The sequence below is a fragment of the Schistocerca nitens genome, chromosome 4 (genome assembly GCF_023898315.1).
Source record: "Schistocerca nitens isolate TAMUIC-IGC-003100 chromosome 4, iqSchNite1.1, whole genome shotgun sequence".
Classification (NCBI taxonomy): domain Eukaryota; kingdom Metazoa; phylum Arthropoda; class Insecta; order Orthoptera; family Acrididae; genus Schistocerca; species Schistocerca nitens.
The window spans coordinates 779595414-779739592 of NC_064617.1; the positions used below are offsets into that span (position 1 = coordinate 779595414).

The 144179-nt window shown below is 40.1% G+C and overlaps 2 protein-coding genes across 3 annotated transcripts; one reads left to right on the forward strand and one right to left on the reverse strand.

The window, feature by feature from the left end:
* Positions 1–4288: 4288 nt before the first annotated feature.
* LOC126253149 (uncharacterized) lies at positions 4289–53347 on the reverse strand. 2 transcript variants are annotated; one of them, XM_049954294.1, is made up of 3 exons: positions 53232–53347; positions 20550–20702; positions 4289–4412 (listed from the first exon to the last, which is right to left on the reverse strand). In XM_049954294.1, exons 1-3 carry the CDS (start codon positions 53260–53262, stop codon positions 4366–4368), a joined length of 231 nt encoding a protein of 76 aa, XP_049810251.1. In that variant the 5' UTR covers positions 53263–53347; the 3' UTR covers positions 4289–4365. The 2 variants fall into 2 exon arrangements, with proteins under 2 accessions (XP_049810251.1, XP_049810250.1); XM_049954293.1 differs by lacking the exon at positions 53232–53347 and adding an exon at positions 52439–52508.
* A 173-nt stretch (positions 53348–53520) lies between these two features.
* Positions 53521–114781, forward strand: LOC126253150 (MAPK regulated corepressor interacting protein 2-like). The gene is made up of 6 exons (XM_049954295.1): positions 53521–53787; positions 68566–68736; positions 71746–71858; positions 71941–72003; positions 72083–72136; positions 113066–114781. The coding sequence occupies exons 1-6, from the start codon at positions 53783–53785 to the stop codon at positions 113143–113145; spliced, it is 486 nt and encodes a 161-aa protein (XP_049810252.1). The 5' UTR covers positions 53521–53782; the 3' UTR covers positions 113146–114781.
* Positions 114782–144179: the final 29398 nt, after the last annotated feature.

A 144179-nucleotide genomic window follows, 5' to 3' on the forward strand; every position in this document is an offset into this window, starting at 1 on the left:
ACTGTGAGGGACAGGAAAAACCCACCGTGGTTCAACAACAAAGTTAGGAAGCTACTGCGAAAGCAAAGAGAGCTTCAATCCAAGTTTAAACGCAGCCAAAACCTCTCAGATAAACAGAACCTAAATGATGTCAAAGTTAGCGTAAGGAGGGCTATGCGTGAAGTGTTCAGTGAATTCGAAAGTAAAATTCTATGTACCGACTTAACAGAAAATCCTAGGAAGTTCTGGTCTTACGTTAAATCAGTAAGTGGCTCGAAACAGCATATCCAGACACTCCGGGATGATGATGGCATTGAAACAGAGGATGACACGCGTAAAGCTGAAATACTAAACACCTTTTTCCAAAGCTGTTTCACAGAGGAAGACCGCACTGCAGTTCCTTCTCTAAATACTCGCACAAACGAAAAAATGGCTGACATCGAAATAAGTGTCCAAGGAATAGAAAAGCAACTGGAATCACTCAACAGAGGAAAGTCCACTGGACCTGACGGGGTACCAATTCGTTTCTACACAGAGTACGCAAAAGAACTTGGCCCCCTTCTGACAGCCGTGTACCGCAAGTCTCTAGAGGAACGGAAGGTTCCAAATGATTGGAAAAGAGCACAGGTAGTCCCAGTCTTCAAGAAGGGTCGTCGAGCAGATGTGCAACACTATAGACCTCTATCTCTGACGTCGATCTGTTGTAGAATTTTAGAACATGTTTTTTGCTCAAGTATCATGTCGTTTTTGGAAACCCAGAATCTACTATGTAGGAATCAACATGGATTCCGGAAACAGCGATCGTGAGAGACCCAACTCGCGTTATTTGTTCATGAGACCCAGAAAATATTAGATACAGGCTCCCAGGTAGATGCTATTTTCCTTGACTTCCGGAAGGCGTTCGATACAGTTCCGCACTGTCGCCTGATAAACAAAGTAAGAGCCTACGGAATATCAGACCAGCTGTGTGGCTGGATTGAAGAGTTTTTAGGAAACAGAACACAGCATGTTGTTCTCAATGGAGAGACGTCTACAGACGTTAAAGTAACCTCTGGCGTGCCACAGGGGAGTGTTATGGGACCATTGCTTTTCACAATATATATAAATGACCTAGTAGATAGTGTCGGAAGTTCCATGAGGCATTTCGCGGATGATGCTGTAGTATACAGAGAATTTGCAGCATTAGAAAATTGTAGCGAAATGCAGGAAGATATGCAGTGGATAGGCACTTGGTGCAGGGAGTGGCAAGTGACCCTTAACATAGACAAATGTAATGTATTGCGAATACATAGAAAGAAGGATCCTTTATTGTATGATTATATGATAGCGGAACAAACACTGGTAGCAGTTACTTCTGTAAAATATCTGGGAGTATGCGTGCGGAACGATTTGAAGTGGAATGATCATATAAAATTAATTGTTGGTAAGGCGGGTACCAGGTTGAGATTCATTGGGAGAGTCCTTAGAAATTGTAGTCCATCAACAAAGGAGGTGGCTTACAAAACACTCGTTCAACCTATACTTGAGTATTGCTCAACAGTGTGGGATCCGTACCAGATCGGGTTGACGGAGGAGATAGAGAAGATCCAAAGAAGAGCGGCGCGTTTTGTCACAGGGTTATTTGGAAACTGTGATAGCGTTACGGAGATGTTTAGCAAACTCAAGTGGCAGACTCTGCAAGAGAGGCACTCTGCATCGCGGTGTAGCTTGCTCGCCAGGTTTCGAGAGGGTGCGTTTCTGGATGAGGTATCGAATATATTGCTTCCCCCTACTTATACCTCCCGAGGAGATCACGAATGTAAAATTAGAGAGATTTGAGCGTGCACGGAGGCTTTCAGACAGTCGTTCTTCCAACCATACGCGACTGGAACAGAAAAGGGAGGTAATGACGGTGGCACGTAAAGTGCCCTCCGCCACACACCGTTGGGTGGCTTGCGGAGTATAAATGCCGATGACACTGTAATTCTGTCAGAGACAGCAAAGGACTTGGAAGAGCAGTTGAATGGAATGCATAGTGTCTTGAAAGGAGGATATAAGATGAACATGAACATCAACAAAAGCAAAACGAGGATAATGGAATGTAGTCGAATTAAGTCGGGTGATGCTGAGGGAATTAGATTAGGAAATGAGACACTTACTAGTAAAGGAGTTTTGCTACTTGGGGAGCAAAATAACTGATGATGGTTGAAGTAGAGAGGATATAAAATGTAGACCGGCAACGGCATGGAAAGCGTTTCTAAAGAAGAGAAATTTGTTAACATCGAGTATAGATTTTAGTGTCAGGAAGTAATTTCTGAAAGTATTTGTATGGAGTGTAGCCATGTATGGAAGTGAAACATGGACGATAAATAGTTTGGACAAGATAAGAATAAGAATAGAAGCTTTCGAGATGTGGTGCTACAGAAGAATGCTGAAGATTAGATGGGTAGATCACATAACTAATGAGGAGGTATTGAATAGTTTTGGGGAGAAGAGGAGTTTGTGGGACAACTTGACTAGAAGAAGGGATCGGTTGGTAGGACATGTTCTGAGGCATCAAGGGATCACCAATTTAGTATTGGAGGGCAGCGTGGAAGGTAAAAATTGTAGAGGGAGACCAAGAGATGAATACACTAAGCAGATTCAGAGGGATGTAGGTTGCAGTAGGTACTGGGAGATGACGAAGCTTGCGCAGGATATAGAAGCATGGAGAGCTGCATCAAACCACAGTCTCAGGACTGAAGTCCACAACAACAACAACAACAGTGAATTTTAAGTTGCTCAGATTATATGCAACTGCACGTCAAACTCAGTTCATGTTTCATATATACTAAAATGAAACAGTATATTGTGTACTTGATTTCTAACTTGTAGATTTAACTCTTACAAAGACCAGAAATATATCTCAAACAACAATTTAGCACACCTATAATCTGGTAGATTTGTAGTAGTTCTGAAGTGTAATTTATGTGAACGATATGCTTGCAACCCAATGGTCCCAAACCCTCTATGCCTTTATGAAGTTACACAGCTTTGTGTGCAAGTCACTTTTGCTTTACAGTTACAAATTAAAAAACCATTCTTCAAGAGACCTACTGTACAGCTCCCTTTCCTTCTGTTGAAAACATTCCACGACACAAATTTTGACATTGAAATAATGGCAACATCAGTTAAAACAAATCTTCACAGTCTTCATGCTAAACAGACAAGTTTAAAGATTTCAAAGACAATCTTACCATCAAATAACATACAGCAATATCCAACCAAATCTAACTGCTTCACAGAAGAAAATTTTCAACTGTAAGGGGTCCGTAGGCCCTTACTATAACTTTGCACTAGACACAGGTCGATAGGGTGAACAATCGATTGCGACGTTTTGCGAGAGCAAGTGTCGAGATGCGCCAGAGTGGTTGGCGGGAATGGTGTGTGTGTGGAGGCCATTATTGGAATACAGGTTTTTAAACCGAGAAAGGTGTCACCATCGCCTTGGTTAGACCTCCAAATAATAAATAAATACCTGGAAAGTGATGAAGTATCTTTATAAAAGTGATCAGTGACGTTACTAGTGCCGATATTTAGTTTCGCGTCTACCGCGCTGGCCTAACCTTGGATTGCAGTGTTGGATGCAGTGATGGATTACCGTGTGACGATAATGGCAAATGAAGAAAGCCTGTGCTGAGATTAGCCGTAATTATATATGACGAAGGCAGTGGCTGTCTCCTTTTTGTGTTTTGAGAAAAATGTAAGTTCGTAATTAGTAAAACTGTGTTGGTGTTCCTTATTACCATACATTCAGTATTATAGTACTGAACAGGACGAACTGGAAAGTAACAACTTCCGTAGCAGCCAATTCCGATTACCAGCCCCATTAGGTTCACGGACATGTTAATAATAAATATTGGGCTGCTATTCGATCAGATCAGGTCGGGATAAAAACGGAGATGTTACAAACTCAAATGCTGGAATGGAAAATTGTTTCTTTCCTTTGCTGTTACTTCGTGTGATAGAATTTTAAATAGTAAAATATGTGTGGAATGCTATAATTTTTAACTTAAATTTTTAATGGTAGGTAAATTCCAGAACTACATCTATTTTTTTTACATGCTTTTATTAGCAGTGGAATAATATTTTCTTCAATAAACAACATTTGTGGGGAAGTCTCCAATAAACTGCTACAAAACTGTAGCCTAAATATTACTATTTACAGAAAAGGTTGTTGCTTTTTGTGCTATAACAGTGTTAATGTCATTACAGTTATCTGTTGTTAAATATTATTTGGAGCTAAGTTGTTCCACAGAGAGGAAATCATTTACAAAAGAAACACATTGAGTAACAAAAAATTTGTATATCCGATTTAATCATTAGAAACTTTATCTACACTGAATCTGAAGTGCCTCAGTATATGAACTAGTCCTTCCGGATTCTGGCTGCTCTTGGGTCATCAGATCTGTATACTGAAAAAGTAGAAAGTGAATGTCAGACTTCAAACTCTAAAATATATTTCCACAAATTTACTACCATAGACAATTCTTACAAATAGCTATGTCATGAGCACACACCACAGCCAAAATATTACAACAGTCACATGAAGGTCCAGAATCAAACAATGCTTGAATTTTGAAGCTATTAGCTATTTGAATAGATACTAAATAGCCATGTGGACGAAGCAAATTGAGGCAACCATTAGTAATTTTAAAGATACAGCCTTCTTGTACATTGTAGTATGGTGTGAAGACAGAGCAGAAATAGATTGCTTCCCCAATGAGATTATTATGTATTACTATCTCAAATGCCAAATCTGTAGTTGTCAGAACATAGCAACCATGTATGTAGTGCATTAGATCTGCAATAAAAAACTAATTTACACTGAAAAATCAATAATGGTAAACAACACATGAACGAACTATTTCCTTACCAGTGGTGTGGAAAAGACTGAGAACTTTTTGAAAATCTAACTTAAGATATAACTTAATACACACTTTTTCTTTCTTGTCTAGAAACAAATAACATGGCTACTTTTTTAATATAAAAACAAACTTCATTACTAACCCTCATACAGACATTCAAAATTAAATGCAATACTACATCTTAACATTTCCTTTAGTATTTTCTGACGACGTTACAGAGCTCAGAAGTCAGGGAATTTCAACAATTTATGTTTGCCTTAATACAGAGTTCCGCGGCATAAACAGGGCAGGAAAGCAGTTTTCTGCAGATGCTAACACAAAGATAAAAAATGTTAATTTTTTCTCTGACTAAAATAAATACAATTGGTTTCTGCTACCTCAGCAACAATAAATGTTCCTTGAAGCACCAACAGGTTAATTATATTATTAAATGACATCGGACACTGCTAAAATTTCAGAAGTTCTGCTACTCAGTAACAGTAACAGTTTCTACAAACAATAACACAGTTAAATAGATTTTCAAACTACAAGGATACTAAGTTGGCTGCTCCATGTCTAAAATTTTTGTAGTGAATAGATTTGGTGGTTCTAAAAGACATTATAATAACTGCCAAGCCAGCCAGATCTCTTCACTGCACACACAAGATTTTCTAGCCATAACTTTCTTTACATGTATCCAGAAATCACACTAGAATTTTTAAAATTTTTCTTATTGCAGAAGCATCTTTGTGGGCAAGCACTTTGTACTGCAAAATAAGGATTTTTTCCTTCTTTTTCTATCCACATCACTTCTCCAATAGCTTTTCATCTTCTTAATCAGGAAGACTGCATGGTTTTACCAATTGCAAAATTATCTGTCCCACTTATAATTCAGTAAACACTTTACTAGCAACTGAGTCACTAGTTGGACTGCTGCTTCATTTCCTGAGTGAAGTTCATAACCTTACCCACAGTAAAAATGCAGCACATGAAATAATATGGAATCTTTCTACAAACATCCAAACACTGATGAGAAATTAACTGTATAAATGACATGCTCTGTATTTTTTTATGTTTTCATATATGGGTGTAGTTCTTCAAAAGGATCAACTTTAAGGGAGTAAGAGCTATCTTTGAACTCTGCTACCTATCTTTAACTGTTTGAAATGGAGGAAGAGACTTGTTCAGCTTTGGACAAATTTTTATTGGTGATAAATCATTCAAAACAAAGAATTTTATCATAGGTAGACTACCAATTTGTTTGTCTGAATGAAATAACGCAACATTACTTAAAAAACCCACACAAACAAAACTAATCAGCAGATTAGACTGATAATTTATGTTACTGAACAACTTTTTATTGCTGCCAATGCAATTTTTGTGACTTGGCATAAACTCTTCATCTTGTTCCTGTGATTAATGGAACTGAAGATTGCCAATGTATTCTGCCCCTTTTCATAGATTTCTCTGTGACAAGTATGAAACTCAGATGTGGAGTGATCAGTCTCTGTAGGTATGAAACTCAGTACCTTTGTCTGTTGTGAGAAAGTGCTCAACCAGTCGGCAGAACACTTGCCTGCAAAAGGCAAAGGTCCTGAGTTTGAATCTTGGTTTGGCACACAGATTCAATCTGACAGTAAGTTTTGCATGAACACACACTCCGTAGCAGAGTGGAAACTTCATCATAGGCACTATAGGTATGTTACAAAGTCCAGAAATAATGTGATAAAGGCTTTTGCCAATAAGGAAAGACAACCACACCAGAAGATTTAAGGGCATTACACGAATTATGTAATACAATGTACTTCACTAAAAATTTTAAATAGAACATGGTTGTACATACAAAGTTAGTGATAAGAGTGGAACATTGATTTTAAGCTCTTTGATTTTATACTTCTCATGATACTACACGATAAACTCATAGCCCCTGTGAAAAACCCATAAGAACAATGCTAAAAGTTCCCCGATTTTACATTTCTTTCTAGTAAGGCTTGCCTCAATTCTACATTCTTACTCAGTGCTTCACTTGACTTTGTACCATTTGACGTGAGTAAAAAACTTATGAGAGTAGGTGGAGTTAAGAGGATGTTTTAGACTGTTGTGGAGAGGGGAGATGTGAAAGAGGAAATACTGACATAATCCACAATCGGCACTGCCAACACAACTTGCAACGTTTAGCTACACCGTGCAATTTTGATACAACTACTGCTAGGTTGCGGCAGCAATGGAAAAATGTGATAGTTGACGTGAAGTGTTCTGGACCAAGTCAATATGTGATGAAGGGGCCAAGCAGTCACCTTTTCTTGTGCCACTTAAATTAAGTCTTGTGTTTTTGTATGTATATCTGATATACTGTATTCAGCGAGAATATCCATCAACCTTTTCAACTGAAATACTGAGTCTTGAAGAATATGCTTGGTCAGAATCAAGGCAATGTCTGCCATTTCTGGGTAGTGAGCTCTTATTGCCAGGCAACTTCTTACGTCACCCAACAGCCAGCCCAGCTACCACACCAAATAACACATGTAAAATGAGCTATAACACATGAAAATGAGATCACCACTTAGTTTAGCTCACTATGTACTAAGTTTACAGACCTTAGCCTACACAACATTAGAAATTACTTAAGTACAGGATTATAAAGTATAAACAGCCACAGAAGCTATAAATCAAAGTCAGTGCGAGAATCTCATTCTTCTCCTCCCAGGTAGAAATTTTACTAACACTCGAAGTCAAATGACACAACCAAATCACAAATCGATAAAAAAATAATTCAGAGGCTTCCTTTACCAGGCTACAGATTAGCTAGCTGTTTCTCAAGAAGTTCCTTGCGGGGTGGGGGAGTGGCTCTGCACGTAGAAAACAGTATTCCATTTGAGTCAATAGACATATCACAACACTGCTCTGAACAGATATTTGAAAGTTGTGCAGCGTTAGTTGAATTTAGTGATAATAAACTTCTAATTGTTGTTGTTTATAGGTCCCCTAACTCCGACTTCAGAGCATTTTTGCTCAAGCTAGAGAGGGTTCTTGATTCACTTTGTAGGAAGTACCAGAAAGTAGTTATATGTGTTGACTTCAATATTAATTTTGTATATGATTGTGCAAGAAAAAGGATGTTGGTAGATCTCCTAAATTCACGTGACCCGATGCAAACTGTGTTTTTTCAAACTAGGGTGCAGGTGAACAGTAGCACAGTCATAGACAATATTTTTATTCATTCTTCATTACTAGATGGGCATTCTGTAAGTGAAAGCGTGAATGGCCTTTCAGACCATGATGCACAAATTTTAACACTAAAAGGCTTTTGTACTCAAACAAAAGTCATATTTAATTATAAACTATGTAGGAAAGTTAATCCAACAGCAATAGAGAGTTTTTTAAAACTTGTTAAGAAACAAGAGTGGCAGGATGTTTATAGTGCTGATTATATAGATGATAAATACAATGCTTTCCGTAACACATTTCTCATGCTCTTTGAGAGTTGCTTTCCATTAGAACATTCTAAATGGCGTACTAGCAGTAATGGACAGCCCGGGTGGCTGACTAGTAAGATAAGGATATCATGTAGAACAAAGCGGGAATTATATCAAAATGTTAGAAGTAGTCACAATCAAGCTACAGTAGCCCATTACAAACAAAATTGTAAGGTGCTTACAAATTTTATTAGGAAGGCAAAGAGTATGTGGTATGCAAACAGAATAGCTAATTCACAGGATAAAATTAAAATCATATGGTCAGTTGTGAAGGAAGTGTCTGGTCAGTAGCACAAGGTCGATGATAAGTCAGTTTGTAGTAAAAATATTTCTGTTACTGATAAATTAGATATATGTACAGTATTTAACAATCATTTTCTGAACATTGCTGGTGAATTAAATAAAAATTTAGTTTCTAAAGGAAATCATAACTTTCTTGGCAAATGCCTTTCCGAGATTGACGTCTGAAATACTCCTCTGTGATACAGACAAGAGGGAGATTGAGTCAATAATTAAATCACTGAAGACTAAGGACTCTCATGGTTATGATGGAGTGTCTAGCAGAATATTAAAGTACTGTGCTGCACATGTTAGCCCTGTATTTAGCCATATTTGTAATTTTTCCTTTAGGAATGGCCAATTCCCTGAGTGATTAAAGTACTCAGTAGTAAAGCTGCTTTATAAAAAGGGAGAAAGGGACAATGTAGATAATTTTAGATCTATTTCTATGCCATCAGTGTTTTCAAAAGTTATTGAAAAGGCTGTGTATGTAAGGATAATTGATCATTTTATATATATTCTCTTTTCTCTGTGAGGTACAGGATGGGCTAAGCAAAAAGTTTCGAACACTTGGCATATTTTTTATTTGTGTTGATCACAAAATATTGCTCCAGAAGTTGGACCATTATGGAATATGGGGAGTAGCTCACAATTGGTTCACCTCTTGCTTTAGCAACAGGCAGCAAAAGGTCATTATTCACAATGTTGATAACGGCTGTGACGTGGGATCTGAGTGGGGTACTGTCAAGTGGGGGGTATCCCAGGGATTAGTGTTGGGGCCACTCCTGTTCCTTATTTATATAAATGATATGCCCTCTATTATTAAGGTTAACTCTAAAATATTTGTTTTCTGATGATACTAGCTTGGCAGTAAAGGATGTTGTGTGCAACATTGACTCAGTTTCAAATAGTGCAGCATATGATCTCAGTTCATGGCTTTAACTAACATTAAATCACAGTAAGACTCAGTTTTTACAGTTTATAACACACAATTCAACAAAACCTGACGTTTTAATTTCACAGAACGGGCATATGATTAGTGAAACTGAACAGTTCAAATTTCTAGGTGTTCAGATAAATAGTAAGCTGTCGTGGAAAGCCCACATTCAGTATCTTGTTCAAAGATTTAATACAGCCAGTTTAACTATTCGAACGGTTTCAAAAGTGAGTGATACTTCGACACAAAAATTAGTCTACTTTGCTTATTTTCATTCACTTATGTCGTATGGTATTATATTTTGGGGTAACTCTTCCCATTCTAAAACTTTTTGGCTCAGAAACGGGTGGTTTGGGCAATAAGTGGTGTTAGTTCACGTACCTCTTGTCGACCTCTGTTCACGAGTCTGGGTATTTTGACATTGGCCTCTCAATATGTATATTCCTTGTTGTCGTTTCTTGTTACCAATATTAGTTTATTCCCAGAATAAGCAGCTTTCACTCGGTTAATACGTGGCAGAAATCAAACCTGTATTTGGATCGGACTTCCTTAACTCTTGTGCAAAAAGGTGTGCAGTATACCGCTGCATCCATTTTCAATAAGCTGCCACTCGAATTCAAAAATCTTAGCAGTAATCCACGCACTTTCAAATCAAAGCTGAAGAGTTTCCTCATGGGTCACTCCTATTCTGTCGAGGAGTTCCTTGGAAAATTAAGCTGATTCTTATTCTATTGCTGATAGCGTTTACTTAAACTTTTGGACTTTTTTCAGGTTCATGAACATTTATTTTTATCTGTTATTACTTTTATGTTGTAAATTCATGTACTGACATGTTTCATGACCTTGGAGATTTGCTCCTCAATTTGGTCCTACGGAACTTGAAGCGTAAACAAATAAATAAAAAAGAAATTTCAGAATTTTATGTCATACAACAGACTTGTTAGAAAACAGTGGGTTTTGCCACTATTAATACTGTTGGGTATGTAACTGGAAAGACTATCACTTCTGCTAATGATGAACGAGGTTATTGAGCCATTTCCAAATACACTACTGCCACAAATTATGGCTCAGAAATGAAATCTGTGGCAATTTGTAGAAGTGTTGCACTTCTGTCATGTTTTGAAAGATTCTCTTCAGTCATTGTTGGTCCTGTTCTTGCAGAATCCTTTTCAGACCACAGTGATGATGGAGATTTGATGTTTTACCAGGTGCCTGATATTCATGGTACACTTGTGAAATGGTCATAGGGGAAAATCCCCATTTCATTGCTACCTCAGAGATGCTGTGTCCCTTTGCTTGTGTGCTGACTATAACACCAAGTTCAAACACACTTAAATTTTGATAATCTGCCATTGTAGCAGCAGTCACTGATCTGACAACTGCACCAGGTACCTGTTGGCTTTGCTGACCACAGTGCCATATTCTGCCTGTTTACATATCTCTGTATTTGAACACGCATGCCTATACCAGTTTCTTTGGCGCTTCAAAGTACATGCCAATTGCATGTGTTTTTGCTCATATTTTGGGGGTTTTAACATTTTCCTCGATTCTGCATTTTCCTCAATTTTGCGTTTTTTAAGTCTGAAGCACATGAAAACATACAATAAGGGTTTCACTGCAGCTGTATTGAATAAGTTGTATCATTGAAATCATTATTTCATCTACATCTACATGATTACTCTGCAATTCACATTTAAGTGCTGGCAGAGGGTTCATCGAACCACAATCCTACTATCTCCCTACCATTCCACTCCCTAACAGCGCACGGGAAAAACGAACACCTAAACCTTTCTGTTCGAGCTCTGATTTCTCTTATTTTATTTTGATGATCATTCCTACCTATGTAGGTTGGGCTCAACAAATTATTTTAGCATTTGGAAGAGAAAGTCGGTGACTGAAATTTCGTAAATAGATCTCGCCGTGACGAAAAACGTCTTTGCTTTAATGACTTCCATCCCAAATCGCATATCATATCTGCCACACTCTCTCCCCTATTACGTGATAATACAAAACGAGCTGCCCTTTTTTGCACCCTTTCGATGTCCTCCGTCAATCCCACCTGGTAAGGATCCCACACCGCGCAGCAATATTCTAACAGAGGACGAACGAGTGTAGTGTAAGCTGCCTCTTTAGTGGACTTGTTGCATCTTCTAAGTGTCCTGCCAATGAAATGCAACCTTTGGCTTGCCTTCCCCACAATATTATCTATGTGGTCTTTCCAACTGAAGTTGTTCGTAATTTTAACACCCAGGTACTTAGTTGAATTGACAGCCTTGAGAATTGTACTATTTATTGAGTAATCGAATTCCAACTGATTTCTTTTGGAACTCATGTGGATCACCTCACACTTTTCGTCATTTAGCGTCAACTGCCACCTGCCACACCATACAGCAATCTTTTCTAAATCGCTTTGCAACTGATACTGGTCTTCGGATGACCTTACCAGACGGTAAATTACAGCATCATCTGCGAACAACCTAAGAGAACTGCTCAGATTGTCACCCAGGTCATTTATATAGATCAGGAACAGCAGAGGTCCCAGGACGCTTCCCTGGGGAACACCTGATATCACTTCAGTTTTACTCGATGATTTGTCGTCTATTACTACGAACTGCAACCTTCCTGACAGGAAATCACGAATCCAGTCACACAACTGAGACAATACCCCATAGCTTGATTAGAAGTCGCTTGTGAGGAACGGTGTCAAAAGCTTTCCGGAAATCTAGAAATACGGAATCAACTTGAGATCCCCTGTTGATAGCGGCCATTACTTCGTGCGAATAAAGAGCTAGCTGCGTTGCACAAGAACGATGCTTTCTGAAACCATGCTGATTACGTATCAATAGATCGTTCCCTTCGAAGTGATTCATAATGTTTGAATACAGTATATGCTCCAAAACCCTACTGCAAACCGATGTCAATGATATAGGTCTGTAGTTCGATGGGTTACTCCTACTACCCTTTTTAAACACTGGTGCGACCTGTGCAATTTTCCAATCTGTAGGTACAGATCTATCGGTGAGCGAGCGGTTGTATATGATAGCTAAGTAGGGAGCTATTGTATCAGCGTAATCTGAAAGGAACCTAATCGGTATACAATCTGGACCTGAAGACTTGCCCGTATCAAGCGATTTGAGTTGCTTCGCAACCCCTAAGGTATCTACTTCTAAGAAACTCATGCTAGCAGCTCTTCGTGTTTCAAATTCTGGAATATTCCATTCATCTTCACTGGTGAAGGAATTTCGGAAAACTGCGTTCCATAACTCCGCTTTAGCGGCACAGTCGTCGGTAACGGTACCATCGGCACTGCACAGCGAAGGTATTGACTGCGTCTTGGCGCTTGTGTACTTTACATAAGACCAGAATTTCTTCAGATTTTCTACCAAATTTCGAGACAATGTTTTGTTGTGGAACCTATTAAAGGCATCTCGCATTGAAGTCCGTGCCAAATTTTGTGCGTCTGTAAATTTTAGCCAATCTTCAGGATTTCGCGTTCTTCTGAACTTCGCGTGCTTTTTCCGTTGCCTCTGCAACAGCGTTCGGACCTGTTTTGTGTACCATTGGGGATCAGTTCCATCTCTTACCAATTTATGAGATATGAATCTCTCAATTGCTGTTGCTACTATATCTTTGAATTTGAGCCACATCTCATCTACATTTGCATAGTCAGTTCGGACTACTTTATGTGTAGTTGATTAAATGAACAACAATTAATGGAATTGTAGGCAATCAACTGATCATAATATCATGTTAAAATAACTAAATGTGATTTATCACAAAATATATCAAAATATACATATATTTCCACATTGTGATAACTACTTCTAGCACTAGGTGTAACCAATGACATTTCTCTTTACTCACTAGAATCTGGTTGTAGTTTATCACCTTTCTTTATCCTTCACTTCTTTTCTTAGTTTATTCTTTACCTAGTTTTTCATGAACTACCATTTATAACTTCTCAGACTTCCAAATCAATATCTACTGCAGATTTCACTCTCAATTTCACTATTGTACTGGGTGCCAGTGTTCTTGCCTATAGACTCTAGCGAACTGATAGGCTGAAAAGTGACGAAGTCATTCCATCTTTTTATATTCCTTACATTTCATGTGACTCCTCTGATCTTATTGCCATCTTCATATAATTAGGCTCCCCCCCCCCCCCCCCACTGCCAGTCATAATTAAAATTGCTATGTCTTCTCTTGCCTTAGTTTATACAAAACTAATTTTCTACTTGAGGCTTGTGCTAGTCAATGAATGCAATAAAAGTTCATATTTAAAGATGCAACAGTTGGGTTGAAGAATATTGTAGACTGAGGTAGTTATCAGATTTTAAAGAGATCTCACATGGTTAATAAAAAAACCTCCTCCCATACAGGGTACTTTTTATCCTGGTTCTTCGTAATTAGTTTGGCCTGCAATCCATATGTAGCATTTTAGTATTTAGTATGCGTACTGCGCAACTTATTCTGAACTATGTACATCTTACAAGACCCATTCAATAATCTGCTAAGCAGATTCCCTCTCTAGTTGACTTCCTTCAATTCAATGAATAGCTGAAATTGAGACCTCAGTATTTTACGTGTTATTTACCAGCTCCGCATCTTGCCATCAAGTCTTCGAATGAAGCCCTGGTGTAATGACAGAATTCACAACATTCAGTGATTTAAGGCTGTGTATCACATTTTTGTTCATTTGGAGAGGTGCATATGGGGCCTGAAGATGGCATAATGAAATGCTGTAACTGGTAGCCTTCAAAATAAAGTAAAATAACATCTTAAGTTACATGGCTGTTGGTGAATTTTATTGACACTGACTATTACTTAACCAGTCGATGCCCCCTGTCCATAATGGACTACCAGAGATCAAATTTATTTTGTTTCTGATTTGAATGTCTGGCACTATTGTGTCAAAGGTTTCTAGCTTCAAAATGGTTTCTGTGGGAGTCTCAATGAGTTATATCTCTTCAAAGCTTGCTCTGTATTGGTGAACATCTTCACGTGTTTGTTGATCTTACCAGCTGGAATTTTCTATCCCACTCACTGATGTTAAAAAAACAACCACAGCAGTTGCTACAAACATGAAATTGAGCCATAGTATCACAATTTGTTTGCACACATGCCGGAGGAAAATGTTTAATGCACTAATTAAACTATAGGTGGTCCTACAACTGAATGTCTAAGTAAATTCAAAGACTAAGAAGACAGTGGTCTTTGGTTTTATAATAGCTTCTCCTTTACATGATTGAGGAGCAAATATACATGCTATTCAAAGGCATCTAAACTGTTCTGGCATAGCCCCTAGCGCCAGAATGAAGGAGGAGGAATGCGGGACCACAGAAGGTGGTGAGGCGACGTCAGCCAATAGCTCACTGACAAGGACTGCGCCACAATAGGAGCGACCTCTGCAAGAAGTGAATATAAGCACTGCTCCTGCCAGCCTCAGCTGGACATTAGTGGACAGGATTCGCAGACTATTACCACGGCCTAGCAGAGAGTGCTACCATATCAGATTGTAGTGATCCATCTCCATTGCTTGTTAGATTTATGTTGCATGTCGCCCATCACTTGCGACACCTTTGTACATTTAAGTTAAATATTGTTAATCTGCTATATAGAAATAAAACTACTAATGTTATTTGCTTGAGTTGTTGTATAACATTCTGAGTACTCGGCGTCCCTTAGGCGCCCTATATGAGATGAGTGGACAGGACGCAACATAAACAATGTTGTTTAATGGTTTGAATGTTGCCTAATGTTTAATGTCTATTCCAAGAAAGAATCATCTTAAGCACACGCCTTCAAGCTGTATATCTCACTACACAAATACTCTACTCCCAACCATTATGCCAAGTTTTCTACTTGCTAAACATGTAAATGAAGTAGTCAAGTCAATAAAAAGATGCAGTTCACTTGAAACTGCTGAAGTGAGATAAAAGCATCATTTATGACTGAATAGTTGCTGTATTCCGGCATTATGTGAGCTAGAAGCCTCCAGACATTGAATAACTAACTGCATATTTTGTGCTGTGTCCATTGTTTACTGTGTTCGTAGCCAAGACGCTTCTTACAGTTTGTTCGATTGTGCAGCCTCATGGCTGCCTCCCAGAACCCAACAGATACTAATTCCTTCTGATGGCCTTCCCCTAATACTCCACGATATATCCCTCACCAGAGTTTTCGTTATCTCTAGTTTCTACAATATGGGCAGGAAATCCCAGAGGGTGCTTAGATAAAGTAAAGTATTACACATTCTCTGGCAGACTTTTAGACATCCGTGTCGTACGCCTTTATAATGAGAGGAGTCACTGCCAAAAGATTTGACACGCATGGCTGACACTAGGTAGTGATGAATGAGAGACCAAATGGCTTTTCTCTGTTTTGGGGATTACAATGTTATTTTATAAATTTTATTGTCATCTCAGAATAACGACACTTTTTCCTCGTGTGATTTGAAATTCATGCAATTTTGGTGTGTCTTTAGGTTTATAATGTGATTAATGGAGTTGAATAACATTTACAATCAACATAAGCAACATGGTGCACAACATCCAAAGTTTGTTGAGGCTGTTCATAGATGGTACACTTTTGTGTGGATACAAAATTGTAGTAAATGTGGAACATCTGCAGATGGTCAACTCTGACACACAAATTGGCATTTTACCTCAATGTAAACAGATGTGCATAAATATGGGAAAAGACCAAGAAGGTAATTGTTTTGTTACATTATCAGTGAATAGTCAATGCAAGCACACACAGAAATTAAATATCTTAAAAGTACAGATATGGAGCTATTAAGCATAGAACAATCACATAAAACTGATTATAGGAAAGGCTGTTGCAAGATAAGATTCATTGAAAGAATCATCAGATAATACAGTCCACCTAAGAAGCAGCTAACTTACGAAACTTGTTCAACTGATGTATCAGTATTATTCCACAGTCTGTGATCCTTACTAGGTAGGATTGACACAGGAAATAGAGAAGAGCAGTATGTTTTGTCATGGGCCTATTTGGGAAGTGAGAAGGTGCAACTCATCCAATTTCAGTGGCCAGTGCTACAAGAGAGGCATTACACACCTAATCTACATCAACATACATACTCTGCAAGTCATTGTACAATTCTTGACCGACTGCACCCTAAACAACTTCTAGACACTTCCTTTCCACGACTGTCCCATACACAAAATTATGTTGGTGGCAGCAGAATTTCAAATGTGGGTTCTCTAAACTTTCTAAGTAGTGTTACTCAAAAAGAAAGCCGCCTTCCCTCCAGAGATTCCCATGTGTGTTCCCAAGACATCTCTGTAATACTTGCAGGTTGTTCCAACCTATAGGTAATAAATCTAGCAGCCTACCTCTGAATTGCTTCGATGTCTTCCTTTAATCTGACCTGGTGCAGACCCCAAACACTCTAGCAGTTCTCAAGACTAGGTCACACTAAATTCCTATATGTGGTCTCCATTACAGATGAACCACACTTTCCCAAAATTCTCCAAATAAACTGAAGTTTACCATTTGCCTTCCTTACCACAACTGGCACATGCTTGTTCCATTTATCATTTTGGAATGTTATGTTCAGATATTCAAATGATATAGGTGAGCCAAGCAGGACATTACTAATGCTGTATCAGAACAAAGGATTTAATCACCTTGTTTACTCCTACAGACACTAACTGCTGCTCACCCTGTCTGCAAGATCCTTTACGTGCATAGAAAACAGCAGCAACCCTATTAAACATCCCTTTCCTCTGATGAACACTTGCTGTTGAGGACAACATACAGGGTTCTACCTCCAAGCCACTCATACATCTGGGACTCTATTCTATATGCTTGCACCTTAATTAACAGTCTGCAGTGTGGTACCATGTCAAAGGCTCTCCAGAAATCTATAAATAAGGAATCTGCCTGTTGCCCTTCATCCATAGTTCACAAAGTACCATGGGAGGAAAGGGCAAGTTGAGTTTTGCACGAGTGGTGCTTTCTAAAAGCACACTGGTTCAAGGACATAAGTTTTACAATCTCAAGGAAATTTATGATATTCAAACTCAGAATGTGTTCAAGAACTCTGCTTCACAATAAATGAGAGATTCATGATAAATGCAAACTAAGTAAGGAGCCAATGGTATAGAACACACTCTGCAAAACTGAAAAGAGATTCCATCTGGATCTGGCAACTTACTTGTTTCTAACTCTTTTAGTTGTTTCTCTACACCAGGAGTGTTTGTTACTGTGTCACACATACGGGATTCACTGTGACGGTGAAATGATGGTATGTTTGTACAATTCTACTGTGTGAACGATTTCTTAAACACAAAATTTAAAACTTCGGCTTTAATTTTGCTATCTTCCACTACCACACCTGACTGGTTGAGTGATTTTAAGGAAGGCTTAGAGCTGCTTAGTGATTTTATACAGGACCAGAATTTTCTCAGGTTCTTGGCCAGATCTTTTACTAGGGCATGACAGTGGTGGCAGTTGTACACTTCACACACAGATTTTTTTCTACTAATCTTTGCCCGTCTTCATATGTGTTTTCTCTTTTGAACTGAGAATGCAACTGTTTTTGCTTCCTTGGCATTTTCCAAATGTTACTGTTGAACCATGGTGGGTCTTTACTATCCTTATTTCACTGACTAGGCACATACTTCTCCACAGCATCATTTACAATCTGTTCAAACTTTTGTCTGTAATTGCTGTGGGTCCATCATATTGGAACTAAACGCTGTCAATTCCCTGTCTAAGTGAAATGCTAGCAACTACTTATCTGCTGTTATAGCCCCATCTCTATACTGATGTTGATAAGGTGTTTGTAGCTACATAGTCTGAAACATTTTCAAAGCAAGCGGACTGCCAAACTAGCTGCTCAAGAAAGTTTTTAGAAAACTGTGTTCAAAAGTACTTTGTGTGTCTGCACCTCCTGCCATAAGTCTGATGGTTTGCTGTTAAAATTTTGAGAATTTGTGTTTCGACAAGGATCAACTAACGTACTTCTTCCCACCCACATACATCTCTCAAAAATATCATGAAGGTGAAATTAGACAGGCCTCAAATTAAAGTTTACCACCGATCATCCTTATTGTGCACTATTTCACGTTTGTAGCATAGAACTGCGGAAGGAACAGTGGTACTTTAAATACTGAGCTCGTTTCACGAGACATGAGCATGAGAAAATGAAGTAGGCCAGGCATCATGCCCATGGTGTTGTTACAGACAAAGCAGAAGATAACAGACTGGGGATGGTAGGAGAAGAATCGGCCCTGTTCTTTTCAGGGGAACCATTCTAGCATTTGCCTCGTGACATTTAGTGAAACTACAGAAAACCAAAATCTGGATGACTAGATCTATGTGACTATTTCCATCTGGCAGATTAGGGGCCAGATAAGGTTCAAATGGCTCTGAGCACTATGCGACTTAACTTCTGAGGTCATCAGTCGCCTGGAACTTAGAACTAATTAAACCTAACTAACCTAAGGACATCACACACATCCATGCCCGAGGCAGGATTCTAACCTGCGACCGTAGCGGTCGCCCGGTTCCAGACTGTAGGCCAGATAAGGCAGTATGATTCTTGTGTAACAGCAACAGACATATTTTTTCTGGTTAATCGTATCAGAATCTTTGTAATATATGTACATCACTTGAGAGGCATTAAAACTTAAAATTAATTATATTATGATACACAAACTGTATAGGGTGCATTCACACAGCTGGAAGTCAGCATCTTCAGTTACAATAGATTTCATTGGATGGGTTGATTGTAGCACTTTACAGCTTGTGTCAGTTGATATGCATCTTACAATGGTTTCCTTACTGTCATGATGTTACCAGGCAACATACTTTCAGTGTTGGCTTGTACTAAACGGTTTTCTTGACCTGTTCTGCTTTCCAAAAGAAGGAGAATTTATCATGTTATAAAATTATGAAAAGGATAGATTGCTAATCATCATAGTGTTGAGATGCTGAGCTTCAGACAGGCACAACAAAAAGACAGCTAAACAAGTAAGCTTTCGGCCAAAAGGCCTTCTTTTGAAGAAGACATGAAAACAAACAAACAAACACACACACACACACACACACACACACACACACACACACACACACAGAAATGCAACTCGCACCCACATGCTCACTGTCTCTGGCTGCGAGGTCAGCCTGGCTCAACATCTCCCCTACCCAATGAGTCTATCCTTTTCATATTACTGTCACTGTTCCTTCTTGGATTTTCCATTGTTTGATTTTATCATATTAGAAAGTGAGGTAGATTTCTGCCTTGAAGTAAGATTCAAAATGGAGATTAGCGTCTACTGAAACCATGGTGGGTTGCTCAAGCTTAGGTTGCCAACTACTGCAGTATGTGTGCTGGTTAATCATTGCAGTGTGTTATGTTGAATTTGGCAGTTTAATTGTGTTTCCTTAACTACTACTTACACTTTAAGCATTAGTCTCTGTCAGGAAACTTGGCACTGGTCAGGGGCTGCCTCTGATAAGCAGTCATTGACTAGCAAAAAAAAATCATGCTGTTCAGACTGCTGATGTTGGTCATCACACAACTTACAAACACATACTAAATGGAAATTTCAGCAATAATATAATGAAGTGCACTGGTTACAGCAATGCCCTCTCATTTTAATAAATTCAAGATGTAGGAGAACATGAAAGCAAATTTTAATCTTTGACAGTCAAAGAGTTTTCCTCCTGTAACTGCAGTCATAATGAAGAGAATAAGGGGTGTGTGATGGATCAACATACAGCATAACTCCCATATATAGCATTGCGAATGACAGTATTTGGACTTTAGAACTTGTTCGTAGATTTTTACTGTTCATCCTTTTTCCTTAGCATAGAAAGGAGTCACTTTATTCCAGAAGCCCAAAATTCTCTTTCTGCTTGACTCTGCATTACTTTTACATGTCACTTTTAGTAATTACAGATGGGTTACCAAACAACATAACTTAATTTGGTGTTCACTAATTAAAATATTTATTACTAAATAAAAGCAGCTTTTGTTACCTGTGTATAACTCCTTGTACCTACGATTGTTGCCATCATGAGAATAGTAATTGTATAATCCAACACCTGCTAATCCAAATCCAATCAATGCCATAAACGAAGATCCTATTACTTCTGGTATCTCATTCCATCCCCTCTTAAACAATGCGACCACTGAAAAGAAAGGCTGTTGTGAGTAAAAATTCTCATACTGAGTTATCCATATAGTTTCATTGCACATTTTGAGTTCCAGGTGACAATTTAACCTGTCTACCTACATGGGAAATGGCCAACAAAATGAAACAACTGAAATGTTTCAACACACAATCAGGAGCTGGGGAAAAAAAAAAGAAAAAACACCATGCAGTATGGATTAGTTAATTTTCTGAACTGGGGCTTCCTTTGTCGGGCAAAATAGAATGAACCAAGATGAAGAGTTAATTAAAAAGGTAACTCAGGACTCTGTCAACCATCAAGGAATGGGAGCGTGCAAGAGGAGAAATGAACATTTGGTTCTGAAAATCAGTGATTTGGAGAAACATTGTGCCTATCACTGGTAAGAAATTAGCACTTTTATTTCTTTTCTGCAAACATTCAACTTAACTCCAGAACATATACTCAATGATCCGTTGGAATGTGATTTGCTGGAAGCTTACTTGAAAAATATAATTCTTTTGGTTCATAATGACCTGTAGAGGGTTCTCTCTGAGAATGTTACACATTACCACTGGCGTATCTTTTCTTTTAAGCAAAATGCGGCTACTTATGTAAGTATTTACAATATCTGCTGGTTAACAAATGATGGTGGTCCACACAGATGAAAGCATGATGCAGATTGCAGTGTTGCTGGTCCAAGCAACCGATGTGAAATGCGCATGGAGGGGCTCTGCAATTGGAGAAAGCACGTATCCTGCAAATAATGTGTCTTGCTTGCTTATGTAAAATATTTTTGCTTATTTGCTAAAGATTCAGTAAGTAACACCCTACAATCACGTTTGATGTTCACACTGGCTATGTTGTCTCAGCAAAGTGCTCTGAACACTTCACAACAATCACTGACTGTTTGAGAGTGTGTGATGTCAGGTGCACAGCACAAGCATAAACTTAACTGTTGTCATCTATGCCTCCAACTATGTACAACAATCACCAAACTTCCATGTTGCTTAATTTTGTTCATTCCTACCAAACACTTAACATGTTCATTCTTCTTTGAAACAAAATTTTCAATGCTTATGCAATCAACGGTGTTAACAGTACAGGATGGTGGGCTGCTAGATGTAGTATCAGGAGAGCTTTGTTGAGGTTGGGGTGAACTTTGATCTCATCCAATTTTTACATTGATCTTATTTCATTTTAACTCTTTTCTCCTTACTTGTTTAATCTTTTATGAATATTTATGATTTTATGTGTTTTATTTTCAAACCATCTCCATATGCCATTACCATTGTCAAACCCCACCTTGCATACCTACTACAGCTACCACAACCTTCCAAACGGTACACAGCCAAGTGCCTAAACACATCCACCACCACAGTTTTGAACCTGTCCTCCAAAAGCCCAGTACTGCAGAATTATCAGTCCTTTCCAAAGGCCTCACCTTTTGTCCACTCCCAAAATTCTATCATGCTGGGCCTATTAAAGACCTCTCAGTCTCTACATTGGTATCATTTTTTTGTTATCAACCCTAAAAATGAGACTCAACCCAAAACCAACACTGAACCCTACCTCCCTCAATTTACTCCTCCATCTAACCATTGTCCCCCCCCCCCCCCCACACACACACACAACCATTCTCTCCTAATCATCCCCTGACGACTTTCCAGAATTTCCTAACCTAAAAAATTGCTACAATTTCATCGTCAAATCCCTCAACATGTAAACTACCCTCATGTTCACACAAAGAACCACAATCCACAACCTAATAGTGATCCCAGCCTCATAATCTCATCTATTAACAAAGTTGCCAGGAATAACCTGGCTGAGAGCCCCTCTGCCAGCAATCGGATACATCCACCAATAAGTCCTGCCACCATGAGCCATGACAGAAGTTCAGGAGATTTCAATTCCCTCCTCTCAAATCTGTAGCTCCATCCCAGGGCTGCTCCCATGAGTATCTCCCTGTCTATAGACTGCCATCTTCTACATGTTTCCTAAAATACATAAACACAAGCACCTAGAATGAACTGTGGCTGGATACTGTGCTCCCAGAGAGAGCATCTCTGCCCTTGTTGAATCAGACCTCCAACCTACTGCCCGTTTTCTACCTACCTACATAAAAGACACTAATCATTTGCTCTACCGACACTCCACAGTCCTTTTACCACCCAGCATCCTGCTCATCACTGTCAATGCTACCTCCCTCTACAACATCCTCAATGTCCAAAACCTGCTGCCATTGAAAATTACCTTGCCCAATGCCAGACTGTCTCTAAACCTCCTTCCTGGTCATTATCATGACCAGTAATACCCTTATCCAAAATTACTTCTCCTTTGAAGGGGCGTCACCTATTAACAAATCTGCAGTATTGCCATGACATCATCATATGCTAACCTATTGATGGGCCATCCAGAGAAATACTTCCCAGCCGCTCATAATTGCAAGCCTCTGACTTGGTTCAGATGCACTGATGAAGTCTTCATGATCTGGTCCAAGAGTGAGGACACCCTATATATAGATTCCTACCATCACGATCTGGACCAAGAGTGAGAATGTCCTGTTCAGGTGGTGGTGGCGGTTGTTGGGATGTGTAAGGGGGACTAAACAGCGAAGGTCATCAGTCCCCCATTCCAAAAACAAGCGAGACAAAGTCGCAGAGCAGATAAAACCCCAAGGGGGAAGGAGACTGCCCCCCCCCCCAGGTGCTAAAGAACACAAATTAGGCAACGAACACTACAGAAAAGAAGAGTACGGACGAACACCAGACAGAAAGAAATAGAAGAGAAGAAGATGGCCGGAGACTGGTTGACTGACCACGACAACAAAAAAGGGAAAGAGTCAACCATCTCACGGCACACCAGAACAGCAACAGGCACAAGGACAAAAGACACAGAAAGGGAAAGGTGCAGGACCTCCCTAAATCGAACCATAAAACGGACTACCACGGATAAAATTTAAAACGTTATCAGCCATGGAGGCATCGTCAGATAAAACCAAAGCCAAAGTGCCCGGGAGATTAAAAGATTGCCGGAGTGTGCGCAGTCGAGGACACTCCAGCAAAATGTGGCCGACCGTCAGCCGGGACCCACACTGACACAGGGGGGGATCCTCCTGACGCAAGAGATGGCCGTGCGTCAGGTACGTATGGCCGATGCGCAGCCGACACAGGACCACCGAGTCCCTGCGAGAAGCCCGCAGGGAGGAACGCCACACGGCGGTCGTCTCCTTGACAGCCCGCAGTTTATTCGGGGCTGTCATGCCACGCCACTCAGCAGCCCACATCCCAATCAGCTTACGGCGCAACACCATCTGCTGGTCGCGAGCCGTAAGGCCGACCTCCAAAGCCGGGGCGCCGATCGCCCCTTTAGCCAGCCTGTCGACACGTTCGTTCCCCGGGATGCCAACATGACCGGGCGTCCAAACCAAGACCACCGAACGACCAGAACGGGCAATGGCGGAAACAGACTCCTGTATGGAGGACACCAGAGGAGAGGAGGGATAGCAGCGGTCGATGGCCTGAAGGCTGCTCAGGGAGTCACTGCAGATGACGATGGACCCACCTGAGCAGAAACGCACATGCTCAAGAGCGCGCATGATTGCCACCAGCTCTGCAGTAAAAATACTGCAGCCAGCCGGCAAGGAGCGTTGCTCAACATGGGCAGCGTGAGCAAAAGCGTAGGCAGTGCGACCATCAACCAGGGAACCATCCGTGTAGACAGGCTCACAGCCCGGAAATGATTCGAGGAGCGCAAGAAAACGGCGACGGAGGACCACAGGCGGAACCGAGTCCTTAGGTCCCTGTGCCAAATCCAGACGGACGGACGGCCGGGACAAACACCAGGGAGGCGTAGGTGTACGGACCCGGAAGGGAGGCAGAAGAGGGAATGACCCCAGGTCTGACAGCAGGGACTGGACACTGACAGCTATGGAAAGCCCAGACCTAGGTCGCCGTTCGGGCAGATGGAGGACCATAGCAGGGAAAAGCAGGCGACGATTGGGATGATCTGGCGAGCAATGAACGTGGACAGCATAGTCGACGAGCAGACGATGGCGGCGAATCCGCAGCGGGGGAACCCCGGCCTCCACCAGTAGACTATCCACGGGGCTGGTGCGAAAAGCGCCAGTGGCAAGCCTAACCCCACAGTGGTGTACGGGGTCTAACAACTTCAACACTGAGGGGGACGCAGACCCATAGGCCAGGCTCCCATAATCAAGCCGGGACTGCACAAGGGCTCTGTACAACTGCAGCAGCGTGCAGCGATCTGCACCCCAAGACGTGTGGCTAAGGCAGCGGAGGGCGTTGAGGTGCCGCCAGCATTTTTGCTTCAGCTGAGTAATATGAGGAACCCATGTGAGCCGGGCATCAAACACGAGTCCCAAGAAGCGGCAAGTGTCCACCACCTCAAGCAGGTGGCCGTCGAGGTAAAGTTCAGGATGAGGGTGGACCGTCCGACGCCTGCAGAAGTGCATAACTCGAGTCTTGGCTGCAGAGAACTGAAAACCGTGAGTCAGAGCCCACGATGCTGCCTTGCGAATGGCGACTTGCAGCCGGCGTTCGGCGACTCCCGTAGTCGTGGAGCTAAATGAGATGCAGAAGTCGTCGGCATACAAAGAAGGAGACACCGACGACCCCACTGCTGCAGCCAGACCATTAATAGCCACCAGAAATAAGGAGACGCTCAACACTGAGCCCTGCGGGACCCCATTTTCCTGTATATAAGAGGAACTAGAGGTGGCACCGACTTTCACCCGGAAAGAGCGGCGCAATAAAAAGCTTTGAAGAAAAGCCGGGAGCTGACCACGAAGACCCCACTCATGCAACGTGGCGAGGATGTGATGCCTCCATGTGGTGTCATACGCTTTCCGCAGATCGAAAAAGACAGCAACGAGATGCTGACGTCGGGCAAAGGCCATACGGACAGCTGATTCCAGCCGCACCAAATTGTCCACTGCAGACCGGCCCCGACGGAAGCCACCCTGGGATGGAGTGAGGAGACCGCGCGACTCAAGGACCCAACACAAACGCCGCCCCACCATACGTTCGAGCAATTTGCACAAAACGTTGGTGAGGGTAATGGGACGATAGCTGTCCACCGCCAGTGGGTCCGCACCGGGCTTCAAGATGGGGACAATAACACCCTCTCGCCATTGCGACGGGAACACACCTTCGCTCCAAATGCGATTAAATATCGCGAGAATGTGTCTCTGGCAGTCCCTGGAGAGATGCTTCAGCATCTGCGCGTGGATGCAGTCTGGGCCTGGTGCTGTATCAGGGCAATCGGCGAGAGCAGCGAGGAATTCCCTCTCGCTGAAAGGGGCATTGTATGTTTCAGAACGACGCGTGTGAAATGAGAGCGGCGTCCGCTCGGCTCGCTCCTTTAGAGAGCGAAAGGCGGGGGGATAAGATGCAGTCGCAGAGCTCTGAGCAAAGTGCGCGGCAAGCCGTTCAGCAATGGCGGCAGCGTCCGTGCATACAGCGCCGTCCAAGGAGATCCCAGGGACACCGAAAGTGGTCTGGTGTCCATAAATCCGCCGTATCCGGGACCACACCAGCGAGGGGGAGACACGGGAGCCCAACGATGAGACATACTGCTCCCAGCACTCCTGCTTACGCCGTGTAATCAGACGTCGGGCGAAGGCACGTAGCCTCTTAAAGGCGATGAGGGTCTCGAGAGACGGGTGCCGCCTATGACGCTGGAGGGCCCGCCTACGGTCGCGAATAGCCTCAGCAATCTCCGGCGACCACCAGGGTACAGCCTTCCTCCGAGGGAGTCCAGAAGAGCGGGGGATGGCAGCCTCGGCTGCCGAAATGATGGACGTGGTGAAGACACGGACCACCTCGTCAATGTCACCCTGCGGGGGACACTCAACGGTTGCCGCGGAAGTAAAACGCGGCCAGTCAGCTCTGTGGAGGGCCCAGCGTGGCAGACGCCCAGAAGAATGACACTGGGGCAGTGACAAATAGATGGGAAAATGGTCACTGCCACACAGGTCAGGATGCACCCTCCAGTGGAGGGATGGGACAAGTCCGGGGGTGCAAAGAGAGAGATCGATGGCGGAGAACGAGCCATGGGCCACACTGAAATGTGTGGGAGCACCGGTGTTCAAGAGGCTAAGGTCGAGCTGAGCCAATAAATGCTCCACGGCACGACCGCGGCCATCGGAGACAGTCCCACCCCATAGAGGGTTGTGGGCATTGAAATCGCCCAACAACATGAAAGGTGGCGGCAGTTGGGTTATCAGAGCAGCCAGGACATGCTGCGAGACAGCACCATCCGGTGGAAGGTAGATACTGCAGACGGTAATAGCCTGTGGCGTCCACACCCGTACAGCGACAGCCTCTAAAGGTGTTTGGAGAGGGACAGACTCGCTGTGCAGAGTGTGAGCGACATATATGCAGACGCCACCAGACACCCTTTCATAAGTTGCCCGGTTCTTAAAATAACCCCGATAGCCACGGAGGGCGGGGGTTCGCATTGCTGGAAACCAAGTTTCCTGCAGAGCAATGCAAAGGAAAGGATGAAGGCTGATAAGCTGGCGGAGCTCAGCTAGATGGTGGAAGAAACCGCTGCAGTTCCACTGGAGGATGGTATTAGCCATGGAGGGGAAAGGCGTGAAGGGACTGGGGAGGCAGATTACGCCTCCGAGGCCCCTGCTGCTACCGAGTCACCACTTGGAGAACAGCCAGCCAGTGCGTCCGAGGGACTGGCGAGATCCATGTCCTCAGCGGACGCCAGAATCTCCACCTCATCCTCAGACGCAGAGCTTGTAGGAAGCGGTGGAATGGGTGCCACCGCAATATCGGTAGCCTTGGGGAGTTTCTTCTTCTTCTGCTTTTCGCGCTGCGCCTTTGGTGGTTCAGGCTGGGAGGGCGTCACTGGGTCAGTCTCAGGGACAGACGACGACCGTGTGTCCCGATGACCAGGGACCGGCGGTTGTTTGAGCCACTTGCGGCTGTCGGCTTTGGAACCGTTCGGAACGTGTGAAGGGAGGTCCCCAAGGGACCCCTTCCGTACGAGAGTAGCCGAAGAAGTCTTACGCTTCTCCGGCTGGGAAGGGGGAACTGATGTCCCCGATGGTTGGGGGGGTGTTGCTCCTGAAGTAGATGGAGCAGGAGCAACAGTGGGTTTAGTGCCCCCCACCATCAAGGGGGCAGGTGTGGGACTTCGACTCTGAGAGCTGCCGGGAGCGGAGGGAATTGTAGAAGGAGTGACAGTTGCGGCATAAGAAGTTGTCATGCGCACCGGATGAAGCCGATCATATTTCCGCTTCGCCTCAGTGTACGTCAGGCGGTCGAGAGTCTTTATTTCCATGATCTTCCGCTCCTTCTGCAGAATCGGACAGTCTGGCGAGCAAGGCGGATGGTGCGCACCGCAGTTCACACAGATCGGAGGCGGCGCACAGGGATGATCAGGATGGGAAGGTCGACCGCAATCGCGACAGACGAGGTCGGACGCACAGCGTGAAGACATGTGGCCGAACTTCCAACACTTGAAGCACCGCATCGGGGGAGGGATATACGGCTTGACATCACAACGGTACACCATCACCTTGACCTTCTCAGGTAACGTGTCACCCTCGAAGGCCAAGATGAAGGCACCGGTGGCAACTTGACGATCCCTCGGACCCCGGTGGACGCGCCGGACGAAATGGACACCTCGGCGCTCCAAGTTGGCGCGCAGCTCGTCGTCGGACTGTAAAAGGAGATCCCTGTGAAAGATAATGCCCTGGACCATGTTCAGACTCTTATGGGGCGTGATAGTGACAGAGACATCCCCCAGCTTAGTACAAGCGAGCAAGGCCCGCGACTGGGCGGAGGATGCCGTTTTGATCAACACCGATCCGGACCGCATCTTGGACAAGCCCTCCACCTCCCCAAACTTGTCCTCTAAATGCTCCACAAAGAACTGAGGCTTCACGGACATAAAAGATTCCCCGTCACCTCTGGTACAGACGAGATACCGGGGCGAGTATCTTTCGCTCTCATGCATAGCCCTTCGTTCCTCCCATGGTGTGGCCAGGGAGGGGAACGATTTGGGGTCATACACATTAGCCTTGAATTGAGCTTTGGAACGCTTAGAGACTGCTGACGGCTGGCCGCCAGCGAGAGATGATGTACCACGCTTCATTGCGGGTCATCCGCCCTGATGCCACCTACTCCGACCAAGGGCCCTCCCCACGGGCGCCACCCAGCCACAGCAAAGGCCACCTGGCAGGATGGCCATTGCCGGGAGTCCCGATGCCCCAGGGCGATGGGCATCTACTCCTTGGCATACGTGGGGAGTTAACGGCGCAGGCATCAGTAGAGCGATCCCTGTGTTGTCAGGGGGCTACAACCAAGAGGGTACATGGCGGCCCCACCACAACGGGCTGGCTACCGTGCTGGATCTTAGGTGCAAAACTGTCCAAGGTCGTCGTCGCAGTTAAAAGAAACACTGCGCAGTGCAGCGTGGTAATCGCCCAAGAGATCGAAAACGAGCGGGACACCATTGCAACGACGAGAAAGCCGGCTAAAGGTCTAATTGCACGACGGATACAGTGCACCATGTAAGGCGCCCTTCCCCAATTGGCTCGCTCTTCGGAATAATTTAGAAACATGGAGGTCAAACCCGAGAGGGGACCATCACATAAGGCCGAAACATTTGAGACTCCTTTTAGTCGCCTCTTACGACAGGCAGGAATACCGCGGGCCTATTCTTACCCCCGAACCCGCAGGGGGATGTCCTGTTCACATTCCTCCAGAATCTAAACACAACCTTCATTTACTTCACCTGGTTTTCCTCAGCCCAGCAAGCCGAATTCCTTGGTATCAACTGCCACTTCACAAAAGGCCCCATCACAGTACCTCCATCCACAGCAAACCCACCAACCACCAACAATACTCTTATTTTGACAGCTGCCACTTGTTCCACACCAAGAAGCCACTTCTAAACAGTCAAGTCATCCACGACTGTCACATCTGCAGTGACGAGCAATCTGTCTCCACAAATACACTGAGTAATTTGCTGACGATTTCTCAAGCAAATTATCCACCACATTTTGTTCAGAAACAGGTCCCCCACACCTTCTCTCTCCTGTCTACATCTTCATAGATACTCAGCAAACCACTGTACGGTGCATGGCGGAGGGTACCCTGCACCACTACTCCTCATTTCATTTCCTATTCCACTTGCAAATAGTGAGAGGCAAAAATGACTGTCTGTATGCCTCCGTATGAGCCTTTATTTCTGTATGTTACGTTCACGGCCCTGATGTGCAATGTATGTTGGCAGCAATAGAATTGTTCAGTCAGTCAGCTACAAATGTAAATTCTCTAAACTTTCTCAATAGTGTTTCTCGAAAAGAACATTGCTTTCTCTCCAGGGATTCACATTTGAGTTCCCTAAGCTTCTCTGTAACACTTATGCATTGTTCATACCTACTGGTAGCAAATCTAGCAGCCCACCTCTGAAATGCTCCAATGTCTTCCTTCACTCCGACTTTGTATGGAACAGTATTCAAGAATAGGCCGCACCAGCGGTTTCCCTTATAGGTGAACTATTCTTTCCTAAAAGTCTCCCAATAAACCAAAGTCAACCATTCACCTTCCTTACCACAGTTCTCACATGCTCATTCCACCTCTTACCGCTTTAATATGTTATGCCCAGATATTTAAAAGACTTGACTATGTCAAGCAGGACACTGGTAATACTGTATCCGAATATTACAGGTTTTATCTTCCTATGCATCCATATTAACTTACATTTTTCCAGATTTAGATCTAGCTGCCATTCATCAAAACAACTGGAAATTTTGTGAAAGTCGTCTTATCTTCCTCCAGTCACTCAACTTCCGACACCTTACTGTACATCACAGCATCATCAGCCAACAAATGCAGACTGCTGCCCATCCTGTCAGCCAAATCATTTACGTATATAGAGAACAGCAGCAGTCCTATCACTTCCCTGGGGCACTCCTGATGACACTCTTGTATCTGATGAACACTCGCCATCGAGGACAACATACTAGTTTCTATTACTGAGGAAATTTTTTTGCCACTCGCATATCTGCGAGCTTATTTCATATGCTTGTACCTTCAGTAACAGCCTGCAATGGCTACCACCCATCACGTAGCTACTGAGTTGCCACAAAGGAACACCTGCACTAGGACTGGAAGAACTGAATCATATTCTCTACCAAATCACTTCCTCTTGTCATCTCCTGGAATGATAAAAATCTTCCCCCATCCCTCGTTGTTGTTGTGGTCTTCAGTCCTGTGACTGCTTTGATGCAGCTCTCCATGCTACCCTATCCTGGGCAAGCTTCTTCATCTCACTGTACTTACTGCAACCTACTTCCTTCTGAATGTGCTTAGTGTATTCATTTCTTGGTCTCCCTCTACAATATTTACTCTCCATGCTGCCCTCCATAAATTAGTGATCCCTTGATGCCTCAGAACATGTCCTACCAACCAGTCCCTTCAACTTGTCAAGTTGTGCCACAAATTCCTCTTCTCCCCAATTCTATTCAATAACTCCTCATTAGTTATGTGATCTACCCATCTAATCTTCAGCATTCTTCTGTAGCACCACATTTCGAAAGCATCTATTCTCTTCTTGTCCAAACTATTTATCGTCCATGTTTCACTTCCATACATAGCTACACTCCATACGAATACTTTCAGAAACGACTTCCTGACACTTAAATCGATACTCGATGTTAACAAATTTCTCTTCTTCAGAAACGCTTTCCTTGCCATTGCCAGTCTACGTTTTATATCTTCTCTAATTCGACCATCATCAGTTATTTTGCTCCCCAAGTAGCGAAACTCCTTTACTACTTTAAGTGTCTCATTTCCTAATCTAATTCCCTCAGCATCACCCGACTTAATTCGGCTACATTCCATTATCCTCGTTTTGCTTTTGTTAATGTTCATCTTATATTCTCCTTTCAAGACACTGTCCATTCCAATCAACTGCTCTTCCAAGTCCTTTGTTGTCTCTGACAGAATTACAATGTCATCGGCGAACCTCAAAGTTTTTACTTCTTCTCCATGGACTTTAATACCCACTCCGAATTTTTCTTTTGTTTCCTTTACTGATTGCTCAATATATAGATTGAATAACATCGGGGAGAGGCTACAACCCTGTCTCACTCCCTTCCCAACCACTGCTTCCCTTTCATGCCCTCGACTCTTATAACTGCTATCTGGTTTCTGTACAAATTGTAAATAGCCTTTCGCTCCCTGAATTTTACCCCTGCCACCTTCAGAATATGAAAGAGAGTATTCCAGTCAACATTATCAAAAGCTTTCTCAAAGTCTACAAATGCTAGAAACATAGGTTTGCCTTTCCTTAATCTTTCTTCTAAGATAAGTCGTAAGGTCAGTATTGCCTCAAGTGTTCCAATATTTCTACGGAATCCAAACTGATCTTCCCCGAGGTCGTCTTCTACTAGTTTTTCCATTCGTCTGTAAAGAATTCGCATTAGTATTTTGCAGCTGTGACTTATTAAACTGATAGTTTGGTAATTTTCACATCTGTCAACACCTGCTTTCTTTGGGATTGGAATTATTATATTCTTCTTGAAGTCTGAGGGTATTTCGCCTGTCTCATACATCTTGCTCACCAGATGGTAGAGTTTTGTCAAGACTGGGTCTCCCAAGGCCATCAGTAGTTCCAATGGAATGTTGTCTACTCCCGGGGCCTTGTTTCGACTCAGGTCTTTCAGTACTCTGTCAAACTCTTTACGCAGTATCGTATCTCCCATTTCATCTTCATCTACATCCTCTTCCATTTCCATAATATTGTTTTCAAGTACATTGCCCTTGTATAGACCCTCTATATACTCCTTCGACCTTTCTGCTTTCCCTTCTTTGCTTAGAACTGGGTTTCCATCAGAGCTCTTGCTATTTATACAAGTGGTTCTCTTTTCTCCAAAGGTCTCTTTAATTTTCCTGTAGGCAGTATCTGTCTTATCCCTAGTGAAATAAGCCTCTACATCCTTACATTTGTCCTCTAGCCATCCCTGCCTAGCCATTTTGCACTTCCTGTCGATCTCATTTTTGAGATGTTTGTATTCATTTTTGCCTGCTTCATTTACTGCATTTTTATATTTTCTCCTTTCATCAATTAAATTCAATATTTCTTCTGTTACCCAAGGATTTCTACTAGCCCTTGGCTTTTTACCTATTTTATCCTCTGCTGCCTTCACTACTTCATCCCTCAGAGCTACCCATTCTTCTTCTACTGTGTTTCTTTCCCCCATTCCTGTAAATTGTTCCCTTATGCTCTCCCTGAAACTCTGTACAACCTCTGGTTTACTCAGTTTATCCAGGTCCCATCTCCTTAAATTCCCACTTTTTTGCAGTTTCTTCAATTTTAATCTACAGGTCATAACCAATAGATTGTGGTCATAGTCCACATCTGCCCCTGGAAATGTCTTACAATTTAAAACCTGGTTCCTAAATCTCTGTCTTACCATTATATAATCTACCTGATACCTTTTAGTAGCTCCAGGGTTCTTCCAGGTATACAACCTTCTTTCATGATTCTTGAACCAAGTGTTAGCTATGATTAAGTTATGCTCTGTGCAAAATTCTACCAGACGGCTTCCTCTTTCATTTCTTAGCCCCAATCCATATTCACCTACTATGTTTCCTTCTCTCCCTTTTCCTACTGACGAATTCCAGTCACCCATGACTATTAAATTTTCGTCTCCCTTCACTACCTGAATAATTTCTTTTATCTCGTCATACATTTCATCTATTTCTTCATCATCTGCAGAGCTAGTTGGCATATAAACTTTTACTACTGTAGTAGGCATGGGCTTCATGTCTATCTTGGCCACAATAATGCATTCACTATGCTGTTTGTAGTAGCTTACCCGCACTCCTATTTTTTTATTCATTATTAAACCTACTCCTGCATTGCCCCTATTTGATTTTGTATTTATAACCCTGTATTCACCTGACCAAAAGTCTTGTTCCTCCTGCCACCGAACTTCACTAATTCCCACTATATCTAACTTTAACCTATCCATTTCCCTTTTTAAATTTTCTAACCTACCTGCCCGATTAAGGGATCTGACATTCCACACTCCGATCCGCAGAACGCCAGTTTTCTTTCTCCTGATAACGACGTCCTTCTGAGTAGTCCCTGCCTGGAGATCCGAATGGGGGACTATTTTACCTCTGGAATATTTTACCCAAGAGGACGCCATCATCATTTCACCATACAGTAAAGCTGCATGTCCTCGGGAAAAATTACGGCTGTAGTTTCCCCTTGCTTTCAGCCGTTCGCAGTACCAGCACAGCAAGGCCATTTTGGTTAGTGTTACAAGGCCAGATCAGTCAATCATCCAGACTGTTGCCCCTGCAAGTACTGAAAAGGCTGCTGCCCCTCTTCAGGAACCACACGTTTGTCTGGCCTCTCAATAGATATCCCTCCGTTGTGGTTGTACCTATGGTACGGCCATCTGTATCGCTGAGGCACGCAAGCCTCCCCACCAACGGCTACGTCCATGGTTCATGGGGGAAGCCCCATCCCTCACACACTGTTAATCTACTGCCCATCCAACCTACACAATATTCTTGTCCATCCTTAATGTCCCATACATCCTCCCTATACCACCTACTCCAGCCCTGTTATGGGCATTTCCGTCCTTCTCAGAGGCAATGGTACCTGCAGAAACAGCCACATAATATAGCAACTAGATGCAATCACTTTACAGCATTCTACACAGACAAGATGACTACCGAGCATCTGTCGGCATGGAAGGCCACTACCGAACTGTGGTAAAGAGACAGCTAGACCAACACAGTTGCTGAGCATGCTACACAACTCTGTGTGTTTGACTTCAATGGCTGTTCACAGCCCTTGCCACTTGGGCCCTTCCCATGTAATGAACCTGCTCAACACACCTCTTTTACATGCACTATCGAAGTAACTGATACACTGTAGTTTAAATCATGAATATTTAAATTCAGTATTATAATTGTATTTAATGATTTCCATTATTGTGCAAAAATTTAAAATTGATAGAAAAATGCTTTTATTTATGAAAAATTAACTGACTATATCTCTTTGGATAAGAAACATCAATTATATCCACTTTACATACATCTTTGTATTTGTCAGCACGTAGTTAGATTTTGTCTCTCATGCAGCTATGGAATAACACGTAATACTGTATCTGCCTGTCATGGTTGCTCTACGGAGCTAGAACATTTAGTCTGTAAACTGAGATGTAAAACTACGGTGTGTGTTACCTTGTGTTAAAACTAATTTAACATTCATTAAACAGCTGATGAGAAGCAAATAATCTGCATCGTCATATTATATTTTAACATACATATTTCTACGAAAGAACACAACTATATGTTGCAGGAAGGAGAATCTACCATCTAGATAAACAGCCAAACAACAATTTAAACATCAACTAGCACAAAGTTACATAGAAAGAATATACTTTGAGTCTTCTACATGCACTTACTCACACCAATATGTATTTATAATGCAAACGCATGCAATCAGTAGTTTACCAAGTTTGCTGATTTCCTTAATACTACAATTATTGGATTATTGTGGTATACGGACAGTTTAGAATTTGGGGTGTCTACACCAGGGATAGATATATACATAGATGTGTACTGAAATAATATGTATGGTGCAGAAAATCAAGGCAAATAGAAACACTATTAACTGAAGTAAAGACTAAGTTCTTTTTCCAAAGGATGATAACGCTGAACAACACATTTGAAGTTTAAGTGTGTAAACTGCACGATTTTGAGTTAGTTACGTTTATTTCAGTATAAAATGACACAAAATCATCATCTTCATAAACATTCAGCTCTAGTTTTTTTAAAAAGTGATCTACATTTTTGTATAAATAACTCACTAACTAAATATGCATTCATGTTCCAAGAAGCAGCATAACAAATTTTAAGTGAATAATAACTTGAGTTATGTTATGTGTTGTGCATTGGTAAATTTCAGTGCCATTCTGAAAGTACAAAAGTAAAATATTAAGAAGAAAATGAAGATAATATTACATGAATGAATATACGAGGGCGGTTCAGAAAGTAACCTCCGATTGGTCACAGTGCGGGTTGTGGGGGGAGTAGCGACGCCATCTGTGCGTTCACACACTCAACAGGTCAGTCGGCATCAAGCCGTGGTCGAGTGAACGTCGTACCTGCGCTAGTTTAGTTTTTGTGGCAGTTTGAAATGTGTGCTGCAATAGAAAACCCCGCCAAATGTGAAGTGCGTGCTGTCATAAGGTTTTTTACAGCCAAAGGATATTCTGCAGCAGCTATTCATCATGAGCTTTGTACCGTGTACGGACCAAGAGTTATGAGTGAAGGAGTTGTCCGTGAATGGGTACGTTTATTTAAAAGTGGACGACAAAACGTTCATGATGAAGAGAGGAGTGGTAGACCATCATTGGTGACTGACGAACTCGTTCAGACAGTTGATGCAAAAGTTCGTGAAAATCGACGTTTCTCAATGTCGGAGTTGTCTACTGGTTTTCCACAGATTTCTAAGACTCTCTTGTACGAGATAGTGACAGCAAGATTGGGTTACCGTAAGTTCTGTGCACGATGGGTGCCCAAAATTCTTACCGACCACCACAAAACTCAAAGAATGGCCTCTGCATTAGACTTTCTGTCACGTTATGAGGACGAAGGAGAACCATTGTTAAACAGAATCGTGACCGGTGACGAAACCTGGATTAAGTACGTGAACCCTGAGACAAAAGAACAATCAAAGATGTGGGCACATTCAAATTCGCCTACCAAACCAAGAAAAGCCTCGCAAGATTTTTCTGCCAGAAAACTGATGGCAACGGTGTTTTGGGATGCCAAAGGGGTGTTGTTGGTTGAATTCATGGAACGTGGTACGACCATTAATCAAGACGTGTACTGTGAAACAATAAAAAAGTTACGACGGGCTATATAGAACAAACGCCGTGGTATGCTGACTTCCGGTATCGTTTTTTTGCACGATAACGCCCGTCCTCACTCTGCTCGCAGAACAACGGCCCTTCTTGAGTCCTTCAAGTGGGACGTTATCAACCATCCACCTTACAGCCCAGACCTGGCGCCAAGTGATTATCACCTCTTCATGCATTTGAAGAAATGGCTCAGGTCACAGCGGTTTGATGACGATGAAGAGCTCAAAGATGCGGTCACAGGCTGGCTCCAGGCACAAGCGGGTGATTTTTATGCAGAAGGAATTTCAAAGCTTGTGAAGAGATACGATAAGTGCCTCAATCGCTATGGAGACTATGTAGAAAAATAGTGCAAAGATGTAGTTGTAAGATGTATATATTAAAATATTTTTATTTAACTTGGTGTATTTTTTTAAATCAACCGGAGGTTACTTTCTGAACGGCCCTCGTACTTTGTAAGTCTACTTTGTACCAGAACTATGTAAAGTACAATAGAAAATACATAAATTAACTGGTCACAAATGTATATAAAGGGTTACAAATGTTCAATGTCCATGTGAACAGTATACACAATTACATAGGCCTATTTTGTTCAGAGATAAACTCAGAAGATGACTGTTTTTGCTTGGCTTGACGTTTATACACATATTTGGGAACATCCCTATGACAGTCCAGCAGTAATCTGCTAAAATAGTAGGGCTCCACTTTCCAGCATACCTCTTCTCAAATAAGGGAAATATCTTGATGAAATCACTCCCTATGTTCATCACTTACTGCACCACAATCTTTGAAGAAGAAGTCAAGATCACCATGTAAGAAATGCATATTCAATGACATGTTGCAACCAAGTTTTTCATAAGATGACAACATGTTATCTACAAGCTCCTTCTAATTTATTGCTCATTTGTTCCCTAAGAACTCTAAACAGACTGTCTTAAACCATTCCCATGCATGCTTCTCATCACCTTGTATTGATTCCATCAAAAGTATGGTTTCCAAAAAGCACTCTAATCTGTGGGCCTACGAAGATGCCCTCCTTTACTTTGGCATCACTTAAATAAGGGAATTTTTGCCTCAAGTACTTAAACGCGTCACCATCTTGGTTCATTCCCTTAACAAAGCTTTTCATGAGACCCAACTTGATGTGAAAGGGTGGGAGCAGACTCTTTAGCGTCTACTACAGGTTCATTCTTAATGTTCTTTATACCTGGTTGAAGAGATTTTCTGGTGTTTACTGTAATGACACTTACAAGCTCGGCTTTCCCATTCAGAGACAGCAGCAATATTTAGTATACCCTAACTGCATACCTAATAGCAGTGCAAGTAACGACTGTAAGCTTTTTTAATCAATGGAGTTATTTACTGTTTTTGTGACACAAATGTCACTTCTCCAGACACACATAGCAAAATGAGTCAGCACTGTTAACACAAACTCATGACATTTTTGTTCACTTCAATAGCAGTCAACTTGAACAATTGGTATTTAATCTGAAAACAAATGTGCAAAAATTATTACATGCATTAATAAAGTCACTGAAGTTGAAGAGGAGAGAGACAAAAAGATCACTAAAATTGGCATCAAAATGTTTATGGCTCTGAGCACTATGGGACTTAACATCTATGGTCATCAGTCCCCTAGAACTTAGAACTACTTAAACCTAACTAACCTAAGGACATCACACAACACCCAGCCATCACGAGGCAGAGAAAATCCCTGACCCCGCCGGGAATCGAACCCGGGAACCCGGGCGTGGGAAGCGAGAACGCTACCGCACGACCACGAGATGCGGGCTCAAAATGTTTATATCCAAAATATTGCACACAAGTAAGACCAGGGGCAATAATATAATCCATTGTTACTAGTTATTAGGACTTTGACAAAGCATTATAATATTTGATTTTAAACTTAACACAAAAATCTGTATATAATTATGTCACTGTAATAAAACAGTGTAAAATGAAAACTAGAGCTAATTTTGAATTGTATTTATGATATTCGCGATCAGCACATTAGAACTGATACGAATTGGCCATTTTCATTCGATTTACAGTGTAATTATGACAGACAATAAAGGAAGTGATCTAACCAACAACAGCAGCTGAAGTTAAGTGGTGATGTGAGTGTGATTAAAGCCATCAAAAATGACTAAGGAACACAGATTCAGAATTAAAAATATTTATACTAATGGTGGATCAAAGAGATAACTAATACTCAAAACCAATAGTTTACATTTGGAACAATCAATTAAGGTTAAAATTGAAGATTTAAGGTTAAAATTGAAGATTTGGAACAATTGATTAAGGTCAAAAGTGAAGAAAATTTAGAAGCTGTAACACATCTTGACACAAAAGTTTCACATGTGAATCAATTCACGAAAAGCAGAACACAATAATACTACAGAAATAATGGAAATATTTGGAACAGATGACAAAATTAACAACGAGAGTGTGCACATTGAAAAATAACGATGTAACTTGATCACAACCTGATTTAGTGGGTTAAGTAAAATGCACTAATGACGAAATGAAACGAGTGCCAACATTAAAGATGAAACTCTCACTGAACTTTACAATGGTGCAGTTTCAAACTTAGCTGCTAAAGATTATTTGGACTCTATCATTTGCAAACAACCTGTGTGAACAGAAGTGTCTGAAATATCCAAAAATTTATCTTTTTCCAAAAAGCTATCAAAATTTTGCAACTGCCTGCAGCTTAATTGGTGCACAATTTATCAAACTGAGTTTTGTCGTCAGTTTGCAAACAGTAGTCCAAAAATTGGTGGTAGTCATGCAGACAATGTAATAGTCACAAAAGCCAGCCCTGATTTATAACTCCAACTCGCAAATTTCATTGTCCAATTAAATATTATGCAGTAATAATTCTGAGCAACATTGTAGCATAGCTAATGATGTAACTAATTTACATGAATGCTTGACTGATTCTGACAAAAATGATCATAAATTTGAACAAAATTGTAATGGGAAAAGAATAACTGCAATAGTTAAATTGTAATGGGAAAAGAATAACTGCAATAGTTGATAGTAAACCTGTACCAATATATACTCAAAGTTAAGTGGCGTCTGTGTAAGAACAAATATAAAGAGGTTACTAGTAGTGCAAAAAATTAGAGTACTACAGTTTGTGTTAATTAAAAAGCCCAAGAAGCCCTCTGATAGTCCTACTTCAAAGAAGAAACATCGAAGTAAATATATAAAAAAATTAAAAACACAATAATAATAATAAAATTTGTCTATCACGGATAATGCAAAAGACTTTACTTATGTTTTTGGTTATGAACATTTTCTTGTCATGTCACGCTATATTTTATGAATGAACTAATGGTTCAAAAGAACATTTAATACTGAAACCTATATGATGGTAGGATTGGTATTTTATGGTGATTATCTGATGCTTTTGCCCTTGTTATGCTTATTGTTTATGAGTTGAACTATGTTGTAGGACAATTAATACTACAAAATGAGTTAGTTATATGTTTTATTGATAATTTTGCACAATACAGCGTAATGAAGTGGAATGACCCATTTTACATTCACATCGCAAATTAATTTGTACATATGGTTACATCCTGAAAATTTCTAGACTTTTTTTTCCAAAAAGAAAGAGTATACAGATGTTAAGGGTTAATTTAGTTTGTTTTCAAATTTCACTTTGCTGTCTCTCACATTTTATATCACTAGGTAAGTTATCGAATGTTTTTGTTGCAGCATTGTGCATTCCTTTTTGTGCTGAAGACAACCTTAATCTGGAGTAATGAATCATTTTTTGTTCTGGAAACATACCATGATTTTTATTATTTGTATGAAGCAATTAGTCACATTGTGCTCTGTCTTTTTATTCAGTTTGTATTGTAGAAAGCTTTGAAGGACAAATGTCTGCCATTACTTAAAAGCAGTACTGTGCTGATCATACACTAGAATATGCTATTTACTGTTTTGATGGGAAATATTAGAATTTTCCATTAGATGTTCTCTAAACTGTCATGTTTTGTGTGAAAGAAAAATACCGATAGACGAAATCCAGGCTTATTTGGAACATTATTACAGTATCTATATTGAAAATATTTTTGGAAAGTAATACCATTTAATGTCAGTTCAGTTTCTTTGCTTTTTGATTTCACAGAGATGTTTTCATACTTTTGGATACATTTGGGATTGTTGTAACACATTTAGGTAAAGTTTTATTCTGCAAGCATCAGACATTGTATTTATTCTCTTACTATTTGCCATCAATGCTTGAACAGAATGGTTATGAAAAAGTAAATCAACAAAGATTATGTAACATTAAGTACGTGGTATGTTAACCTGAGGTCACATTAAGTAACTTTTTATCCCATGCCAGTCATGTTTTTGAGGAGAAAGTTGTTTTGAGAGAAAGGACTGTTTTTCAGACTGCATAGATACAACGTGATAAATGTAATAAGATGGAAGTCAGGAAAGCTATGAACAGGTACCAAATTATTATATTTTGAATAATACATTAGCTATGGTCAGAATATTTTTATTTTGTATTATGGAGGAGACTATTGTTGTAAGATATTTTAAGAAATTTAATGATTATGCTGAAGTATAGTTAATGTAATGGAAGTGATAAGGAATGTATGACGTGGGAAGATGAAATTAAAGTTAAGCCCTGTATTCTGATTAATAGTGTAGTACTGTCAGTTGTAAAAATTAAGTATGCCTCTGCACCAGGGAATAACCTGAAGGTTTAGAATGTACTTACTGTGCATCTGATAACTAAGAGAAAAACACTAATGACATTAAATGATAAAAGTACGTGATCGGATCACTTTCAAATCTCCCAATTCACAGTACGACTACAGCAGAGACCATGAGCTCTAACCTGTGTGCTGCAGGAGCTTATGGCATGGGCAATGTTTCCAGTACTTGTGCTAGGGTTTTCATCTATGTGACGAAGCATGTCCCGTTCAGAGACAAGAATGCAGCATGTCAGTGGAGCATCACAGCCAGCTTTACTAGTTTTGAATGTATCAATTTCTCATAACTGTTGTTGTAGTCTGATGGAGATGTCATGTGATCTGGAATTAAATTTTCACTCTGCAGTAGAGTGTGTACTGATATGGAACTTCCTGATAGATTAAAATTGTGCTCAGTTGGTAGTGCACTTGCCTGCGAAAGGCAGGGTCCCAAGTTAGAGTCTCATTCCAATACACAGTTTTAATCTGCAAGGATGATGTTATATGCACAACGGAGACTGATGATGGTGCCCTCTTCTCAGCTTATGTGTGTACTGTGGAGTGACAGCATTTTCAGACTCATTTTATATCCAAACGGTATATTTCTGGACATTGATTCTCTATCAAAACTTCATCTACTAAGTCCCCTCTAAAACCCCTAGAAGCCTGGACTAGGAATTCAAAATTACTCTATATATGTAATTACTACTACTATTTTCATTATTTTGTTTGCCATATGTTATCTTTGCATTATGGTACAAATAATTCCTCCAGAGGAATGTACACTTATTTGCATATTATGAGCTTAGCACACATAGGGCCTCCAGTTGTTGCAGCACTGTTTTCTCATCTCTTCCTGGGCTACATCTTCCTTCTCTCGCTCTTAAATCTATCAATACACACATAGATACAAACGTACTTAAATACTTGTTCCATGCGTCATGGATATGACATTTCGTAATAAAGTGGAACACACCACTTTAACATAAGTTTCCTTTACAGAAAATATTTTTTTTTCCCTCCAGTTACCACTTCGTATCTAAAAATTATGTTATCTCTAGTTACACTATCTCTCTTCCATTTGAATGAACAATGATTTTGATACACTTATCTACAGTTTTTGTCTAGCAAAGTATTTTATTATCAGTAATTCAAGTATGTTTGCAACATGTTGCATATTGCTTCAATGTTCATTACACTTTTTGACAAATTTTTCAGTGATAAGGTTTCTTATGCTTTATTTGGGAAATAACCACAATCATTAATTCTGCCAATCTGTTTTGTGATTCAATATTTGTGGGTGGTTGTCATTGGATGCGACTCAGCTGAGTTCTTGAGCCCTCCACTTTCGTATTCTTACCCTACTGCCTTATCACTGTTGCTATCTTTTCTTTCTTCTTGCACTGATGAATGATAATTTCAGCCAAACTTCTGTCTTTCTTTCCATTCACATATTTTGAGGGATCATATTTTCCTTGTTGCACTGTCTAAACTATACGTATCTCCCGTTTCCTTTGCCAGTGGGTGTTATGTTTCTTCTATAAACAATCCATTGAAAAGTTATGTGATTACTTAGAGATAGTCGATATTTTCTTTGAAAGTAAAACTATATTATACGAGTGATGTCAAATGCACCATTTAACAAAACACAATAGCTAAATATATTTTATCCTATTTTGTTAAACATATCTAGATAATTAAACTTATGTGTGATAACACTGGAAATATTTTACAGCAATTTAAAGAGATAGGTCAGACTTTGTACACTGTCATTCACTGAGTAACTGCATTATGATTGAAGACCCATAATCTTATAATGAAGTAAAGCTTTTCGATGAAATTTCATGTATGAAAACAATTCTGAAATTATTGTCCTAATGACATCATGTAATAAATGCTATGTAAGCAAAGAAACTGATTTCCAGAATACAAAAGTGAGAAGAACCTTGATAGAAACAGTAACATTTTCTGAAAGAATAGTTGGAGCCTGAGTATACTGAAACTGACTGTAGTTTAACTACGAATACAGAGTGTACAGAATTATCTATTATATGAAGTTGATGGTTTCAAGAAAATGTTGATATGATACATATCAAAGTAATCTTTGTGAGATGTTGAAGAGATGTTCCTAATAATGTTGAAGAAATGTTGATGAAAAGATTGAAGTCAGGGTTAGATAACTTTATTCTGTATTATGGTGTAACGTCCAACTGTGACAAGAAGCGTGAATGTGATGTATATAAAGAAAGCTCCATGTGTCTTTATTGTGGTTCTGATTTTTAAAGACAAACATGAAATAGTATTAAATAATTACTATTATAAAAAGGGAAGCTTTGGACAGTAGAAATGATGGAAATAACAGAAGTATTGGATATGAAGGAATATTTGTAGTAGGAGAATGTTTCTGACCATTTAATAACATCAAAAGGGGGGAGGAGGGGGATAGGGGGAGATGGGGGATAGGGGGAGATGTGGAGATGGGGGGAAGGGGGAGATGGGGGGAAGGGGGAGATGGGGGGAAGGGGGAGATGGGGGGAAGGGGAAAACAATTTATTATGTAATTCAGAAGGACAAGAGGCAAAGGAGTGGAGGTGACTTCAATTCGTCACTAACACGTCCGAGAGGCAGCTGTGGAAAAAGAGGAGATCAATGCCATCGCAAAGTAGGCAAATTTGTCAATATAGAGGTCATCCTTAATAAACATACTCATTACAATTGTGGATCTTTGCAGCTCAGTAGACTAAAGAGCTTAGCCTATATCTGGGATATATGTTCCCTGGGTTGAGGCGAAGCATTCCCAGCTTTCCTTCTTACAGTATTTAGTTAGAGTTAGTTACTTTCATGTTCCATGAATCATTTTGCACAATAAATCGTCATGACATGGAACAAGTCTTTTACACTCATATTGCAAATTAATTTGTACATCTATTTGTACTTTAAACATCACCATATTATTTTTCCCCCGAAATGAAAACAAGATATACAGATTGAGTTAGCAGTTCCTACCCACCACTTTGTACACATTACAAACATAGGAATTCTTCTACAGAATAGGAGTAGTTGTCAATTTATTTTCAAATTTTACCTTGCTGTCTGTTAGACATTTTATATCACTGGTAAGTGGTCAAAATTTTTTGTTGCAGCATTGTGTGTCCCCTTTCTGTGCTAAAGACAACCTCAATGTTGAGTAATGAATAGCTAGTTTTAGCACAAGGTCACTTAAAAGTAATAAGGTTGGTCTGTAAAGGATGTCGCTTAAATGTTACGAAGCTCCTTGGTGATCCTGAACAACTATTGCAATGTCTCTGGCTCACCATGCACTGGCTGGCAATGGACAGGACCTGTAGCACGAGGAACATCAGTTCCAGTAGCATCAGTAATGCGTTTGGCAAGTCTAGCACAGCCTTATTGATGAGATCTGAGAAAGTGGGGAAAAGGTATCCGGAGAGGCACACAACTGCCAGCTGACAATTTGAACTCAGTGTGGTAGTTGGTCTATCTCATGGTGGAAGGCAGCAGCAGGATTACTAGAAAGTGGTCAAAGTCATGAGATCCCCAAGTAGTGACCAATTTAGCGACATCACGAGATTGGGGGAAGATCATAGAGTGTGAATGTGTGTGTTTTCTCTGTCTTCTTTAACCACTTTGTCCAATAGCTAAAACCTAACCGTCTACTATTAATGTGCCTGTCTGCTGTTCAGTGCCTCCTGTAAGCGGGGAGTAGCAATCTATCTTAATATTATTGTTATTTCATCACGGATTTTCCATTTTTTGCAAACAAATATGTAAGAAATGTGTATTTTTCAAAGAAAAAAATTTGAAAATAATATTTTTGGGAAGATTAAAGTAATCTCGCAGTCGTGTTCTCTTGCAAATCAAATAAAAGCACAATTATGTAGCTCCAATCATTTTGCAGTTGCACTTAAATCTATTTTTTTTAAATTGGACAATTTCATACACTTAGAGAGAGAAAAAAACTGGAATGGTCAAAAGCTGTTAGTATTTGCAGTATTTATAACTGTGAACATCATATATTTAAAAAATCATAAATCTTGGAATCAAAGTCTAAAAATAAACCAAAATTGGTTAGTTGAATATGGACTAAACACTTGGAAAAAAGCAACAAGGGGTTTTGACTGAACAGACTCGCTGTTGGCATATGGCCCCAATGTCTATTGAAGAAATGGAGTTCCTCTACTGTATAACTGAAAGCTATTAAATCAATGAACACATCACAATGCAAAAGACATTTGAACAGCATCACTGGAATGCTGAGTGATGAAATCTAATGTTTCTGGACTGTACTGACATTTGTTCCTTAGAGATGGCTACTTAAATGTTAGATGCTATTGTGGTGATTAATCTCACAGCATGAATTATTGAGTGGTACACTGGACAAATACCAAATCTGATGTTTGGTACACTAGTGGTTACAACACACATTATGGACTTTTTTATAGTGAAGATAATACGAACAATAACACCTACATCAGGGAAACTTTAGAGCCACAGATAGAGCTTTTCTTTCTGACAACTGCCAATGACACATTTCAACAACATACTGCTTGGCTTAAAGTGATGAATTCCTCATGCTTTTGCTGTCTGCAAATTTACCTGTCATGCCACCTGTCAGACATGATTGAATTGGTTTGTATTCAGTTCTGTTTCAGTCCTCCAGAAACCAAAGTTGATGCTCTTTGGACATGCACGTAGACAATATAATGCTCTTTGCTACCATACCAGGATATTAGAGGTTCTGATTGCAGCACACTGGGGCTTCACATGATGCAGATTTTTAAGTGAGAGATCATACACAATTCTCTAACCCTAATCATTAGTGGACTGTCATATACAAAGCCATTGGTATTATGTTTATTTCAATCATATTTACTTTTCTTGTCCCTGGAATACTGAGAAACGTTGTCGTATGTCACTGAGTGGGCTGAAAACTTCACCTGAGGCACATGTCCATGCTGGACTTTCATAGCTCAGTATTCCATTAGGCCAATAATAATAATAATAATAATAATAATAATAATAATAATAATAATCCCCGTGGAGGCCCGGGAAAAGAATAGGCCTCCGGTATGTTCTGCCAGTCGTAAAAGGCGACGAAAAGAACAAACCACTAATAGGGCTAACCCCCCTTTTAGTGTGATTAGTTGGTTCAGGACAGAACTAAAGAAGCCTCGGACAAGCGCCGTCATGGTCGGGGACGACGCTTGAACCCTATGCCCGCCCACAATTGTAACGACACTGCTAGCCAACTGGAAAATGATTTAAATCCAAATAGAGGTGTTTTGCAGGATATGCTTCCTGCAACCACCCTAGAAGGAAAACAAAGACAGAGGATGAGATGGTCAGATGAAGTTAATCGACACCTCATGTTCTGTTATTACCAAGCAACAAACCTAGGAACCAACACAACTGGATACAGATCACAAGTATACACAACATTTATTACCAGATACCCAGAATTAAAATTTTTAACAGAACAACGACTAGCTGATCAGATCCGTGTAATAATCAAAAATAACAGGATACCCCAGTCAGAATTAGAAAACATCAAACAAGAAGTACAACAAATACTGGAACAAAATAATGTGCAATCAGAAGAAGAAGAAAATACAGTAATGGACTCAAACATCCCAGAGCAAACAAACAAAGAACAACACGCACCAATTAAACAATCAGAGGAAAACGAAATCTTAAGACAGCCACCAGAACAAGCACAAATAGAACACGAAGTGACACACACGTTAGATATAGAAGAAAAATTTCAGCTGACATATATAGAATACAAAGACACAAATACAGACATAAGACCATTCTTGCATAGACCACCAAATAACCCACAAGTCGAAACAACAATAAAAACTATCAACACAATCATACACAACAAAATAAATGAAAACACAACTATGGAAGAGTTACAACTACTGGTTTATATAGGAGCACTCACTACACTAAATATACACACTAGGCAAAGATCAGAACCAACCAACACACAGAAGAAACCCACAAAACCAGCATGGCAACACAGGCTACAGATCAGAATAGAAAAACTGAGAAAAGACATCGGACAGCTAACACAATTTATAAGAAATGAAATCTCGGAAAAAAAACGAAAAAGGTTAGGTAAAATCTCACAACAAGAAGCGACAGAGCAATTAGACGAAAAGAAGCAGAAATTACAAGCATTAGCCAAACGACTCAGAAGATACAAAAAAAGTGAAAATAGAAGGAAACAAAACCAAACATTCAACACAAACCAAAAGAAATTTTACCAGACAATAGATAACACACACATTAAAATAAACAATCCACCAAACATAACAGACATGGAACACTTCTGGAGCAACATATGGTCAAACCCGGTACAACATAACAGGCATGCACGGTGGATACAAACAGAAACAGACACATACAAGATGATACCACAAATGCCTGAAGTGATAATTTTGCAACATGAAGTCACCCAAGCAATTAATTCTACTCACAATTGGAAAGCCCCTGGAAATGATAAAATAGCAAATTTCTGGTTAAAGAAGTTCACCTCAACACATTCACATCTAACTAAATTATTTAACAGTTACATTGCAGACCCATACACATTCCCTGATACACTTACACATGGAATAACTTATCTGAAACCTAAAGATCAAGCAGACACGGCAAACCCAGCTAAATATCGCCCCATAACATGCCTACCAACAATATACAAAATATTAACTTCAATCATTAAACAGAAATTAATGACACATACAACACAGAACAAAATTATAAATGAAGAACAAAAAGGCTGTTGCAAAGGAGCACGAGGATGTAAAGAGCAACTGATAATAGATGCAGAGGTGACATATCAAGCTAAAACTAAACAAAGGTCGCTACACTACGCATACATTGATTACCAAAAAGCTTTTGATAGTGTACCCCACTCATGGTTACTACAGATATTGGAAATATACAAAATAGATCCTAAATTGATACAGTTCCTAAACATAGTAATGAAAAATTGGAAAACCACACTTAATATCCAAACAAATTCAAATAATATCACATCACAGCCAATACAGATTAAGCGTGGAATATACCAAGGAGACTCATTAAGTCCTTTCTGGTTCTGCCTTGCTCTGAACCCACTATCCAACATGCTAAATAATACAAATTATGGATACAATATTACTGGAACATACCCACACAAAATCACACATTTGCTATACATGGATGATCTAAAACTACTGGCAGCAACAAATCAACAACTCAACCAATTACTAAAGATAACAGAAGTATTCAGCAATGATATAAGTATGGCTTTTGGAACAGACAAATGTAAGAAAAATAGCATAGTCAAGGGAAAACACACTAAACAAGAAGATTACATATTGGATAACCACAGCGACTGCATAGAAGCGATGGAAAAAACGGATGCCTATAAATATCTAGGATACAGACAAAAAATAGGAATAGATAATACAAATATTAAAGAAGAACTAAAAGAAAAATATAGACAAAGACTAACAAAAATACTGAAAACAGAATTGACAGCAAGAAACAAGACAAAAGCTATAAATACATATGCCATACCAATATTGACCTACTCATTTGGAGTAGTGAAATGGAGTAACACAGACCTAGAAGCACTCAATACACTTACACGATCACAATGCCACAAATATAGAATACATCACATACATTCAGCAATAGAAAGATTCACATTAAGCAGAAAGGAAGGAGGAAGGGGATTTATCGATATAAAAAACCTACATTATGGACAGGTAGACAATTTAAGAAAATTCTTTATAGAACGAACAGAAACTAGCAAAATACACAAAGCAATCACTCATATAAATACATCGGCTACACCACTACAATTTCATAACCACCTCTACAACCCTTTAGATCACATAACATCAACAGAAACGAAGAAAGTAAATTGGAAAAAGAAAACACTTCATGGCAAGCACCCGTATCATCTAACACAGCCACACATCGATCAAGACGCATCCAACACATGGCTAAGAAAAGGAAATATATACAGTGAGACAGAAGGATTCATGATTGCAATACAGGATCAAACAATAAACACCAGGTATTACAGCAAGCATATTATTAAAGATCCCAATACCACAACAGATAAATGCAGACTTTGTAAACAACAAATAGAAACAGTAGATCACATCACAAGCGGATGTACAATACTAGCAAATACAGAATACCCCAGAAGACATGACAATGTCGCAAAAATAATACATCAACAGCTTGCCTTACAACATAAACTTTTAAAACAACAAGTTCCTACATACAAGTATGCACCACAAAATGTACTGGAGAATGATGAATACAAATTATACTGGAACAGAACCATTATAACAGATAAAACAACGCCACATAACAAACCTGACATCATACTCACCAATAAAAAGAAGAAATTAACACAACTAATCGAAATATCCATACCCAATACAACAAATATACAAAAGAAAACAGGAGAAAAAATTGAAAAATACATCCAACTGGCTGAGGAAGTCAAAGACATGTGGCATCAGGATAAAGTTGACATCATACCAATTATACTATCAACTACAGGAGTCATACCACACAATATCCACCAGTACATCAGTGCAATACAGCTACATCCAAACATATATATACAACTACAGAAATCCGTAATTATTGATACATGTTCAATTACCCGAAAGTTCCTAAATGCAATATAACACATACCGTACAGTTAATAGGAAGTGACGCTTGATCAAGGTCCGCGTCACTTTCCATTCTCAACCAGACTTAACGTCTGAGAAAGTAAAGAAATAATAATAATAATAAAGGGAGACATGTTATGCCATGCTATGACCTTGTGTCATTCACATAGAAGTACAATTGAACAAAAACACATGTTTCTGCTTAGGAATATCTTGACTGGCACTATTTCAAAGAATACTAGGCCTAACAAAACAGTGCAAGTAAGCAAAAAGAAATATTTCAATATAGTTCTGATATTTATGAAATAAGAAAGCTTATCAAAACAATCAGTCTCAATAAGATTGTAAAAATGAGATACAACAGCACTAAAGAAACTTTTACTGTTTGTAATAAAAATGCAAGGAGATGAGAACAAATGTGGTTCAATCATGAGTGAAGTGCGTCCAGTGGAAAAAAATAGTGAATTCATTTGTTTATACACTGTCTACAAATACTTTCATAACATATCTGAATACAACTTGAGTGTGTGGGACGCACATGAGATTTGACTGAGAGGAGAGGTGCAAGCAATACAAGAAGGGTGACAGTGACATACGTTCAACTTGAGAGCATCACAAAAATGTTGACTATCCTGTAAACTCTGCATGGAAATCCAAGTGTGGTGGACTGCATACAAATGCTAGTAAAATATAGCAATCAGACAAAATTTCTCACCAATGCTTGGGCATAGTGTTAGCAATAAACAAGTACAAAATAAGCAATTTACGAGAAATGCGTAGTCTGACGGAATCTACATCAAAGTTTATGGTTAAAGAAATGTAAGTTACCAGAAGTGCTGCTGCTATTTTTTTTTAATTATTTATTTGATTGAGCATGGAACTATTTGATATTATCACGATTCAATAAACCTATTACTGTTCTCTATACACTGAGCGAAGATTGAGACACAAACAAAAGCGATTTTTTTTTCCAGAAAAAATTTCACTGGAGGATGCAGACTGCAGCAGGTGGATGGATACATCTGGTTACCCACAACAATACACCAAAAGTGACTTGTGGATTACTGGTATAAGAAGTCTGAAATTACTCCACTGTAACAGTATAACGAAAAGGAAAGTTGCTACTCACCAAATGGCAGAGATGCTAAGTCACAGATCGACAAAACAAAGAGACTGTCACAAATAAGCTTTTGGCCAGTATGGCCTTCCTCAAAAAAAGGTCACACACTCTCTCTCTCTCTCTAATGCAACCCTCACACAGACCCTTCTTTTACGTGGAGGAAGTGCTCTACCAACTGAGTTATCCATGCACAACTCTAGACTCGCATTCACAGCTACCTCTTCTCTGATGGAGGTTGATAGTCATGCTTGGATGGCTCAGTCAGTAGAGCACTTGCCCACAAGAGGCAAAGGTCCTGGGTTCGTGTCCTGGTCTGGCACACGGTTGTACTGGAAAGAGGGTTTGGAGGGGGGGGGGGGGGCAGGGGAGGGAGGAGGACACCCAGTGGAAGTAAGTTCTTAAGTAAAAAGAGCAGAAAAATTCTGTTCAACAATGATATGCTTTTATTCAATAATTGGAAGTACATAGGATGCACCTAGGGAAGACACAAACTGTTTGAATGGAGCATTATGGCCAGAGAATAGAGGACCAAGAGGCTGCAGGAAAATATGTAGGCTCTACTGGTAGTTTGGGATCCTGTTGCAGAGAGATCGAGCTTGCCTGGGCCCAGTACTCTGCTACCATCTACCAAGGCATCATGTGATCTTCCTTCCACACTTCAACTGGTCGAGGGATGTGAGAGAACATTTTCGAGGCGTCTGTCACAAGTCCTCCACTATTAGAACTTTGCCAGATCAGCAATATGGGCCTGTACTGAGCAACAAGCTGTGGGAACCTCTCTACCCGACAACTCATTATCAGAATGAAGGAAAATCCTTTCAGTCCAAAATTTTTGCTATAACTATCCCCAAATACCTTCAGATGGTCACCTGCATTCAGCTCTAATCATCCAGGAAGATCCAATCATATACACTCCACTGCAGAATAAATATTTATTCTAGAAGTCAAAAGTTCCTCGATTCCAAATGCAGGAAGCAAATTATGACTTTTGCACATAAACAGATACAACCTTCAATATTGCATGGTTTTCTCTAACCAGTTGTTTCACAATTAACTATCTCTCTCCCCATGCGGTCTTTCCCACAGAAACAGATGAGAAAAATTTAAATTTACTGCCATAAGGGTAATCCTGTTTTTAAATAACTATCAGAGTTGAGAAAAATCTGGATTTTTTTTAAAAATCCCAACTAGTGGGTAAACTTGGTTTTGTGAGTTTTTTCATATTGAGAATTTAATACTCGAGTTTATATTACTATGATTAATTTATTCAAAACACTAACCCATTCCTCGAATATCTGCGGGCCTCTTTTCTTGTCCTGCCAGCACTGCATTCATTCAGTGAATCTTCACCTTTGGATTTGTTTAGTCAACATGAAGAAATAATTTAAGAGAGAAAAGAGCCCAAGAATTTAATGAAGATCTATACATTTCTGTATGCTTCAGAAGAGTAGGAAATTGTACTTAACGTTCAATGCAACAACATCAATTTTAAGTTTTTCTCTGGAAGTGCAAATAGTATTTAGTCGTGTTTCTGAGTGCAAGGGACGTTAGAACCCAGTAATAATGATGTAAATTTTTGAGACAGTAAATGGTTGCCTTCAACATATATGATGGCTCTATTATCTCCATAGTTAAATATTATAGTGTTTCATGTTTTTAATATTCATTAAAAAAACAATGTTTTTTGGGTTGGGGTAAATTATATCAACGCTGACAACTCAGTGCTAATTAACGTTGTTAGTCTCTATATTAACCGCAACTAAACCCGGGAGTCGGCAGCTGGCACGCAAAGAAGGTGGGGGTAACAGTAGATGTGAGTTTTCGAGTTACAACAGCAATTGTACGTATTCTTCATGTAATTTTGACACCTCATTTCCCAAAAGCCTGCTACAAATCAACAAACAGCGCATTTTTGTTGCTGATAACAAGGTATTACGCAGTTGCACGAGACAAAATTAGTAGAAGGGCTCTAACAATATTTCGCACTTGTTAACACTGACTTCTTCAATACCATTAAATATGGAATAATTTTTAAAAATGCAAACTTCACGAAACATATGATGGTGTTTATACCTCCCCTACTACTCTGCACCGCTGCAGCCATCCTCAAACTCAATTCTTCACCCCCGCAACCGGTCACTTTGGCTACAGAAAAAGATGTTAGGTTTATTGCGAATAACCAAGGATAACTTAAGGTAGCATCAGAGATAAATATTTTATAATGCGAATGCACTCATTATTTATCGCTGTTGCACAAACACTAAAAAACTTGTATGCTTATTTTCGATTTATTAAGATGTAATTTATTACTTGAAATTCAATTTCCCCAACAAGAACATTTGAAGAGTAAAATATGTTTCTTCCCGCCCTCTTGGCAGCGTGTGAATAGTAGTGACTGAGTCAGAGCGGGAGTGACAGAGGAAGGATGAAGGAGTGGGAGGGGTAGATGTTCATGTCAAACTAGCTTCGTAAATATAAACAAAGCCTCGCAATTCAAGAAAGTGCCATTGTTTTGTGCCTAAAGGAAACAGAGGAAGCGTGGTGATTTGTTGCTCTGCGACGTGATTTCTACCAAAGCGTCCAGACACAGATGGATAAAAAATAATTCGTTATCCTTTTCAGACATGAGGTAAATCTGTCTTCAGCCCTTCATTTCTTTCTTTTTTTCTATATACCTACTGAAATATTAGGATCGAGTGTGATGTTTTGAGTGAATTTTAATTTTAATGTAACACGTTCTTCGAAGAAGGAGATAGTTACATCGAATTAGGTCACTGCATTTAAGTGTTCTAGTTTTTTATTTCCATACCGTTGAAAGAAAGCGAAATACACGAGGTGCCACGGTCGCCTTAAATTCTGAACTTTGTTTCAAAATGTAAATAAATGGATGTCCTAGTCCACATGCAATCTCAAACAGGGATTTAGTTCCATGTGATATAGATGTATTTGTCAAATGATCTGATGGGGGACATTTTACTTTTACATTGCTGTGTGACTAAGCAGTAATATACTGCCACATTTTGATGTTACCCTAATTTAATTTCAAAATATCATACTAGTGCCCTTCTTCATTGCCACGAGATTTTAAGGTATTCTTATAAATGCTGGGATTACATAAAAAACCAGTTCTTGCTAAGTATCTCCAAATAAGGGTGATCTAGAAATTGCAGTAATTATTGTCTTTTGATGTTCAAGGAGTCGAAGAGTTCGTTTCACTGTGCTGTGAAATTAACTATCTACTTTTTGCTCACTTACCACAGAACTATACAACTTAAAAATTTCATATTTATAAAATGATAACCAACAAATTCTTTCATCTGTGTGGTAGTACCTAGTTTACTTACATATTTATTCTTTTTTCATAATGCAGCCTATTGACTGTAACAGATTTTATGCACTCATCAGAGTAACATAATTGTTGTGCATTACAAATATGTCAGAGTTGTAGAGTGCAGAAGGTTATTAGGTATTTTATGACATTAATGGATCAATATAGTTAAAGCAATGGTGTACACAGTAAAAATAGCAAGTCTTGTAAAAACTCCATGAAGTATTATTTTAGAGTGTATTAGTAAAATAGTAAATGGAGCACATTAAATAATAGGCCTAATCTAAGTAATGTTTGGTTTTGTTAAGCAATATGTTCATGTGTTGCATCTTGGCTCCCTCCCCAATCCTCACTTCCACCCCAGTTGTTGTTAACAAAGATGGAGATTACTGTTCTTGAGGAGTGCAGAATGTTGTTCAGAAACATATCGGAAATTTTTATTCATTTGTTATTCATCGTCAAGCATTAAAAATGCAATCAATTTTCTATTTTGTGGAGTACACATAAGTGGTGTAAAAGATATTTTAGTTCATTTTGGTTATCAATAAACAAAATTGTCCATTATAAAGTACATGATATATTAAACATATTCATGTATATAATCAAGTGAAACTAGCCTATATTAGTATTTAAGGTCATCTTTAGAGCACATTTTAAACTCCCCTATCGTGTAAATGCTTTTGTGCAAGCCATTTCTGTGAGGTATTTTTAACAAACTCAGTGACACAAAGTGTGCCTGTACTGGCAACATGTTCAATAGTTGCAACCCCATTATGTGTAACTATCTCAAATTTTCTATAGTCAAGCGACTGTGACATCAATCTGCTGTTTTAGACATGTGTTAAGTTGATGGGCAGATGGTCGCAGCTTGTGACTGTGTTTGTTCTCTCTTGTTTGTATTAGACAATTTGTATAAAGAGAGACATAACTGTTGACACTTTCAGTTTTCTTAAATACAGTGTACAAGGCTCATTGTTCCTGACTCTGTGGATGCATATAATTGCCTTCTGTTGCCAGATGAGAACTTTTTTCACTCCAGTGGTATTCCCATATAACAAAATGGCACATGTCAAGTGGATGTGGAAAATGGTGTAGTATGCATTGAGCAATAGCTTATCACTAACATCAGACTTTATTTTACCTAATGAACATGTAACACATGCTAACTTAGTACAGGTATAATCGGTATGACTCTTCCATGTTAACTTTGAGTCAAGATGGATCCCAAGAAGTTTAGTTGAAGTACAGTCATTGCCATTATCTTTAATACATAAGCTGAAGCGAACACTTTTCATGATTAATAGGCATTTCATTGATTTGGAACCACTTACTGGCTGCTCCAAGATGATCCGTACTTTCCTGCTTTAGTGCTCCTAAGTCTTTCCCCCAGCTGTAACAGAAGTGGTATTATCAGCATAGAGTGTAGATTTACACAGCACAGTGGTGGGGAAATCATTTATATGTATTATCAAGAGTAAAGGTCCAGATGCAGAACCCTGTGTGTGTGATATCCAAGACATTTGATGACATATTATTGAACTTTACAATTCGTTTTCTATCACTCAGGTAGTATCTGATCAACATAGCTGTAAACCTCTAAAACTGTAGCAGTAGTGTTTTCTAGCAGAATTCTATGGATAACACTGTTATAAAAAGGAAAGTTGCCACTCACCATATAATGGAGATGCTGAGTAGCAGATAGGCGCAATGAAAATACTGTCACAATATAAGCTTTCGGCCAACAATAAAAATAGACAAAAACACACACACACACACACACACACACACACACACACACACACACACACACAACTGCAGCCTCTGGCAACTGAAGCCACACTGCGAGCAACAGCAGCAGTGCATGATGGGAGTCGCAACTGGGTGGAGGTAAGGAGGAGGCTGGGGCGGGGAGGAGGAGGGATAACAGGTAGGGGTGGGCGAAGTGCTGCTGGGGAGTAAGCAAATACAAGATGGAGAGAGGGTAGGGTAGTTTGGTGCAGTCGGGAGGTGAGACGGTGGGCAGGGGCGAGGTGGGGGGGGGGGAGTGGAGAAGGAGAGAAGTAAAACGACTGGGTGCATTGGTGGAATGAGGGCTGTTTAGTCCTGGAATGGGAACAGGGAAAGGGTAGAATGGACGAGAAAATGACTAACGGAGGTTGAGGCCAGGACAGTTACAGGAACGTAGGATATATTGCAGGGAGCGTTCCCACATGTGCAGTTCAGAAAAGCTGGTGTTGGTGGGAAGGATCCATGTGGCACAAGCTGTGAAGCAGTCATTGAAATGGAGGATGTCGTGTTGGGCAGTGTGCTCACCTACAGGGTGGTCCTCTTGTTTTGATTTGTCTCAGAATTAGCAGTTATGTTATCAGGGCCTGTAGATTGTCTTTTTGCGATATCCTTAATAGAGCACAGATCATGTGACTGTAGTATATTGAGCAGACTAACAAGGAGGGACCATGATGTTAGGGTCATGGATTTACTTCAAACCTTGTTCACCTATAGTAGGCCATTAAAACAATGTAATGTGCAAGTAGTAAGGTGCACTACTCTGGCAATTCCAAGAAAATTGGAAGAGAAGTTTTATGCATTCATCATGTGGTTTATGTATCTGTACATAGGTGCTGGACATTGGAGTTCATGGTGGTCAGCTGGTTAGTGTTCGAGCGTCCTAAGATGAAAGTATTCGAGGCGATGGTTCAAATCCTGTTCAAACCTTCATTTTTGTAGCATGAGTGTAAATTTTGTGGTATTCAAAAAAAATTGCCCCTACACTATTCATTCATGCTACATGAGCAACAACATCTGATCACTATGAGCCTCTGTGTTTGCAGCTCAAAGCGTCTAGGTGCAAAGTAGTTCTGGATACCTTATCAGATTGCATTTGTAAGGGATTTTGCAAATCACGACAGGCTTACATGCTCAGGAAAACTCTTTGTATTTCTTCATTTACTTGTCAATAGTTATAAATATCTTAGTTCTAATAATTAAACTTAATTAGAAATAGTAAATAGTCAAATAACATGAACTTCACTGAAACTTCTTGCAAATACACATGGTTTTCTGTAATCATATTACCTCTCAAATCTCATATAAATTAAATAATATGACCAGTGACAGAAAAAAAAATGGATTAAAAGTTAAGGTTGAGCAGGAGTCGAATTGTACCTCATATACGTTTGCCTTATAAAGCTCAAAAGCCAAGCACTTGAACACCATGAACTCCAATGTCCGGTCACCTACGCACAGATGCATTCATTTCATAATAGATACCTAAAACTTCTCTTGTGATTTTCTTGGAACTGCCAGAGTAGTGCACCTTACTACTTGCAGATTATGTTGTTTTAATGGCCTACCAAAGATGTACAAAGTTTGAAGTAAATCCGTGATCCCAAAATCATGGCCTTCCCTTGTAAGTTGTTTAGGAGGGTCTCCTTCGCTGTACAGAAATATGTACTGAATGTCATCAAAAATTGAAATTTCTCAAAGTGTGCAATCGGTTTCTTTAAGGCCTGTGCAAATTCTTAAATATCACTATCTGGTGTGCAGTATACTGGCACAAGTACAAGTTTAACATGGGCAGTAACATTGCTGCCGTCTCCAGTGCATTACCTATACAGTAATTGTTGACATTAAAGGGCACTGTAATGAATGTCTATCCCACTACTAACATATATTGAGCATCCCCACCCCTCCCTCCTGCTCCCATAGTTTTGTGTTCATCTACAATATTCCAGTACTAAGTGATGGTCGACAGAAGCGTCGAATCCCACGCGTCGGCTTTGACCCGTGACGTAAGGGTGTTGTCGTGTGTAACGTCATGACGACGCGGAGTTTGGGTTGTGAGTGTGGCGTGTTTGTAGATGTCATCGTGTTGTGGTTTGTTGTGCTCTCTGGTGGTATGTTCAGGGTTTTCGTTTGTGTGGTGTAAAGGGCTCAGTTTGCTTTTGCTCATTATCCAGAATTGTTCGAGTGTCGGCTGTGTTTGTAGTTGAATTTGTTTCAGTGAGTTAACGATTTTGTGTGAAGGTTAATTTAGTGTTGTTCGCTGTACATCGTGTGGTAATTTTAGTAAAATTAATTGGTTGTTGTTTTTGTTCAGGAATGGATATGACGGATAAAATTAACAGTGCGCAGGTCAAGGGAAGTGTTCGTTCCCAATGTGTGGCTGTGTATGTTGATATTGGTATCAGATGTTTTTGAGCTCTATAGGCCAAGGGAAATGTTTGATCCTAATTTATGGGATCGGGAGCTGCTGCTGAGCTATATAGATCAAGGGAAGTGTCCGATTCCAGATGATATTGTGTTTAGTGGTATTTGGGGAGTTTTGTGATGTCGGTTTTTTTCGTGTCATTTTGTGTGGTTTTGTATGGGGGTGGGTGTCTAAATTTGATTATATTTAGTTTGCCCCCACCCAAAAACACCCCATTTCCCACGCTTGTCCCGTTAGTGTCATTAGGCTTTTTCTGGAAAGTGTGTGTGTTTGTTTTTCGATGTATTTTCGTCCTCATAATGTGTACGTACCGACTTTATATGCGCGATATTGGAATCGTGGTTTATGGTCGTGTCCGCCATATTTGTGACGTCATGGGTCAAAGCAGACGGGCGGGATCGGACGTTTCCGTATTTCCCTAAGTGAAAATCTGGCAGTACTTAACAAGTGTTCATTAATAAATAAAGTAATATGCTTGCTCATCCCTAACAGAACACTGACATCATCAGTTTTATTTTAAAGACCTGATGTTTGTCATTGTAAATAATAAGTTGTCATCACAAAGTGGTAGGTCTGAATTTGTGCACAGTAGCACACCTATTTGGTCACTTTGCTAGTAGTCTTCTGTCACCTGCAGATTGTGTTTTTACATGTATGGCTAGTTTCTTGATCATGTTGGATCCAGATGGTGATGACAAAGTGATTTCCATGGTGCCAGCCATAAAAACCATTGCTCCTCTCTGGAACTTATCTTTTTTTAGAAGACACATGTACAGCAGCTTGTTTCCCTTCACACATGCACTGGGTGCTTGTTCTTTTTAATTTTACAGTTTGATGGTTTTCACACACTGACTGAGCACTTGCTTTTAGTGCCTTTACAGCTTGGCTGTTTTTACTCACTTACTGGGTACATACTTTTAACAGATGAACATGGGCTGGAGATGCCAACTTACAATTTATATGTGCAGGGTTGTTTTTGATGTCTTTCTATTTTGCTGTGGTAAAGTTATCATCTGAACAGCATGCCCCAAAACTGTTTTCATCATTTGTTTGCAATTTACTGGGGAGACAGCTGTCTTTAACCGTACACGCCTTGTCATTTGCACCTTGCAGAAGTAGCAATACTTCTATATGTTTTCTGTTTTCCTCTTATGTTAAGGTGCATCCGATCTTTTGTGTAGTCTTATCTTTGTAAATGGTGGTTCATGTTGCTTACAGTGATATTAGCACATGCATGGACTAGATCGATTATGATATAATTAAGCCTAAATATCATGTAGTTTGTTCCTGACTTGTCATGTCTGTAAGGTATTGTACACTGTAACACTCCTATGACTCATTCTTGAAATTAATCCCTGTACACTCATTTTGAAATATGTTTTGTTTCTGTTATGTCATTGAAACTTGCAATAACTACCATTAAGTCATTCAAAGTGAAGTCCCTGGAGAGTTCAATTATTTCCCTGATAAAATTCTCAAACCATACAATTGGTTTAACTACTGCTGATGTGCTGTAGTTATTAGATGTAGCTTTTAAGAATGATGCACTTCCATGCTCATGACTGTCAGATAATAACATATTGCATACAAAACTGGGGTGCTCTTCCAATGTCAGAGAGCCTTGGCATTACTGATGATCTAAAAAAAGGGAAAATGGGCTGAAGGTGTGAATTGAAGTTTGTATTAGGGAGGGCATTAAACAAGTGTAGTCCGTAGAGCTACGGTAGCCACAGTGCTGCATTGGTGTTGTGGTTAGCACATCTTCCTAGTAAGCAGGAGACCCAGGTTCAAGTCCCAGCTGTGACACAAATTATAATCCCCTGCTTCTGCTTCTATTCTTATCGAAGATAAAGTTAAAGAATTGTACGTTTCCAGGAAAATGTAATTTGATCAGATCAATTTCACTAACCATTTTTGTGCAGTTGAAGATTTTTCCAGTCTTTTCTCCTGTGTGTGTGTGTGTGTGTGTGAGAGAGAGAGAGAGACAGCAGTATTATTGTTTGACAGAATATTGGCATTAACAATTGCTGGTTTCAAATTGTACCCAGTAGGTCTGCTGGTTATTCCACTTTGTTTTAAATTGGAATGAAGACGATGTGTGTCACATATTGAAGGTTCACTTATTCCCAAGAACACATCATATTCATGTTTCAGAAGTTAAATCTCACCTAGTAATGTCGAGATAACTTCATATTTATTGTTACATGTTTGGCCTACTACTCGTTTACATTTTCGACAAAGTCAGATTATTTGCAAGCATTTGTATAACAATGATAAACAGCCCTACATTTAATGTACAAAACAGCTATAATAACAAGTTTTTGCAGTACTGAGTTCCACATATTCCATCATGAAATGAAGTCAACACTGACACATAGCTTCATTAACATATTTCACTGCGTTTGTACTCCTTTTTTCTGCTACATTAGTGATATAAGTGTTGTGACTCGCCGATCTTTCAAAGTGCCGCCGCGCAGTTACTCGTGTCCTCTACATGCGGTGCTGTCTGCCAGCCATGCAGCAGCAGCGCCACCTAAGCGGCCAGCCAGCCAGCCAGCGGCCGCTAGACTCCGACTCAGTTATGATTTGACTGTTAAAGTGTACACACGTCTTACTCTGTTTACTTGATCTGTGACTTTCATGTATTGTGTCTTCCTTGAAATATATTTGTTCAGCTTGAAGTTATAACAATTGGCGACGAGGTAGCGATTTTTCTTTTCCATCGCTGACCCACATGTTTCCATGGCTACTTTAGAACAACTACTGCAATGTCTCATTGAACAGCAAATGCTTCTCACAAATGCAATTCGTGATTTCGTTGAGGTGTCAAATGCAGGGCGTCTCTCGTCGTTGTCTCTACCTCCTTTTCCTGTATGACGAGACAGCGGAAGACTGGTCTGATTACGAAAAACATCTTTGACAGCACTTCTTGGTATTTCATGTCGCGGACGAACAAACATGTAAGTCTTTGTTTCTTTCATGGATTTCACCTCAAATGTATCAGTTGTTGTCGCAATTGTCTCCTTTGAAAGATCCTGCGTCTTTGTCCTTTGCTGAATTGTGCTCACTTCTGTCCGTCTGTTTTCAAAAGCAAACGCCTGTGGTAGCCTCTTGTGTTGCCTTTTATCGTTGTCAAAAACAACCGAATCAATCCTATCGCGGTTGGGCTGCTGAACTTCACAGCCTCAGTAGAAAGGGTCAATTTGTTACTGAAGTTCACAAAGAATCCTACGCTGATTCCATGGTACGGGATGCTATTATCTGATCGGCGCCCGACAAAGAAGTTAGGCAACATGCCCTTCAGTTGGCAAATCCAACTCTAGATGTAGTCCTATCCATCGCTCAGTGTTTTGAAATTTCTCGCACCGCTGGAGCGCAAATAGAGGCATGGGGCGACGTCGGGGAAATACAACCTCTGTGCGATGTTGACGAAGCATGTGGCGTGTCCCTGCTGGCCGACGTGGCTGCAGTACGCTCCCAAGTGCAGCCTCAGCCTAACCGTAAACAAACCTCTAAGAAACTGCAGCAAAACCCACGGCAACTTCCTTCATGTCCACAGTGTTTTACGAAACATTCACGAGAAGATTGTCCACAACGTTGGGCCATGTGTCACAAATGCAAAAAAAAGGGTCATGTGTCATCTGTTTGCAAATCCGACCGCTTACATGATGTTCATGAACATGACGCTGATTCTGATTCTGTGTTGTCTGTCAATTGTACTTTTTTCCTTTCAGGGAAGTTATTTCTCACTGTCCAAATACTTTGTCGAGATGTTCGCATGCAGGTGGATACTGGTTCTGCTGCTGCTATCATCAATTCTCAGACGTATCTTCAGTTGGGTTCTCCAATCCTGTCACCTGTCGCTAGACAATTACGGACTTACAATAAACAGAAGATTTCTCTCTTGGGACAATTTGATGCTGAGGTATCTTACAAATCTGTCGTTCGCCTCGACCTGAAGAATTGTTCACTAACTTGCTGCAGGCAAGTATTTTTCTAAACTTGACCTGTCAGAAGCTTATCATCAACTTCCTCTCAACGCTGCTTCCCGGCAGTTTCTGGTCCTTAACATGCCTTTCGGTCTCTATCAGTACCAACGATTGCCATTCAGGGTTGCCAGCGCCCCTGCTCTCTTTCAGCGCTTCTTGGAACAATTATTGCTCACTGTCCCTGGGTGTATAAATTACCAGGACGACGTTGTTGTCACTGGCTCCACCACTGACGAACATCTTCAAAATCTCCGCACACTTTTTCATGTCTTACAGACTGCCGGTCTTAAGTGTAATCTTCAGAAATCAAAATTTTTTCAGGCATCTATCACGTACTTGGGGTTTCAACTCTCTCGGGATGGTATTTGTCCGCTTCAGCAAACTGTCGCTGCGATCGATGCCCTTCCTCACCCTACATCTGTTAAGGAACTGCAGGCCTTCTTGGGGAAAATAGCATACTATCACAAGTTTTTACCATTTGCTGCTTCGGTGGCTCAGCCGTTGCATCGCCTGTTGCATAAAAACGTGCCTTTTCACTGGTCCGCGTCATGCGATGCGGCTTTCCAGAAATTGAAGACTATGCTGAAACAGGCCCCATGCCTGGCTACTTATTGACCTGGCCAACATCTTGTTCTTGCCATGGACGCCTCAATACGGGGTCAGTGCAGTCCTTGCGCACCGTTTTTCTGATGGTTCTGAACAACCCATTGCTTATGCCTCCAAAACGCTCACGGATGCCCAACAGAAGTATTCTCAGATTGAAAAAGAAGCTTTGGCCATTATTTATGCTCTTCATAAGTTTGGTGTTTTCTCTATGGATCCAAATTTCATCTTGTTACGGATCACAAACCACTTGTTTCCTTGTTTCATCCATCAACATCACTTCCTGACAAGGCTGCACATCACCTCCAGCATTGGGCTCTTTACTTGTCTCGTTTCAATTATGAGATTCATTTCCGGCCGACGGCTCAACATGCGAATGCTGATGCACTGTCTCGCCTTCCCATGGGTCCTGATCTGGCATTCGATAGGGACGAACGTTTGTGTTTCCACCTGGATGTTGCCGAGCAGCGGGTTGTGGACGGGTTTCCCATCACCGGGGACCGGCTGGTGGCTTCTATGGGTTCTGACCCTACCCTCTCCCGGGTTTTACACTGTATTCAGAATGGTTGGCCAGATTGTCCGTCCACTAAGACTTCTGATCCGTTGCGGAACTACTACGCTTTGCGTTACCGCCTCACGGCTAGGGATGGTGTTATCCTCGTTTCCACCGAAAATGCTTCGCCGCATGTTGTGGTACCTGCATCTTTGCGTGCTTCGGTCTTGCCCTTCCTTCACCAAGGGCACTGGGATGTCTCTTGCACAAAATCTCTGGCGCGCCATCATGTGTACTGGCCCGGCATTGACTCTGAAATCGCACACATGGTCGCTGCCTGCGGCCCTTGCACGTCACAGGCTGTCGCCCTGAAGTCATCTTTGTCACTGAGGCCTTCGCCTGAGAAGCCCTGGGAGCGTATTCATGCTGACTTCGCAGGAGCTATTTTAGGTACTTATTGGCTTCTCGTTATTGACGCCTGCTCATAACTTTCCTTTCATTGTCTGTTGCACGTCGCCTATTACCGTGGCAACCACCAATGCTCTAGCTCGCATTTTCTCTTTGGAAGGCCTTCCCTCTACTCTTGTTACTGATAATGGTTCGCAATTTGCCTCTTCCGATTTTGTGGATTTTTGTGCCCGTCACGGTGTCATGCATGTCACAGCCCCTCCGTTCCATCCACAGTCAAACGGTGAGGCTGAACGACTGTTCCGCACATTTCAGGCTCAGATGAGGAAACTCCTGTCTTCTTCTCCTGCTCATGATGCGCTTCTCCAATTTCTGGCTTCTTACCGTTTCACCCTCATGGGTGACCGCAGCCCGGCTGAGGTCTTACATGGCCGACAGCCCCGCACGCTACTTCATCTTCTGCGGCCTTCCACCTCACGTCCGCGGGTGCCTTCGCCGACGACCTTGTATGGGTACGGGGATATGGCAGGTGACCAAAATGGAGTCCTGGCCGCATCTTACGACACCATGGCCAATGCCTGTATGAAATCCAAACGGACACGGGTGTTGCAATGCGTCATTCGGACCAGCTTCGGCCTCGTGTGCCGGCAACGCCTGTTCCGGATGCCGCTACACCACCTTCGGCTCTACCTGACGCTCGGGATACTGGAATCTCTCATTACTCACAACGCAGTCCTCTCACCATCATATCAGTGCCAGCACAAGAACTGACGCCACCAGGAGACGTGCCCATGCAGGAACCAGATGACCATCATCTGTCGGAGCAACTCTACTCGCCTCCTTCTCCTAAGGACGTGGACACATCGCCCATCTCTCCTGTTATAACAACCGGACTTGGTGCAACAGGCCGATTGGTGCATGGGGCCCCGAAGTCTCCTATCATCTCGACCCGTTATTATCGGGGACACTTCTGTCCGTACGGGAAGCCTCCTCCTCGAGACTTTATGGCCAGTCAAACAACAACTATGGACGTTAGCAATCTACAGGCCACCTCCATCAAGACCTGTGCAAAAACTTCAAAGGGGGGAAAGTGTTGTGACTCGCCGATCTTTCAAAGTGCCGCCGCGCAGTTACGCGCGTCCTCTACATGCGGCGCTGTCTGCCAGCCATGCAGCAGCAGCGCCACCTAAGCGGGCAGCCAGCCAGCGGCCGCTAGACTCGGACTCAGTTATGATTTGACTGTTAAAGTGTACACACGTCTTATTCTGTTTACTTGATCTGTGACTTTCATGTATTGCATCTTCCTTGAAATATATTTGTTCAACTTGAAGTTATAACAATAAGACACAGTTCACTTGTTGTTGCAACAAACGGTGGGTGTTCTTATTTAATGCCAGACAGGTTTAAACATTTGTTGACTGTTAAAGTTGGCCACACTACAAATTAATGAACAGTAATTATTGTTGCTTTGGTTGAATTTGACCTATCCCCGGTTAAAAAACATACTCTATTGTTTTGAGCACTGTAGGCAGAAGTGGAAAGGCATCATCATTGGTATCAGATAATTTATTGAAGTTATATCATTCTTTGTGTGCCATTCTTTACAAGAGGTGTAATATCCTGTAACTGTTATGATAAGGACATCAAATCCAAAGTGTGTAATATCCTGTAACTGTTATGATAAGGACATCAAATCCAAAGTATTACTCATCAGTAAAAATAACTGAATAAATCACTGTGCAAAACCCAACTTGCGCTCTTCTCAGATGACATCCTCAGAGCCACCAGTCCAAGAAATCAGTGCTTATTAATGAAAGAACAACCATAAATATCAAAATTTTTGACTGGATGGAGGAATTAAATGTAGAGAAAACTACTCATATTATCTTCGATGGAGACTTATTGACAGCTGTAGAAAAACACCATAGAAATACATTGGGATCCTTGCTGTTCATACAAGGTGGCAATTATTGAACCATACGAAATAAAATCATCATAACTTCTGAACAGTTTGAGTTAGGACGTTCAAACTGTATGGTTGGCCGCGGGGTGTGATAGGAATTATTATGCGTGTGTGCACGCATCTTGTTGTTGTCAACCATTTGCATCTGAAAGGTCACGGTACAGCGTGCCTGAGTGTACAGTGCTTATGAAGGCCTACTATGTGAGCCATAACAGCCCAACTGTGGCTCAAAGGAAGTTTGCATCTGAGTTCAAGCTGAAGACAACTGGTCCAAGTGTGCTAACAATCAAGAATTTGATTTGAAAGTTTGAGAGAACGGATAGTGTTGACGATGACAGTGATGGCAATGTTGATTGTCCAAAAAGGATGAAAACACTTGAAAACATCGAAGACAAGTTAGGTTTCAAACCAGCCTCAGGAAATCAATCAGACAAGCTGCACAGCAGGTGGAAATCAACCAGGAGTCCCTGTTGTTGAAGACCTGCATCTGTTCCCATACAAAATTCAAACCCATCAGCCATTAAGCCCCAGGGCAATGGAACAGTGGTTATGGGGCCGTGGGACAGTGGTTATGTTTCGCCAACACTGTTGTCCACTGAATTGACCATGACTTTGATGTGAATATGATTTTTTGGTTTAGTGACGAAGCCCTCTTTCATTTGGACGGATTCATAAATAAGCAAAATTGGTGCATTTGGTGGACTGAGAATCCACATTTTGCTATTGAAATCTTCACCCTCAATGAGTGACTGTGTGCTGTGCAGTGTCCAGTCATGGAATAATCAGTGTGACATTCCTTGATGGCATGGTGACTATCAAATGGTACATGAAGGTTTTGGAAGATGATTTCATCCCCATTATCCAAAGTGACTGATTTTGACAAGATGTGGTTCATGCAAGATGGAGCTCGACCCCATTGAAGTGGGAGAATGTTTGATTTCCTGGAGGAGCACTTTGTGGACTGCATTCTGGCTCTGGGGCACCCAGAGGCCACTCGTGTGGCCCTTGATTGGCTCCCATATTCTCCAGATCTGAACACATGCAACTACTTTTTGGAGGGCTGTACAGCAATAACCTTAAAATCATTGCAGGATACACCAGGATATTTACTCTGCCATGCTCATCATAGTTGTTTTCAGAGTATAGATGTAGCTACATAAGACTGGTATAGGTAACTCCTCTTTATCCACATATGCATCGTGAGATCTTTGTGCCACCGCAAGTGAACTGTGTTCCTTTTGTAGTGAAAGTCATGCCTCTGTACACTTTTCTCTAAACACATGATGTGCTCATTGTAAAAGAAGAATTAAGAGGGTAGTATGAAGTAAGTGACTAATGATTTTAATCACTGTTTTAATCAGTGTTAGTGATCTGGGGAGCAGATTTCAAGTAATTTCTGGTGCATATATGAGGTATAAGTCAGCAAAGAAGAAAACATTGATAAGATGTTGGAGATTACAGTGCATGGGGAGGAAAACGATTCTTAGGAGAGTTACCATAGGATGAACTGACCAATTAAAAATTTATACAGATACGTCATTTCAAATTTTAATAATCAAAGGAAATTAAATTTTCACATTTCAGTGAAGTACAATGACAGCCCAGTAGAAGAGTTTTGGTCCGTGATTTTGAACTTGATCCTTATGATGGATATATCCTTACGATGGATATTGTCAAACTGTGACAGCACCACATAACTACCAAAAACTGTTACTGAATTTGATGATTGATCTGCTTTAAATTGGATGTTTCCATAAGCTATCTTAAGGAACCTGTGGGTATTAAGAGTTGTGACAAATGTGTATGTTGTATGTTTGATTTTGGTGCACATGCAGCTATTTAATCAGAAATAATTGAAAAAATAATTGAAGAGGTGGTATGTCAATGCAATATAAGTTACGAAGAGATGAATACATTTGGAAGGGCCAGTACCCTCAGAAGATTTACCAGGAATTCAGTTTGATTTGACTGAATCATGTTACTAACTAAACCAAATTTCCCTCTTAAAAATGACAGGGACGTGACAATTCTTTTTCCCCAAACTATGCATTTCATTTATAATAAGGAATAGTGAAAAAAATATTGGTGAAACTATTGTGCTCTAGAAAAGATGGACCTGACAATATTTTAAACAAGTGTCACTGATTTGAGAGTGAAATCTTGTAATTGTGTGATGTTGAGGAATACACACAAATTTTACATATTTACTTCAGCTAAGAAAAATATCTCTCCCTCCACACACACACACACACACACACACACACACACACACACACACACACACACACACACACACACTCCCCCCTCTCCCTCCTCCCCCCCCCTCTCTCTCTCTCTTTCTCTCTCTCTCTCTCTCTCTCTCACTCACTTTAAATGAAACATTGTGAGCTAAATTAAAGTTAAATCCCTCCAGTGTGCTGAACAAGAAACTTGAGAAGGATGTGATGGAAGAAAGCAGTGTAGATGTTGGAGTATTGAAACGGAAAGACAAGTTGGATGTTTTAGTTCTTAGCACAGGACATCTTGCTAGAAAGACAACCTATACAAAGAAGAAGAGAAACCAAAGAACCCTTGTTAACTTCAAGTAAGTCACATCAAACTAAAAGATGCATTGTTCACACCCAGTTCACTGGTTAATACGAGTGTACATAAAGTCTGGGAACACTTCCAATTATTTATTGTACAAGAACCAAACATTGTACAGATATCATACATAAGTCATTTTGAAGAGATACCCTGAAAGGGTTTATCTATTTATTTATTTATTTATTTATTTAATTTTTTTTTTCATGTGTACCGCCACAGTGTAATTTGGTAATTTGTCAATAGTCAGGACTAGTCGAAACATGGTGAGTTCATGTGCGGAGCGAGCTTTCTATGTGTTGGAGTTCGGCAAAAACAAGTGTGCTACAGCTGTTCAATGGATGTTTAGAACCAAGTACGGTAAGAAGCTACCAACAAGGAAGGCCATTTACCATTGGCACAACAAATTCATTATTGAAGGGTTGCTTGTGCCTGGCAAAGAGAAGCGGACGTCCCAGTGTGAGGGAAGTGAATGTGGAGCGCTCAGGAGAAACATTTATAAGCAGTGCAAAGGAATCGGTGCAACGTGCATCCTGTGAACTCGGAATGGCTTCCATGACAGTGTGGAAAGTCCTGCAACAGAATCTTTCTATGAAACCATTCAAATTGGAGCTAGTGCAGAAGCTCAATGATGACAACAAAGACAGGCATTTTGAGTTTTGTTCGCAGTTGCAACAATTGAATGAGGATGGGGATGGCATTGTTGATCACTTAATTTTTAGCAACAAAGCCACTTTTCACACTAATGGTAACGTGAACAGACATAATTGTCGAATGTGAGGTACAAAGCATCCACACGAATGCATTGATCTTGAGTGTGATCCCGAAAGGTAAATATTTTTTGTGCCTTGTCATGTCGAAAACTGTACGGGCCATTCTTCTTCGTCGAGAGCACAGTCACTGGATATCCCTACTTGGACATGTTGCAGCAATGGCTGATGCCTCAAATGCAATTGGACTCTCCATTCATCTTTCAGCAGAATTGGGCTCCACCCCATTTACATCGTGAAGTTCATGGGTACCTGAACACAGAGCTGCCTCATCGATGGTGCTACAGAAGGGGACAGCTATTTCATGAAATGGCATCCCCCATCATCAGATCTCACTCTGTGTGACTTTTTTCTGTGGGGACACATTAAAGATCTGGTGTATGTACCACCTCTACCACACAATGTAGCAGAGATTAGGGAGAGAATACGGGAAGCGACTGCCACAGTTGACAAAGCCATGCAAAGCTTTCAGAGTTTCTCTTCAAAATGCTATATGTTTGACATCTGTACAATGTTTAGTTCTTGTGCAATAAATAATTGAAAGTGTTCCTGGACTTTATGTACACCCTGTACAATGCTAGTAATCAAATAACCACTAAAGCCAAATGTTTAAATTTGTATGACCGAGTATAGATGGAATTCCTGAAAGTATCACATTCAGCATCTGGTACAGAAGCTTAATGTTGATGTTTTCACTAAAGGAATAATCTCCACTTTCACAGAAATGTAAAAGCTTGTTTATATTATTTACTTTCACTCTATTATACCCAAATGGTTCTTGGTGTCAGTTTGTGAAGTTCATGCAAATTGATTTTGAAGTGCCTCGAAATGCTAACTCAGCCATTCCTGTACACATATACCCATTAGGTATTTATGGTTAATTATATGAATTCATTAAGGAGGGACTGCAATACTCACTCTGTACACACTCAGCAGGGAACTATTATCGACAGCACTACTTCAACAACTGAACGGGAATGTGTACACTCTCCTGCAGGTTTAATTTTCAGTAGACTTCTAGCAGAACTGAAAAATCTGAATTCTAAACCTCATATTTTCAAAATTGAATGAAAATGTTTTATGACTCAGTCTTTCCATTGTGTACTGGAGTTCTCGAAGTATTTTAGAGCCATTTACTGTAATGTGCTATTTATTTGTATTCACTGTTGTCAAACTCTGTTTTTTATGACTGGTGTCAGTTTTGCAAATGAAACAGCTGAACAGTAATTTAAACTAAGTGATTTTGGTAACATTTTATTGAACTGAACAGACTCATATTTTATAACAAGGTGATAGGAGGTAAACAAATCTCAAAAATATTTCACTGAATTGAAAGGAATAATGTTTTACCACAAGTTGTTGGAAAGTAAATAAATTTCAAAAATATTACAAAACAAACAAAAGAAAAAAAGGCACATAGGAAAGATACACAATCAGTTTTGCCATTCTCAGTGCCTTTTATGATGATTTGTGTTTTCAAGGAAGAACTGTTTTTAATCATGTTTTGAATAAAATCGTTATCTTACATATTGGTTTGCCGTATAGTATGAGAAGATAGTCACATGTTCTTCTCCTAGCATTCTTAGATCATTATAGTACAGGAAATGAAAATGAATCGTAAAGCCATGTGGTCACTGTAGCTAGTGTCGTGATAGCTGATTTATAATTTTGAGAGTCTTTTAACATCATTTGTAACCTTGAGTACCTCATGTTGTCTGGTTTTAGGCCTATAGTTATTATAGATATGCATAGTTGTTCTAGACAATTTACATCTCAACGCTCTGCATTTCTCTGACCAAACTTATTTTTGTAATGTGTGAGTCATTAGTGGGATATAGGATAACTTTTTGTGCCTCAGTGTGTCAGGATTGGTAGACTTTTTATGAACATTAGAATCTTCTTCTTCCTGAAACTTTTCTGGTTATGCAGGTCATGCAGAATATGAGAATAGGTAAAGTAAATGTGTATTAATATGATTAAGTAAAATCCTAATGAAATACAAACAGTGGTATGAGAAAACAGAAGTAGTTACCTTATTGAAGAAATGAAGTATACATACTGTTTAATCCAAAGTCAAATGCTGCTTCTGAGCTTTTTGAGCTTATGAAATTGCCTCTTTCAGTAGACACAGATTATAGTGTGTGAGATCTCCCCCACCCTCACTGACTCACATTTATTTATTGTTCTTTGCTGTAATGGTTTCCGTACATAGTATTAAGTAATATAAAACTGCTTTTCAGTTTACCAAGACCTCAGATGCAGTCACTGAATGGGAAGAGACCAAATAGTCAGCGAATGCAGCCAGATATAACTACTCCACAACACGATGATTTAATTAAATACATATGTGACTGTAAGTCTGTTTATGATTCAGTATTACTTATAGTTTATTGTACATCATGTCAGTTTCACCCAATTTTACATTTCTGTTGTAGCGTGGAACAAAGTCACAAGAGAACTAGAAAACTTTAGTCAAAATGGATCTGAAAATGGGAAAGGTAACTGAATTCTGAATTGGTGTTTACATAACTGTGTGTGAGCTACTTTTCTTACAGCTTTTGATGTTTTATGTTTTAGGAGGTCCTTGTGTTCTTTATTATGCAGAACAAGATACAAATCCTCAGTTGAAAGGTATGATAAATGTAGCTAATAAATCAAAAGGAAAACTAAAGCTTTGAAGAAAGCTGTTACGTATCTTCTGTTATAGATTAATTTTTTATAAACATACACTGAAGAACCAAAGAAACTGGTACACCCTGAGCATACAGAAGTTCCGTAAAATGATGTGGCATGGACTCACCTAATGTGTGAAGTAGTGCTGGAGGGAATTGACACAATGAATCCTGCAGGGCTGTCCATAAACCTGTAAGAGTATGAGGGGGGGTGGAGATTTCTTCTGAACAGCATGTTGCAAAGCATCGCAGATATGCTCAATAATGTTCATGTCTGGGAAGTTTGGTGGCCAAAGGAAGTGTTTAAACTCAGTAGAATGTTCCTGGAGTCACTCTGTAGCAATTCGGGACATGTGGGGTTTTGCAGTGTCTTGCTGGAATTGCCCAAGTCTATCGGAATGCACAATGGACATGAATGGATACTTATGTACTTGTCACCTGTCAGTTGTATCTAGACATATCAGGGTCACATATCACTTCAACTGCACCCCCCCCCCCCCACACACACACATACACCTTTACACAGCCTCCATAAGCTTGAAAAGTGCCCTGCTGATATGCAGGGTTCGTGGATTCATGAGGTTATCTCCATACTAGTACTTGTCTGTCTGTTCGATACAATTTGAAATGAGACTCGTCCGACCATGTAACATGTTTCCAGTCCTCAGCAGTCCAATGTCGGTGTTGGCGGGCCCAGGTGAGGCATAAAGCTTTGTGTTGTGCAATCATCAAGGGTACACAAGTGGACCTTTGGCTACGAAAGCACGTATTGGTGATGTTTCATTGAATGGTTCATATGCTGACACTTGTTGATGGCCCAACATCGAAATCTGCAGCAATTTGCGGAAGGGTTGCAGTTGTGTCACACTGAAAGATTCTCTTCAGTCATCATTAGTCCCGTTCTTGCAGGATATATTTTTGACCACATCAATGTCAGAAATTTGATATTTTAGCAGATTCCTGATTTTCACAGTACATTTGTGAAATGGTCATACGAGAAAATCCCCACTTCATCGCTACCTTGGAGATGCTGTGTCCCATAGCTCGTGCGCAAACTATAACACCATGTTCAAACTCGCTTAAATCTTGATAACCTGCCATTGTAGAAGCAGCAGCCAATCTAACAACTGCACCAGACACTTGTCTTATGTAGGTGTTGCCAACTGCAGCGCTGTATTCTGTCTGTTTACATATCTCTGTATTTGAATATGCATGCGTATACCAGTTTCTTTGGTGCTTCATTGCGTATTGTTAGCAGATACCTCTCCCCAGTACACTAGTTTTTGTCACACAACTTTACAATGCTCACTCCTACTTTGATGGTGCCAAGAGGAATTTTGTCCTTGAATCTAGATAATTAGATGACTTTCATGGGTGTCTAATGACGTATGTTCATAATTTTCTTTGGATTTGGTAAGGGTTCCTTTTTTGTGTGTTGCAATCCAGTAAATTTTGGGAATGCTATTGTGCAGTTCCCATCCTTTCTACAGTTGTTGTTGTGGTCTTTAGGACTGAGACTGGTTTGATGCAGCTCTCCATGCTACTCTATCCTGTGCAAGCTTCTTCATCTCCCAGTACTTACTGCAACCTACATCCTTCTGAATCTGCTTAGTGTATCCATCTCTTGGTCTCCCTCTATGATTTTTACCCTCCACGCTGTCCTCCAATACTAAATTGGTGATCCCTTGATGCCTCAGAACATGTCCTACCAACCAGTCCCTTCTTCTTGTCAAGTTGTGCCACAAACTCCTCTTCCCCCCCCCCCCCCCCCAACCCAGTTCTGTTGAATACCTCCTTATTAGTTATGTGATCTACCCATCTAATCTTCAGCGTTCTTCTGTAGCACCACATTTCGAAAGCTTCTATTCTTATTCTTATCTTGTTCAAACTATTTATCGTCCATGTTTCACTTCCATACATGGCTACACTCCATACAAATACTTTCAGAAATGACTTCCTGACACTAAAATCTATACTCGATGTTAACAAATTTCTCTTCTTTGGAAACGCTTTCCATGCTGTTGCCGGTCTACATTTTATATCCTCTCTACTTCGACCATCATCAGTTATTTTGCTCCCCAAATAGCAAAAGTCCGTTACTACTTTAAGTCTCTCATTTCCTAATCTAATTCCCTCAGCATCACCCGACTTAATTCAACTACATTCCATTATCCTCTTTTTGCTTTTGTTGATGTTCATCTTATATCCTCCTTTCAAGACACTGTCCATTCCATTCAACTGCTCTTCCAAGTCCTTTGCTGTCTCTGACAGAATTACAATGTCATCGGCGAACCTCAAAGTTTTTATTTCTTCTCCATGGATTTTAATACCTACTCTGAATTTTTCTTTTGTTTCCTTTACTGCTTGCTCAATATACAGATTGAATAACATCGGGGAGATGCTACAACCCTGTCTCACTCCCTTCCCAACCACTGCTTCCCTTTCATGTCCCTCGACTCTTCTAACTGCCATCTGGTTTCTATACATATTGTAAATAGCCTTTCGCTCCCCAAGGTCGGCTTCTACAAGTTTTTCCATTCGTCTGTAAAGAATTCGCATTAGTATTTTGCAGCTGTGACTTATTAAACTGATAGTTTGGTAATTTTCACATCTGTCAACACCTGCTTTCTTTGGGATTGGAATTATTATATTCTTCTTGAAGTGCCTGTCTCATACATCTTGCTCACCAGATGGTGGAGTTTTGTCAGGACTGGCTTTTCCAAGGCCGTCAGTAGTTCTAATGGAATGTTGTCCACTCTCGGGGCCTTGTTTCAACTCAGGTCTTTCAGTGCTCTGTCAAACTCTTCACACAGTATTGTATCTCTCATTTTATCTTCATATACATCCCCTTCCATTTCCATAATATTGTTCTCAAGTACATCGCCCTTGTATAGACCCTCTATATACTCCTTTCACCTTTCACCTTTCTGCTTTCCCTTCTTTGCTTAGAACTGGGTTTCCATCTGAGCTCTTGAAATTCATACAAGTGGTTCTCTTTTTTCCAAAGGTCTCTTTAATTTTCCTGTAGGCAGTATCTATCTCACCCCTAGTGAGATAAGCCTCTACAGCCTTACATTTGTCCTCTAGCCATCCCTGCTTAGCCATTTTGCACTTTCTGTCGATCTCATTATTGAGACATTGGTATTCCTTTTTGCCGGCTTCATTTACTGCATTTTTATATTTTCTCCTTTCATCAATTAAAATCAGTATTTCTTCTGCTACCCAAGGATTTCTGCTAGCCCTCATCTTTTTACATACTTGATCCTCTGCTGCCTTCACTACTTCATCCCTCAAAGCTACCCATTCTTCTTCTGCTGTATTTCTTTCCCCCATTTGTGACAATTGTTCCCTTATGCTCTTCCTGAAACTCTGTACAACCTCTGGTTTACTCAGTTTATCCAGGTCCCATCTCCTTAAATTCCCACTTTTTTGCAGTTTCTTCAGTTTTAATCTACATTTCATAACCAATAGATTGTGGTCAGAGTCCACATCTGCCCCTGGAAATGTCTTACAATATAAAACCTGGTTCCTAAATCTCTGTCTTATTATATAATCTGTCTGAAACCTTCTAGTATCTCCAGGCTTCTTCCATGTATACAGCCTTCTTTTATGATTCTTGAACCAAGTGTTAGCTATGATTAAGTTGTGCTCTGTGCAAAATTCTGCCAGACGCCTTCCTCTTTCATCTCTTACCCCCAATCCATATTCACCTTCTATGTTTCCTTCTCTCCCTTTTCCTACTCTCGAATTCCAGTCACCCATGACTATTAAATTTTCGTCTCCCTTCACTACCTGAATAATTTCTTTTATCTCAACATTTCCCCCCCATGAACCATGGACCTTGCCGTTGGTGGGGAGGCTTGCGTGCCTCAGCGGTACAGATAGCCGTACCGTAGGTACAACCACAACGGAGGGGTATCTGTTGAGAGGCCAGACAAACGTGTGGTTCCTGAAGAGGGGCAGCAGCCTTTTCAGTAGTTGCAAGGGCAACAGTCTGGATGATTGACTGATCTGGCCTTGTAACAATAACCAAAACGGCCTTGCTGTGCTGGTACTGCGAACAGCTGAAAGCAAGGGGAAACTACGGCCGTAATTTTTCCCGAGGAAATGCAGCTTTACTGTATGATTAAATGATGATGGCGTCCTCTTGGGTAAAATATTCCGGAGGTAAAATAGTCCCCCATTCGGATCTCCGGGCGGGGACTACTCAAGAGGATATGTCGTTATCAGGAGAAAGAAAACTGGCATTCTACGGATCGGAGCGTGGAATGTCAGGTCCCTTAATCGGGCAGGTAGGTTAGAAAATTTGGAAATGGATAGGTTACAGTTAGATATAGTGGGAATTAGTGAAGTTCGGTGGCAGGAGGAACAAGACTTCTGGTCAGGTGACTACAGGGTTATAAACACAAAGTCAAATAGGGGTAATGCAGGAGTAGGTTTAATAATGAATAGGAAAATAGGAATGCGGGTAAGCTACTACAAACGGCATAGTGAACGCATTATTGTGGCCAAGATAGAAACGAAGCCCACAGCTACTACAGTAGTACAAGTTTATATGCCAACTAGCTCTGCAGATGATGAAGAAATTGAAGAAATGTATGATGAAATAAAAGAAATTATTCAGATAGTGAAGGGAGACGAAAATTTAATAGTCATGGGTGACTGGAATTAGAGTGTAGGAAAAGGGAGAGAAGGAAACGTAGTAGGTGAATATGGATTGGGGCTAAGAAATGAAAGAGGAAGTCGCCTGGTAGAATTTTGCACAGAGCACAACTTAATCATAGCTAACACTTGGTTTAAGAATCATGATAGAAGGTTGTATACCTGGAAGAACCCTGGAGATACTAAAAGGTATCAGATAGATTATATAATGGTAAGACAGAGATTTAGGAACCAGGTTTTAAATTGTAAGACATTTCCAGGGGCAGATGTGGACTCTGACCACAATCTATTGGTTATGACCTGTAGATTAAAATTGAAGAAACTGCAAAAAAGTGGGAATTTAAGGAGATGGGACCTGGATAAACTGAGTAAACCAGAGGTTGTACAGAGTTTCAGGGAGAGCATAAGGGAACAATTGACAGGAATGGGGGAAAGAAATACAGTAGAAGAAGAATGGGTAGCTTTGAGGGATGAAGTAGTGAAGGCAGCAGAGGATCAAGTAGGTAAAAAGACGAGGGCTAGTAGAAATCCTTGGGTAACAGAAGAAATATTGAATTTAATGCAGCTTAATGCAGCTTTACTGTATGATTAAATGATGATGGCGTCCTCTTGGGTAAAATATTCCGGAGGTAAAATAGTCCCCCATTCGGATCTCCGGGCGGGGACTACTCAAGAGGATATGTCGTTATCAGGAGAAAGAAAACTGGCATTCTACGGATCGGAGCGTGGAATGTCAGGTCCCTTAATCGGGCAGGTAGGTTAGAAAATTTGGAAATGGATAGGTTACAGTTAGATATAGTGGGAATTAGTGAAGTTCGGTGGCAGGAGGAACAAGACTTCTGGTCAGGTGACTACAGGGTTATAAACACAAAGTCAAATAGGGGTAATGCAGGAGTAGGTTTAATAATGAATAGGAAAATAGGAATGCGGGTAAGCTACTACAAACGGCATAGTGAACGCATTATTGTGGCCAAGATAGAAACGAAGCCCACAGCTACTACAGTAGTACAAGTTTATATGCCAACTAGCTCTGCAGATGATGAAGAAATTGAAGAAATGTATGATGAAATAAAAGAAATTATTCAGATAGTGAAGGGAGACGAAAATTTAATAGTCATGGGTGACTGGAATTAGAGTGTAGGAAAAGGGAGAGAAGGAAACGTAGTAGGTGAATATGGATTGGGGCTAAGAAATGAAAGAGGAAGTCGCCTGGTAGAATTTTGCACAGAGCACAACTTAATCATAGCTAACACTTGGTTTAAGAATCATGATAGAAGGTTGTATACCTGGAAGAACCCTGGAGATACTAAAAGGTATCAGATAGATTATATAATGGTAAGACAGAGATTTAGGAACCAGGTTTTAAATTGTAAGACATTTCCAGGGGCAGATGTGGACTCTGACCACAATCTATTGGTTATGACCTGTAGATTAAAATTGAAGAAACTGCAAAAAAGTGGGAATTTAAGGAGATGGGACCTGGATAAACTGAGTAAACCAGAGGTTGTACAGAGTTTCAGGGAGAGCATAAGGGAACAATTGACAGGAATGGGGGAAAGAAATACAGTAGAAGAAGAATGGGTAGCTTTGAGGGATGAAGTAGTGAAGGCAGCAGAGGATCAAGTAGGTAAAAAGACGAGGGCTAGTAGAAATCCTTGGGTAACAGAAGAAATATTGAATTTAATTGATGAAAGGAGAAAATATAAAAATGCAGTAAATGAAGCCGGCAAAAAGGAATACAAATGTCTCAAAAATGAGATCGACGGGAAGTGCAAAATGGCTAAGCAGGGATGGCTAGAGGACAAATGTAAGGATGTAGAGGCTTATCTCACTAGGGGTAAGATAGATACTGCCTACAGGAAAATTAAAGAGACCTTTGGAGATAAGAGAACCACTTGTATGAACATCAAGAGCTCAGATGGAAACCCAGTTCTAAGCAAAGAAGGGAAAGCAGAAAGGTGGAAGGAGTATATAGAGGGTCTATACAAGGGCGATGTACTTGAGGACAATATTATGGAAATGGAAGAGGATGTAGATGAAGATGAAATGGGAGATACGATACTGTGTGAAGAGTTTGACAGAGCACTGAAAGACCTGAGTCGAAACAAGGCCCCCGGAGTAGACAACATTCCATTGGAACTACTGACGGCCTTGGGAGAGCCAGTCCTGACAAAACTCTACCATCTGGTGAGCAAGATGTATGAAACAGGCGAAATACCCTCAGACTTCAAGAAGAATATAATAATTCCAATCCCAAAGAAAGCAGGTGTTGACAGATGTGAGAATTACCGAACAATCAGTTTAATAAGCCACAGCTGCAAAATACTAACTCGAATTCTTTACAGACGAATGGAAAAACTAGTAGAAGCTGACCTCAGGGAAGATCAGTTTGGATTCCGTAGAAATACTGGAACACTTGAGGCAATACTGACCTTACGACTTATCTTAGAAGAAAGATTAAGGAAAGGCAAACCTACGTTTCTAGCATTTGTAGACTTAGAGAAAGCTTTTGACAATGTTGACTGGAATACTCTCTTTCAAATTCTAAAGGTGGCAGGGGTAAAATACAGGGAGCGAAAGGCTATTTACAATTTGTACAGAAACCAGATGGCAGTTATAAGAGTCGAGGGACATGAAAGGGGAGCAGTGGTTGGGAAAGGAGTGAGACAGGGTTGTAGCATCTCCCCGATGTTATTCAATCTGTATATTGAGCAAGCAGTAAAGGAAACAAATGAAAAATTCGGAGTAGGTATTAAAATCCATGGAGAAGAAATAAAAACTCGAGGTTCGCCGATGACATTGTAATTCTGTCAGAGACAGCAAAGGACTTGGAAGAGCAGTTGAACGGAATGGATGGTGTCTTGAAGGGAGGATATAAGATGAACATCAACAAAAGCAAAAAGAGGATAATGGAATGTAGTCGAATTAAGTCGGGTGATGTTGAGGGTATTAGATTAGGAAATGAGACACTTAAAGTAGTAAAGGAGTTTTGCTATTTGGGGAGCAAAATAACTGATGATGGTCGAAGTAGAGAGGATATAAAATGTAGACTGGCAATGGCAAGGAAATCGTTTCTGAAGAAGAGAAATTTGTTAACATCGAGTATAGATTTAAGTGTCAGGAAGTCATTTCTGAAAGTATTTGTATGGAGTGTAGCCATGTATGGAAGTGAAACATGGACGGTAAATAGTTTGGACAAGAAGAGAATAGAAGCTTTCGAAATGTGGTGCTACAGAAGAATGCTGAAGATTAGATGGGTAGATCACATAACTAATGAGGAGGTACTGAATAGGATTGGGGAGAAGAGGAGTTTGTGGCACAACTTGACCAGAAGAAGGGATCGGTTGGTAGGACATGTTCTGAGGCATCAAGGGATCACCAATTTAGTATTGGAGGGCAGCGTGGAGGGTAAAAATCGTAGGGGGAGACAAAGAGATGAATACACTAAGCAGATTCAGAAGGATGTAGGTTGCAGTAGGTACTGGGAGATGAAGAAGCTTGCACAGGATAGAGTAGCATGGAGAGCTGCATCAAACCAGTCTCAGGACTGAAGACCACAACAACATCTCATCATACATTTCATCAATTTCTTCATCTTCTGCAGAGCTAGTTGGCATATAAACTTGTACTACTCAAGTAGGCATGGGCTTCTTGTCTATCTTGGCCACAATAATGTGTTCACTATGGTGTTCGTAGTAGCTTTCCCGCACTCCTATTTTTTTTATTCGTTATTAAACCTACTCCTGCATTACCCCTATTTCATTTTCTAATGTACCTCCCCGATTAAGGGATCTGACATTCCATGCTCCGATCCATAGAATGCTAGTTTTCTTTCTCCTGATAACTCCCTTTTACTAATATCTGCTTATATCCACAACATGGATGCTTTGCACCGGAATACACAGCTCCACTCTGAACCCTATACAAGGGGGCAAAAATAGTTTTGTCTACTGTGATTCACAGTTACTATCATAATGAACAAGTTGTGGTGACCTTTGAAAAAATAGCACACCAGCAGCAATGGGGATTAAGCTTGGAGTGAATTTGGCATTGGGTAGAGAGGGAAATTCAGGGAACTGCTCAAAATGCATCTTTACCTGGCCAGTAGAGTCAGTCCTATCTCATGGGAATTGATGGGACAGCATCACATTATTCAAAACTGAGTAACCAATAAGGAGGCCGCAGTAACTTTCTGTAGATTACTGGAGATCATATAGTTAAGGAAACCGAGGAGTACAATGCTGAACTTTGCTACCTGAGAGTGACATATCTCTATTCAGTAATTCTTAAAAAAGGGTCTCAGTTTTGCCCTTGTATTGAATGCAATGACCATCTGCTGTTTCATAAATGCAGTGTAACAAGCTGCTACTATGTTTCTTTTCTGAAGCACCTGAGGACATCAGATGAGACATATGGTTTCATCACATGTGCCTGACTGCAGAAATAGAAAATCAAGAAAAGGAAGGTCAGCCTTGTGGCATCTTAGGGAAGATTAGAACACCATAATCCTTTCAGGAAAGGCAATGCAACCATATTGCTATTAGAAGGAGACTTCATGGAAGAGAATGAACACCCACCTCTATTTAGTTTCTGTTTGGTAGTGACTACTGTGAACTGAAAAGGGGGGCAGCCATGGGAAGCCACTATCTCCTCTGTTGTTACTAACCTATAAGGGGGCAATCAAATGAAACTTAGACAGAAGGAAAAAGGTAATTAAACTGTTTATTATTTCAAAAGTAATTCCCATAACTGTCAATACATGTATCCCACTGAGAGACAAGACATTCAGTGCCTTTGTGGAAACATTTCTGCAGTTGTATCTGGAACTATGGTTGTACCCAGACATGCACCTCTTCATGCAAAGTAAATCAAAGGTTATAGATGTCTTTCTTCATTGCTGCAAAAATATGGAAATCACATGGGGAGATATTGGGACTGTATGGAGTATGTGTAAGGGCCCACATGTTGCCAAAGTTACTTTGAATAGGCTGCAGAAGATTTGCTGGAAAGCCCTTTCACACTCCTGATCTCTCCCTATGTGATTTCCATATTTTTGGAGCCCTGAAGAAAGACATTAGTGAATGTCAGTGAAAGCTTAACAACTGGACTAGAACATCTGACAACAGAATTCTGCAGCTGTGATTATACTGAACAGCAACTGTGCAAATTCTCTACTCTGTCCTGTTCAGTTGTTGGAACAAGACCTGGAAGAGCCAGAGAAGTTGAGAAAGACTGCCTTGGTGCACTGTCAAGAAGGGTCAACCACATTATGGAGGAGTCTCAGTGCAATGCATATTCTGCCCACCTCCCAAAATTAGATCTCTTCTGGCCCAATTGAAAGACGATTTTCTCCTCTGCAAGCTGGAAGTTTACCAGATTCCGTACAAGGTAAAATATTCTGAACCATGGAATAATGTTGCACAAAATATCAGTATATTGAAATCCTTGTAAATCGTGTCCTAGGGTACTGCTTCAATGAAGTGTGAGGTCACATCCTCTGTCTGATTAAAAACAGCAAAAATATAGACCATAATAAAAGAATAGAAAACCAATGAACAAGCAGTAACATGGTCATCGGAAAAGTGGATTTCCTGGACAGAGCACTGTGAGCCAAGCATGGTAATGGGACACAAACGTAGGACAGAGTACCAGGTCTGCTGCCGAGAAGGAAGAGGCACCCAAGGATTAAAAGAGGCTGCTTCTGCAGCACATAATCAGCAATACTTCATTATCTTGTTAACATCCAGACTACACACTTGGTGTCATCAGTTTCAACATCTGGTGGATGTCATCATTTTCAACACAGGTGAATAAGACTAGCCTAATCATCAAAATATATGCAAAAAGACTGAATGGCTATCTTGGGGAATGCCAGGAATTTTGTTGTTTGTTATGCAATTTGTTGTTGGAGAAATGACTCCAGACAGATCTGAAGAAAATGAACAATTCGTATACAAATTAAGAAATAGTCATTAGTTATAGGGATGAATGGATGATAATAGAAAGCAAAGAAAAGAAACATTGCATATGGAACAAGAATATTTTGAAATACTTTTTTACAGTGTTGACTGAAATACACTCTTTGAAATTTTGAAGGTAGAAGAGAGAAAATACAGGAAGTGAAAAGTTATCTGCGATTTGTACAGAAACCAGACTGCAGTTATAGCTGTCAAAGGACATGAAAGGGAAGCAATAGCTCAGAAGGGATTGGAGGGCAGTTGTAGCATATCCCAGGTATTATTTGACCTTTACATGGAGCAGACATAAAGGACACCAAAGAAAAATTTGGAAAGGGAATAGAGTTCAGAGAGCAGAAATAAAAACTGTGAAGTTTGTTAATTACATGGTAATTCTTTTAGAGATGGGAATGTAGTCCTCAGTTGGCCTCACAATGCTGAATGCTCCCTGTTCCGATCCCTGGCAGCACCGAGAACTGACCTCTACATGGCAGTCATACAGAGTGGTCACTCAACATGGAGGCTAAGACATATTATGGGTTGAAATGGTATCCTCTACATTACCAGGTAAGGTCGTACCATGGACACATGTAACTTTAACAGTGTCATAAGTTTGCACTGGAAAGAAACACAGGATAAAATTAATAGAGGTGAAAAGTATTTGTGACTTTTTCAGCAAGGACTGTTAAGGAAGGTCTGTAGATCTGACAGATATGAGTGGCTAGAAAGACAGCAGAATGAGAAATTAGCTGATGTAGAACAGTCTAATGTATTTATGAGAATGGTGTCATGTGACAGGGAGACATAATGGATGACTGGTATTTACATTCAAAAAGTGAAATTCCGAGTATTGCCAATAGACCTTAGTGTACGAGGTAAAATTGTATTTGGATTAGTTTGTTAGTCTCGTGTTCCACGGAACATTTGCATGATAAATTGTAATGATGTGGAACACGTCATTTTATATTCACATCACAAATTATTGTGTAAAAATGACTACATTCTGACCATATGTAAGCTTTTTTTAATGTGCCAGTGTGAGTTAGTAATTCCTAACTACCAACTTTTACAGATTACAGTAATAGAAATTCTTTTACAGAATAGAAGGAGTTGTCATGGAGGAACTTTTTCAGTTTCTTTTTCAAATTTTATCTTGCTATCTGTCAGACAGATCAAAAATTTTGGTTGCAGTATTGTGCACCACATTTTGTGCTAAAGACAACCTTAATGTGGAGTAATGAATGCCATTTTTTCTTCTGATGTTGTAATTAGGTACAACATTGTTCCCATTGAACTGCAGTGGATTATTTCCAACAAACTTCAAGAGGAAATAAACATAATGGGGAGCTGTAGTCAAAATGCCTACCTCCTGAAACAGATGTGCACAAGATGATCGTGAATGAGCACCATATGTTATTCTTACAGCATGTTTTTGACAATAAAGACTTTCTTTCTTAAAGATGAGTTACCCCAGACTGTTACTCCATACAAAATTCATGAATGAACATGTGCAGAACACATCAACTGATTGATTTGTCTCTTCCTAAGATTTCCAAAGATTCTAAGTGCAAAACAAGCTGTACAAAGTTGTTTTAGGAGTTCCAAAATGTGTTTTTCCCACTTTAAATTCTTATCAGTATGGACATGTAAGAAATTTGAAGTCTCCAACCTATTTGCTATTTCCGAGCCGTTTGTTACACATATCAATGGGTTCAGTGATAGTTTTAAGATTTACCACTTCTTCCGTTGTATGTGTGGTTGGATTGATTACAATATTAGTGTCATCTGCAGAAAGAACTAATTTTGCTTGTTGTATATTAGATGGTAGATTGTGGCCACAGTGCTACCTCCTTCATCCTTTGCAAATTGCCTGTTGGCTTTTGTCTCAGGTTGTTCGGCCTACATTCTGCATGAGTGGCTGGCATTGTAAAAGCTGCACCCTCCATTACACGTGGCACACTGTGAAATGGAGGTGAAGCTTTGTCAGTGCCAGCCACTGGTGCTGGCAAAACGTCAGAAAAATTGTCAAACAGATGTTGGCTGAAGAGCTGGAGACAAAATCCAACAGCCAGTGTGTCAACAAATGGTGACACAAACCCTAACAGTTTTGTCCTTCATCCTTTTCTCTCATTGCCCTCACAAAGTTTGGAGGCACCACTCAAATTGGGGTCTGAGTTAACTTGCACTCTTTTCCTACCTATCCCAATCTACCTCTCTTACCTCGTTTATGAAGGTACTAATGATTCAGAAAGTTAGGTAATTTATTTTTTAATATGTCTTGGCTGTATCTGGAATTTTTCCATCAGAATGTAAGTACTGCTCGGCCATTCTGTTCTCTGGTAGTTTTACCATGTTCTCAAGTTAATTAACAATGGAGGCAAAAGGACAGGACAGGACGATTATGTGCATATTGGTTCTGTGAATACTTTAGTTTCGCTTCTCATAATATCTCCAATTGGGTAAATGCAGGTTGCAGTTTTGCTGCTCCTTGTCTTATTCATGACTGTCATAGGCATCTTCCTTCATGTAGCAGAACCATGAAAGAGGCATATATCTGATCACCACATTTAGATATGTGCCCCCACCATTGTGTTTGTCCGTTCAGTGGAAAGTTCATCACTCGTGACACTGTTTTAAGGTCCAGCAGGAGAAACTGTAATTTGTCACCATCAACAGTTTTAGTAAAATGTTCAAGTAGTGGGAGATTTGAAACTATACTGTATTCGAACAAGCGAAAAGTTGTCCAAAAATCTCTAGTAAGAGTTGTTTGTTGCATATGTCCTTTATTTTTCAGCTAATGATTAAAATGTGTCACTTCTCTCTTCGATACAGAAAGTAAAAATGGAACAGAAACAGAACATTGTACGAGAAACATCCAGCTGCCAGTGTCCACTGTTAGTTTCTATTCAATGATCCTTGCCTTTTCTAATTCCAGATACTTCTTAACAAACTACTGTTACTGTGTATTGTATGTGGTGACACGGTTGTTAAAGGGTGGCAGGGAAGTTGGCACATCACAAGGTGCGTGGTAAGCAGGTTGAAACATTGTTAAGTCCTCTTGAGTTGGAAACTAATTGGATTTACCTTTCTCAGTGCTAATTGTAACAAAGTGCATTGTCTTACATTGAGAGAAAGTAACTGCCCAAACCCTAACCAGTAATGCACTCTGGGGCATACTGCCTGCACCAGGAAGCAGAAGCCTAATAGGAGTGTGTAATTTGGTTGCAATGCAGTCCTAACTATTGCTGCTGCATCTCTGAAGTCCATATGCACTTCCTTGACCTATTAAACATCCCTGCAGTGCAGTTGCCATTACATGCAACTCCATCATATGAACTCTGATGAGTTATTCTAACACAACACTCTGGGAGAAGCTGGTACACTGGTAAATGAAGCACAAACAAATCCAGTAAAATTTTAATATATTATTGAGGCCCAGTGTCCTCAAGTTTTGTAGGTGTACATTTGTTACATCAATTGTAAAAGTTATTTAGTGTGAGTATCATAATTCTTGGAACTCGTGTGACTATGAATGACTACTTGTGATCAGTACGGCACTACTACCCTGTGCGAAACATTTTCTTACATTTGTATTTACAGTTTTGAGCTGCCACAACCTGCTATACTATGTGGCACATGACATATGCTGTCACTGTATGAAATGTATGATCTTGTCAGGATGGTTTAGGATCTGTCGGCATTAAGTAGCATGTTATTCTCCAGACACAAAAATAATTTAAACCTGCCATCACACCCAAAAGGTTGTCAGCAAAGCCACTGAAACAGTAAACAATTAGTTGGCTACATTGTCCCACTCTGACATGCATTGAAGTGTTGGTGGATTATACGGCATAAGCTGTGCTCACTGTCTGTCATCTAAGTTTGTATGGATTGTGACAAATCAAAATTTACTTTATTGACAACAATGAAAGACACTGTGTGTGCATCTGCACTTGATTATATGTTGTTAACTCGACATGGGCAAAAACTGAGCTCATTATGCCATAGAGGTGGAGCTGCTATTGGCCCCATGTCTGATGTCTTCCAACACCTGTCACATTCTCCCTGAACGATGTCTGTTAGCTTGCATTTCCCCCCTCCCACCACCACCACCACCACCACCACCACCACCACCATAACATTTCTGGGCAGCAGTGATGTCAGAAAATACACCTTAGCAATATTCGTCGTCCATATAATGTAATGACATAAAGGAGTCCTCTTACGGGACATGAAAGTGTTAATGAACAAGGAGCTGGTGATGTCACAGCATAAAATTCCACATTCCACTACATTATGTAGTGTTAAAGGGAGAATCTGCCTTGTGGAGAGGAACATGGTCAGTGAGGTGCAGTGTCAGTTTTACATCACAGGCAGAACTTGGGAGAAACCATAAGATATTAAGTCAAATGGCTTTGTATTCCATATTTGGTGGTTTTTATATTGTATTCGGTATTAATATAAATCACTTCAAACCAACAGCTTATTGAGGCTTTCTCAAAATTGCATTTTTTGGTACAATTTTTTATAATAAAATGATGGAAACTACATATTGGTAGTTAAAGCTCCTGATATTTGATGTTTTCTGTATCATAACTTGCATGCTGTGGCAGTATGTTATTTTAGTGCTACAGCGCATTGATGATTTATCAGAAGCGCATCATTTTCTACACAGTTTGTTACAGTTTAATATCAAATAATGATATCTGTGGTTACAGCCATTAGAAATTTGTAAAAATGCTGCTGTCGCGGTGATGCCGTAGCATAAATGGTAGCTCCATGAACTGTGAAGAGAGGGGTAGGAGATTTGCGTCTTCATTCCAGCAACTTTTTTTTCTTTACTTACATTTTCTGAAAGCTTCTAGGACTTTCTCATTAATTTAATAGAAGAGTCATCTGCAATACTCAATGTTATTTATTACAGATAATGTATTTGCAACAATTCTTGTTGCATACACCAACTACTAGAATGTTTCCCCAGTGGCCAAAAATCTTAAGGTGCCTGCCAGTCTGTCAGAAAGTAAATGCAAGTTACACACATGAAGTTTTTGCTATAATGAAACTTTGTGTAGAAGGTATATACTTATCTCTAGGTTTTATGGACTGACACACGTTTGTATCTTGCTAGTAAATATCTTACGAAATGATGATTAGTAGCTTCAGAAAAATCTCCTCTTCCATTTAAATGAAATTATGATATGAATCTCGATCTTGATTAAGTACCTGACTTCAGAGTAATAGTCAATAAAACATCAATAATGTGCTTATTATGCATGCGGAAACAATAGACATCAGTATACTTAAACCATTTTCAGTTTAAACCCAAAAATGTGACAGAGAATCAAATTGAGTTAACAAATAACATCTACTAATACATATTTCAGAATGTTGTGCAGCATATGTACCAGGTGTAGAAGTATGAAACATGATTTTGGTTGCAATAATACATGTCTGAACAATGCTTTAATATGAAAATATATGAAAAAGGCTCAAATTATTGTTTATCAGTTTCAAACAACAGATTTTAGCAGCTCATAGCAGCTGTCACCTTTCTGATACCACCAAACACAGAGCATTGTCTCCTTTCCAAAGCAATTTCGTCTTTCAGTGGATTTTGATGGTTTACCTGGATTCACCCATGATTTGCAATGGATAATATTCTCAAAATATGTCCATTTTTCATCACCTGCCACTACTCGATGGAAAAACAACTTTCCTTTGGATCTGGCTAGCTGTATTTCATAAGTGCTCTTTAGATTGCATATTGTCGTTCATTCAGTTCAAATAGAACCCATTTTCCCATTTTCTGCACCTTTCCCATAGTTTTCAACTGTAGAGAAATGGCTTTTTGCATCACATTAAATTGTTCCACGAGTTCCTGTTTAGCTTGAGTATTATCTTCATTCAATAAGGCCTGCAATTTGTTATCTTCGAACTTCTTCGGTTGTTTGCCACGCTTATCGTTTCTCACATCAAAATCATCGCTTTCGAATTTTTTAACCACCCAAAACACTGCGTTTTCCCAAGAGCATGTTCACTGAAAGCTTTGACAAGCATTTGATGCCATTCTGCAGCAGTGTTCTTCAAATGATACAGAAAACCAATGCTGTCCGCAAATTATAGTTCATAGGCACAAAACTCAAAATGTTTATGGGTTTGAAACAGATACCGATGTATGGAACTTGGGTTACTGTGTGTTGACATTCGTCATCAGCCGTTACAGGAAGCAGATGACGCTGCAGATGGGGTTTCATGGTCCCTACACTGATGGCTAGTACCATCTACAGGGAAATTCCAGTTTCATACTTCTTCACCTGATAGCGTTCCTCTACCAACAATGCACTGTTCATACCATCCATGAGTCCAGAAACTTCTTTGTGATTCTCTCTGCCATTTTCCACAGTCAGTATTGCAGTTAAAGCAACTATTTTATGCATCCATTTTTCCAAACAAACTCTGAGAATAGTGCACCAGAGCTGGAGAGCTCTGTGGTTACAAATCACAAAGGGGAGGACATTTCGTGAGGTGTAGCAGGTCTTTTCAGATCATGCAGCAACCACTGTGCTTTGCAAGGAGAGAAACAACTCATTGAAGAAGGTTTAACTTGATGGCTCCAGGGAAGACACTCTCAGAATGATATATTAAATAATGTCCCATAACTCTGATAATACCTAATTATTTGAGCAACTATTTTTCCTTTCCATTCTGCACTACCTCGGAATGTTACACCAGGTCATAACTGAGGTGTTACCCGCCCCTGCAAAGTACGCCATGTCTTTATTTTTGACCCTTCTGTTATTCTTAAGCCAGACTTACTGTTGGTGCACTCTGGATTTTCACCATGAGAACTCGCACTTATTGTGTGCATTTTCTTTCTCCTACACTACAATGGCTTCACATAGCCATTGTCTGCTACCAGCAATTCTGACTATTAGCCTCAAGCAAAATTCAAATATCTCATTATCACAAACTTGAATCTCAATGTGGTTTTCACCATCTCAGTGCAGTAAATATTCACATCCTTCTACATATGTTTCCATCTGCTTCCTCCTCTTAATCAATATTTTAATCTACAAACTTATTAACTCTGAAAGAAGTGCATGCAATGAGATGATGTAACATCGCCACATCTCACCCTGCCCCATTGATTTAAAACTTCCAGAAGTTTTGAGTAACTGTATCCTGAACACTGTTTTTTGTTATTACTTAAACGATTTTGCCTAACTTAGAATTTTTCTGTAGTTCATAGCTCTTGATTCAGGCTGGTTCATTACCTTTATATGCACTACCAGTTTCTGGTAAGTTACTTCGGTATTTAATGCTACTGATTGCAAGAATTACATCAACTTATAATCATCAGTACTAGATCTAAATCAAAAACTTAATTCTAACACACAAGTTACATTGAGACACACTTTTTATGTGGTATACATGCTGTTTTCATGGTACTCTTCCATACTACATAACACTTCACTGCCTGCTTTGCCACATGGCTTCACACACTAGTGTTCAGATGGTGACTGCAAAGACAACGGGGGAGTGAATCTGATTATCCTAATTGAGGTCTAACAATAGTTATGGTACTGAAACTTACTGCTATGCGCCACGTCTCTGTGATGATGTCACCTCCTTCCTCATTACTGCTACAGTCCGCTCAAGTGTCTGCTCTACAGCTCTCTTTCTCCACTGTGGGCTAGACTCACAAACATCAGAATTTTGGCCTTGCATTGGTGCCTGGAGGACACAAATTGCCTTGCTGTGTTACCAGATTAGTTGATGACCTAAACCCTAGACTTGATTGGTTTTCCAGGATGGTTCTGTAATACTTTTCTCATGACTGGGAAAATGTTGGAAGCTTGCTGCTATTTCGACTAATGACTACAATTCTTGACTCCATCAACTTTTCTGTGCTGTCCTATTTCAGTCAATGAAATATCACACTTTCTTGGTTTGATTTTATTTGCTTCATTTACACCTGTGCTTCATTTACATCTTCAGTAGGCCTCTATATACACACTTTGAAAAAAGTTTTGCATCACCTCAGTTCTGAGAGTTCCAGAACCTGTACAGAAAATTGGAATAGAGATCAACATAACATCATTTCTGCCCTTTTTTATTGCTCATGAAAATTACCCATTACATGTTTTACCACCATACAGTGAGACCTTCAGAGGTGGTGGTCCAGATTGCTGTGCATACCAGTACCTCTAACACCCAGCAGCACATCCTTTTGCATTGATACATGCCTGTATTTATTGTGGCATACTATCCACAAGTTCATCAAGGCACTGTTGGTCTGGATTGTCCCAGTCTTCAACAGCGATTTGGCGTAGTTCTGGGGAACATGCTGGCCACTCTAGTCGAGTGATGTCATTATCCTGAAGGAAGTCATTCACAAGATGTGCACAGTGGGGGCTCAGATTGTCATCCATGAAGATGAATGCCTTGCCAATATGCTGCCGACATGGCTGCACTGTCAGTTGGAGGATAGCATTCACGTATTGTACAGTCGTTACGGCACCTTCCGTGGCCGCCAGCGGCGTACGTTGGTCCCACATAATGCTATCCCAAAACAGCAGGGAACCTTCACCTTGCTGCACTCACTGTACAGTGTGTCTAAGGCTTTTAGCCTGACCAGGTTGCCCCCAAACATGTCTCCGACGATTGTCTGGTTGAAAGCATATGCTACACTCATTGGTGAAGAGAACGCGATGCCAATCCTGAGCGGTCCATTCGGCATGTTGTTGGGCTCATCTGAACACTGTGCTGCATGGTGTTGTGGTTGCAAAGATGGACCTCACCATGGACATCGGGAGTGAAGCTGCACATCATGCAGCCTATTGTGCACAGTTTGAGTCGTAACATGGCATCCTGTGGCTGCACGAAAAGCATTATTCAACATGGTGGCATCACTGTCAGGGTTTCTGAGAGCCATAATCCATAGGTAGTGGTCATCCACTGCTGTGGTAGCCATTGGCAGCCTGAGCGATGCATGTCATTGAAAGTTCCTGTCTCTCTGTATCTCCTCCATGTCCGAACAATATCGCTTTGCTTCACTCTGAGATGCCTGGACACTTCCCTTGTTGAGAGCCCTTCCTGGCACAAAGTAACAATGCGGACGCGATCAAACCACGGTATTGACTGTCTAGGCATGGTTGAACTACAGACAACATGAGCTGTGTACTTCGTTCCTAGTGGAATGACTGGAACTGACAGCTGTCTGACCCCCTACCTCTAATAGGCACTGCTCATGCATGGTTGTTAACATCTTTGGGTGGGGTTAGTGACATCTGTGAACAGTCAAAGGGACTGTGTCTGTGACACAATATCCACAGTCAACATCTGTTTTCAGGAGCTTCTGGGAATCAGGGTGATGCAAAACTTTTTTTGAAGTGTGTATGTACATTACATATTCTCCACCTTTTCTGACGCTTTTGGGCATTCAGCCATAGTTCCACACCAGCCATGCTACAACTAGCTCCATCCAAAAATCTAACACTATTCTTGTGCTCAAAGTGTCTCAGTCCAGCATTTATCAAAACATGAAACATGACTTCTTCACCATAGTATTATTCTGGCACTAAGTGCTGTTCGGTCTCTGTTTCCTTAGCCTGCTGCATAATATTTGTGGATTAGCCAGTGGACACAAAAGTCTTATCTCCTTGAAACAGACATCTCATCCTCATACCTGTTCTGCACTCCATATCATCTGTTCCAAACTTCATTTCCTTTATATTTAGGCATCATCCAACCTTCTTAATTTAAATCACTCAAACATTATTCATACATCACTAACTCGGATAATTGCTTCCTAGATCCTGCTTTAGCCAGAATTATTCCTGGTTTCTACTCATCCCAAATTCAGACATTTTCCTAATTTCATATTTTTGTCCTCCCTTAGCTAATTGGGGTACTTTATTTTTCTCAAGCTTCCTTCCCACCATTCTATATCCACATTGTATTTACTGGGCATATTCTTTTGCTACTTCAGTAACTTCCCCATCAGTTGGAAATTTCACAGCTTCTTTTATCCATACTAGAAGGAAAGAAAAGCATGGAACAAATAAGGGAGGAACAGTATAGAACAAGAAAAAGAAGGATTGTTCTTTACAGCTCAGGTGCACATAATTGCCAAACTGTGAAGCTCCTCAAAGCATGGGAAACCCCATATGCTTGTGCATTAGGACAACACCTCGTGAACTTTCATCTGTTTATCTACCTCCACTTTCACTTTCTTTGGTGCCCCTTCTGGAGGATGGCTCATATGTACATACTCTTCCTGCTTCCATTTTAACTCTGAGGCCATACAAACTTGTGGTTCGTACTTTTTTTGTCGCCGAGTTCAGCCATAGTCTGAATTTCAGAGGTTCCCATAACTTGGTGATTTTGCTTCATAAATGCTATCTCAAGCACTTATTCCATTATATATATTTTTATATAACACAAATCAAAATTTGCATCATAGCATTACAAATTCAAAAAAATGTACACAATAGTGATGTTAATACTTAGGTTTTGAACGATCAGAGAACATGTGCTCTGATGACGCCCTTAAACTGCCAGGTAGTGTGACTTCATGCCAGATTATGTTGGATGTCTTTGTTGTAGGCCCAAAGATTTTAACATTTGATACTGCCAGTATGGACGTGTCTGTTTTGCTTAGTAAGGCTATAACGCGTTTGAGAAACTGCCAGAATCTCTGAATCACTGTTGACTAACAACTCATTCTTCCAACCACCTACTGATACTGTTACAATAGGATTGACACCCATCTGAATACTAATTTATAAATAACTGTATTTACCTCCAGAGACATTCTTGCACTTTCTAATTTATGTGATAGATAGAGTTCACTCCCTTGTAATTTGGAAGTGCTTTTACCCTTACACTGTTTAACATTCTGTTTTGGAGCCCAAAGTTCCCACACTTGACAATTCAATGCACTGTTGTTCTTTGCTGTCCCTACTGCAGTTGGTTCCTGTATGTCAAACAGCCTCACAATTCTGAACATGGTGCGAAACTATCCAAGGATCTCATGAGGGCTTTGAACTACCACTGGGGTGGTCACATCGCATGACACTCACTCCCCCAGTCTTCAAGACTATCAGTCTCTCCACCTTGACTAAGGTCATAAGAATGACCCAGTCGCTGCTCCAACAGACTGCCACATTTCACCAAGGTCAACCATGGGTTTTGCTTTCCACACCTTGTTCACTCTCAATCTATGAGTATCCTTTTCCCATGATCTGTTTAATAATGGGACCTCAGTCCTTGTTGTCTCTGGCTAATCCTGCACCAAGACACTGTCTAGTTAAATTGCTAATGCAGGTTATGCTGATTGCCATATTCCGAATTGCCTTCACAACTACTACACTATCACCTATTGCATGTGTTTTGTGCATCCTGATCTTGCATAAGCTGCACCAGCCTAACACCATCTTGCCATGGCTGTCTGTTCTGCTGGCTTCCATATTGGCTGTGCAATCATTTCACTCTTTTGGGGATATGGACATAGTTATCATAACTGACTTGTGGTGCTGCAACTAACTCTCGACGAATATAAAATGATAATATATGCTCAGTGCACATGGCAAACAGTTCTATAGCGATGCCTGCTTTCAGATAATTGATTTTATTGTATTAGTGTTCACAGAACCCTTTCATTGTGCTACAAACTGATTGCTGCTTATTCCCACTCCAAAAATCTACTAGCAACTCTCTGGATTCTGCAGACCAGTGCTCTTTCAGAAATTTTTCCTAAAATTCCTTCAGACCATTCCAGGCATTGGCCACATCATTTGTCGTTTAACAGCACCTACTCTGAAATGTCCTACGACAAAAGGGATTTCCTCTGGCACTGAGCGAGATACCAGCAACATTTCCATGAATTCCTATACGAATAATTTTGGATGTACATTTCCATGTGGATTGAAATAATTAAACTTTGTCCAGTGAATGAATACTGCTTCGACTGAGGTAACAGACAAATACTGTTCTACCCTTCTAGACAACTTTGAGATCTTTTAATCTGTTTTGACTGGTTTTGCGTTAACTATTAGATTATACACCAGCTGCTGTGTTTGAAATGACTTGTTCACTCTGCACTCAGAATGTGATTTGTCTCACATCCACGTTAAGATTAGTAATCTGATAAAGTATTATATTATCACTTATACTAGTCATTTCTTTGACTACCAGCTCATGTTCTGTATGCTTTATTTGCTCCGTATAAGTGTGATGGACAGCCTTGTTAGTGTCCAACCTTTTTACAGTCTGGCATATGCATCAAAATTTTTGTGCACATTACTGAGACCTGAACCTACTTTTGAAACAGTCTTTTTTAAACTTTGCGTTATATGCTGTTCCAGTTGGTCTCGACACTGGGCAAACTGCTCTTTAATGTCATTCTTTGCATCAGATTTTAACTTAAATTTTCCTTTTGATATATCTGCACTAACCTTGTCAGTCTCTGTTTTTACATTTAAATTGGCGGTGTCAGTCTCTGTTTTTACATTTAACTTTACCTCTTCATTACCCTTACTGCTTGAAATGGGCCTCTACCAGCTGTTTAAATAAAACAATTTAAGTTGTTGATACTGATGCACATTTTCAGTGTAGCAATTAAGTCTGTGTGCTTATGCTTATATGCTGGAGAACACCATTTCATTGTAGGAAATAAAATACTCATCTTCTTTGTGTCTATTTGTGGGAGTTGTTGTCTTCAGGGAGATTCTTGAGATGCTCACATTGTTTTAATAGCTAATGAGAAAACTAGTAGTTGATCATCTTCAGAATTTATTGAATTACGTAGATGAACACAGTCATAACGTAATTCTTACTGCTGCCATAAGCAAAAAACTTCATCTAAAGCAAACTATAATTGAGCTGCCTTTGGTGCCAAGTGCTGGTGTTGATAATAAATTGTGTTGTTTTAGAATATATTAGAGCAGTGCTATCAAAGTAACTTACGTATCTAACATCCAGTAATTACAAACAGTGAAAAGATACAAAGTTTTAAAAAGTTTTTAAATCATACTTTTGGAGATAAAAAATTTATTATTATTATTATTCACGTATGGGCCCAATAGGACCACGTGAGGTACAGTCCATCAATGTCACTTTTGATGGTTGGCCTTCCTTTGTGTCCAACTTTGTTTCATCCTTTCAGAATGAAGTCTTTCTTTCATCAGATCATGGTGTTCCAGTCCGTTTTCTAATTTCCCTCTGACCAATTTTCCAGGCAAATATTTTTTGCTTGAATGTTTTTCTATCTGTAACGTCTGCCTGAGTTATACTGGCTACGTTAAGCTCCTCTTTAATCACAGCGATCCATTTAATTGGCTCAGTTTTGGCCTTACTTATATAGAATTTATATAGAAATTATATAGAATTACTTATATAGAATTCTACTATTTGTTTTGTCAATCAAGTGGGGGCAGTTCTTTTAATGTGGCCACAAATTTTCAGTCTTCGTTTTCTCATGTCACCATGTGTGTCTGCGTATTCTTCTATTTCCTTATTACTTCTTAGCCTGTAAGTTACACCATCAGTAATTTTGCGGCCTAATGTTTTCCTAATAATCTTTCTCTCTCTTGAATTTCCTCAGTATCCCTCTTTCTATTTAAAATTCAAATTTGTGCTCCATAAAGACATTCAGGTTTGATTATAGTGCTGTAAAGCCCAAGTTTACTGAATTTAGAAAGTGATTGTTTATAATAAATATTTTGTGTTAAATAAAACTTCCTGGCAGATTAAACACCATTTTGCAGAAGAGCTTCTGTGAAGTTTGGAAGGTAGGAGACCAAGGTATGGCAGAATTGATGCTGTGAGGATGGGTCGTGAGTCATGCTTGGGTAGCTCAGATGGCGGAGCACTTGCCCATGAAAGGCAAAGGTCTCGAGTTCGAGTCTTGGCCCAGCACACAGTTTTAACCTGCCAGGAAGTTTCATATCAGCTCACACTCCACTGCAGAGTGAAAGTCTCATTCTATTTTATGTTAATCTGAATGCAGTTGCTATCTTTTGACAGCGATCTTCATTTGCACCTTTTTCCAGACTGTTTTCTCATATGATTTTCGCCAAGTATTTAAACTGAGAAAACCTTTTTTATTTTTCCATCTTTTGTGTTCAAAAGCTTTGCTACTCGTTCATTTCAAATCATATATTCTGTTTTTTGTTTTTTTATGTTTTTATCATCATCATCATCATCATTATTATTATTATTATTATTATTATTATTATCATTATCTTTAATGCTATTTGTAGTCCTACTTTTTCTGCAACTCCTTTAAGAAATTCAATTTGTTTTTGAGCTGTGGAAATATCTGTAGTTAAAATTTGCAGAAGGCGAGGCAATCTACTCTAATATTACTTCTGCCTAACTTGACTGATTCATCTGAATTTTGACTCAACTTAGCTCTTACCATTATGTAATCACCTTTTCCAAAACACAATTAAACAGTAATGGGGAGAGTCCATCTCCCTGTCAAACACCAGTATTTATCTCAAATGGTTCAGAAATTTCTCCCATGAATTTAACTTTAGAGCAAGTGTCAGTTAATGTTACCTTAATCATTGTTAGAGTTTTATTATCTATCCCTTGCTCCTTTAAAATTTGGAAAAGAGATTCACGATCAACTGAGTCATAGACCTTTTTAAAATCCACAAATGTACATACAATATTGTTACCAGAAATTCTTTGGTTCCTAAAGATTAGTTTTAAATTAAGAATTTGGTCTAAAACCTGCTTCGTATTCACCAATTTTAGGTTCTAACTGTTCTTGGGCTCGATCAAGCAAACAATGTGAGAGAAACTCCCTGGCAGATTAAAACTGTGTGCCAACTGTGTGCCGGACCGAGACTCGAACTTGAGACCTTTGCCTTTCACGGGCAAGTGCTCTACCATCTGAGCTACCCAAGCATGACTCATGACTTGTCCTCACAGCTTCAATTCTGCCAGTACCTTGTCTCCTACCTTCCAAACTTCACAGGAGCTCTTCTGCGAACCATGCAGAACTAGCACTCCTGGAAGAAAGGATATTGCGGAGACATGGCACACAGTTTTAATCTGCCAGGAAGTTTCATAACAGTACACACTCTGCTGCAGTGAAAATATCATTCTGAATGTTAGAGAATTTTGTATGTGACCGGGAGAAGAGAGAGTCCTTGTAAATTATTAACATCAGTTCTATCCCCTTTTTTATGCAATTGATGAATTAGGGCAGTTTTCCAGTCCTCAGGTATTTTCTCAGTTTGCCAGATATGTCCTATTAGTTGAGTGATCCCTTTTACAAAGTTAGGGCCAGCTGATTTTAGTAGTTCTGCAATTACACTATCTTCTCCAGATGCTTTATTGTTTTTTAGCCTCTTAATTTGTTTAATTCTTTCAATTTTTGTCAGGGTTGATGTTATTAGGTTGCTGATTCTTGACAATTTAACAGATTTCAAAATAATTAGCAAGTTCCTTACAATTTTCCTGATTGTTAAGAGCCAAGCAGCTATTGTCATTTTTTAAGCAAAGACCAGTTATTTTTTTTTAATGTTTTATAAACATATCTTGTATTGTTCTTTTGGAAGTCTTTTTCGATTTCTAAAACTTGGGCATTTTCGTAGTTTCTTTTAGTCTGTCAAATTAATTTAGATGTTTCTTTTGTTACAGTTAGAAAGGTGTTGTGTGTATTTTCAGTTTCGTTACTATTCCAATTTTTAAATGCCTCGTGCGTGGACTTAATTTATGTTTCACAATCCGCTTTCCACCAGGGGTGTTTTTGTTTCTTTTGAAGCAGAATTAAATTTTGTGCTGTTGTGATGAATGTTTCTTTTTAGGCTTTGCCAATTGTTGGATTGTTTTTGTCAAGTTTGCTTGTTGGAGTTATTTTAGCAATGTCAGGTTTTGGGATAACATTTTTTTGTTTGGAAGAGTTTTTGACATTGAAGTATTACTTTTATTTTTTAATTAAATAATGGTCGGAATCCATACTAGCCCCTTTCCTAATGTAGACATTTAAAATTTCTTTGTAGTTAGGATATGAAATTGCTACATGATTGATTTGACATTCCCCAATAAATGTATTGGGTGCCCACCAACTTTTTTGTTTAGAAGGGTTCTTTTAAAAACATGTTAATATGAATTTTAAGGTTAAAATTTTTGCATGTTTCAACAAGTCTCTGGCCATTTCGGTTTGTCCATTTATGCACAGTAAATCCACCCACCATTTGCTTATATTTTTTCTCTTTATCTAATTGAGCATTAAAATCGTCCATTAACATTTTAACAAGGTTCGAGGGAATTTTCGAGATGATGCTTTCTAATGTTTCCCAAGCTTCATTAACTTCCTCATTTTTTTTTATGGTTATCCTCATTGACTGGCATATGGGCATTAATTAAAGTGTATGTCTTATTTGCGCATTTAAGAGAAATTGTCATTAGTCTATTATTGCTTTGTTTTACCTCTGTTATTCAATTTAAAATATTTTTGGAGACTGCAAAAACAACTCCCAGATGTGGTGTATTATTAAGTATTCATTTAGCAGTTTTGCTTTTAAAAAGACAATAATTACTGAAATCCGTGGTGTTGTTGTCCATCATTCGTGTTTCTTGAAGTGCCAAAATTAGAATCTTCTGTTATTTTAATGTATCTCCCTATTTATGAGGTTTACCTGGTTGTAAAAGTGTTTGTATGTTGACTGTTGCAAAAAATGTATTTGTTTTGGTTAAGTTGGCCAGAGGACTCAGACTTTCTCTGTTGAATCACACTTCATTTTAACCTGGCCACCCCAGAATCCGAAAGACCAGTTGCGCCAGTAATACTGGCAGTGGGTTGACCACCTGGGGTAATATTGTGATTATCAAAATGCTCCTTGATGATTGTATGTGGAATCAGGTGGGGTTGAGTAACTCATTGAGTGAATTCGGAGTGTTAAGACTGGATGGGTTAGTTCCAGAATATAAATTTCAGCTGCACCACTGGTGAGCAGACACTGGCCACTTGCTACAAGACAGATGCAAAGTGGATTTGGTTTTATTTTACCTTAGTCCAGGGTTGCTTATTCTGCCCCTTAGGGGCTCAGCATTTATTTGCTGAGTACAGGCTTGGCGGCCCCGGTGTTTCTGAGCTGGGGACTGGTAAGCACCACCAGTCCTCTTGTCACCGTAATCTCTGGTCATACCTCAACGACCACCATGCATCGCAGTGGTGGAATGTTGTGTGTTTTGGAGAACGGGGGTCTTGGCTTCACCACCTGGACCACGACGAAGGTACACACCTTTATTAAAAAAAACCTCAACCTCAAGGTGTGCTACGTGCTGAGGAGGTGAACAGCTGTTGAGGTAAAACAGTCTTTAGTGGGCATCCTCTGGGGCACCTGCGCCCCCCCCCTCCTCCCCCCAGTTGTATCAGGCTTGCTCAGGCATGCAGGACTCTGCCTGGGTCCACGGTTGTTTCCCTAGCGTCTTGTGGGATCCCTATGGAACTGTCTCATGAAACTACTTCTACTGACGGGATGGGTGTACCGTCAGGCAGCACGTAAACCCACTCCTCAAAGAGAGCTCAGTTGGTCAGTCCTCCCAACAAGGAGCCTCAGAGTAATAGTAACAGGACATTAGTGTGCCCTAACACTTTCATTGTAATCCAGCAAAATGGGGGAAGCTGTGAGAAGATATCCCCTTCCTATATTCACAAGGCATTGGAAGGTATTGCTGGGTCTCTGAAAAGTGTCAAACGACTTCGTAATGGAACACTTTTAGTTGAAACTGCTAATTCCAACCAAATATCTAAGCTAAGCTAAGCTAAGGTGGACCCCACGGAGTTATGAGAAGAGTGGGAGAATGTGGGTGTCAAGGAGGTGCAGAATTATATGAGGAGAGTCAATGGTAAATTGGAAAAATCGGCAACGTTTATTCTAATGTTTAGTACTCCTGAGCTACTGGAACATATCCTTCCAAGCTATATCCACCTCAAGGTTCGCCCGTTTGTTCCTAACCCCATGCAATACTATAAATGTCAAAGATTTGGCAATACCACTATGGGATGTAACGGGAAGGCTATGTGTGGCAATTGTGGAGGCCTCGCTCACGAGTCGGGGACTTCTTGTACACTTCCTCCGAAATGTGTTAACTGCTCTGGGGATCACCCAGTGTGGAGCAGAAAGTGTGGGGTTTACAACTAGGAAAAGAAAATTCAAGAGTTGAAAGTAGAGAGACGCATAAACTATGGTGAAGCAAAAAGGCTTACAAAGCCGTGTAACCACCAGTCTTTGCTACTTCTTTTGCATCAGCCCTTAAGACACCAATAGCTAAGTGTGATGCCTCCACACAAACTCAGACCACAGATTCCAGTACGAGCACACACACTTGGCAGTGTACCTGTGGGGGAAACGCTTCACTTGCAACTGATGTCATTTGGAAGCCATCAGCAGTAGGCTTACCACCTAAGCCACATACTATTCTCCAACATCAGAATCCAACTAAGCCATCCCCGCAACTCAGGCAGCCGCCGCCTCCTGTCAGTAAAGAAAAACGTCCTTCGAAAAGTAGTTCTAAGTCCAAGAATGCTGTAGGTAAACCTTCAGATCGATGAGCCCTATCACTTTCTGATGGTGACTATGCTCTTGAGGACATGGACGTCCAATCGGAGGAACCAGAGAGCACGGAACCGGTTAATGTTCCCCCTGACCTCCCCGGTAAATCGCCGCCTCCGAGGGAGAAAGAAAAGAACCACCATCACTAACCACTGGCTTCCACAGGGACTTCTGTGTTGCAGTGGAATTTGAATGGATATCACTCACATTTGGAAGAATTGCAGCTGCTGGTCCAGGATAAACCTTTCTGCATCTACTTACAAGATACGCATCTTAAAGTCACAGACACACCTGCATTACGGGGCTACCACATATACAGGAAGGAGGATACTGCTGGATACAGGGCTGAAGGTGGAGTGGCTATTTTCCTTGATGACAGATGCCACTCCTCTCCTGTCCCTGTGACCACGACCATGCAAGCAATTGCTGTGAAAGTTCTTGCACCCTTTACTATTACAGTGTGTTTTTTGTACCTGCCCCCCGATTACGCTTTGGATGCAGACGCACTGGCAGACCTCTTCCAGGCACTCCCACGTCCTTTCCTCCTTCTGGGGGACTTCAATGCCCACAATGTGCTGTGGGGTTTGGCTACTACTTGCTCCAGGGGTCGGATGATTGAGCGACTCGTCCATTCTGAGAATTTCTGTCTTCTGAACACGGGTCAGATGACTCACTTTTCCACAGCTGCAGGGTCTTTTTCAGCTGTTGAACTTTGTGTCTTTGTTCCCCAGCTATTGTAGACTCAGTTCAGTGGGAAGTGGCTCTTGATATGCATTCTAGTGATGACTTCCCAGTGTGGATTCATCTGCCAGCAGGAGACCATGCAGGTGGCTGATACAAAGGGAAAATTGGTTACAGTACAGTCGACAGACTATTTTTGAACGAAAGGATTGTGCACAGGAGGCGGTGGACCATATCACTCATGAGATCCAAAGGGCTGCAGCAGAGTCCATCCCAGGTCTAGTAACCACATCAGACGACGGCTTGTGCACTGGTGGGATGACGACTGTCAATTGGCAATCTGGGCCAGACGGACAGCTCTGCAGAACTTCAAATAGTGTCCAAGTACAGACAATCTTCATGTCTTCAGGTCTGCGAGAGCACATGCAAGGCGAGTGATCAAAGAATGGAAGAGGGCTTCCTGGAGGGAATTCACGACTTCCATTAATCGGTCCACTTCTGCTGTGCATGTTTGGGAATCAGTAAGACGGATTTCAGGCAAGGGTAGTCCACATCCCCTTACGGCATTGTCAAATAATGGGGTGTTGGTGGACACAAGAAGACATGGCTCACTTCTGTACTGTTACTAAGTCCTGCTGTTCAGGTATTTTGTCGGACTGCAGAGCTCAATTTCTTCTCGCATACTGAAGAAGTCTGTAACCTTCCATTCTCCATGTGGGAACTGGAATCAACTTTATCTGCAGCCAGAGACACTGCTCAAGGACCTGATGAGATCCATTATACCATGCTTCGTCATCTGTGCCCTGAAGCGACAGATCAGCTTATCAGTGTCGCCCTTACCAGTTGTATGGGTAAGACTATTGAACGGATGGTCAACTGCTACCTTGTCTGGCTGCTCGAGTCCTGAGGCCACCTGAGCCGCTCCCAGTGTGGATTCAGGCACTACCGTTCCACTCTGGACAACTTAATTCTACTGGAGAGGGCAATACAGGAGTCCTTATGTCAAAACCATTTAGTTTGTTTGTTTTTGACCTCAAAAAAGCATATGACACTACGTGGAGGTACATCTTTTGCCGACGTCTTGAATGGGAACAACGTGGACGTCTGCCGCTTCTGATCCAATCCTTTCTCAAGGACTGGCATTTTTGTTATCGCATTGGCGATGCCATGTCTGATGCTTTGTTCAGGAGGATGGTGTGCACCAGGGCAGTGTCGTCAGTGTCACATTGTTTCCTCCGCAGTCAGGAGCCTTGTCAAATGCTATTTGTTCGTGGATGACTTTGCAATCTTCTACTCTTCCTCTGATTTTACGATGACGATGAGGCTACAGCTGACCATTAGGAGGCTGGAAACCTGGGCCCAGACAACTGGTTTTCGGTATTCACCTGAGATGACGATGTGTGTCAATTTTAATCGTGCTCGTCGGAGTTTTAACCAACCAGAGCTTACAATGGGGGACTGTATTTTACGTTTTCAAGACACTGTGATCTTTTTGGGTTTATTATTTGACTCGAAATTAACATGGCTTCCACACTTGAAAGACATACAAACAGAGGGCTTCCGGTCGTTGAAAACTTTGAAATGCCTTGGCGGAGAAACATGGGGAGCTGACAGGTCCTGGCTCCTGTGGTTTTATAGGGCATTTGTTCAATCACACTTAGACTGGCAGCATGGTCTATGGATCGGCCCGTCCTTCCTACCTCCAGATGTTAGATGCTGTCCACCATGAGGGCATTTGGATATCGACTGGAGCCTTTCGGACCAGCTCAGTTCAGAGTCTGTGTGCAGAGGCTGGTGAGCCACCATTCCAGATTCAACGACATATCCTTTTGGGTCGACAGGCACTGAAAATCTCAGCGTCACCTCAGTCATTGGCATTTAGTTCAGTGATCCAACCCACCTTCGAATGACTGTTCAGGAATTGGCCCCAAGTGACCCAGCCATTTGGTATATGTACTACGGACTGTCTCAAGGATATGGAGCTCTCGGGCATCAAAATACACACCCAGGGATGGAACTCACTGCCACTTTGGTGTCTTCAGAGGCCCAAAGTGATTTTAAGCTTGACACAGTACACGAAAAGTTGTATTCCAGATGTGGTTTTTACAACTTTGTTTTCGTCTATTTTAATTATATACCATAGTTTTATCGTTAGTTTATACAGATGGATCCCTGCAGGAGAAACCTCTCGGTTGTTCTGTGGTTTTCCCGGATAGGGTTTTTAAAGTGCGTCTTCCAGAAAAATTTACAAATTATGATGCGGTGTTATATGGCATTCTGATGGCACTGGAGAGGGTTCACAGACATCACTGTACGAATTTTCTTGTCTGTTCCGACTCTCTTTATGCACTGCAAGCACTTTACCAAATTTATCCCGTAGACCCGCTGATTGAGCTCATCCATGACTCCTTACAGCGACTCCAACACTTTTGCGATACAGGGTAACGACATGGCTGACAAAGCTGCCAAGGAAGCATGTTGGCCGTTAGTGGGAGACTAAATGGTTGCAGGTGTCAGACAACAGACTGCAGTCACTCAAATCGACCACAAAGGCTTGGCGGACTTCGTGTCAGCCTCATCGCTGGAAGGAGGTTTTGCTTACCAGACTGCGCATTGGGCGTAGCCCTTTCACATGTGGCTTCCTCCTCCGGCAGGAGGATCCACCATTCTGTGCAGTTTGTGGCGTGATGCTTTCATTTCAGCATATTGTGGTTAAGTGTGTCTTGTATACTGATATTAGGTAGCCCTCGGTCTCGCTGGAGATCTGCCCACCATCCTTGCAGATACCAATACCAGTGTTCACAGAGCGGTGAAATTTTGTGAACTGTCAGGCCTCATCCCTAAACTGGTGGAGAAGGGCAGCAGACTTTACTATCTTACAAACAGCTCCACATGTGGGGACAGCCTTCATCCCCACCCATGAGATTTCATGTTGACTTTTTGTCAGGGCGCTGATGACCATGATGTCGAGCACCCCCTCAACCCAAATCATCATCATCATCATCATGCTTATTCTGTATTTACAGCTGTTCACCATATCTGGTGGAATGTTCACTATCCCTCGGAAAGGCCGGCTTCTTAGAATTTTAGTTGCAAAGTTTTGAAGCGTGGAGATAAAAAGTTTAAAAAACACTAGAATAACAACAAAAGTGTCCAAAATATTTGACTTGGAAAAGTTGTTAATGCTTTACAAAACTGCATTTTTTATGCATGTGACAAAATTTTGAGTGCAGTTAATACACATTTTTACGGCCAGGTAACCAACTGTTAAGTAGTGAATAATAAAGTATTGTTGGATACTTTATGGAACAGATTTGGAAATTTGTAATTACACCTGGTTTTCTATGAAAATGAAACAATATTAAACTGAAATTTAAATACATGTTTTTGCCATGTTAATGTTCTTTAAAATTATGTTCTTGAACTACTATAATGTATAGTTAATAGGATGGTTATCATCTTGTGATGTTATATTTGGTTGTTGAACTTCATAAACAAACATGAAATTTACATAAATTGAAATTCAGCTTGATGTATTGTGTTTGTCACTTGAAATCGAGTATGAAATTGGGATCATATGATTCATTCTATCAGTTTTGTCTGGTTGTGGTTTGTTGTAGGTTGTTAATTCCAAACTGAGATTACCTAATGTTGCAATTAGCATCAACAATAAAACATTTTACCACATCGACTTGACCCCTTGAGATTGTTTCTCTACTCTCTGTACTCTAAAGAAGTTGAAAAGTAATAATTTCGATGCTATATATTATATAGTAATCTGACTATTATTATTGAACCTCTCTACGATTACTACATACTGTTAAAATTATTATTGAGATTAAGATGACTGTATGTAATGTTGCTTTACTTTCTTTTGCGATATTGAGTTCAGTTCGGCATACAATATCTGAAATGCTATTCCTTGGACTGAATTTTTTGATTTGTAAATCAGTCAAATAATTGTCAAACTGAGAGTCTGTATGAATATTGAACTCAGACGTCTGTGCACGGACATTATGTAATTATGGCTCGGAAGGACAACACACGTAGTACAAGGCAATGGCTAATGTCTGCAACCATCATATTGTAATTTGAATTGAACGAAAATTTCCCCAAACCAGGATCTCAAGTGCAGGCTCTTAAGTTGCCAGACCACTTAGCAACAATTCTTCTGAACTGTAAGTTAGGTATTATTTTCAGTAAGGATGAAAAAAATCTTGCGAAGATTCATTGTAAGTTTTAGCTCATCTTGACTTTTTATTTCCTTAGAAATACAATTGTTACTGTCATGCATGGAATTTCACTTTAGTAATTAACTCAAATACTAGTCCACAGCTGGACAACATTTCATTGGCATGCAACTATTTCCAGTCAAGACGCAAAAGAATGAATGACATTTAGCTGAGTAGTGGTCATCAATTTACATCATTGGGTAAGTTGAAAATTTGTGCCTGACCAGATTCAAACTTGGGTCTCTTGCTTACTAAGTAGATGCTCTGACTGCTAAGCCATCTGGACATAGTGGTCATTGCAAATACACAGACTACCTGAGCATGCCTCACATCAGACCCAAATTCTCAACTATCCATGCACTACTGACGTAGTGCCCCTGCCTATTATCCTCATTACTTGCGGCATTTCGCTGATTCCAATAAGTGTTCAAGTGTGGTGTGCGTTTTCACTGAAGGGGTGATTGGCTAGTCTCGCCTTATTTATATATTTCGTGTCTGTTCATTCAGACATTTCCAAAAGAACAGACACCAGATATATAATTAAGCGAGACTGGCCAATGCTCCCTTCGGTGCAGATGCACACCATTTCAGTCAGTTATCTAAATAGAGTTTCTAATGCAACTTAATCATAACTAATCTAACAATAGAAGCCATTTCTTTCCGTTCTTCTCCCCAGAAATCATTGATTAAAGAAAGGATGCAGAACAAAATACTGTTGAGCACTATGCACTTATACAGACATCTCACAACAATCTTTATCTTTGGCATGCTGCATACACAAAAATTCCCTAATGATGTAAAGTTTAGTGAATCTGTCATTGCTTGAGTGTCATCAATACTCATGTGGTTGAATTGCTCATATTGATGACCAGTGGTTTAGCATTCATGTGTTCAGTTGATGCAATACTGGGAGATTCTAATCTCCATACAGTACTCACGTGGATTACATATCAGGACTGAAAACTTAAGTACTGCTCAGTCGCCACTCATTTCTATCCACTTCAGTTGCACCCACTACTTCACTCTTGAAGTAGAATCTTCTGGATCTTTGTCACTATCAACCATTCTGGTTTGGTGTTACAAAAGCTGATAAAGAATTTGAGAACTTGGCTTTTGAAGAATTCTGCATCACGTTGTTTGTTACTAGTCCAGCTGCCACTGCTATTGAGGTGAATGGCCATCTCATTATTTGGCCCTGCGTATTTCTGGCACCAGTCCATCTCCTGCTGGCTACCTTAGGACCTCATTATGACTCACTTTACGACTGACTTGGGCAATGTTATTAGTGTCCACCAAAGTGTTGGGCCCATTACAACACACTCTCTGCTGGAAGCAGTATGCTTTTCAATATCCAGCCGGTACTCTTCAGTGTTGTTTGAAAACCTGAAACTTACTCTGGAGAATATTTGACCAACTGTTATTAATAACATTTCAATATACCATGCTGTTTCCTGGCTCTATGGAGCACCATTTTGTAACACCATTTACTCCCCTCATATTATAAATTAATTGGGGTTTAGCATTTTTGGTGCTAATTGCAACAAAATGATTTGATTGACATTGAGAGAAAGTAACTGCCCAAACCCTAACCAACAACACACTGTTGGACAACCAACGTGTACCAGAAAGTGTAGTGCAGTGCCGATCTACCTATTGCTACTGCATCTCCAAAGTGCACCTGCACATTCTTAACGTGTCAAATTTATCTGCCCTTACTTGCAGTGCAGTTGCTAGCACACTGCATTCCAGCAGGTGAACTGTGATGATGAATTACTGTAACACAGCAGCATCCTGAGGTAAGTCGGTACATTGGCAAATGAAGAGCAAAGAAATCTGGTAAAATCTTAGTATGTTGTTGAGGCCAAGTATCCTCCAGTTTGGTAGGTGTACATTTGTTACATCAGTTGTGCAAGTTAGAAATGCATTTATCAGAATTCATGAAACTTGCCCGACTATGACTAACTACTTCCGACTAACAGGACATAACTGTCCTGAACGCAACAGTTTCTCACATTTGAATTTACAGTCTAAGCTGCTACAACACCACTATACAGTGTGACATATGATTTATGTTGCCTGCCACATGGGACTTAAGACCACAATGCCAGGATAGTTTAGAATCTGCTGGCAATAAGAAACATGATATTCTCCAAGACAAAAAAATAATCTAAACTTGCCATCAAGACCAAGAGGTCATCAACAAATATATAGTCACAACACAGAGACTGTAAAAAATGTGTTAGCCCACATTGTCCCACTTACTGACAGGAATTGGTTTGATGGCATTTAGCATGGTGTATGCTTGGCTCATCATCTGTAGTCATCTATATCTTAGTAGATTGTCAGAAATCAAAATTTACTTTATCGATCCAATCAAATTCACTGTATACATGACTGTACTTGATTGTGCGTTGTCACCTTGGCATGAGCAAAAACAAAGCTTATTGTGCCATAGAGGTGGAGCTGTCATTCGTTGCATGGCTGGCTCTTCCAGCACCTGGTGCCTCCTCCTTGAAGAATGACTTGTCCTCCCAACTGCTAATATTTTTCGGCTGCTGTAATGTTGGACAGTCCTCTTTGGGAATATTCATCCTCCCATAATATAATGACCTAACTCATTGGTTCCAGAGGAGACATTCTTGGAATGATACATGAAATAATTACTCCTAACTCTGAAAACATGCAATGATATGATGAACTATTTATCCTTTCCTTTCCGTGTTGGACTGTTCCACCAGGTTGTAGCTGAGGGGAGTGTCCAACCCTGTATATTTAATTTTTAGCCCTGTTGGTATTCTTACTCCAGCGTTCTGGACTTCCCAGTGCTGCACTCTGAACTCCCACCACAATGACTCCTGCTTTATGCGTGTGCCTTCTCCTTCCTGCATAACAATGGCTTCGTGTAGCTGTTCCCATGCAATGCCAATTCGGCACAACTGAAATTCAAATATCTTCTGATCCGAAGCTCAAAACATGATGTGGTTTTCACCAGTCTCACTATAATAGAAACTCACATAATTCTACGTAGGTTTTCATCTGCTTCCTTCTCATTTCTTCCTTGTTGCGGTGGTCCTACAGTTGTCACCGCATCCCAGACTTCTGTCACCAAATGCCGCATTTTTCTCATTCTTTTCCATTCCTCTTCTTTCCATCACTTGTTGGATACCACTTTCCATGGTCTTCCTGTTCTTTTCCTTCCAGGAGGTTGCCATGAAAGTACTCTCTTGGGCCATCTGTCTTTGTCCATTCTTTCAATATGCCCAGACCATCTTAAATGGATTTCTGCTTTTTTTATCCATACTATAGTGACTCTGTGTCCTTTCTCTAATTTCCTCATTTCTTACATGGTCAAGTTGGGAAATTTTATGAGCTCTTCTCGAGTGGTTCATTTCCAAAGCTCTAAGCCTCTTTTTATTTCTTTCTGAGCGTTCTCAGCATTGACTGCCATAGCTTGTCGTTGGTTCCACACTGGATTTGTATAAATGAATTTTAACCTTTGAACTCTCTTTGAGGACCAAAGTATAGGGTTTAATTTTTGGATAGCAGCCCTTTCCTGTCTGATTTGTTTTGGATACATCTCACATCTTCCATCATGTGATATGATACTATCCAGGTACTTAAACTCTTCACACACTGTAATAAGATGTCCATCAGTGTCCAGGTTACTTCACTCTGCAACATAGATATTCCATCTTCTAGGAATTAATTTTCAAACCCCACTTTTTATACTCTTACAACAGCTTCCTAAGCTTGTAAGGTATATCTTCATCGTTTCTTGCAATGACCTGCTCATTAGCAATGAAAGTGTCTACATACATGGATTCCCTACTTCAATCCCCATGCCTATGACTTTCTACACCACATATCCAGTTCCTTCTGCACATACATCGTAGAGTGTGGGAGACAGATTTCTGCCTTTTAGTTATTCTGGATGTCTCTTGAGAAATTTCTTTCCCTACTTTCAGGACACATTTGCTGCTTTTAGAGGTTTATGGTACCTCTTACGTATAGTTTTGGCAGTTCCTTCTCTTAATCATTATTTTAATCCACAAACTTACTAATTCTGAAATAAGTTTGCACAGTGAGATGACATGATACTGCACATCTCAAGGTGGAAAGCCTTCTGGAGGTGAGCAGGAGGGGAGGGAAAGGGGGAGGGGGGAGAGAGAGAGAGAGACAAATGTGGGTACTGAGTAGTGTAATGGGAAACAACTCTGAGTTGTAGGATGGAAGAGAAGGAACTGGACAGAATCAAACAGTGGAAAATCCGGGGTGAAATAACTACATGAAGTTTAGGACACTTCCATCCTACAACGTAGAGCTTTGGTGCCAAAATAACCATTTAATGTGATACATTCAGACAACAGTTACAAGACATGCTCAGGTCAACATCCTTTGGAAAATGAAGATGCACAGCCACTTAATTAGCAGAAAAGGATCAGTGTATTACATTTCTTCCATTCTTTGAAAGAATGGTGAGTAAAACTGAGTGAATTTTAAACAGACAAGAAATTCATTCATTTTTCAGATGCCTAAGAAAATATCAGAGATGCTGTACTCAATAAAGATGATTTGGAAGTTTCACATATATTTACTATTCCTTGGGAATGTGATAGTAGCTGTATCAGGTCACATTGTTTAGTTTCCCAGTGTTAAACTGAACATCAACATGGCAGAACGTGTCAGTAACCACAAGATCTTGTTTGAGCAGATGCAGATTCTAAGTGACACTACAAATTACTAGGACTCGACCACCAAACAGGTCATGGAAGTTAGAATATGTACTAACTACTTTGGAAAATCCAGGATGGAATAATGACAATATTATGAAAAGTTGCTACTCACCATATAGTGGGTATGTGTCACAGATAGGCACAGCAGAAAGGCTGTCAAGCAAACCTTTCAGCCAAACAGGCCTATCTGTGACAGCATCTCTGCTGTATGGTGACTAGCAAATATCCTTTTGACAATATTGTCATTACGAACTACTTTAATAGAGATATGGGCCATGCACTCAGCAGTTAATTGAAGTGAGAACTTGATACCAAAGTAGTTCAGAGGTGTATCACGAAAGCTACCTTGTGATGGGGAAGATGACATTACATATGACATATCATGATTTCTACTGCACATCATTTAAATCTGCAGATTCCTATGATCTCTTTGACAGCCAGTTACTTTCCTCATAAAGACAAGGGAAGCTATTGTCAGTAGCTTTAAATATTGTACCAGTTTGATGCAACATGTTTATCGAGAACATTTTAACAACAAATCTTGGAAGACTTTGTAGTTATATTGTGGAATAGTTGCTTCCTGTTACAAAACAATGGTGCAAGTTACATACTTGGTGGTAAACAGTACAAGCATCCTCCATTACCACTCTTCTGCTGTAGTTGACTTCACTCTTTGTGACTTTAGGAAGCATAACTTTATGTATCTAATATGTTCAACACTGAATTGTATGACACTGGAATGCTCAGTAGATGTAACAGAATGTTAAGATCTTGACTACCTATCCTCGTGGAGACATAGAATGCAGCCCTTTTGAATTAAGTGAAATCTTGGTCATTATCATCAGTGTTCTGTCCTAGAGCAGGTCTTCACATGTAGCTCTCCATGCAGTCCTCTCATTTGCTGCCCCCTTCATTTTCTCATAATTGTTTTCTATTCATATACTATCCACCATCTGGTATCTTCTGCATTCTCTCCTACTTCTTCCATTCACCATTCCTTCCATAGCATCCATCGGCAAACAATTTCTTCTTATCCAATGTCCAAGCCAATAGTGTTTCCTCTTCCTGACTTGCTTTAAAATTTATCTCTCTCTTCCCTCATTCTTCTCACATCTCCTCAGTTTGTCTACTTATTTATACCTACCATCCTCCTCCAAATTCACATCTCCGATTCTTCTTTCGTCGTCTTTCCTAATTGTCCACATCTCAGCTCTGTACAACGCCCCACTCCTTATAAAGCACATTGCCAACCTCTTCCTCAGGTATCTGTCCATGCACCCACATAGAAATGCCACCTCTTATTAAATGCCTCTTTGGCAATTGCTATAAGCATTTTCATCATATTTATTGCGTCTCATGTCTTGTGTAATTCCCATTTAAAGCACTAATGTGTTGTGTATCTTCTTGTTGTAACTTTATTGTTGGTTCTACTTTTGTCTTTTTCTTATTAATTCTCATTCTGAATTCCTCTTATTCCTCACAGTTCTTATTTAATTCTTTTAACATCGAAGTGTAGTTCTTTCGCTGTCTGCCAAATAGCACCATATTATCTGCAAATCAAATACATTCTATCCTCCTACCACCAATCCACACTCCTCTTTTTCGTTTGAAACATTTCTGAATAATATGTTCCAAGTGTATCTTGGTAATGTTACATAATGCTTGCGCATAGTATATTCAGTGTTCCTTCACTGCTTTATTCAAGACGACAGCAGTTCAAACCCGCTTCTGGCCATTCTGATCTAGGTTTTCTGTGATTTCTGTCAGTTGCTTAAGACAAATTCCAGGATGGTTCATTTGAAAGGGCATGACTGCTTTCCTTCTCCGTCCTTCCCTAATCTGAACTTGTGCTCTGTGTCTAATGACCTTGCTGTCGGTGGGATGATAAACACTAATCACCACCACCTTCACTGCTGTGAACAACATTGCGATCAAACTATCATGTAGTAAACCTTGAGATGTATTTTTATTAGTTGATCCTTTTTTAAAGGTAAAAAAATCTGATGCTTTCCATTCTTGCATAAAAGTTGTTTTTATTGTTTCAGATTTTGAACCTTTTGATCTGGAGGCTTGGTGGGGCCAACGTGTTGTTAAGAATTACAAGCATTCACAGTCAACACCATAGTTAAGCATGAATCTTTTATTATCAACCAAAATTTCATCTGCCATTGAATAAAGAACAAATAATTTTTCATTACATTATTTAACAAAGATGGTTAGATTACACAACTTGTGAAAAACCATGGTAAATTTCCCATGTAACATTGCGAGTGTTTACTGGCAACAGAAATTCTAAATTATTCTGAGTTATATGCACTTGTTAAAGGACAAACACTTTTATTCATAGTTCTTAATGAAAGTTGTGATCTAACATGTCTCTGAAAAGCTTATGAACAAGAGTACACATGAGAATTAAGTAAATACTGTTAAGAATGTTGAGACACATGGAAAGAATTTCACATTCCTATTTCTTTCAACTATGACACAGCCCAATTATTGGTTGAATGCTTTTAACCCTTATGTATTATACCTTATTTATTGAAATTATGTTATCATTTTTCTATAGTTAATTGCATTGTATTTTTGTTTGTAAACCTGTGTGTAACACTTTCTTTTCATGTGAGATTCCATTACCCGATAGAAGAAAACTTCATACAAGTGCCTAGTGGTTTCTTTTGATAATTTATTTATTTACTTCAAAAGGTATATATCGAATAGTTATCTCACACGAAGAGACAGTTTGGTATTTCTCATTACTAAGTAATGTACACACCTTCAATAAGAAACAACATAGTTTTTTTAAGGTGTATCTAATTTTGTGGGAAATACCTATAGGTAAGATAAAATAAGTAATTAGAACTTCTGACTTTGTTAGTTTTTGTACAACACAAAAACAAAGCAATACTGTATTTTTAAGAGACGTAGACTTGTTTATTTGAGTCAGAATTTCACTTGCAAGACTAAAAATAATGACACCATTTTTATACCAGATATATTGTAAAAATGACATTTTCTTGATGATTGTATTGACTGTAACTGTTGAATCTTATTGGATCGTTTTGTAGAACTTAGATTTGTAAATGAAAAGCTTCAATCAGTGAAGTAAAATTTATAGTAAAATCTTCAGTTATTAGTTGCACTTTTTTGGAAATGTGCATCATGTGTATTGATGAAATTGGTGTAAGAAAACCACAAAATACCCGAAGCCTTTGTCCTTCTATATAATAATACAGAAGTAATATGTAAGGTGTTTTGTACATTGGGGTTGCTTTTATGGTTTTTCTGGACTGCACCACCATCACTGCCACCACCACCATCACCATCTCCTTCCATGCCCGTTTCATTTCATCCTGTGTAAAAATGAGCCTTGTGAAATTTGGGCTCTGTAGGACAAGGGGAAAGGATGCCCCTAGGTCATCAAAATTGAAAATCCAGAAAAAAAGATAACCATCAACTTCAAGAAATATCACTTCTACACTAAGTGCATTCATTACTTAGTGTCGGTTACTTGTTTACTTCATTGTCCTTATCTGAAAGTGTCCTCATTGGCTGGATGACATTAAAAATCAGTTAACCCGAGATTTGTAGGTGAAGGGAAGAGTGACCCATGCCTTTCCTTTTTATGGCCCAGTGGATTCTACTGCTGTAGACTTTCATTTTCGAAGGAAGGTAGCAGTTGTAACGTACAATATTTTAGTCTACAATTTGTTTACAGGAGGCAGTATATTTATTTCGATATTACTTAAGTGAAGTGACTGAAATTAAACAGCTATTTGTCAAAGCACTGTCAGTGGTTTCTTTCTACAGTTTGTGAGTATGTAAATTAACTGTGCATCAAAGGCCCCTTGAACTGTCTCAGAGTGAGCAGAGACCGCTGTGAAGAGGTAAGAGTAAAGTGACTATGTGATGAAATTCAACATTTCAGTAATTTAGGTACTTATGATACAAATTTTACACATAAATATATTTGAAAAAAATTGAAAATGAAAATTAACTACACATTAAATATTGATAATTTTAGGCACATGAAAGATAAGGCCAAAGTTGCCTAAGAAACTCTTGCTGGATGGGATTTTCAGCCCTAAGTTAAAACATTAGTTTTTGACACACCAGCATCAAATACAAACACATTTAGAGTGTGTGTGTTTTGTCAGAAAACATTTTTGAAAGAACTCTTTTGTACAGGATGTTTCAGAGACAATGGCCTGTTTCAAATTGTGCGCCATTGCTGAATAAGGCTTCCCAGAAAGTTGATGTTGGTATCAGTGCATAGTGTGGTTCAAACATTATCAGTCAGTAAGAGTCATTGGTCAAATGAACATCGTGCTTTCCCAGTTGAAACATTTTTCAAATATGTTGATAGTGTTGTATCAACACGGTATTTATTTCAGCAACATTTTGACACAGGTCACAATCGTAAAGTTCCAGTGCCCATAGATCAGGTTTGTGAGTAGAAAGTTAATGGTGTGAGATTTGTTCAAAGTATTTTCATTGGGGGGAAGTGGGGAAGCCAGTGGGCATTCCAGTGAGATCCTCTCCTGCAAATGCAGAATTTGTAGCAGAAGTTGATAGAGGAGTAGAGTGTAAGATCTTCGCCCTTCAGGTGCAGTTACAAGACACAAAGGAGGAACTAGATAGGTTGAGATGGGTGAAGGGCACTGGGAAATGGGAAGTGGCAGTTGTAAGAAGACAGCTAGGAGGAAGAGATATTCAGACAATTGTACTTTGTGTGTAACCAAACTAAACTTCTAATTGTTGTTGTTTAAAGGTCCCCTAACTCTGACTTAGAGAATTTCTGCCCCAAGCTAGAGAGGGTTCTTGGTTCACTTTATAGGAAGTACCGAAAATTAGTTATATACAGTGACTTCAATATTAATTTTTATGTGATTGTGCAACAAACAGGATGTTGGAAGATTTCCTAAATTCATATGATCTGATGCAGATTGTGTTTTTTTCCAGTCAGGGTGCAGGTGAGCAGTAGCACAGCCATAGACAATATTTTTATTCATTCTTCATTACTAGATGGACATTCCTTTTGTAAAAGTGTGAATGGACTTTCAAATCATGCTGCACAAATTTTAACTGTAAAAGTTTTTTTTTCTCAAACAAATGTTCCATATAATTACAGACTAAGTAGAGAAGCTAATCCAATGGCAATAGAGAGTTCTTTAAACCTCGTTAAGGAACAAGAGTGGCAGGATGTTTACGCTGCCGATAACATAGCTGACAAATATAATGCTTTCCTTCACACATTTCTCATGCTTTTTGAAAGTTGCTTTCTATTAGAACATTCTAAACAGGCTACTAGCAGTAAAAGGCAGCCTGGGTGGCTGATATTGGGATAAGGATATAATGTAGGACAAAGTGGGAATTATATCAAAATATTAAAAGTAGTCACAATCAAGCTACAGTAGTCCATTACAAGCAGTATTTTAAGGTGCTTGACGATGTTATTAGGAAGGCAAAGAGTATGCAGTACACAAAGAGAATAACCAATTCACAGGATAAAATTAAAACTGTATGGTCAGTTGTGAAGGAAGTGTCTGTTCAGCAGCACAAGGTCGACAATATAAAGTCAGATTGTCATAAAAACATTTTTGATACTGATAAGTCAGATATATGTACAGTATTTAACAGTCACTTTCTGAGCATTGCTGGTGAATTAAATAAAAACTTACTTTCTACAGGGAATCGTACAGCTGTCTTGGAAAATGCCTTTCCGAGATTGATGTCTGAAATACTCCTCTGATACTGACAAGGGAGAGATTGAGTCAATAATTAAATCACCGAGGAATAAGGACTCATGGATATGATGGAGTGCCTAGCAGAATATTAAAGTACTGCACTGCACATTTTACCCCTGTACTTTGCCATATTTGTAATTTTTCCTTTAAGAAGGGTCAGTTTCCTGAACAATTAAAGTACTCAGTAGTAAAGTGACTTTATAAAAAGGAAGAAAGGGATAACACAGACAATTGTAGACCTATTTCTTGGAGCGAGCAAGGTGGCGCATTGGTTAGCACACTGGACTCGCATTTGGAAGGACGATGGTTCGAACCTGTGTCTGGCCATCCTGATTTAGGTTTTCCATGGTTTCCCTAAATTGCTTCAGGCTAATGCCGGGATGGTTTCTTGGAAAGGGCATGGCTGATTTCCTTCCCTAATCCAAGGTTGCACTCCGTCTCTAATGACCATGTTGTTGATGGGATGTTAAACACTAATGTCCTCCACCTATTTCTATGCCATCGGCATTTGCTGAAGTTCTTGAAAAGGCTGTATCTGTAAGGATAATTGGTCATTTTATTTCAAATAATTTGCTGTCAAATGCACAGTTCAGTTTTAGAAGTGGTTTAACAACTGAAAATTCCGCATTCTCTTTTCTCTGTGAAGTACTGGATGTATTAAACAAAAGGTTTCAAATGCTAGGCATATTTTTTTATTTAACTAAGGCTTTTGATAGTAGATTAGTTCATTGTTAGCCATAATATTGACGGTTTATTGACAGCAAAATAGATTTTCAATCACATAGTGATCATCTTCAGTGCTGTGGTGTACAAATTAAACTCGTAGGCACTGGTGTCAAGTTATTTCAGTAACTAAAGCTAAGAAATGATCACAATAACTTTTGATAGTGTTGATCACATAATATTGTTCCAGAAGCTGGACCATCATGGAATACGGGAAGTAGCTCACTGTTGGTTCACATCTTACTTTAACAACAGACAGCAAAAGGTGTTGAGAATAGCTACGATGTGGGGTCTGAGTGGGGCACAGTCAAATGGGGGGTGTCCCAGGGATCAGTGCTGGGGCCACTCCTTTTCCTTACTTATATAAATGACAGGCCCTCTAGTATTATAGGTGATTCTAAAATATTTCTGTTTGCTGATGATACTAGGTTGGTAGTAAAGAATGTGTGCAACACTGGCACTGTTTCAAACTGTGCAGTTCATGACGTAAGTTCATCGCTTGTAGAAAATAAACTAATGCTAATCATAGTAATACTGAGTTTTTAGTTTTTAACACACAATTCAACAGAAACTGATGTTTTAATTTCACAGAGTGAGCATATGTCTAGTGAAACTGAACAGTTCAAATTTCTAGACGAAGCGGAAATCCAATCTGGATTTGGATCACACCACCTTGACTCTCATGCAGAAAGGTGTGCAGTATACTACTGCATCCATTTCCAATAAGCTACCACAAGAATTCAAAGATCTTAGCAGTAATCAATGTGAATTCAAATCAAAACTAAGATTTTCTCATGGGTCACTCCTTCTGTTCTGTAGAGAGGTTCCTTGGAAGATTAAGCTGATTCCTCTGTTATATTTTTGATTGATTGGATTTACATAAACTTACAGCTTGTCTTTTTTGGGTTCATAAACATTTTATTTTATCTGTTATTACTTTTATGTTGTTATTTCATGTACTGACATATTCCATGACTTTGGAGGTTTTGCTATTCAGTTTGGCCCTGTGGAACTAGCTGTGTAAGATAAAAATAAATGTCCTACATTCTGTATACAATGTCTGAAGATGATCAACAGTCAACCAAATCTTCTTAACAATTTCATGACATCTGACAAGGCCCATTTCCTTTTGTCAAGCTATGTAAACAAACAAAATTTGTATTGGATGCTGACCAATCCTCATCAAATGTGTAAAAGACCACATCATAGCACAAAAGTTGCTGCATGGAGTGACACATAAAGTGTTATTGGGCCGTACCTTCTTGAGAATGATTAAGACTGACTGTCACTATAACATCAGATCGGTAAGTTGTTGTGCTGCAACAGTTTGTAATGCAGCAAATGTCTTGTAAGAATATCCACATCAGTTGTGGTTCCAGAGTATCTTGTTTCTCACTGACCATCCTGTTCACCTGATTTATTGGCATGTGAATTTTTTTGTGGGGAGTGGGATTCAGAAATCCAAAGTGCACGACAACAGGCCAACAAATATTGAGGACTTGGGAAATTCAGGAATATAGAAATACAAGTGACTTAGGAATGAAATAAATAGGAAGTGCAAGGAAGCTAATGAAAAATGGCTGCAGGAAAAATGTTAAGAAACTGAAAAAGAAATTATTGTGAGGAGGACTGACTCAGCATACAGAAAAGTAAAAACCCTTGGGTGAAATTAAGAGTGCAGCGGGATTCCAATGTTAAATGCAGAGGAGAGAGTGGATAAGTGGAAAGAGTACATTGAAGGCCTCTATTAAGGGGAGACCTGTCTGGTGACATTATAGAAGAAGAAACAGGAGCCAGTATAGAACAGATAAGGCATCTAGTATTAGTATCAGAATTTAAAAGAGCTTTATAAGACTTAAGCTAGAAGAGATAGATAACATTCCATCAGAATTTCTAAAAGAATTTGGGGAAGTGGCAACAAAATGACTATTCATGTTGGAGTATAGAATACCATCTGACTTTTGGAAAAACATCATTCACACAAGCCTGAAGATTGCAAGAACTGACAAGTGCAAGAATTATCACACGATCAGCTTAATAGTTCATGCATCCAAGTTTCTGACAAGAATAATGTACAGAAGAATGGAAAACAAAATTGAGAACATGTTAGATGATGATCAGTTTGAAATTAGGAAAAGTAGAGGCACCAGAGAGGGAATTCTGACATTGTGGTTGATAATGGAAGCAAGACTAAAAAGTGTAAGACAATGCGAAATGGGGCAAAATGTTCAAAATTCTGAGAAAAATAGTGTTAAGCTTAGGGAAAGATGAGTAATATACAATAAGTACAAAAACCAAGAGGGAGCAATGTGAGTGGAAGACCAAGAACAGTGCTTGTTCTTGTATTAAAAGTGCTTGTATGAAAAAGGGTGCACTTTAGGGATGTAATCTTTTGCACCTAATTTTTAATCTATACATCGAAAGGACAGTGGCAGAATAAAAGAAAGGTTCAAGAATGGAATAAAAATTCAAGGTGAAAGGATATCAATGATAAGATGCACTGATGGCATTGGTATCCTCAGTGAAACTAAAAAAGAGTTACAGGATCTGGTGAATGGAATGAACAGTCTTAATTAGTTCAGGATATGGATTGAGAGTAAACTGAAGAAAGGTGAAAGTACTGAGAAGTAGCAGAAATGAGAACAGTGAAAAACCTAATGTTCCAGTGTAATGACAAGTGCAGGCACGAAGATCAAGAATGATACAGCAGAGAGGGCTGAGAGACGTCACCCAATATCATACTGACTATGGCGTCAGCACAGCAGGAGCGGCCCCTACATGCAGAGAAGAAAAGTGACATGCTGCGTACCCATGGCACACTAGAAAAGCTGCACTAGAAGATGAGCCATCATCCTAACTGTTTAGCTTAGACTTGTGCCTTATATTAATTGCTTGAATGGAAATTTTATATAGTGAAGGACATTGATTATTACAAGTCGACAATTGCTTCTGACACTTCATTGTAGAAACACAAGTTAAGTATTGTCAATTCCATTACTATAATAAAATCCATTAATATGATTTGCGTGTATGTTGTCTAGCTATCTGAGAAAACAGCTTCCTAGGCAGCCCATAAGAGATGAGTGGGCAGGATCTCACACTTAACATCAGGTTTGAAGATCTGAAATAGACAAAATCAAGGAATTTTCCTACCTAGGCAGCAAAAAACTCCCATGAAGGATTTAGCAAGGAGGACATAAAAAGCAGACTAGCATTGGCAAAAAGTGCATTCCTGGCCAAGAGATGTCTACTAGTATCAAACATAGGCATTAATTTGAGGAAGAAATTTCTGAGAATTTATATTTGGAGCACAACATTACATGATAGTAAGCACGGACTGTGGGAAAACCAGAAAAGAAGAAAATCAAAGGATTTGAGGTGTGGCACTACAGAAGAATGTTGAAAATTAGGTGGTCTTACAAGGTAAAGAATGAGGAGGTTCTCTGGAGACTCAGTGAGGAAAGGAATATATGGAATACATTGACAAGAAGAAGGGACAGGATGGTAGGACATCTGTTAAGACATCCTGCACTATATGGCACTAGAGGAAGCAAGAGAGGATAAAAACAGGGGTTGGAATAAGTCCAGGATGAAATTTGAAAATGCTACTCTCAGCTGGAAAGGTCGACACATCAAACCAGTGGGAAGACTGATGACTCAGAAAGAAAATACCCTTCCCAACCCTCCCATGTTGGTATTCCACCACCCAACAAACCCATGCAATATCCTTGTTCATCCCTACTCCACCCATGCCCCCAAACCTCACACTTGTATCTCTGCAGTAGACCTAGATGCAAGACCTGTTCCATACGTCCTCCCACCACCATGTACTCCATTCCAGTTACTGACATCTCCAGTTGTGATCTACAGAGTAATCTTTGCCCACTGAGCTGCTTTCTACATGGGGTAACGATCTCTCTTGTCGCAGTGGCAGTGGCAAACTTTGACCAAGAAGCAACTGGATCACACAGTTGCTGAACTTGCTGCTAAAAACAATATGCTTCACTTCAGTGACTGCTTCACAACTTGAACCATCAGGATCCTGCCTACTAACACCAGTTTTTCTGAATTGCACAGCTGGAAACTCTCCCTGCAGTATATCTTACATTCCCCCAGCCCTCCTCCCCCCTCCCCCACCTCAGTATTTACTAGTCTCTGTCCTCCACTTATCTATCTCCTTGCCTGCTCCCACTCCTGCACAACACAGCCTTCTATTCCACCAAAGCACCCACTAGTCCTCTTCCCCTTCTGCACTTCTCACCCTTTCAGCTCCCACGCCGCGCCCCTGTGAAACCTTCCAACAGCTCCTAGCAGTCCTATCTCATCCCCACCACATCGCTGCATGCTCCCACAAGAAGCATTAACCTTATCCCATGCTACCCTGCTATCCCCTACCTGCCCCATGCCACCTCCTTACACCCACCACCAGATTGCTACTCCCATCAGGTGCAGTTATGGCCCTGTCTGCCCACTGGCCAGAGACAGTGATCAGGTGTGTGTGTGTGTGTGTGTGTGTGTGTGTGTGTGTGTGTGTGTGTGTGTGTGTGTTTTTTTCCCCTATATCACCTGATGCAAATGCTGGGATGGTTCCTTCAAAAGGGCATGGCCGACTTCCTTCACCATCCTTCCCTAATCCAATGGGACCGATAACCTCCCTGTTCGGCCCCCTCCCCCAAAACCAACCCACTAGTGAAGGTAGCCAGTCTTTTGCCCAAACACAAAAATGTTATAAGTCTTCTCATTGTGCCTGTCTGTGAGTCAGCATCTCATCTATAAAATACGGTGAGTAGCAGTCTATCCTTTTCATAATATTGTACATTGCAGCTTTGTTGATTGTATTGTTAAAACAGTAACTTTTATTATTAAATTTAAAGTCATGAAGTTATTGGGTAATCAACTAATTCTAAGCAATAGGTTTATAATTTTTTTTTTAAAGTTGAGTAAGATTTTACTGTGATTTTTCATTTCTGTTTCAAGTGTAAGGGCCTAGGGTAGCCCCTCCCCTTTCTCCATGAGCAAATATACTTACAAATTTTTTTTTGTTCAGTGGAACCAAACTAACAATAAATCCATTGAGTTTGAAGTCTTAAGTTTGATCTTTAATACGGCTCATTTTAAAGTGTTGTGTTAATTATTATGACAGGGAAAATATTAGCTTCTAATGACTTACCATGTGTATTAGGAGTGTGACAGAAAATGAATGTCCGGGAGGTGCAGAGATCAATCTTCTATCAGATGTATGTATTAAACTTCACAAAACGGACATCGTTGACATTAAGAAATGTTTAAAACAAACCATTAACTTGTACCATGAACACTGAATGAAAATGTGGCATGATACAGTGATCACAAAGGTTCACACCATCAAGACGAAGATGAACTCCTTGGGAGTTGCAAACTGTGCAGGACGTTCTGCTAGGTATCAACTCTTAAAGAATGCATATAGAATCATATTGGTGTAATGCTGTAATGATAACTGATGGGATGTGATGGCATGCTACCAAATGCGAAACAGTCTCTTGTGGAGCTTATCATGAAACTGGCTATCCTTTAAGGCATAGCTGTGGATATTGCAATAACATGTTTTATAGGCAAAGAAAAAACAAACATCCAGAGGCTGAATTTCTTCTGTGATTTCATGTAGTATGAATTGCAACGTCACACACTTTTCAGAGGGATAGTTTACTCTAAAGGAGCCTGGTTTTTATACACAGACAAGGAATCAAAAGCAAGTTATTTTGACCATATACTGGTCAGAAGCAGTGATCATACATACACTCCTGGAAATGGAAAAAAGAACACATTGACACCGGTGTGTCAGACCCACCATACTTGCTCCAGACACTGCGAGAGGGCTGTACAAGCAATGATCACACGCACGGCACAGCGGACACACCAGGAACCGCGGTGTTGGCCGTCGAATGGCGCTAGCTGCGCAGCATTTGTGCACCGCCGCCGTCAGTGTCAGCCAGTTTGCCGTGGCATACGGAGCTCCATCGCAGTCTTTAACACTGGTAGCATGCCGCGACAGCGTGGACGTGAACCGTATGTGCAGTTGACGGACTTTGAGTGAGGGTGTATAGTGGGCATGCGGGAGGCCGGGTGGACGTACCGCCGAATTGCTCAACACGTGGGGCGTGAGGTCTCCACAGTACATCGATGTTGTCGCCAGTGGTCGGCGGAAGGTGCACGTGCCCGTCGACCTGGGACCGGACCGCAGCGACGCACGGATGCACGCCAAGACCGTAGGATCCTACGCAGTGCCGTAGGGGACCGCACCGCCACTTCCCAGCAAATTAGGGACACTGTTGCTCCTGGGGTATCGGCGAGGATCATTCGCAACCGTCTCCATGAAGCTGGGCTACGGTCCCGCACACCGTTAGGCCGTCTTCCGCTCACGCCCCAACATCGTGCAGCCCGCCTCCAGTGGTGTCGCGACAGGCGTGAATGGAGGGACGAATGGAGACGTGTCGTCTTCAGCGATGAGAGTCGCTTCTGCCTTGGTGCCAATGATGGTCATATGCGTGTTTGGTGCCGTGCAGGTGAGCGCCACAATCAGGACTGCATACGACCGAGGCACACAGGGCCAACACCCGGCATCATGGTGTGGGGAGCGATCTCCTACACTGGCTGTACACCACTGGTGATCGTCGAGGGGACACTGAATAGTGCACGGTACATCCAAACCGTCATCGAACCCATCGTTCTACCATTCCTAGACCGGCAAGGGAACTTGCTGTTCCAACAGGACAATGCACGTCCGCATGTATCCCGTGCCACCCAACGTGCTCTAGAAGGTGTAAGTCAACTACCCTGGCCAGCAAGATCTCCGGATCTGTCCCCCATTGAGCATGTTTGGGACTGGATGAAGCGTCGTCTCACGCGGTCTGCACGTCCAGCACGAACGCTGGTCCAACTGAGGCGCCAGGTGGAAATGGCATGGCAAGCCGTTCCACAGGACTACATCCAGCATCTCTATGATCGTCTCCATGGGAGAATAGCAGCCTGCATTGCTGCGAAAGGTGGATATACACTGTACTAGTGCCGACATTGTGCATGCTCTGTTGCCTGTGTCTATGTGCCTGTGGTTCTGTCAGTGTGATCATGTGATGTATCTGACCCCAGGAATGTGTCAATAAAGTTTCCCCTTCCTGGGACAATGAATTCACGGTGTTCTTATTTCAATTTGCAGGAGTGTATTTGTGGTTCTGTAATGCCCATTTTCCAAATCTTGCTTGCTGTGATGTAAATATTTCCTACTGCCCTTGCATGATCACACACAAAAGAGAATTGTAGGGGGCAGAGCACCTCCAATTTCTTGCAGCACAATAAATAACTTTCCATCCAATTTACCGTCCAGATTAACAGTTGGCATAATTGTATACAATGCATTAAGGATTAATGTTAGTTGATCTAGATACAACTCTCTTGGTGCCTCTAATTTCCATGGTTCCTTTCATAAGCTGTATACAGTTGAAAACAGATTCATTATCGAATGGTGGGATAAGCCTGTTTATCTCATCTACAAGATTTTGGGCTCATTCCGGAGTTTGCTGTGCATCATCAGGTTGACACTTTGAAATTTCATTATTTTACACCTGCCAATTCTGCAGCAGCATTGAAAGTTATGAAACCATCCACTGCTTCCCTTGAAATCACTATAATTTATGTCGTGCAGTTTGATGTGCATAACATAGTAGGTCACTATCATGCACATCCTGTAAATTCTACTGAGCATCTCTGAAATGTGCAAATACTAGTTTTTGTAGCAAGTGCACTTTGCCTCCCTTGAATATCCCTAGCTTTTCTTATGCACTATACGATCATATTGCTGCAGACTTATTTGAAATCTGTTCATAAGTCTTTTTTTTTATTATGCTGTAGATGATCTTTCATGTATATATTTATGTTTAGTACCTGTTCCTTGGACAATGATTGCCCTTTACTATACTTCACTGGAGGCAGGATTTGTGGCTCCCTGTCTGACAAGGATGATGAACTACACAGCTCGACACTCGTTTCAGTATCACTTTCACTTGTTTAGCATATATTGTCATCATTGTACTCGTCATGTACATTGTCCACACAGTCAAGCATGTATGACACTACAAATTCTACTGACTCATCTTACAGGAATGCTAATATTTCATCCGCCACTTCTTTCTCACCCTGTGAAATTCCTTGGGTTCTCTTCTGACGAAATGTCATCTTTGGCAACTGTTGCTACATATATACTGCAATATTTGCATTGTTTATCATTGCCATTGCTCTGCTTTGTATGAACACCACTGGCACTGTAGCATTGTTGGGAGTTATTCGTCAAATAAGCAGTTAAACTATGCTCCATAGCTTCATGCTGTGCTCACCATTGGATGTCTTCAGTCCTGCCCCCTGTTGCCATTAGCAGCCAATATTGTGGTTGTATCATGGACAGTATGTGGGACATCAAATTCCGTAAACATCATTGGCCTTTTGTGACCTTGCACTCAAGGGGTTTCTTGAAAGAGGTAGCACATGGGAAAAAAATCAAACTTGAAAAATGAGAACCATCTTGTTCTACATATTTGCATATCAGACCTGTAAGTCATATTGTTTTGCTGCAGCATTTTTTGTCACTATTATGTTGAGAAAGTTATACTATAGGCAAATACCATGTATCACCTCCATACAAAAGAATTAAGACTACTTGCATTACTAAAGATCTGTCTGCTGTGACAATGATTTTCAGCCTTAAACTGTGTCCTTATGTTGTGGAAAGTTTCATCAAAAGTGATCAGCATGCTGTCAGAAAATGAGCTATTTACTACAGAAATGTCATATGTCCTGCCAGAAAAATGTCATGTAAAAGAAACAAGAATTATGCTGCAAAATTGTGAACATACCAAATATGTTCGATTAGAGGTGATCACCTACAAAGTAGGATGTATTTTGAGTCTACATGTGTCTACATTCATTTCTTCCACTGCTCAAAACATTTACAAATATCATTCTCCATGAAGCTGTGTAATATGCCCATTATTTTCTCCTCAGATGGACTGTAAGAACAGGTCTGTTTGTAAACTGGTCATCCACTGGTGCTGAGTTGATCCATTTCAGTGAATCATGTTAGCATAAAAACAGAGCCGAAGGTTGATAACGAGTTGGGGGACTAGTAAACAAGGAAAAAAAATTAAATTTCTTTAATTATCATGTGAGAATGTCTCTTACAGCCGTGTTATGTTGGTAATGAATGGGACAATTAAATCAAGTAAACAATTTACAATTTCTCACCAATTTTGTACAACAGAGCATTCATTTTACAATTAAAAGTGGATTTCATGTTGTCTAAAAACATACATGAGAGTATCTCTCTATAGCTTCTAGTTCCTTTCCTATCATAACTACATTAGTGAAATGATGTGAAGTGTAAAGAAATTACAAAACTGAGTGTATTTCTGTCAATAAAAACCATAGCTAAACCTACAACTTATTAATACGATATTTTTGTGTTAAAAATGTTAATAAAATATATATTTTCGTATCAAAAAATAAGTATACAATATAAACACATTTTTTGTAACCATTGAAATGCCATCTCATTAATGTTAAAAAGACTTGGTTCAAATATCTAACCCTACTTTTGTCTCTGGCGTTGAAGAATTAAGTTACTTAGCTGTTGTGACACACTAAGTATTTTCTGTTACAATATATGGTGAAAAGTGAATTCCTCCTGTTCTTATTCAAAACCTCTCCCTCCCTGTGGAAATATTTAAGCGAAAATAATTATTTAGAGTGAGTTTTGTTGAAGATTGCTCATCTGGCTTTCTTTTGTCATAATGGTGCACAGGCGGCCATTGTGTGGCATGTAATTAAAATATTAAATATCGGGCTTCACCCTCAAGTTAACATAACAAATATTTTGAATATTGATGATAATGTTCAAGCATTAATATTTGCAAAGCTCATTTTATCGGAATTTTTACAGAATTGCATAGATAAATTTAACTGCAGTATCAACAAGGCTTAGGTTTGCCTTACGATATCTGTGCATTTGAAATTTAATTTATTTCTGTCAAGTAAATGCCTAACCAAACTGAAACCAGTGTGAGATAAATGAAATTATTTATCATGAGTACAAATCCTTACACTACGTAGGCAGTTACATCATCTCTCTCTTTGTAAAAATTAATTTATCGGGCAATAACAGTAATAGTTTAATGCTACTTCTGACTATATTTGGGGTAGCCATGAGTTTGGACAATGTAATTAAAACATTACAGGCAAAACTGTACCAATTTTACTAATTTTTTTGCCTGCATGGCAACCTTTTATAGCATGTACTGTATTGTATTATGTGTATGACTTTGTCTATTGCTGTAATGGCTTAAAGACAATAAAATTATTATTATTATTATTTGATTATTGTTGGCATATATGTAAGCCACATGTACAAGCGCACAGAATATACGCGACGCCAACAGTGTATTAAATATTTTTACCTTTTTCCAAACAATCCGAACCACATCTGAAATTAAAATCATTTTTTTTAAATTTTTATTTATTTATTTGGTCCTGTTGATTACATATTATACAGCTAGTGTACAAGTAATATAGGACAAGTCAATTGATGCAATTACAGTAGTACATTAACATTTATATATCACATTGCACATACATTGGTTTATTTTACAATAACAATTACTTGCACGCAGTATTAAAGCCTGCATTATGCCAAAAACAGTTTAAGTGATTGTTTAAAATAGTAGAATAAGTGAGTGTGCATATTTTTATGCTACTGACATATATAAGGAAGTAAATTTTCTTCATGGTCATGGTTTGAATGAATACAAGTTTTAACTGCATTCCTTAAGAAGAGGCTTAAGTGAATGCTCAAGAGAGTGGGATACATGGGAGTTCACATTTTCTCATAATGAAATAGGTAAATTTACATTTTATCACCACAATTTCAGTTAAACTACAAGTAACAGCATCACACTTTATCTTTAAGGGAGTGCTTTTCTTAGGTAGTTTCCCCCACTCTTGTACATCATAACTCCAAGTATTCATTCATTTCATAAAAAGTTTGTTCGATAAGAAATAATTTTAGTTTCCTTTTGAAAACCTGTACACTATTTATTTCCTTTTTTATATTGATGGGGAGCTTATTGAAGACCTTTATACCTGACTCAGTAACCCCCCTATGTACTTTAGTGAGAGATGCAGAGCCTTGATGAAAATTTTTCACCTGTCTTGTGTCATGGTTGTGGATGTCACAATTTTTCTGAAACAGTTCCCTGTTGTTGGCTACAAATAACATCAGTGAGTATATATACTGACCTGTGATCGTAAGTATCCTGAGAGATTTGAAAAGACCTCTGCAAGATGTCCCATTAGGGACTCCACATATTAGCCTCACTACCCGTTTTTGTATTCTGAAGACTTTTTCAACACCTGCAGCATTTCCCCAGAAGATTATGCCATAGGAGAGAACAGAATGGAAATATGCAAAGTATGATAACAACATTATTTCTCTGTCTACTAACTGATGGAGAGCTCTTAGTGCAAAGCACGATGAGCTAAGTTTCTTGACCAGCTGATCAATTTGTTCTTTCCATCTTAGGTCACTGTCTATCTGGATACCTAGGAATTTTGTATGTGTGGTTTCATTAATTTTGTGATTGTTAACATGTATTTCAGGAGCTTTAATTTTTTTATTTTTTGTCAGAAACTGTATCATATTGGTTTTTGAAATATTTAAGGTTAGGCTATTCGCAGTGAACCATTTGTGTACTTGAGTAGAGACTGTCATGGCTGTATCCTGCATTGTTGAGTTGGGTCCTTTTACGAGGACACTTGTATCGTCGGCAAACATTACTATTTTTGCTCTGTTGTTAATTGTGATTGGTAGATCATTAATGTAGATCAGGAAAATTAATGGCCCAAGAATTGAGCCCTGTGGGACTCCACACTTTATATTTCCCCAGTCTGATGTTAATGTTGTTCCTGTCCCCCTTAAGACAACCTTTTGCTTCCTGTACTGTAAGTATGATTCCAACCAAGTCAAAGATTTGTCTTTAATGCCATAATGTAGAAGCTTTTTTAAGAGTGTGTTGTGATCTACACAATCAAATGCCTTGGCAAGGTCACAAAATATCCCCACTGAATACCTTTTGTAATTTAATTTAGTTCACCCAAAATTTCATGTGTTAGGTTAAATATAGCTCTGTCTGTGGAGGAGCCCTTACGAAAGCCCAACTGTGTAGGAGCCAGTAAGCCATTTTGTGTAGTGTGACTATAAATCCTATCATACACTATTCTCTCAAATACCTTTGAGAATACTGGCAGCAGGGAGATGGGCCGATAGTTGGATATTTCATCCCTTGCTCCACTTTTGTGGATTGGCATCACTGCTGCATGTTTTAATCTATCTGGGAACACACCAGTTTCCATAGACTGGTTCACTCTAATACCAAAGAAGAGAGAGGGAGAGAGAGAATATAAGCAGTGCCTGCTGTTATAGGGGCTCACTTCTAAGCAAAATACAAAATTTAATAGAAACCATTATTTTATTGTATTGATTTCCATTTTTATTGTATTTGTAATTAATTGATGAATGTTTCTTTCCACATGTTGATCACTTGTGCTTAATTGAATAATTAAAATCCCAAAATCTTCTTTGCATTGAGAGAAAATAGTAACGACAAGGAATTATATTCCTGGATAAGGTTACATAATGTGCTTCCTTTGGTTTTATGTGCTGATAGATCAGGAAAGTACTTTGATACCCCATGATACATTTTCTTATTGGGAGTTAGGTAATTTTGTATATGTATTGTGTATATTACAGCAAGAGGCTGTATTTGTGCGAAGATTTAGTTAAGATTTTACTGCATTTAGTAGCAAGTAATACTCTCAGCTGAAATAACAGCTGGCACAACAGTTGGCTGTTGAGTTGTCAGCCACACCTAGCAAGAAAAAGACTGTGTTTATTTACACTATGCATTGTGCTAGAACTAGACAGCAATCGAGAAAGGAATCAGAATACTCCAGTTCTGAATCTCTTGACAATATACAAGAACTACCAGGTGAAAGTAGTGAGTTAACTGAATCCCCATCATAATAAACTATGATAGGATCAGAATGAGAGTGGCTGATACACAGTGAATCCAATGTGAATATCATGGTTGGCGGTAATAAATCGGCAACATCGACCTCTGCATATGCAAGGTCAAATGCTACAGTAATGAAACTATCACTGACAGGAATGCCTGGTGATTATTTTTTTACAATTTTCTTTGGGAAATTACAAGAAAAAGAGACAGAAAGAGATAAAGGTATGCTCAAACAGTTTAATGAAGTACTTGAGACCAACGAAAGAGAATGCGAGTAACAGTTAGCTCGAAAAGAAAGAGAACATGTAGAACAGTTAGCTCTCAAAGAGAAAGAACAGGAGGAGAGACTAGCTCTCAAAGAAAAGAACTTTAAGAGAGGCAAGAAGCACAGAGAAAGTATGGGATGAGAACATCACCTGTCAGTTAAATGAAATTCTAACAAAGCATGACAAAGCTCTGTTAACAAATCTAGACGAGCAGCTAGTGTCTATTAAAAGCAAAATCACCGCTATGAGGGAAATATATAGAGGCCTACTTGAAGCAGTATCTAAGGTTATTAATGATGTTAAGAAGTGCCGGGATGCACAAAATGCTCTGGACACTAAAGTAACAGAAGTGACAAACAAACTAGACCAACTTTCTTTAGAATTAACTGAGCAGGTCAAAGAGTCCTTCAAGGCTCATTTGGAAAAGATTGAAACTGAAATAACTCAGTGGTTGGAGCAAAAGGATGTAGAGATTAAGGAACATGTGCACTGAGCTACAAAATGTGGTACAAGAAATCACAAATGAAGCTGCATTAGGTAGTGGTGAACCCGCAAATGAATTGCATAACAAACTAAGCCAGATACAGCACACCTTGGCAGAGGAACTTTCACAATGGCAAAGAGAAATACAGGACAGAATTGCACTGCTAGAACGTAGTGAGTCTAGTGTGCAAGATACTGAGCGAAATATGATTCAAGATTGTAGGCTTTATGGAAACAAAAGTCGTTAGCAAGCAACAACTTTCCCTGAACAAAATGTTTACAATCTTGCTCCAGGCAGGATACCAGCAGTAGCTGATGAACAAAAGCTGAGCTACGCTGATATTAAACTGCAAGAAAGCCTAATAAAACAAAGGCTCTTTCAAACATTTTCTGCAGAGAAAATGATCATGCATCTGATCATTTTCATTAAAGTTTTAGATATGTTCTGCACAAGGTTTGGATGGAGTGACAAAACATACAGTTTGTGACTTCACATATTATAGGTGAAGGTGCACTGTGGACAATAGACAGTGGACAGCTGTCAAACACTCCAAAAATTCGAGAAAACTTTCTTAGCAAAATAAAGGAGAACTTGGACCCAAGAACATCTTAGACAAGATATGTTCAGTCCTACCATGTACAACTCAAAGTTAGGTAGCATGAGAAAATACATACTGTGTTATATTAGTAAAACTCATTATTGGGATGAACAGATGACAACAAGAGAGGTGTTAAGAATATTAAAACCAAAATTATCTGTCCACTCAGAGAGGAGTTAGTCAACATCTTTGAACATGACTTTGAAAGATTTCTAGCTATCGTGTATTCACTAGATTTGATCCACAAAGATAGAAGAAAGGTTATCTCGGGTAATGGTAGTTACCCTCTGTAGAATGGTGGAAATAATAATAATAAAGGAAATGGCAATGGTAATGAAAACAGAAAAAGGAAATATTACCATAACAACAGTGACCATAATATTGGTGGTTATAAGCAACCACAACACAATGTGGCATACATGAACTCAAATGGGAATGGGTATGTCAGTAATCAGCAAGAAAATAATAGGAAGAGACATGGAGATATCATAGGACACAACAGTCCCACAACAGTTAATCTAATACCGACAGGTGGGGTAACCAACAGGCGGATCAGCCGAGTCGAAATTGGGGGCCACCTGATGGAAACATTCAATACAGAAGTAATTCCGAACACAGTAATGTGCAGGAACAAAGCAGTCGTATGATGCAGCAGCACCAGGACCAACAAGTTAGGATAGTAGAGGTTGTGGACAAAGCCAACCTGGCCTTTAAACTAAAGTTGACCACCCCATGCCTTCCGGTAGGGTGGTCAAAGAGAACAGTGAAGGTACCTCTGTAAACTCCGTAAACATGTTGCGTAACAACGATGGCCAGAATGTGCACAATGAACTATGCACTGAATCGAAAACTTGCAACAAGACTGGTAAATCTGCAGTGCAAGCTGCAGTGCACACAAAAATAGGCAGTGTACCATTGTCTATAATCTCGGACACAGGAGCAATGACAAGCATTATGAGTTCTGATTAATGCAGAGAATTATGTTGGGTATACAAGATACCAAATTGTAGTGCCAAGTCTCAGGTGGTCAAAACACGCATACTCATTGACCTTTTAACAGGAAATGGAGCCTTTAAGTGAGCATTCTTGGTGATAAAAAGTTTATGTATCCTGGGTTGGATTTCATCAGAGGGAGGAATGATCGACCTTTCATATGGAACCAGTACTGTGGACACTAGGAAAAAGAGTCGTATTGGCACTGGTAGCCACAGAGGAAATACATGAAAAGTATTGCCAGTGTATACATATTGAATATGCCAGACCTCAAATATTATTTCTAGACAGTAATATAACTACACAGGGGTATTACTTCATGCCTTAGTCAAAGTGATGAGATAATTGCCACAAAAGAGCTGATTCGGCAAAAGGTACTTGAATCAGAGTGCCTAGATATGCTGCAACAGACACAGTTAATAGCTTTACTTTGACTGTATACAGAAGTATTTTATGAAAAACCAGAAACAAGAGCATCATATTCTGTCATTTCGGAGAAGTACCATCGCCAGTTGCAGAAAACGGTATTTGTTGACAGCAAAACATCTCTGCTGAAGGTGGCTAATGGGAAATATGTAAAACCTACAGGAAGCTGTGTCATTTTTATGGGTATAAGTGGCCATACACAGCCTTTAGAATTCATTGTCTTACAAAAGTGTAGTCATAACTTCATTCTCGGCTGGGACTTTTTGAAATCTTCTCAATCAATTATAGATTGTGCTCACTCGAAGATTATGCTGGATGAGATGAGATACTGTGGACAGGAAGATGCGTATTCAAGTGTGTGGAGACTATGTGTGCTGGATGAAGAGATCATTCCTGCAGTCAGCACTATAAAGGTAACTGTCATGAGTCATGCCATGAATCAACCCATGGATCTTGTAGTGGAATGTAAGAGAAGCATACCACTCAAGAATAACTCGGTTATCCCAGCCTGTGTCATCTTGTTTAACAACAGATTCAGTGAATTGTGGATAGTCAACTGTCGCTGGGAACCACAGATCCTTCCAAGGAGCATGTGCATAGGAAACGCTGAGCCGTTAATTGCAGAACAGCTCAGCATCATAGAAACCTCTCATGCCGAGTCTGTGGGCGACATTAGTGCTATGACTATGAGACAAGATCTTCTAGCTCAACTATCACTAGATCTCACCAAGGAACAACAGAAGAAGCTACTTGTCATTCTTCAAGAGTTCTCTGAATGCTTCAATCCACAGGTGAAGAGCAAATTAGACAAATCGACGGTGAAGCACCGAATTAGCACTAGAGACCATCAACCAATAAGCCAGAGAGCATACCGTGTGTCAGCAACAGACCGTCAAATAATTCACGACGAGGTAGAGAAAATGATAAAGAATGACATCAATCAGCCTTCACAGAGCCCATGGTGGTCACCAGTGGTTCTCATCAGGAAGAAGGATGGCAGTTGGTGCTTTTGTGTTGATTGCAGGAAGCTTAATAAGACAACTAAAAAGGATATACTTGGAAGGAGAGACAGCATTGGTCGTATTTTTTTGTTTTATTAACCGCAAAATCGATTTTCGGTCACTTAGTGACCATCTTCAGTGCTGTAATATATAATTTAAATTGGTAGGCACTGGTGTCAACAAGCTTACAGCGATCGCTACCAATTTAAATTATATATTACAGCACTGAAGATGGTCACTAAGTGACCGAAAATCGATTTTGCGGTTAATAAAACAAAAAAATACGACCAATGCTGTCTCTCCTTCCAAGTATACCCATTATCTGGTCGTGGTGCACAGGAAACTCCATGGAGTCGCCAATCACTAAAAAGGATGTTTACTCTCTTCCACAAATTGACGATACACTACATTGTCTGGAGGGGGCTAAGATTTTTCTCAACCATGGACATGTACTTGGGATACTGGTAAATCGAAGTAGATGAGGTTGATCATGAGAAAACTTCATTCATTACCCCTGAGGGCCTGTATGAGTTTAAGATAATGTCGTTTAGTTTGTGTAATGCACCAGAAACTTTTGAACGGGTGAGGGATAATCTTCTAAGTCACCTGAAGTGGACAATGTGTCTTTGTTATTTAGATGACATTATAGTGTTCTCAGAGACATTTGATGAACACACAAAAAGACTGAGGGCCATTTGTGTCTCCAAGAAGGCGGACTGAAACTTAATCCAAGAAAGTGTCTCTTTGGAGCAAAAGAAATCAAAATACTTGGACACCTTACACCTTGTCTCAAACGAAGGTGTGCAGCCAGACACAGAAAAGGTGAGATCTATAATGGAATTTCCTATTCCTAAAAGTATTAGAGATGTGAGAAGCTTCCTCGGATTATGTTCTTATTACCATCGTTTTTTCAAAGACTTTTGTATCAAAGCCAGGTCACTCCAAGAGTTGTTAAAAGCCGATGCTAAATTTATCTGGGGTAGTGCTCAACAAGTTTCTTTCGATGTGCTGTGAAAAGTTCTGACGACTGACCCTTTACTTGGTCTGCATGATGAGAGAGCACTTACAGCACAACACAAATATGCCGTGGGTATCAGATTGGTGCTGTTCTGGTGCAGATTTTGGATGGAAAAGCCTATGCTTCTAGGACACTTACAAAAGCCGAGTGAAACTACTCAACTACAGAAAGAGAGTGTCTTGCTGTGATCTGGGCCATGTGAAAATTTCGACAGTATCTCTATGGAAGGCCATTCACAGTTGTTACAGACCATCATTCACTTTCTTGGTTGATCCAACAGGACAACTATACCATCAAGAGTATGACAGTACCATAGTGTATAAAAGTGGAAGAAAACACCAATATGCCGACTGTCTCTCAAGAAACCCTGTGCAAGACCATCAAGACTTTGATGAAGATAGCGACTGTATCACTGCACTTCAGGATCTCTCTGCTGAGCAGAAGAAGGACGCCAAGATATATCAAATTATGCTTGCCTTCAATTGGTTAGAGGATGTGAAAGGATAATTTAAGGTAGTTAATGGATTGCTTTGCAAGAAAAACTTTGATCCATTTGAAAAGAGGTGGCTACCAGTGATTCCTAAACACATGTGTTTAAATGTCCTAATTCCACTACACACCTGAGGCTGGACATTTAGGATTTATTAAGACATACAACAGGATCCACAAGAGATTTTTCTGACCAGGTTTATTTAGGAGTGTCCATCACTATGTGTCGCACTCTCGAGAGTGCCAGAGGAGAAAGGCAGTTCCTCAGAAACCACCCAGCCAACTCATGCCAATTCCACCAGCCAAAACGCCTTTCCAGGACGTTAGGATTGACCTCCTCAGATGATTTCCAACGTCTGCTAGTGGCAATAGATGGATTATTGTTTGCACTGATTATCTGACACACTATGCCATTCCAAAAGCCATGAAAACAGCCGAAGCATTCAAGGTAGCCAAATTCATTATATAAGACATTGTATTAAAACATGGTGCCCCAAGGTCATTAATTGAATCTTGTGATGGAGATAAACCGTCGGTGCAACATTACTCATCACGTGACAACTGCCTACCATCCGCAAACTAACCCGATTACTGAATACCTTATAAGACCTTGGCCGACATGCTATAAATGTTCTACAATGTTCAGCAGAGCAACTGGGATGAGGTGCTACCTTTCATGACATTTGCCTACAACACCGCCAAACAAGACACCACAGGATTTACACCTTTCTTCTTGGTGCATCGGTGTGAGGCAACGACGGCAATGGACACTGTGTTTCCGTTACATCCTGATGACGTGGATGACAATTGCATCGGCCAGGTGTCAACTAGAGCTAAGGAAGCTCAGCAGTTAGCTCGACTCCACACGCTGCGGGCTCAGGAAAACGATCGCCGAAGGTATGACGCGAGCCACCGCCCTATTGTCTACCAGCCTGGTGACCTTCTCTGGATCTTCACTCCTGTTCGGAAGGTTGGTCTCTCTGAGAAGCTCAAGGTTGTAAGACAGTTGTCTGATGTTACTTATGAAGTTGAAGATTTCAACCCCGACACAAGACGATGAAAGATCAGAGATACGGTCCACGTCCTTCAAATGAAGCCCTATAAGGATCCTGCAACCCAGGGTAAATTCGAAGCTCCAGCGACAGGAAACAAGCGGAAAGGTGATGAAGAGTGTAGCAGTAAGGGAAGTTCTAAGAAGATCACCACCAGGGCGAACATCAGCCATCAGAAGTCGGAATATGCAGGACCAATGACTCGTTCCCGAACTAGGATGACGTAAAACCAAGATGCTGTTCTCTTAAGGAGGGAGCAATGTCACAGAAGAAGATGAGTAGCACAGTCACTGTAGTGTAGTGGTTATGATACTAGGCTGTTGCTTGGAGGGTCGTGAGTTCAAAACTCACCTGAATTGTGAAATTTTAATTTCAATATTCAGTATGAGTACATTCTAGAAGTATCCACAAATGTCAAGAATCATTGTACTGGAATGTTCTGTAACTGTATATATACCGTATGTGTTCTGGCCGGAGGCAGTTCGCTCCACACACTTGTATGTGGAAGTACTGAATAAACCTTCGTTAAGTGAAGATAGTGTTCATCATTCATCTAATTACACCTTCTTCTACATGACAATAACAAGCCACACAGCAGTCAGTTTAAGTCTAATGCCATATAGGCTGAACTGTGCTGACCCATGTTGAAAATGCACGACAGGGTATCATCACACCCAGCCAGAATGCCGGCCTGTGTGATACACTCCACTGCTCTCCTAGCCAGCAACAGTGCACTGAGTGCTGCCACCACCTCAAGGTCACAAAATTGTTGGTATCATGTCCAGTTTGGCCATACCACATGTGAATGCCAGCCTCCCTACAGCTACTCAAATTCAAATCGTAGACAGCAGTAGGCACACTGGCTCATACCAAGATGTCAAGCTGCCAACAATTACGTACTGTCACTCTTTCGTATGAAGCAGCTGCACAACAATTAGAATTCATGATATCCAGTTTTATGGCACTATGTGATAAGTCTGTTGATTTGAAAAAGTGTATGGGGCCTGAAGATCGGAAAATGAATTGCCTCAACTGGTTGCTTTCAGAATAAAATAAAATATCTTAAAGGGTAAAGTGTAAAGTGTACCGATCTCCACCTCCTTTCTTCCTGATCAATTTGATGTTGAGTTGCCTGGCCAAGTAATTATGAGTTTTTAATTTTAGAAAAAGACCAACTAAGGAAGGTCCTCAAGACATTAATGAAAAAATGCCACATTTCCTATGAATAGCGAGACAACAACATGTTTTACTGTTTTCCCATTGCTTCCATCATATTTCAAATGATGAAGAAATTAAGCGAATGTGGCTTGTATATTCTCAAACAAAATAGGATATATATTGATTCTGTTGCAGAATCTCTTTCCACTTGCTCATTTGAGTAATATGATTGTGGGACGTTCATGGGTAGAGAGAACTTTTGATAAGCTTTGTCAGTCTGTTAAGCTATTTTTTGTGATAGCACCAGCGCTCAAATTGAACAACTTGCAACTAAAGCAATACACAGCATTTTTTTGTTTGAGAAAATACAAGCCACATTTGCTTAATTTCCTCATCATTTGAAATATGATGGAAGCAATGATAAACAGTAAAACATGTTCTTGCCCCACTACCCATAGGAAATGTGGCATTTTTTTCACTAATGTCTTGAGGACCTTCCTTAATTGCTCTTATTCTAAAATTATCAGTTAAAATATCTGGCCAGGTTCCCAGTTTGCTAAGATCATCAACAACTTGAAAACGATCACCTTCCTTACATAATTTTCTTTCGTCTTGGAGATTTTGGCCTGTTCCAGATCTGCACTTATAACCTAACACCCTGTACATACTAATTTTCCATATAAAGAGAAAACATTAATAAAACCGACAAACTGCAGGAATGGATTCCTGACTAGACATGGAGAAAAAAAGGTCCTATGAACATGTTTCCAGGATTGCATCATAGCCATATTAGGTGGCGCTGACGAATGACAGTTCCTCTGACCAGGCGCCGTGTGTTCATCGTATGTTGCAGGCTATGTGATGGACGCAGTGTACTGTAAGTGGCAGAAGGGTTCGGTGTTCACGTCGAGAACAAGCCAAGGTGGTGTTTGTGAATGGCCAAACAAATGGAAATGGTCGAGGCAGCACGGCTGTACCATAACATGTACCCTCACAGACACCAACCACATCACACAACATTTCAAGCCATTCTTGGGCCTTTGTGTGGTCATGGGTCCTTCCAGACAGATGAACGTGCAGGGAGCAGTGGACTGTGTGTACAGGACCGGTTTCTACAGGATATTGAGACGAACCCTACTACAAGCTCCTGGCAAGTGGCCCATCAACATGGTGTAAGTCAGAGTACGATTATGTGTATCCTGCATGACAACCGCTACTATCTCTATTATGTGCAATCCCATGGAAGTCAGTTTGAACATCTTTTATGCTGTGGATGCGATGCAGCTCTATACTGTGTGCCAGAACGATTTGTTGACATTGCACACACACTGTCCATTTCTGGGCACACGTTTATAGGAAATTTTCTCCACCTTTTACAGTCAGGAATTCGTCCCTGCAGTTTGTCAGTTGTATTAGTGTTCACACTGTATATTAAAAATATGTCTGTCCAAATGTTTATTAGAGTATTGTGTAAAAGTACAAAATAAATCGATCAAGAACTTCTTGAGGCCTCTGACAACAATGTTAAATAACGACTTGTCTTCAGGCAGTCGTATAGATATAGATTACAAAGTTCTTCACTTCTGTAGTGGCTTTCGAGCTGACATAGGTACATTCCAAGTGTTGTGTAGGTGCATAATAGAAATTGAGTTGGCAAAATTATGAGTAGCAAGCTTTGGTATTTTGAAAGACGCAACCAAGGTGACCAACTCAAACATTTCCTTTCTCACCTGTTTCAAAATACTGTAGACAATTTAGACTGAAATGCTAGATTTAATGATTGTTTTGTATTTCCAGTTTATTCTTAGTCTTCTTCATTATACAAAACTTTCACTGTCTTGTTTAATTCATTTTTTTGGAACCATACTAGAATTGAAGATTTTGCCACTGCCCCCAAAAACCAGCTGCCATAGGCAATGGCATGGTTCAGCCCTCCTCACCCCGTGCCCCCCTACAGAGGTAATCATGGGTTGACATGGTCATATAACTGGTACATGTAACTCGTAATTTATACAACAGGCACTACATTTCAGACGTATTAGGGTTGGTGAATGTGCCCTAACAGCAAAGTCTGTCTAAAATTATCTTTCACTAAGGTAACGTAGAAGATTGCCCTGGCCAACATTCTCCAGATCTCTCCCTACCTAAATCGACTGGTTATGGGTTATTGAGAGACTGGGACACCACAATCCAGCAACCACTTCGTTTGATGAATGGTGGGACAGAGTCGAAGCAGGATGGAATGATGTATCCATATCTATTCTTCAAGCTCTGTTTGACTCTTATGCCCAGCTGGTTTAGTTCTGTTGTCGCTCCTTGAGTTGGCAGTTGTGTGTATTAAATTTAGCATCCTGTGTACGAACCAAAATTTAATCGTTAATTTTTCCTACCATACCAAACTGTGCAGTCACCATAATGGGATCGCCAGTCAAAAGCCTGAATAACCACCTTTGGCAGCTCGGACTGCTGTGAGATATACACAAATACAATCAGTAAGGTTCTGAAAAGTATGTACAGGGATTTGGAGCCATGAAAACTCCAGTGTCGTGGCCAGCTGTGGCTCGATTGAAGGTCAATGGCACGTACAGTCCAAGTGAGGTGGTCCGACAGATTCTCGATTGTGTTTATCTAGGGGATTGTTGGCCAGAGAACTACAGTAAACTCAACCTGACGCTTTTTGAACCAGAAACGTACACTGAGAGCTGTGTGACACATTGTATTTTTCTGATGGTAAAGGCCACCGTGCCGAGGAAAACCAAACAGTGTGTAGTGGTGGACATGGTCGCCAAGGATAGATGCATATTTGTGTTGATGCATTATGCCATCTAGAGTGACGAGATGACACAGAGAATGTCACGAAAACATTCGACAGACCATAACGCTCCATCTTGTGGCCTGGACTCATCCGACGATTGTCACAGGGTTTTTGCTTTCAGACGTTTCACTCTGTACACTCCAGTGAACATCAATCCGATGGAGCATAAAATGTCATTCATCTGAAAAGGCCATCTGTCGCCACTTGTGGAGGTCCACTTGCGATTATTGCGTGCAAATGCCATCCTTCGGCACCAATGAATAGCAGTCAGCATGGATGCATGAAGCAGGTGCTTGCTGCAGAGACCCATATACAGCAACCTTCGCTGCACAGTGGTTGAGGCGGTGCTGTTGATAGACTCTTCTCTTATGTGGGTGGTCACTTGCTCAACGGTTGCACATCTACTCGCTCATACGCATCTCTACAGCTGTCGTTTACTCCTGTCACTCCACACTTGGCCCGAAAGTCAATGATCGTTCCCATTTGGATGTCAGATAAACTGCTCCATTTCCGCATTGCGACAACAACTGCACCTATTTTCTGCATCTTGCAGTGCAGAGATTTTGTATGTCACCCTCAAGATAAGGACAGTGAGAAAATGCTGAATTTTTTTTTAAATACACAATTACTTGTCAGATGGAAACAGATGTATTAGAATGTAGAGGGGAAAACAACCCAAGATATTATGGCTTGCAGAATGTAGTAGTGGAAGTGTACCCTACGATGTCTAGAAAACATAGTGGCATGTGCTTTCCAATGTCTGGTCATGCAGAAGACGGAGCTGCTAGGACTGAATGTGCAATGCTTCTCCACAGTTTCAGTCATATGTGGCTAATGCACTACTCCACATGTATCAACAGAAGTGTTACATCAGCCCAACATGTCGTGCAGGTATGCCGCTTTTGTGACTATTCCTGTGCTGATAGGAATGTCACCCCTGACGTTGTTTGTAAACATAAACAAAGTACCATGACTGCTATCTAGAATGCTGAAATCGAATGGAATGCAGCACTTCAGCTAAAGGAGAGACGTCTGTGGAAGAGTAGAGTAAACACCCATCATGTCACAAAGGACAATCGCGACCTAAGATTGGGTCCGCATCCACGTTTTGCATAGAAGACTTGTCAACCACGGAAGTTGCTTGACTTGTGCATATATGCCAGAGTGATGGAGTGCAGTCATGGAATCAATTTCGACAGACAGTGTGGGGACTTACATAGGAGAGGCTGTCCACGTTTGACGGATGCACATGATGATTGATACCTATGACTTTTGAATCAAAGGAACCATGGTCTGAGTGTTTCAGTAGTGAATTTGGCGTTTGAAGAGGCTAAAGGGCGTCTTGTATTGCATAAAATTGTTTAGAGACGTTTGCGTGATGTGAATTTCTTGACTATTATGACGAGCACCACATCATACATGACAGCACCATGGAATCTGATACAGATGGGCAAGAAATCATGTACAATGGATACCCAAAGAGTGCCGTTGGGTGTTGTTTACCGACGCAACTCAGATCTGTTTGTACCCTGATAATCACAGACAACGTGTTTGGAGAAAACTCGGCAATATTAAATGACTGCAACACTGTGACCCTCAAGTGCAATAAGAGGGTGGCGGATAGCATTACACAGGGCCACTGTACACCTCTTGTGGTTGTTGAGGGCAGTCTCACTGCTCTGCTACTGTACAGGATGAGGTTTGGCAATAAATATTGAGAGCGTATCATCGAAATTCTGATAAAAAATATCATCTTGATAGGTGTGCTCATCACACTGTTCCCATGAACACTTTCCTTCAGCATGCTAGAATCACCAGAATGAAATGGCACACCTGTTCCCCAGACATGAACCAACCAAAGATATTGGGATCGAATGAAATGAGAAGTTTTGGACCTCCGCAACAACCACATTGTCTATGCAATTTAATTTAGAACTCGATAACCAAACAATCTGTATGACTTACAAATGGCCATTGAAGGAGGAGTGGGACAATTTGGACCTGTATTGACTTGAGATGTTGTCGATAGTATGTCACATATTGAACTTGCTCAGTACTGCTGTGAAAGACTCCCATGGAAAAAAGAACATTTTGTCATTACACTTTTTTTTCTCTGCATACATTTCAAATGAGTATATGCTGATGCCCCAGAGTCAACTTTTGTTTGGAAATAAAGTGGTGATACAAACCTTTTGTTGATGTATGTATAGGGGTGTTTGTTTCAACTTGAGACAACTGAGTATCTCAAAAACTTACCATCTTACGAAAAAATGTTCTACGTGTTAGTATAGGGAATACGTGCGTGCTGCAACTGGCGACCTCCTGAACATCCCTCCTGCGTGTGTGGGGCCTAATTTGTATTTTCAAATTGGAACCCTCCATTTTATTACATATTTGGATTCGACGCCATCGTTTTCCATTCGTGGTAGAAGGAGCTGTAATTGACATATATCTAGTTGTCTTTTCTGCAATTAAGAGCCGATGCTTTTGATCCTACATTTCATTTACGACGTAAACGTAAACCTTTGTTTTTTAATGGGTGGAATTTATGTTCAAAATTAACTTTAGTGTTGCACATTTGATTGTACAGTACAATATGTTTTGCCATTCCAATATCTGGTTAGAAACTAATAGATTGAAAAGGCTGATTCTGGCCCACTAGCCCACCCTCTAGCCCAATACCTCAGTTTCTCACTAACCCACTGATTTTTGGGTTCTGTGTATTTACCTAAATTGTTGGCTAACCCATCGATTTTTGGGTTCTGGTTCACTGACTCACTTCCTACTCTCGCCAGGTCTAACTCATTCTAAAATAATTATTTCGTATGAAAGGTGAATGTAAGAAAAGCAAAATTAAAATATCTTTTATATTGCGTTGGCGACCAGTAATGGTTGAATACATCGATTTTCGCTAATTTCTCAGCCAAATATTAACCGATATTGAAAATTCAAAGTGCTATCGTAATCTATGCAAAAGGGCTATTCAGAAAAAATGTATTGACTAAGTGTCAGATATCATTTAATAACTACGGTCCTAAAGGCTTTAGTTTTTATTTGCTCTTTCTTTCTGAAAATACTTCAAAAAGAACTGGAAACATGAGCTTAGCACTTCTATAACTTTTTCAATTTTTTATTCATTTATATAATTAAAAATTTTCGGTAAGTATCCTGTGTTGAGCATTGTATGTAAGAATCTTCTTTCCCTACATAACTGCATACGCTAAAGTGTCTGCAGGAATTTTATCATTAAAAGTAGCACATAGTTTCATAGTCGCTTTATGTGATGTTACAGTATACTTTC

What these genes read in the sequence shown, in the direction of transcription:
- LOC126253150 (XM_049954295.1), top strand. An exon ending in AATTAAATACATATGTGACT is followed by an intron (nt 71,859 to 71,940) that starts GTAAGTCTGTTT and finishes TTTCTGTTGTAG; the next exon opens with CGTGGAACAAAGTCACAAGA. An exon ending in TACAAATCCTCAGTTGAAAG is followed by an intron (nt 72,137 to 113,065) that starts GTATGATAAATG and finishes TTATTGTTTCAG; the next exon opens with ATTTTGAACCTTTTGATCTG.
- LOC126253149 (XM_049954293.1), bottom strand. Translation starts at nt 52,493, where the DNA reads ATGAATGCAGTGCTGGCAGGACAAGAAAAGAGGCCCGCAGATATTCGA. An exon ending in CGCAGATATTCGAGGAATGG is followed by an intron (nt 20,703 to 52,438) that starts GTTAGTGTTTTG and finishes CTTTCTTTTCAG; the next exon opens with TGGTCGCATTGTTTAAGAGG. An exon ending in GTACAAGGAGTTATACACAG is followed by an intron (nt 4,413 to 20,549) that starts GTAACAAAAGCT and finishes CTACTTTTTCAG; the next exon opens with TATACAGATCTGATGACCCA.